The 144,179-nt window shown below is 44.8% G+C and overlaps 2 long non-coding RNA genes across 6 annotated transcripts; one reads left to right on the forward strand and one right to left on the reverse strand.

Moving 5' to 3' along the window:
- Positions 1-12,089: 12,089 nt before the first annotated feature.
- On the reverse strand, positions 12,090-76,901 carry LOC142483598 (uncharacterized). 4 transcript variants are annotated; one of them, XR_012797398.1, is made up of 4 exons: positions 76,423-76,901; positions 24,442-24,634; positions 14,388-14,543; positions 12,090-13,132 (listed from the first exon to the last, which is right to left on the reverse strand). It is a non-coding gene; the product is annotated as an uncharacterized LOC142483598 (long non-coding RNA). The 4 variants fall into 4 exon arrangements; XR_012797399.1 differs by lacking the exon at positions 76,423-76,901 and adding an exon at positions 55,320-56,372; XR_012797397.1 differs by lacking the exon at positions 76,423-76,901 and having other exon boundaries at positions 24,442-26,002.
- Positions 76,902-76,943: 42 nt separating this feature from the next.
- Positions 76,944-114,462, forward strand: LOC142483612 (uncharacterized). Of its 2 annotated transcripts, none has more exons than XR_012797403.1 (4): positions 76,944-77,449; positions 99,907-100,008; positions 101,836-101,937; positions 114,131-114,462. It is a non-coding gene; the product is annotated as an uncharacterized LOC142483612 (long non-coding RNA). The 2 variants fall into 2 exon arrangements; XR_012797401.1 differs by having other exon boundaries at positions 76,955-77,449; positions 114,190-114,462.
- The last annotated feature ends 29,717 nt before the right edge of the window (positions 114,463-144,179 follow it).

Consider the following 144,179-nt stretch of genomic DNA (forward strand, 5'->3'; position numbering starts at 1 on the left):
TTAAGAAATTCACACATTTACTCTTATGGACTTGTGAACAAGAGAACGGGTTTCATGTTTAAAAGGGACTGCTAGACATTTGTATTTTACTCCTTGATAAAGAACTTGTAGTTCAAAATGCGTAGGAGGTTATCCTGCTTTCTGAGGTTATCTTGCTTTCTTCCTCAGACTTTCGAAACGCGTAGGGTGGTTCTGTGAGGTCCCCACTACTCGGGTGTGAGTGCTGTACCCTTCCGAAGCTGGGAGCTGTGAGCTGTGGGAAAGCACATGCTGGTGTAGGAATATCCAACATTTCAGCATTGCTGTGTTTGGTGCACGTGGTGCGGGCAGACCAGGAAGTATCTCTGTGTGTGGTCCTGGAGCTTCTGCAGTGCTGGGAGAGGACTGAGGCAGACGCAGCTAGCTGGAAAAACCTGTCCCTGCCCATAATAGACTCCTCGTCTGAGCCCAGGTGTTAACAACAGCAGCAGCAGCAGCAGCTATCCATAAGAGGGGATACTCTTTGAATTATCCATTGCCTGATTACATCCTGTTTTCGGTAAGCAGGTACCCCCACCCGAGTTGGAGAATCTTGCCTGAACCTAATATATGTTTTTATGTACTATTTTATGTGTAATAAGTGTATTTTATGATATTAATGATATGCCATATTAAATGCCATTGTGAGTAGTTACCTGTTGTTCTCAGCGTTTATTAAGTGTTGTTTGTTTATGTATGTGTATGTTTTACAGTATTATGCTATGATTTGATTTCTTTGTATATTTACATGTTTACCCTTACCACGTGGAGCATCCAATCGGACGGGCGATTTCCGTGGCTCTGGTTGTATATTTTATAATATATATTTTATAATATCTATTAGAATTGCTTTGATCATTACAGTGTTGAGCGCCACTGATATAACTTCTTTTCCACTTCTATAGCCTGACTAGGGGTCAGGGTTATATCACCGGCTGCCAGCTCACTGTGGGATATAGCGCTACCTATTTGTTTTTTCTAATGCACTAGGGGGCAGCTACTGAGAATCGCACTTATATTACTGACATAAGTTAGTTGGATGAACTATGTTGGTGTTTTATTTGTGAATATTGTCTAAAAGATATGTGTAGTGCTCTGAGTTACTGCTACAATAAAGGCCACCAATGTGTAATGTACCATAAGACCATTTGTTTTATTCCTGCACAAAATGAAAACCATGTCTCTGGGCAAAATTTGTGGTTAAGCCTTGAGTTATAATCAACAAGGTTGATCCAAAAAGGATCAGAAAGAGACTCTGACACTGAGAGAGAATGGCAAGAAATGAAATACCTTGCAGACAGACTCTGTATACAAGTATCCGATGACTTGCCTGGGAAATTACTGTGGCTATTTCATAGTAAATGCTGCAACATTTCTGTGAGATTCTGCAGCCAGACTTTTGTCCCATCGGATTAATACAGCGGGGGTCTCTGCGGTCCTATTCAGTTTGAATGAGACTTTCAGGGAACCCCACTGTGTTAATCCGATGGGCAATTAGTCTGGCTGCAGAATCTCACAGAAATGTTGCAGCTTTACTGTGAGATAGCCGCAGATTTTCCAAGGCAAGTCCTCGGATCCTGGTGGCTGCATCTGTAGTCATCTTACAACTATTATTATACCAATAGTTGTGCCTATACTATCCTATATGCTAGAGTATCTCCGCTCCACTCTGGGGATTTTAAGATATCAGTGTATATATTTATCACACTGTAATAATAGTCAATAGAAATGCCTCTATGAGATATTACATCTCAGAGATATTTTGAATCCCTATGTCATACAATATATATACACTGGCACGAGTGCAACTTTTGGGGTCTCTTTCTTGGATCAACCTTGTTAATAATATATACATTTATCCCCCTATGCACCTGCAATCTCTTACATATACCTATAATTTAGAATACGCCTGGTGAGCGGCACCTCTCTATTAAGTCTTGAGTTAGACATCTAATACATAAACTTGCTTGACAATTGTTACGTGATGTGTACATGTTCCTTACATACAATAGATATGAAATAGAGCAGGGGTGCGCTGACCTTTCAGTCTGCGCCCCCCCTGTCTGCTCTCCCAGCCTGCTCATGCCCCAGCCTTACCTAGGCCGCGGGGTCATGTGAAATCACGTTGCCATGGCATAGATAAATTAGAATTAATATGTCATGAGAACAAACAAAGGTGCAAATCAGGGAGGGGCCTACGCCCCAAACTCATGCAGTTTCATTTTCTCGGGAAATAAGGTCTTGTAATACTTGTAAGTCCTCATGATCAATTTTCTATGGCCAGATTTGTAAATTCATGTATTTCCTATTCCTAAGAATTTGTGCAAAAGGAGTTTCCTGGCAAACATGTTGGTGTCCTTGAAGCAACCCAAATGGTTGAATGGTGAGGCAGGGGAGAAGGACAAACCCTTCCCGAGGACTTTACAGTGGTGGAATGATGAGAAGTTGATAATTACTCTTTCATCCTCAGGAGATATTAATATCCCTGATGGTACATCCTCCTTCCTCCTCCACACCGGACTTTGAAGCCCTATATTTCTCTGTCTCTTAGTGAATCTGCCTTTGCCCCTCCTTGTTTTCTTTTCTCGCGATTTGGTGGGTGATGGAAGACCCCTAGAAAAGAAGGAGTCAGTTCCCTATCAAATCCGCCTTGATGAGTTCCTGGGTTAGACTCACCCTCACTCTCTAAGGCTTCTATTCGGTGTATGATTTGTGAGACTCAAACTTGTGTCATCTTTTAGCAAGGATAAATCTAAAAATATTCCTATACTTGAAATCGTTAGAGTCTCTATAAAACTTTTCAGGCTAAGCGTCACCACCTAGTGCGCTGGCTATATCGGAGAGGACTGTTGCCTTCTCTCAGTTAGAGTGTTTCGGAGCCTTCTAAAGGAAGCACAACACTCTGACTACTTTCCTATTTGTCATGGTTCTGAGTACAAGACACATACTTTGTGATCTTGAAATAGCTGTTCTGCTAAACATAACAGACCTCTAGACCTCTTTCATTTACCTTTGAACCCGTTGGTCTGGTACATATGTGTGTGTATATATCCGTATACTAGCATTAGCTGGCTCAACAAATATATTAATCTGAGCACACACTACATTAAGCTATACTCTCCATTTAGGTGTAGTCCTCAAACTATATAGAACTGTATTGGTATAACTACCACTGTTAGTATAATTATATAGCAGTGGGAAATTCTAAAATAGTTATTCCTAGCATACACTGTTAGTTTGAATTAGGCATACAGTTACCTCCTCCGTTTTTTAATTTATTTTAATCACTTTGGTTCACGTTAGCTTTTTGCTGCAATAAATATAAATATATTTTAATCATTTATTAATAAATAGTAATTTTTAACATAGGTATAGGTGTTCTCTTGTGCGGCTATTAGGGAGCTTTCCTTTTTTTTTTTTTTTTCTTTGCTTATCATTAACCCCATCCCTGCCAGCATCACCTCCGCACTCTTATTGCAGTTTTTGTTCCGTCACCACACATTCACAATTTATTGGTTCCCCATATTTCCATTGGTGTAGTGCAAGGCGCACAACTTGACCTTTTTAGGCCATTCTATCTTCCTTTCTGATTTTTAGTTTATTCATGTATTTATCAACATTATCTTTAAGTTTTATTTCCTGATCTTTAAATTCTGAATGTATTTTCCATTTGTCCGCATCGAGTAAACTTTTGTCTAGTTCTTCATTGGTAGTAACCAGTCTCTTACTCTCATATTCTACCAGTAATTTCATGAGATCCTTTGAGCACTGTTGTAGTAGGTTTTCACAAGATTTGATTAACTGTTCTTCTGGAATTTGATGTGATGGAGGTAAGTTAACCCTTAGTGCTCTTGGTGAAGTCCTCCTTAATGAATATCCCCATAAAGTCCTCTGGAAGGATTTGTCCTTCTCCCCCACCTCACCATTCAATCATTTTGAGTAGCTCAACAACACCAACATATTTGCCAGAAAACTCATTTTGCATAAATTCTTTATTAATAGGGAACGTGTGCAATTATGAAATCTGGTCATAGCAAACTTTGATCCCCTCCAGACTCCGTGTTCGCCGAAGCTCACACACGCGGGCGCCATCTTTGTCGGGACGCGCGCGGGACGGTCTTACACCGCACGCGCTCCCGGCCATAATTTATTCACTGCACAGGCAGCTCAGTCACGCCCCCAGAACTCGCTCCGGCCATACTCATGCCCCCTTGCTTCCCAGCTGATGCCGCTTCAAGATCACAGCGCGCACCTATCAGCTTATGCTCCATGGCACACCTTTGCTCCACCTACCTCTCAGATTGGCTCTCCCACCTTTATTACCCCAGTCATTCCCTGGAGTCATTGCTCTGCATAGCCTCAGCTTACCTGGTGTGGATTCCCTCTTGCTTGTGTTTGTGCATCTTAGGTTTTGACCCGGCTTGGCTTACGACTCTTCTCCTGGCTCTCGACCCCGGCATCCTTATCACTACGCTGCTTCTCTCATCCCTTGACCTCGGCTAGGCCGTCTACCATCCGGACCTCTCCACGACCCTTGGCTTCGGCACCTACTACGAGTACTCTCTCCGGATACAATATACCATACTAAGTCTCCTGGCCTGTTTACGCAAACTACCACACTCCGCACACGCTTCCTCTGCTGCGGATGCGTGTTACTAACGTCCCACCTCAGTACAGGATGGGTCTGGTCTGCGGGCAGCACTACCGTGACATTAAGGGGTTAGTGGCCAGTAGTTAGTTTTTTATTTTAATGTTGCTGCCCATGGAAGATGTGGAGGACAAAGATGAAGATGAGGCTGGCCTTCATCCTGGCAGGGGTAAGTACAATTTGAATTTACTTTATGCTGGCTGGATAATGTCTTATTTTTAATAGGTAAATGTGTTATTACCAGATCTGGATAATAGGAATTTTGACCATTATGTGTTAGGGGGGATGTTGTGGGTAGAGGGGGTGGGTAGTAGAGTGCCCATTCATTGCCATTGGAGTTATCTTTGCTCCCATTGATGGCATAGGAAAAACACACTGGCAATCAATGGGTTTATTGGCTAGTACGGGTGTTTGTAATGTATTTTAATGTTTATTGGGGTAAAGGGGGTAGGTGAAGGTTGGCATTGCCCATGGATTGGCCTTTATGCCTACCGGGTGTGTATCGGGGGGGGGGGGTTAACCCCTTCATTACCTTATCAGCAGTAACCGCTAAGGTAATGAAGAGGTTAATTCCTCCTGCAACAATCCCGGTAGGCCTAAACACCAACCACAAGCCAAATACCACCTTCACCCACCCCCAATAAACCAGGAACTGGTATTTATCCCCTTCATTACCTTAGCGGTTAGCTGCTAAGTTAATGAAGCTGCGTGTAAATGTATTTTTATAACATAGGATGGAAGCAGGGGGTATCCGGAGCTGGTATTAATGCCAGCTCCATAGACTGTGGGATATAGGCAAATAAAGTTGAATGAAACTTGCAAGAATTGCACAAGGTCTATGGATAATTGACATTGCTTGAAGATAAAGATGTTTTACAACATGATTACCTTTAGAAATCCCAAATCTGCTAACATAGGAACAAGACCACCAGATTTAGTATATTACCAACAATAATGTGTATGTATGTTTAATTCACTATCATGTCCCAGTAGACATAGGTACAACCACGGCACACCTAATTGGCTCCTGGTCTTAATTAGCTGACCAATGCGGGAGGCTGTGTGTGTATATAGAGCCTCTGGGTAGTGATATCGAATTTATACCTGAAGAAGTAGCACTTTACAGCTACGAAACACGTAGGATTATTTTATGTTTTTATGGTACTTTATATGCCTTCATAACAGTCCTATAAGGTAGTTATTCGGATCGCATCATTTTGTGTATTTTTATCTTAACGACACACCGTTCGGGTGTCTGTACTTCTGTAGTCACGCCCCCTGTGTGACGTCATACGGATGTGTGGACATTGAGAGGTGAATCGTCATTGCCAGCCACCAATCATCTTGGTTGAGACGTAAGCACCTTCTCGTGTTCCCTGTGCACCAACGAACTAGCACACCGCTATACTTATGCTATAGAGACTTTTCTCCATCGAGCACACACATAGTGTGTTCAGCTCAGCCGAGGACTTTTTACACCAGTGCAGCGTGTGGTGATTGAACCCAGATGACAACTAAAAGGTGTTCCCTACACGAAACTTCCAGTCGATTTGGACGTTTGTCACAAGCTGCCATCATCGTGAGAGACCTAGACGTTACCTGGAGACTGTAGAGGATCATCTACCAGAGGGACCTCCATTTACTGCCCACTCTGATGTCAGCTGAGTGGTAAATTCGTGTATTATACACGTAAATGCGAATGATCTTTTACTTTAATGTACGCAGAATACTTACCTCCTTTTTATACTAAAATTGTTTTGATATACTTCACCATTAGCATTTTGCGCTGTTTTTTGTCTTTTATCGAGTATTTATCAATGCCAGTAAACTTGATAGAGTCAGGGTTCCCATTTTGGCAAAAGTTGACGTGCCTAGCTATAGGGGTATCACTTTTGTTCCTAATTGTACCCAGATGCTCAAGAATCCTCTGTTTAAATTGTCTCCAGGTCTTACGGATTGTGGCTACAGTAAGAAGGTGGTCAAAAGAAATTACAAAAGAGCCAAATATACCCCTCGTGCGGATCTGCTGAAAGAAAAGACACCACACACGGAGAAGAAACTAATACGTTTTATTGGTGGATACAATAACCAGTGGCATCAGGCTCGTAGTATCTTCAAACGCCATTGGCACATACTGACAGCGGACCCAGATATACAAGGGGCACTGTGTAGTTATCCATCAATGGTGAGCCGCAGAGCTAGAAACCTACGGGATTCATTGGTACACAGCCACTACGTTGAACCCCAAGCAAGTAATTGGCTCACCTGTAAACCAGAGGGCAGCTTTACCTGTCAGAGGTGTAAAGCCTGCAAAAATATCCAGGTGACCAAGACATTTACCAACCATGATGACATCAGAACTTACACAGTATGTAAGTTTATCAACTGTGTCAGTGTTGGGGTAATTTACCTGGGCACCTGTCTATGTGGTAAAAAGTACGTAGGAAAGACCAGGAGACAATTTAAACAGAGGATTCTTGAGCGTCTGGGTACAATTAGGAACAAAAGTAATACCCTTATAGCTAGGCACATCAACTTTTGCCAAAATGGGAACCCTGACACTATCAAGTTTACTGGCATTGATAAATACTCACCTAGGATTCGGAAGGGGGACTGGGATGTGGACCTTATAAAGATGGAGGCCAGGTGGATATACACCCTGGGTACCCTGTCCCCAAGGGGCTTGAATGAGTGGTTCATGTACTCTCCATTTATTTGAGACAGTACATAACACATTCCCATCAACAATAAACAAACTAACCCCCCCTCCCCTCCCCCTCCCTCTATTCCTCTCCCTCGTGTGGTTTTTGGGAATTTGTATGTTTCCTGATCTACTGATCTCCTATCTTGGACATGGGTAAAACCCTAGGATCTGTGTTTATATAATACTTTAAACATTATATGTTTTAAGAAGGATGTTATTAATACACAAAGCACTTTATCCTACATGAAGACATCATCACTTGTCCACACAATACACAGGGCCTTTATTAAGTCCTCAGTACCTCTACATGCCAGCCTGCAGCATTCTCTGCACAGTATGGCTTAAGCATCAATCTTTGAGGCACTGTAGTGTTTCTACTGTGGTTATACACCCCCCCGATGCCTCCATCTGTTGTGCAGTCAGAGGATCCTGACGTCATGCACAGGGGGTGGTACTAAGTGAACGGGACGAAATTACCATAAGCGCAGGGGTATAAAGTCACTCACCGTTCTGGTGGGTCCCTCCCCCCTTTGTATTTGCCTAGAGGAAGCGGCTACGCGAAACGCGCGCGTGGCAAGATGGGTGCACGCGCAAGACTCACATGTCTACCCGCGAGTCAGCTGGCGGCAGTGTTCGCCAGTATCTGCTGCGTGCTATTTATCAAAGGAGTCTCCCACACTGATCGGATGATCTAAAGGGAGCTCAGCTAACCAGGAGCTGTTACTCGATCTGTCATACAGTAGCAGTAAGCTGTATATTAATACACCGTTTGTTGTGAATTATAGTGAAACAAGGCACAAACAACTCAAAAAATGTGAACAATAATAAGTGCAACTAATATTAAGTGCAATGTACCATATGTGCCAATGTATGAATATCAAATAATAATAATAAATGACCCTGCTCAAACCCTCTGGTGGGACCTGTTTCACGGGTTCCAAGAAGTGTGATAGATCTCATACAATCCAGGAGGAGCATATATGGGAAACACAAAGAAAACAGTGCAAAATATAAGTGTAGATGTATTAACAACGGGGTAAATAATGCGTTGAAATCTTTGCTCTTTAGGTGTGCCTACTCACAAGATGTCAGAGATAAAAAGGCGTTTGGCAGATAGGGCTGCTACCCATATGATACTCATGGTGTGTGGATCTCCCTCCAGGCTCGTCTCGTCAATGGGATGGTATATATAAGAAAGGGAAAGGCCCTACATAGCGCAATCAGGTGTATAATAAACTTTATAAAAAACGGATATAAAATGTGCACTTACAATGTGCTAGATAAAATCAAGCGTTTTACACAGTATATGTGTGTAGTGGGTTCGTCGCAGCTTTCACCGCCTTCCCCTGGATATTCCAAGTGTAAGATCGTAGCTTCACTCTCTGCTTTGCGTCCTTGTGTGCGTCTGACGTCACGGCTCTGAGGTGCGGCAAAGAACTACGGGTCGCCCACTAGTCCAAGAGACTCCACTCTACGCGTTTCGCCCAGTCCAAAGTGACTGCTTCCGGCTTCGTCAGGAGTGTGGGTACTTGGAATGAAGGGTGCCTATATATACCCTATTTAATCCCATTAACTAAAACAGTGTCCCTAGCGCTATAGTGCAATTTAATTAGGCAAAGCTGAACTCATCAATAAATCAATAATATCAATCACAAAGGTATAACATTTTAAAGATATGAAATACATAATTAGAATCATGAAATCCTCACACATCTGTTACCTGGATTCCATTCTTGGACCTGAGCATATATGCCACTCTAAAATCTAGCCCCACATATAAACAATTTCTTACAGTCCTACAGTACTGGCTGCAAGATCCTGAACCAGACCCCAACCTGGCAAATCTAAAAGGTTAACACACACATATTCCCAGTAAGCTCAAACTCCAACACCCACCACATCATGAATATATACAGTCATGTGAAAAAGAAAGTACACCCTTTTTGAATTCCATGGTTTTACATATCAGGACATAATGACAATCATATATACATACACACTCTTTGATAAAGTGTGGACCAACACGCGAAACGCGTAAGAGTTAGTCTCTTGCTACTATGTGCTAATAAAGCTTTTTTGTATCCAGTTATGAAGTCCCGGTCTGCAAATTCTTTCTCAAGGCAGTTGCACCGCCTCATCCATCCACATTTTTGCATCTACCCCGGTTGGAGCACGCCGACGTCCAGGCACCCACACACACAAAACAGTGAGTTTATTCATTTACTATGGGCTTATCTCATATAAGATATACCTCGGGACAGAGGCTATTGACCCAACCACTGCATGATAGCATGCTACGAGGGACAATATTCCTTATATAGAACAGTCATTGTGATTGAACGTGAAACATTTATATCTTCATGTTGAACTCTTTATATGCTTGATTTCTTTGAAGTAGCGCCGCTAGGGGGAGTGGGGCTCCCATTTCTCTTTCCATAATATATATATATATATATATATATATATATATATATATATATATATATATATATATATACATACAGTCTATATAAATCTGAAAGGTTCTCAAATAGAATAAAGTGTTACAATTGTTGTAGGCTGGGTCATTTTAAACACTACTGTAAACTACCAAGGCAAAAAGGGAGAAGAGACTGGAATTAAAGGGACTGGCAAAATGGACAGAGAATGGATAGGCAAGATCATAGGGAACCTAACCAAAAAGGGGAATTCCTTTACACCCCTCTCCTGAGGTAGTTGGCTAGGTTGCTAAAGCTTAATGGTCAGTCTTTGGACTTGGTTGATCTTAGGCCTCGGCCAGGCTCCCTGCTGGCGTGCTGAGGCGCGCTGAGGCGCAGGGAAAGCGGGTGCTTTCCCTGGCCTTGCGGTTGCTTACCGCACGCGCTGTCAGCGGGCCGTCAGGGGGCGGGCCGGGGACGGGCACGTCACTGGTCGGGGGCGGGCCAGTGACATCACGGAGCTGGTTCGCCCTCATTGGGCGAACCGCTCACGTGACCGGCCTGTCGCGCCGGCAAGTGGGGGAATTTTAAATTCCCCTAAGACCTGAGCTTCCGCGAGCTTGCGGAAGCCCAGGTGAGCCCCTACTAAAGCCGCTCTAATTGCAGGTCCCAAGTCTGCAGGTGAATGAAGATAAGAAGACAGCGGGCGTGCGGTGGCGGAGGCGGCTAATAGATCATAATAGCAGAAGCAAAGCGGCATAGGGGAATGGCTTGGGAGGTGCACTCTGTAACACCGGAAGTTGACCGGTGTCTGACTTCCGGTTACAGTGTGCACCTCCAGAGCCTTTCCCTTATGCCGCTCTGCTCCTGCTCAGCTCTCCTGCTATTATGATCTCCTGCTGCCGCACCCCACCGAGCGCCCGCTGTCTTCTTATCTTCATTCACCTATAGACTTTAGACCTGTCCTGCTGCCGCACACCCACCCGCTGTCCATCTTCAACCATCTGCAGACGTGGGACCTCTCCTGCTGCCGCCGCCCTCTTCATCCTCCGCTGACATGGGACCTCTCCTGAAACATGGTAAGTGAAAAAGTTATTTTCCTCGATTGTAATGGCCAAATCGTTGGTGCGTCTTACAATCGAAGGAGTCTTACAATCGAGGAAATACGGTAATATTTGAGGTACACTTCGGGTACACGCTCACACTGCGTTATAAGTGGATCCGCGTTATAGCGGATCACGCTATAACGGGGTTGAGCTGTACATTAATATGTTAAGTCCTTTGTTTCTCTTTTTTACGTGTCCTCCGTAATGTTGTATTGTTTTATGTAAAGTAAAGCACAGATTCTGTGATAAATGTAAACAGTTTTGAATTGTGAAAAGGAAATAATGTTTGATGCACTCTGTCCTTATCAGAGAGGTAATAAAGATAAGGAGAAATAAAGAGGGTGTTCGGCTGTGTAGGCAATTGCTGAAATACTAACATCACTCAAGAAAGGAGTTGCCATAGCAATCACACAACTTTAAAATAATAATACTTTTATGGGTATTAAACAGTGATAAAAAGTAAGAACACCTTAAACATGCTACTGGCATTAGTTACCTTTTGTCCTTTGAGGGATTGCCCTTTCAAGTACATGTTGGAGTAGAAGGAATTAGGCAAGTGATTAACTAGAAAAATGAAAGATCTAAAGAAGGGTTGAGAACTCTATAAGTGAACTATCATGCTTATTAACTTTAAAGAAGTGATATTGATATTTGATCTTTTACTGGTCCCATTGCCATGGAGCACAAACCAAAATCATATCATCTGTGCAACCTGAATTCATGGATGCCAGTGTCTACTCTCAACAATTGGAGCCATGTTTGGCATTGGACACACCTACTGTATGTTCTTATGATGGAGGAAGGTTGTCCTACAAACACATATGGGACTAGTGCATGAACATTTTGGAGAACATGTTATTAAGTTGTGTTACGTACAACTTCTGTAGTACACTGTTTGTTTAAATGAATACGCACAGGTGCGCCGACGAGTATTTTAAAACTTGCCTTAAACTTGCCTTGGAAAATCTGGGGCTATCCACCAAAAAGACCCAGGTACATGCTGGGTACATGCTGCAACATTTCAGTGACATTTCTGCAGAGACTAATGGCCCATCAGATTAACACAGCAGGGGTCCCTGGCAGTCTCATTCCGTTTGAATGGGACTGCCAGGGACCCCCGCTGTTAATTCGATGGGCCATTAGTCTGTCTGCAGTAATGTCACTGAAATGTTGCAGCATGTACCCAGCATGTACCCAGCATGTACCTGGGTCTTGTTGGTTATTGACTCAGATTTGTTTTAGAATACTCGTCTGCACTACAGTAGATGGTGCAGTAAATGTAACAGAAAATAGTAAAGCAACATGCATGATTTTTTTACAATAAAAAAAACAATGTGTTACACTATATTTAGTTTCATTTTATGAAAGCTTTGGTAGTTTTCCTAAGGAATCATTAGAGATATCTGTACAGTATACCTTGAATCTGTCATTGTTTGCAAACTCACAAACAGGGGTTCATTGATAATGAGAAGTTTATTGCAAAGTATGATCATACACATTCAAAAGTATATAATACTCTCTGCCAGGGAGTGTCCAAAACAGCCTTTTATACATTTTTGATTCCTTTGTTCAAAATAGGTTACCAGGCAGAATATACTAACCACTTCTTAATTCTGAAACCAATCATCTTACAGATCATTAAAACCTGGTTAAACTGACTTGAAACAGGTCTCTATAGAAACCAGGTACAACCTTACACCAGGAACGTGGGCGTAAACTACAGACACAGTCGTAAATCTACTGTGAGCAAAACACATTCAAACCACACACTCACTCTTACACACAAAATGGAGACTGAAAACATAACAGAACATTGCCTTCAATCCTGCTCCAGAGACCCCACCCCCCCAGTCCATTTCAGTAATATATTCATTTCAACAGAATACTGAATTCAGCAATATTACTTCCTCAGTCCCTTCTCTTATACTTTTCGAAATCTTCAGTGAGAAATGTATAACTTTATTCTTGGAAAACACGGTTTCCTTTCCTGGTAGATGGTATTTCCTTGATGCAACCCTTGGTCCGGATCCTCAATCCCTTTGAGTCTCATCCTCTCAATATCCATTCGCAATTGTCTTTCCCTCTCCTGACAAGCATTTATTTATCATTGGATCATTGGATCATTGGATCTCATCAGGAGGGTATTGTTGCATAAGAGAGGTTTCTGTCTGTTCTTTACGTATATCTTCTTGGAGGGGCATGGAGGGAATGACTTGAGCGGTCAGCTTGGTGATCAATCCTTTAACACAAGAGATAACAATGAATATGACGACAAACACACACACATAATCAGTCCTTGCACCAGTTTCGCTCCCAATGATCTAAATCATGTGCCTAGTCTCAAGTCCCAGCTACATATTATCTTCAAAGTGTCTTCCAATTTTGACATTATTTTTTTTTATCCCTTGTATCATGGGTAATATTAGCCATATTGTCAGGTTCATAAATACAACACTCTACTCCCACCATTGCACAAACATTTCTGCTCTTACAGTTACATTCATTTTTACTGTACAGGAACCTGCCTTTCCTGGACTGAGAATAAAATCTCCTGGGCTATTATAAAAATTCTGTAATTCTCCAGTAGTATTAAATAGATCACAATACATAAATAGTGTAATTGCATTTGATATGCCTACATATATCATAGTCGAGTTTGATTACCTAGACTTGGGTAATCTGAACAATCAAAATAAACCCCTTGCCTATATCATAACTAAATATCTCCGTGCGTCTATATCACTGAAAACAAGGAAATCTTCAACGGAATAAGCAAAATTTTCACACATACTATCTCTCTGATCTTACGTTTGATGTGAATATTTGTACGCATCTTCTGAATAGATATAAAGTACTATATTAGGGGTCTATCTAACTAACTTATAATAAAACCATTGCCAGTTCATCTTTTCTATATAAATGGTTATAAACACATTGAATCTTGACATAGCCTTTAATTTTAATAGGCATGCGTATATAACTCACTCCTCCTGTGGCACTTAAAAATAAATGTACACAGATATAACAAAATATAATATTAATACTGAGGGCTACCCTATATGCTAAGCCTAACAACACATTTCACTCATCTGCTATCTCCGGATCCCCTACCTCACATAAATATAATAGAATGTGGAACTCTTCTATTTTCGCAATTCTTTAGTTTAGTCACCAGATAAAAAAAAACAAATAATAATAATACAAACAACCCCTAATAATAATCCAACCAGGATCCACTGATCTGTTTGGTAGTTTCTGGTCTGAATCCTAAACTATATATTAGTATCTAAAATATAAAACATAGAAAAAATATAAGGTTAGTATACAATAATTCAGCTATGATGAATATAAGAAGATTTAAAGTTCTTATTCTTTTGATTCTTAAAAATAATACTAGTATAAGTGTCTGTTAGTTCTTTAAAAACTTGTGTAAATGTCTTTGAGGGGGAGACAACTTTACAACGAGTCACATGGACACAAGGTGAGCCCACAACCTTGACAGCTGTATTTGTTATAAGCAATACTTGGTACCGGCCCTTCCACCTGGGCTGTAATGCGTGTTTTCTTTTAAACGATTTAATCATCACCCAGTTTCCAGGCTCGAGTAGGTGCTCTTTCAGATTCTTGAATATAAACTGTACAACTTTGACCTGTTCATTGAGAAACGGCAAAATGTTTTATTAGTTGCATACAATACTTGCTAATTGTTTCATTACAAATAACATGGCCCTTAATAATTAGTTCCTTTGAACTACTGATACTTCCCATAAGTGTCTCAGAGTGAGATCATTTATGTTCCTCTGTTTGAGTAAATATTATATTATCTAAACCTAGGAATAAATTCCTGTAACCAATTCTTTACCACTGTCTTAGCGTCCGCATATAGACAGGGGTAGACCTTAACCCATCCTGAGAACATACAAATCATAACCAATACATGTTTAAAATACAAACTCCTGGGTAACTCAATAAAATTGATCTGTAGATTACCAAAAGGGCCTCAGGGGCAAAGATTAATTTATCTGCGAGGGCTTGATAGCTTTGCCTACTTTATATTGTCGAAACAAAATTGTGTCACTGTCCAATTATTTCCGGACCTAACTGTATATATGTGTGTGTGTGTGTGTGTGTGTGTGTATATATATATATATATATACACACCCCTTGTACAAAAGTGCAGAATTTGTGAATACATAAAATATTTATTTATTGTAAAGAAACAAACAGAAAAATGTTTAATAAAAAGTAACATGAGACTGTGGAATTGTATCGAATTAATTACAGTGCAATTAATATTATAACAACTGTTAATGAATATTAATTAAATAAATCACTAGAGCCAGAGCCAAAGCCAGCTGAATTTTGGCAAATCCAGGACCCTAAAATATTTTAGAAGTAAAACCGAAACACTAGAACGAGTGGAAATGTCTATTTAATGCAACGAATATATTTTGTTCATACATCAATTTTCAGCTATCATTGATTCATATTAAACAGGTACAGTAGTACGAAAAAATGTGATCTAAAGGTACATACAAAAATGATGGATTTGTAGTAGAGGAAAAAGTATACGGACACAAGAAAAGCAGACGAGTGGTCAATTCCCTTTAAAAATTAGAATGTACAGTGCCATATTTCCTTTTTAAAGGTTCTTTTGTTATTCATATACAAATGTTGCTCTACTAGCAATAACACCTTGCTTTTATGTAACCAATACCTGAATTGTACAAATAACCTAATTGGCATTTTACTTATATGCAAGTGGTACAAATTCAGGATTTTTCTCGTTAGTCAAAATGAAATAAAGCCAATATTTTAAACACCAAAGAGCTAAATATGCATAGGTATTCCTTGAAACAACTACAATAATATGCAAATGATATATGTCATCACTAATTCCTAAGTATGATAGCGAAAATGTACAAAAGGCTTAACTAACGGATGAAGGAAAGAAAGTGGTAACTGACATTTCTAGCTAGGGAATATGACAATCAATAGTAGGGATACTAGCCAAATCCTCTTATGGGCCTGAAAATGCCAAAAGTTTCACAGAGTGTAAACAAATGCCATGTTATGAGGACAGGAGTCTTCAGGGACAGATCTGTTAACCATCACTGGGCATGTTTCATCTCACCGCTCATTTCAAGCATATTAAAGGAAGCTTTGTGTACCTGCTTGCAGACAGGAGCTGGGAATCTGTGGCACAGGAAACCACGGCCTTCCCCTCAGGCTCCGAAACAGATAATGTATACAGTTCTCTCTCTATTCTTCAAATACCTTCCTTAGGGCACTTTGTAGTTTTAATATACACACTTGAATAGCAAGGAAAAGTCAACAGTCGGTCAAAGAGACAGAGGCAGCCTTCCTGCTTATTGCAGAAAATGGAATGCTTTCGAAGAGCCTTGATAGCAGTACATTTTCCAGCTATATTTTAGTTTTGTGCACTTTTTAAGCTTTTTCCTTATTATATTATTTTTTACAGTTTTTAACAGCATTGCATAAATGTATTTTTTTAAAAAGCTGTGTGTGCTGAGCACGCGCATAGTAAGTGAAACTTCTTTATTTTATTTTTTGTCACAGAAATTGTATTTGTGATGGTGATGTTTTTAATTAAAAATCACAATACAATTTCACTTCCAAAACACAAAGACGTTTGACCGCATGTTTTAGCTATTTGCACATCTATATTTATAGTAACTGAATTATTTGTGTCTGCGTGTGTCAGTCAGTGTGTGTGTGTGTGTGTGTCTCTCTCTGTGGTGTGTATGTCTCTCTCTGTGTCTGCGTGTGTCAGTCAGTGTGTGTGTGTGCGTGTCTCTCTCTCTGTGGTGTGTATGTCTCCCTCTGTGTCCTACCTCCCTTCCCCCCTCCTGACCTCCTCCCACCCCGGCAGGGACTGCGGACACATGGGACTCTGTCTGAGTTGCGGGCTGTGTTTCCTGCTGCAGCCGGCCCCCCAGCGGAAGTACAGGACATGGGAGGTGCTCGGAAGCTCACTGAGGGGGGGGGGGGAGAGAAGGCACATCACTCGGGGCGGTGTTCGACGCATCACTGGGGTGTGTGTATGTGTCAGTCTGTGTGTGTCAGTCAGTGTGTGTGTCAGTCAGTGTGTGTGTCAGTCAGTGTGTGCGTCAGTCTGTGTATGTGTCAGTCAGTGTGTGTGTGTCAGTCAGTGTGTGTGTGTCAGTCAGTGTATGTGTATGTGTGTCAGTCAGTGTATGTGTATGTGTGTCAGTCAGTGTGTGTGTCAGTCAGTGTGTGTCAGTCAGTGTGTATGTGTGTCAGTAAGTGTGTATGTGTGTCAGTCAATGTGTATGTGTGTCAGTCAGTGTGTATGTCAGTCAGTGTATGTGTCAGTCAGAGTATGTGTCAGTCAGTGTGTCAGTCAGTGTAAGTGTCAGTCAGTGTGTGTGTGTGTGTGTGTGTGTGTGTGTGTGGAGCTGCGGACATGGCCGTGTGTCCTGCTGCAGCCAGCCCCCGGCGGAGGTACGGCGCCATGGTATCGCTTGCGCGTGCTCAGCACTCTTTCCCCCCCCCCCTCTGGTGTTGCTACGAGGGACGCTGCGCGCCCAAACACCTTCCCCCCCCGCTCCTCCTGTTACTGGACCGGAGCAGGAGCGACAGGGCACGGTAACACAGATGTGCGAGCGCACAGTATCAGTATCAGTGTGTCAGCGGGCGTGGGAGGGGAGCGGCACCGCTGCCAGCCGCTTCTGCGCATGCGCGGCGTCCATCAGCGGCGCCATCACAACTGCGCATGCGCAGCATCTCAGCGGACGTGTGAGGGGTACTGCGGCCGTTAGGAGCGGCGCCGGCGGCGATGTCAGCGGCCATGTGGGGGGAGTGGCGGCCGTTAGGAGTGGCGCCGGCGGCGCAGCATGTGACAGCGGGCGTGTGGGGGGAGCGGCGCCCATTACGTGACGTCATTTCCGTTTCACATTTTCTCCAGTTTTGTCCCATCAAATTTGACTAGGTGCCACTAAAGAAGTTTCACTTCAAAAAGTTTATAAAGTAGAAAGAAAATCAAAACGCCTTTGATGGTCCAATGTATTTTCCTAATTTGCTAATTTCCTAATTTTCCTGTATTTGTCACTCACTAGTGTGATTTTTCAGGATCGACAAAAATGTTGAAAACAAGTCTAAAGCGTTACAGTAGACACTCAGGACGGAGTAGATAAAAAGGACAAAAATAAACTCACTTCAGATCAATCAGATCTTTATATCTCTCCATAGTGTTCTGTTTAATTCAAATGTTGTTTAGAGTTTAAAGAAAAAATAAATGTAAGCATATACTGAGAAAAAACAGTATTTAGGCACAAAATTGCTAAAAGAGAAACGTTTCATTGCCCCTGACCTGAGAAAGGAGCCATGGGCCTGCAACTGTGGGTTTTTTAAATGCAATTTTGTGATTAAATACTGCTTTTTGTGAGTATATGCGGAACATTCTTTTTTTTTTTGTAAACTCTAAGCAACACTTGAATTATACAGATCCCTATGAAGTAGATTTAAAGATGTAAAGGATGAAGTGAGGTATTTTTCCCTTTTTATCTACTCCTGAGTGCCGGTCTAACTCTCATATTCCCTGAATGAAAGTGCCCTGCAGGGAAGGTGCACAATCAGAGCACCAGTAACGGGCATCAGTGATGAACCATTGTAAAATGGCTTGTGCAAGTTCTGTTTTTCTTTTTTTCAGTGCAAATAAATGAAATGTAATTTATTTGCCATTTTAAAAGCTAAAAAATATTCTTAACAAAATTATTTCTTTAAGTTGTTGAAGTCTCATTTTTATTATAGAAATTATAATGTACTAGCACTGAAGTCATTTCTAAGGCTTGTTATATAGTAGGTGCGGGCGCGCCTATGTGAACGCGCGTGCACGTGATGCACACTTTTTGTGTACGGTCCGTGCTGCCGGGAGCGACAGGTTTGTAGTGGTCTGTGTGTTTGTATATGTTTATATGTGTGTGTGTATGTATATGTACAGTATGTATGTGTGTATGTGTATGTGTGTGTGTGTGTACTGTATGTATACTGTATGTGTATGTATACTGTATGTGTATGTACAGTGTGTGTGTGTGTGTGTGTGTGTGTGTGTGTGTGTGTGTGTGTGTGTGTGTGTGTGTGTGTGTGTGTGTGTGTGTGTGTGTGTGTGTGTGTGTGTGTGTGTGTGTGTGTGTGTGTGTGTGTGTGTATTGTGTGAATTATTCATTAATTATATGTTTTTAAAATTAAAAAAAGACACATTATGTAAGAATAAATTATTACCCACCCCTTAGTCCCATAACAAACTTCTAATGACTGAAAAGTATTTTTAAAGTGTAAGATTTTTATTACAGTAAATTAGAACTTAGAAATAAATAACAAAGACTTTGTAGAATAATACAATCTTATAATAATAAAATCTTAATAAAATATTCTTCAACAAAAAACAAAGAATCCCAAAGCTACATCCAATATGACAAATATACAGTGAAATACCTATATATCTCTTGAAAAAGGGTCATTTAGTTAAACCCTTTGGCCAAAGCCTTTTAAGCCTGCAAGCCACTTCAAGGCATGACCAAATATTGCAGGTCCTAACACTAACTGTTTCAAATTCTTATTTACCTCTATAATTAGAGGAAGAATGATCACATTAGATCTGTCCCAGCCAGCTGCATGAAAGGGAACTCCTGTTTTTGTTCATGTTTTTTATGTAGCCGAATAAATTGTTTTTAATATTATTTGGCTGGTGAGTTTCCCCATTTTTGTTTGAAGCGGCAGTCACCTCTACCTAGTTTTTGCTCTACTTGCCTGTTTGATTGAAGAGACGCCTTCGGGGGAATATCAGAGGATTTTTGCAGCAGCTGAGCTTCTCTCAAGCAGCGTCAAGCGGTTACTCCATACCAGACACGCCAGAGTCACAGGGTATGAGTCTTTGAGTTTTATCCTTGTGAGGCTCTTGCAGGCCCACTCAGGGTTTTATACTCATTTATACTTTCTAATATACCTTCATGTGTCTCCTCCTGCCCTCCCCTATTATTGCACAATACCAAGCTGCACTATTTACCTCCACATATGTTCTGTCTATTATACCTAATTTATATCACACCATTTAATGGTGTCTGTCCCCCTGGAGCTCATATTCTGTTTTTCTGTAGTGCTTCTTGTACAGTTTCATTCTGTAAAATAATTAATATAGAAATATAGAAATAGATGACACTGTGCTCCTGTATCAACCGGTATATGAACTGCATGGAACGCATTTGTGGTTCATTGAATTTGGGTGCATGCGCGTACTACAAGTATGTGAACTACCGTTTGGAACACATACAGTATGCGGTTCATTAAATGTGTGCACGATGTAAACTGAATTTACCTTAATTATCCTTTGGTAGAGGCAAAAATTGGGTGGCAGCAAGTTGTAGTTGTGGTTCAACCCGTTGTAGAAGTATAAAGGAGTGTGCTACACATAGTGCCAGGAGTCGTTGTATTTGATTATCCTGTTTTCAGAGGTGGTTGGACCGTACACGTACTGGGGCTGCACATACTCAGATGGGGGCACATAAGTGGGAGAGGATAGAAAAGGTCTATTGAATGGCTTTGTCCCATTGAAATTGCTGAGATGAGATATATCCATCCAAGAAGGGTGAAATGCCCAGAACCCACCAATTATGCTGGTTCATGGTATTCTAATAAAGTACTCAATGCTTAAATCATGTAGAAAACAATTCTTCCATCCTTTTTTGCTGTTGTCATAGAATGGGTACTTGCTACAAATATACTGATAAATCTCAGAGGTTAGCCGTTTATGAGAACTTTCCTGAATGGCAAAATATATCAGACTTATGTAACAAGCTTTCCCCACGCTCGGGGAGATATCACTATTACACTGTGTTTTAGTGCTGCTCACCTGCTGGCTCACAGAAGCGCAGAGTTTCCGCCGGTCTTAATGGGGAAGACAGGGCAGGCTTTTGGAGTGATGGTTGATTCTTTCTCACTGGTGTGGCGCCTCCATCTCCAGCAGGATCCAGGAGTATTGAATGCAATCCCTGCAGGAGAACTCTCTTTCTCTTGCTCCCCCTGATTAACTGCAGTCTCAAGCAGAAATATATATTTTTTGTGACGTCCACACCACGTTGTAGCATATTTTAGTCCAAGATAAAGGCAGGATATGTGGTATTTTCTATGCAGGGGTTTATTTTCAGGGATTAAATCAAATGCTAAAAGGCCCACCGTCCCTTTAAATCAAAACAAAACATAAAAATAACTCCATAGCTTTCGCCTCACTAACTGCATGGCCAGCTAAGCTGGTTCCCAAGCTAAAACATGCCCTGGCATATGCAACAATGTAACACAGTCTCTGCATACAACAATAATGTGTTTTTGCTTATCTGCCAGTCTTTTGAAGCAGATGTCCCTGCTTCAGCACGGCCTTATCCTCCTTCTTCTTAGGGGCACTCAGCTCCACTTGAGCCCAGAGAAACTCATCTGTAGGTCCCTTTGTAACCAGCTTCCGCAGCTGGAGAGCACTTCTATCCCACCTTTTCTCTGGGGAAAACAGTCTCTCTCACTATCTGTGACTATCAGCATGTGCCTCTCTAGCAGCAATCTCTCTCTCACGGCATGACTATTCAGACAAGGCTGATTAGCTTCAGCTTAATTGGCTACTCTAAATATTAACTGTTTGAGAGCTGCAAAGTCTTATAGCTGCCCTATTCTAGCCCCTAGAGGGCAGTGATGGTAGCACTATATACTGTACTATATACTGGGATGAAGCCCACCTAAAGGGTGAAACGCGTAGTGTGTGACGGACAGCAGGTTGAATCTCCAACCATTAATTTTTTATAACGGAAAAAATTTGTGTTGAAGCATATTTTTGCAGATTGTATGTGGATTTGCAGCTTCTTTTTCTGGGTGCATGAAGGACTTTTACTCAGCATTGGTCATACTCCATCATGGACTTACTGCTTTTCAATCTCAGCTGAGTATTTTCCGCATTATTAGTGGCTATTATACCACTTGCACCTGCACATGTTTGAGACTGTCTAGCTCACCGTGGGAGCTAAACTAATGGCAATTCTCTGTGCAGTGCATGTATATTACCTTTGGCACCATTGCTTTATTTTTTACCTGTGCTTGTTTGCTTTGGGTATGATTTTTAACATTTTTTTTCTACCCATTTCCCCCTTCTGATATGTTTAGATACTCTGCATTCTAATATACATATAAGCTTATTTAGCTATATTTCTATTATTTACTCTGAGTTGTGGCATTGTTTTTATTTATTAGGCAGTCACTTTAGAGTTAGCAGGTTTCTGTAACGTTCATGCTCACCACAAACCAGGACCGGACCACGGGGCCGAGGTGGGGATAGATAAACACCGACATTAGACCACAAAGCCGGGTCCGGATTGCGTATTCCGTGGTCATGCATAGCCGGGTCAGGGTTGGAGAAGGCAGGGTAATCCGTAGACAAGATGGGGTCAAGGCAGGTAGCACAGGAGCGATGGTCGAGGTCACAGGCTGGGGTCAGGCAGTCGGCACAGGAGCAGAGTAAAGGGCACACGCTGGAGTCAAGGCAGGCGGCACAGGATCTTAGTCGAGGTCACAGGCTGGGGTTGTTACAAAAACATGCTTCAGCGTAGAGACGTCGGTATAAGGATAGTCTCTTGATGGGGGGTAGTAGCGGAACATCATGGATGGTCCTGGAAGCAGGGTATGCGGATCAGCCAATGGGGCCATGAAGGTATAGCACAGGGGATCCAGCATTTCAGCACAGAACAGCTCTCCCTAGCCGGGTAGGAGCTGTGAGTAGTTGAGGCTTCTGGAAGCAGGCAGAAGGCCACAGAAACACTGAGAACTTCAGTGTAGATGCTTCAGCGTGTTGTAGACGAAGTCTGCCAGGCGCAGGGTACTTTGTCACAGGGGCTGCGTTACAAGAAGGCCAAGTGGGCCCAGCAGCAGTGCTTGTGGCAAGCATAGTTACAGGGAACTATGATTATGCTCAGCACCTTCCTGGGGGAAGGGCTGACTCTAAATAGCCTAGACAGCCAAAAGGGGCAGAGCTGCATAGAAGGCAGCATCAAGCAAACTGCAGTGATTCCAGGAGCAGGTGATTCTGATTGCCAGTTCAGGGAAGGATTTGCTTAGAAGCTCCATAGCCCTGTAAGGATGAGTTCCAGTCAAACCCAGGACCGTATTCCTTACAGTTTCATATTCATGTTTGGTGTATTTTTTCCATTTTCTTACTGGTTTTTAATTATTATTCTATTTTTCATAGGTTAGGAAAGATTCGTTATCCACCTTTTTGTTATTTTAGACATAGTTAGTGTAGCAAATTTACTTTTGTTAATTTATCACAGGTTTAGTTATAATTTTTCTTTTCCTTTTACTTTATTTTTGGAGCTCTGGTTGTCAGTTTTTTTGTAAGTTTTTAACTTTGTTAATGTTGTCTACGGAGTGTTTAATTAAAATTATTTGTATTTTGCTACTCTGTTTTCAGATACTTATGTCATATTTTTTGTATCACGGTTTATATTTGAGTGCTACTAAAGGGATTCTGTTTGTCTTTTGGCTGGAACGCTTTATTTTTCACAACACTGAATACAGCATATAACTGGGTTCACTTCTCTTCCCTACTCTGGATGGTCCCTCAGGAGGCTTGAGGCCCTAAGGGTCTATTCTCTGCTCTTCCCTCATCCTCTGGTGGGATGAGGGGTAGTTATCATACTCCCTTAAGGGAGGGAATAGAAGATGGTCAGAGCCCTGACTCCACGCTCCCTGGACTCTCTCAGGGGAGAGAACCCCCTAAATTTGGCTGTGAAGCCCCTTTTGTAGGGTGGTCCAAGGTCTGAGCCCTGGATTGGGCAGTACAAAGGCCTTAGCCCGCCCCCCCTGTCATTCAAGGGAGCTGCTTACTGCAGGGGAAAACCCGGATTAATCCTAACCCTGCCTGCGCTGGTACCAAGGTTTACTGTATGTGTTAGGCAGGGAAGATTAGTAGCCAAAAAGAATACATGGCTACATTCACATAGCTGTACAGTGGTCTAACCAGTGATTCCTCATTGCATTTCCCTGTCATGTTAAAAACGTTATGAGAAATCTTTAGCTTAGTCTGATTAAAGTATGTACAGTAGCTCTAGCTTTTTTGTTTTTTATTTTTACATTACAAGGTCAGATTGAACAAAGAAAAACTATTTCTCAAACCAGACATTTCTTTCTGTGTTGTTACATTATATCTTGTATAGAAACACATGTGAGATTTTTGGCTGGCGCATCATGGCATGGTAAAGATACTGTATTCAGTGCACCATCTGCCGTTATGCAATAAATTTATCATACAGGTCTCCCACAAAACTTTTATTTTTTTAACGGCCCTCTTCTTAACTGACATTATAAGTCTTGGAGTGGGTGGGGACCTCTTCTTTTGGTCTGAGTTGGAGGAGGGGCGGGATTATGCTTCACCTGGGCAGTGGATGGGGATGGGGATGGTGGGGTAAGATACGAAATTCTGTCTGCAGTTTTAAAAGAAAAAAAGTCATTCAATGCACAGACAACAATACTCACAGGATCAGTATAGAGAATCCGCCAGACCCCATCCAGCATCTCATTGTTCCCATACTCCTCCTTCAGCCACTGTATGAGGTCATTGCCACCATCCTCACGGTGCCACTCCGTGCCAGGGAGGCCACCCCTGCTTCTTCTCCTGCAGGTCACTGAGCCATAGCAGAATTAGCGTGTTCACTCGGCCAGTGTCCATCTACAAAACATTAAGTAATAGAGAGTTTAAACATAACAGTGTATTGTATATATCATTTGTACATTAACACACACAGCATTCAATTATTAGAGTACTGTAGGTACCGTATTCACACACTTACTCTGGTAGGGGAAAGTATCATCCAGACACGGCCCACCGGGTCACTTTACTCCCATGGGAACTCCAGGTGCAAGAAAATGGGAATGCTTGTGGGTTCCCGGCGGGCCTTGTGTGAGGCTTAGTCGTCTGGCTGCCATCTTAATAATTAAGGGCTTCTAGAAATGTCTAGTGATATTGTTACATTGTATATTGTATAGAAAAGTGTTAACTGCTTGTGCCATGCACCGCATGTCTAGTGAGATGGTTATATTGTACAGTGTATTGTACAGAAACACGTGTGTCGTCTCGGTGTAGACAGTGGATTGGTGGTCATAGGTAAAGATATTAAATGCGCCATCTTCCGGGCACATACTGAATTGCAATTATATATATTGCAAATAAATTGAAGCGCTATGTACATTAATGGTGCTATATAAATAAAGACATACAATACAATACAAATAACCCCACAAATAATTCTGCTGCCTGATCGCTGCCGGCACACAGCCGAGCCATGGTGAACAAATTTTTCACGCGGCTGTAATCTTTTTATAGTACTGAAAACAGTAAGTCTGGCAACATTCGTAGAGAGTGTTTACATTTTTAAAAAGCTAAGGGCATTAGGTAATGGTATAGGTGAACGTAGTATAGTGATATATTAGGGGTCCTGGAGATGTTCCAACTTTTTGGTGTGTACTTTGACCTACCCAATTTTTGTAGTTGGGGCCAATATTGATACAGTGCAAGAATCCATTCATACTATATCACTTCAACTTCCTAGCTACAAAAGCTTAAGGTGACCACTTCACTCTTAAAACAGAACTATTACATGTACAGGACGCTGAACCTAAAACATTTCTTCATGGGAAAAAAAAGAAGAAACCACACTCCACAGAGAGATTCTTCAAAGACTAAAAAATCCATAATAAATCCATTTAACATCACGTTGAAAAATAAAAGCATGCTCTGCCTTCCAATAAATAATGCTACAGGTAAAAAAAATCATTAATCAAATTAACTATGACATTAGACACCCTATAGGTTCCAGTTACAAACAACATATTCCTGAGACTATAAGGCCTTACAATCATTACAAACCAGTAGAGATATCATTATCAAAAGAGCGGTCAAAGGTGGAGCCTTAGTAATCATGGATAAAAGTAAATATACTCTAGAAGCAATTGAGTAACAATGGACATTATGCTAAATTACTCTCAGACCCAACAATCATACTCAATAAACAGATTGTTGAGGTTGTAGCCAAAGCTTTTGAAAATGGAATAATAGATGTAAATACCAAAGAATTTCTACTTAAAAAAACACAGGATCACCCCTGTCCTTTACCTTCTCCCTAAACGACATAAAAATCTAAAAAAAAAAAAAAAAAAAAACACAGGTAGACCAATTGTTTCCGGCTTTGACCGCCTTTTTACAGCCGCTCTCTCAATTTACAGACTTCTACCTACAACCCATTGCTCAAAATGTATGTACAATAATAGAAGACACTACTAATTTCTTAAATATAATCACTCAGATTTCTGATTTACAGGACCTGGACGTCCTTTGTACAATTGACATTCAGAGTCTTTCTACTGTCATAACCCACACAGAAGGAATTGAGAAAGCAAAAGACACAGTGAGGTCAACTACAGAATGCGATCAGACACCTTATGCATCTTTATAATTGAACTTCTAGATGTACTGTAGTCCTAACCAAGAACTAGAGATTATTATTTACTGACTCAGGGAACTGCAATCTGGCCCCCTTCTACTCTAACATTTAAATGTATGATTTTGAAAAAACACTCTTTTTGAACAATCCGAAATAATATAATAGTCACGTTAAATATTGCGGAAGAAACGTAGACTATATTTTCATTATATGCCGGGACACTAGACAGTCACTGCTAGACATGATTCAAGAAGTTAATACTAATCATTTATTGATTAAATTCCCCTTTGTGACAGAAATAAAATACATTTCCATAGATGTGTTATTCAAGCATACATACTCTAGTGACAAACATGTACACAAATGCAACAAATAAAACTATTTTTCTACAAGCAAGTAAGTAACTTTCATCCAAGGTCTGAAAAATTATGGGGGTAAAACACTGAGAGGATGATCAATAAATTTACCAATGGAGGGGATTGGAAAAATCTACTTTTACAGCGTAAAATAAAGCTACTGTACACCATCTACTCACCTACTTGTGTAATGACGTGACATTTAGTACTAATTTAGAACTAAAACCAATTTTGCTAAATCAGCAATAAAAAAAACGCTGGCATATTTTACAAAAAGACACCACAGTTTCTAAATTGTTCTGAGAAACCTCTCTTTTCCCACAAAGGAGCAAAAAAGCTGATTGACATGTAGCCGTGTCCCCTCTTACCTCCGGGGAGGGGGATGGCTGTGAGGTGTCAGGTGCCGCCGAAGCTCCGCGCGGATCGGCGGCCATCTTAAATTTTCACGCATGCGCAATGGAAGCACTGCTCAAGTGGAGTGCACATGTAGTTGCGGCGGCGATTAAAGGGCTCCACACGGGACAACAATTCCCAGTAGCCCCAGAGGCTGCTTTGCCATATGGATGCGCACAGTCAGTAGGGCTGCTATATCCACAGCTGAGGGAAGAAGATACATTTTGGCACGAAGGGCCACATGCCAGTCGGAGCAGGGATGCAGGAAGAGAAGGCAGTCCACGGAAGTGCTCCTCTGGCCTAGTCCATATTTCCCCTAGGTCCCAGCTAAGCCCTGACTCCCCACAGCTTGTAGCTGCTTCAGGGAAGACCCATAGACAGGGACGTTTCCCCAGTAGCCAGCCAGAGTATTAGTGCACAGGTGAAGGATGCCACGCATTGCGTGGGGCCTGCGGTCTGAGACCAGATCCAGGCATGTATAATTCAAATAGACATTTACAGGGACACCCTCCAGCAGGAGCTCCCTCAGAGGTGGACCGGACGCACCAGGAGCAGCAGCTCCATAGAGACATCCGTCATGGGATCAGACGGATCTTTGTTGTTCAGCGGTACCTGGATACAGGAATGCCCAGGGAGGTATCTACAAGTGCACGAATGTCCACAAACTCTGGGTAGTGCTACTTCACACACTTTGGGTGGGCTTGGCTCTGTGGACACCGTGTGGTTAGGTGCCCAGGGCAACTTAGTACTTAGGGGGCACTCAACGGGCTGTGTACATTGTGAGGCCTATACATGTGGGTTACTGTGTGGGGTAGTATTGTCAAGTGGTATTATTCTTGGTGTATTAGTAAACAGTTATCATATACCGGTTTGTGTGTGTGTATTACTATTCTTGTATTGAGTCCTACTATTGGGTCCTATTATTCTTGTATTGGGCAGGGGTTATCCTGTCACGCTAGGATCCATCGCAAGTGGAGGCGCTGTGTCCCAATGAACGCGATCACCCCAGGCTCCCAGTAACAGAGGATTGTGGCCTCATGTAAGCACGCTGATAACGGCATCACGGGTAGTTTACCTTAGAAAGGGAGCTACTCAGATTGGCCAATGCAGACCTCACTAGTAAATCAGAACAACAACATAGAAAATAGAATAGACATAGAAAAGAGGCACATTCCCCTGCTTACATTGCACTCATTGTTATAGCATAGTTAAAAGTAGAACCTTTAACCATCCACTCTCAGGCACATCCTTTAACTTTAAACAGTTTGCTACATGTGATACACAATTGGAAATTTATGCACTAAAATGCCCATGCAGTTTACACAAGTGAAGCTTAGATTACATGAACACAAATCATATACTCTAAGAAGAACAATCATAACATTGAAGAATCCTTAATTGCTAGACACTTTATCTCTCATAAAGATATATAGCTATGCTTGGTCCAGACTATCTTTCTGCCTTCCTGTCACGTAAATTCTGACAGCTACAGACAGTGGCAGGTTATTATGAGAATTTGCCATTCTGGCAGTCGCAGACCGTCTCCTCAACTCAATAAGCCTTCTGTGACGGATGCCCAGCATACGCGGTTCCATGGTCCCAGTACGTGCGCTCAGACCCTGCGCACTCTGTGCTGCCGCCCGCAGATTCAGACCCCGCCCCCATCACTGTCACATGACGTGGATGTTCGTCCAACCTCCCTGCTGACGCGCGAGTCAGGCTCTGCCCTCTGACCTCCATGACATGCGCGGGTCAGCGCGCGACTTGTCCCGCCCCCTCTGGTCCCAAGAATCGGTGTGGGAGTGATGCGCAACCTAAACTCCGCCCCCTGCTTCTGTGACGCATGCAGGACAGCGCGCGAGCAGCTCCACACTCAATCCTGATTAGGCTGCATCATAGGGCACACCTGTGTGTACCAGCAGCCAATTGTATTGCACTTCCTGGTTCCACCCTGGCTGCTATTGGAGGCTCATCCTTAATATACCTTCATTCTACAGTCAGTCATTGCTGAGCATAGTCATTGTGACGCCGTGCCTTGCCACATCCTTGTTGCTTATCCTGCCTTGCCTTGCTGCTGTTAACCTCTTGTTGCCTGAACCCTGCTAGCAGGGCCGCCAACAGAAATCATGGGGCCCGGGACAAATGAAAGGAGCAGGCTCCCACCCCCGAACCCATAGCGCACACACACCCCGAACCCATAGCGCACACACACCCCAAACCCATAGCGCAACTACCACGAAAAAATATTTTTTAGCACACAACTTTTACTTCTGTTTTCTTATTGTGATACAGAAAAAAACATTACAATGCAGCCTGTTTATTTTTATATTTTCAACAAAAGACATGTGCCTGCCTGTCTGGGTGGGTGGGTGAGTGGGTGGGTGGATGACAGTGGGTGGGTGGGTGAATGACGGTTGGTGGGTGAATGACGGTTGAATGACGGTTTTGGTGAATGACGGTAGAATGACGGTGGTTGGGTGAATGACGGTGGGTGGGTGGTGTTTTAATGACGGTGGGTGGTTGGGTGAATGACGATGGGTGGGTGTTTTAATGATGATGGGTGGGTGGGTGAATGACGGTGGGTGGATGAATGGGTGGGTGGGAGACAGTGACTGGGTGGGTGGGTGACAGTGACTGGGTGACAGTGACTGGGTGGGTGGGAGACAGTGACTGGGTGGGTGGGAGACAGTGACTGGGTGGGTGGGAGACAGTGACTGGGTGACAGTGACTGGGTGGGAGAGAGTGACTGGGAGACAGTGACTGACTGGGTGGGAGACAGTGACTGGGTGGGAGAGAGTGACTGGGTGACAATGACTGGATGAGTGACAGTGACTGGGTGGGAGAGAGTGACTGGGTGACAGTGACTGAGTGGGTGGGAGACAGTGACTGGGTGTCTGGGTGACAGTGACTGGATGGGAGACAGTGACTGGGTGGGTGGGAGATAGTGACTGGATAACAGTGACTGGGTGGGAGAGAGTGACTGGGTGACAGTGACTGGGTGACAGTGACTGGGTGGGAGAGAGTGACTGGATGACAGTGACTGGGTGGGTGGGTGACAGTGACTGGGTGACAGTGACTGGGTGGGTGGGTGACAGTGACTGGGTGGGTGGGTGGGAGACAGTGACTGGGTGGGTGGGAGACAGTGACTGGGTGACAGTGACTGGGTGGGAGAGAGTGACTGGGAGACAGTGACTGACTGGGTGGGAGACAGTGACTGGGTGGGAGAGAGTGACTGGGTGACAGTGACTGGATGAGTGACAGGGACTGGGTGGGAGAGAGTGACTGGGTGACAGTGACTGAGTGGGTGGGAGACAGTGACTGGGTGTCTGGGTGACAGTGACTGGATGGGAGACAGTGACTGGGTGGGTGGGAGATAGTGACTGGATAACAGTGACTGGGTGGGAGAGAGTGACTGGGTGACAGTGACTGGGTGACAGTGACTGGGTGGGAGAGAGTGACTGGATGACAGTGACTGGGTGGGTGACAGTGACTGGGTGACAGTGACTAGGTGGGTGACAGTGACTGAGTGGGTGACAGTCAGTGACTGGGTGGGTGACAGTGACAATGGCTGACAGTGGGTGACAGTGACAGTGGGTGACAGTGACTGGGTGGGAGAGAGTGACTGGGTGACAGTGACTGAGTGGGTGGGAGACAGTGACTGGGTGTCTGGGTGACAGTGACTGGATGTGAGACAGTGACTGGGTGGGTGGGAGATAGTGACTGGATGACAGTGACTGGTGGGAGAGAGTGACTGGGTGACAGTGACTGGGTGACAGTGACTGGGTGGGAGAGAGTGACTGGGTGACAGTGACTGGGTGGGTGACAGTGACTGGGTGACAGTGACTAGGTGGGTGACAGTCAGTGACTGGGTGGGTGACAGTGACAGTGGCTGACAGTGGGTGACAGTGAGAGTGGGTGACAGTGACTGGGTGGGTGACAGTGACTGGGTGGGAGACAGTGACTGGGTAGGAGAGAGTGACTGGGTGACAGTGACTGGGTGGGTGACAGTGACTGTGTGGGTGACAGTGACTGGGTGACAGTGACTAGGTCGGTGACAGTGACTGGGTGGGTGACAGTCAGTGACTGGGTGGGTGACAGTTACAGTGGGTGACAGTGACAGTGGGTGACAGTGACTGGGTGGGGTGACTTACCTTGACCGGGTGGGTGTAGCTTGCTTCCAGACGCTTCCCCCTCCTGGCCCGATATCCCCGCGGCAGCTGCCCGGGACGGGAGGTGGGCTTGGGGGAGGGGGCGCAGGAAGTGGGCTGGGGGGGCACCGGAGGTGGGCTCGGGGGGGGGGGGCACGAGAGGTGGGCGCGTGGGAAGCTGGCCATGGGGGCAAGCGGGGGGGAGAAGCAGGCTGCAGGTGCTTCACCCTCCGTCCCACGTTGGGAGCAGGAAGCAGGAGGAGCAGGTACTTCCGCCTCTATCCCATGTTGGGAGCATGGGGGGGGATCGGGCAGCAGGGGGAGCAGGTACTTCCCCCTCCGTCCCACGTTGGGAGTTGGGGGGAGCGGGCACTGCTTGCCCTGCACATGCGCGTTCGGTGTGGGGGGTTAGCGGGCCCTGCTGGATGCCAGTGCCCTCTGTCCCCCCCTGTTGGTGGCCCTGCCTGCTAGCTCCTTGGACTCCGCTTCTCTCTACTCCTGATCCAGCTTGTACGACGATACTCCAGTTTCCAGTCCTGACCTTGGCTAAGTACTCCAACGATACAACATTCTCCTATCCTGAACCTGGCAACGTACCCCGACTATCCGATACTCTCCAATCCTGAACCTGGCTACGAACTACGACAATCCGAAACTCTCCACTCCAGAACTTGGCAAGTACCTTAACCATTCTCAAATCTATAATCCTGACCTGGCTTGAACCACTACTCTACATCCTAGGCACGCCTGCGTGGCTGTGGGTCGGCGTTATCCAATCCCCTACCTCAGCACCATGGTCACGCTTCGTTTGTGGTGAGCTATGCGTTACAGTTATCCTGTGGTTTATCCCTCCTCATTCTGCCTCTCTGAGTGACCGGGGTGGGGGTGAACAGGAGTCTGTGTACAGGCAATCATGGTGCAGACCCTGTGCCCTCCCCCTCTGAGCTTAGGGAGGAAGTGTTCAAATTATAGGAGTTGAGCTCAGTCCCTCCTGGGGGGGAGAGAGTCAGTTCAAGTTCCTCCCGTTTTGGAGTGAAACGTGCCTTCAGCCCCTCCTGGGGCTGAATGAGCTCAAGATCTGTGCAGAGCACAAGGCCTCAATATTACTTGTTGGCCAGCACCATACAGGGGTCTGGGACCCATTCTCCACTATGATGGAAACGCTGTGATACCACCTACAGTGGCTGCACCAATAAAAACCTTTTTTATATACTTCTGCTTAAGTCGCAGTCTCTTGGGCAGAGGTATAGGAGAAAAGACTGTCATGGTTGGGACTGCCTCCAGCTCTCCTGGAGCCTATTGTGACTGGAGGCACTGACACCTATGAGAAGAACATGAGGATCACGAAAAGCCTGTCCTGTTCCCCATAACATCGCGGAAGCTCATGTCTCCTGGACCCTCAGAGGTAACCAGTACCACACAGACCTGTATCCTAGGCAAGATCTCCCAGAGGGTGGGGAGGAAGCAGTGCTACAATTGGAGGCGCTGCTGAGATGTAGCAACAGGGCAGGCTTTTAAGGACATTGCAGCTGGCAGCCATGGAGACCCTGGACACCCATTCGAGTAAAGGAAGGGGGGAGCATCTCCCTGATGTGACACCAGGGAGGGGCTAGCCTAGACTCTTACCAAAGGAAAGACTATTTTGGGGCGTACCCTGAGGGCATGTTACCAGGGAGCGTGTATACCCTTCATCAGAACAAGGAGACAGTTGGGGCATACCCTGAGGGCATGATACCAGAGAGCGTGAACCCTTCATTAAATACAGACCAGTGGTTGGGGTGTAACCTGAGGGCATGATACCAGGGAACGGGAACCTTTCAAGCTGAGAAAACTGGGGCTGGGGTCTTTTCATTTGTTGCTGGGGACCCTGGATACCTGGAGTGCGTATGGGTACACACCCTGTGGGAAATAGTCCAGGGAGTGTGTACCCCTCATCTCATTGAAAATAGGGACGGGCCCCTTTCAGTTGGAGCTGGGGGGCCCTATGTACCTAATTAGGAAGATTGGTATTATGTGCACATGTTGGTAATTTTATTGTGTTGGTATTTTAAAGTACAGATGGACACTGTTCTACAATCTAAAATGTGAGGAACGGGCCACTGAGGAGTCACCAGGGTCCCTGTGTACCTAATTTCAATGGACTGTGCTATGTGCTCTAAAATGGTGCTGTCGCATGTGTTGCGCAAACAAGATGGAGTTCCTGCCGAAAGCACTGGACTGCATGGGTTTGCAAAAGCAAGCTACAAGTTTTGCAAAACAGTTGCATGCTTTTCGGCGGCAAAAGCTGACACCGCCCATCGCTGTGACTGGCTCAGCAGGAGCCAGGTCACTCCTTGATCTGCCCTGCCCCTGCTCTGTGTTCCACCTAGGGGAGGGGCAACCCTCGCAAACCAATCCAGGACTCTGTCTCTGCTATGGGAGGAGTTTACCACACCCTGCTGTACTTTAGTTCAGCGGAGCTGTGAGAGAGAGAAGAGCTGCCTTGCTTAGCTGCTACTATTCTACCTCATCTCAAGAACATGTTGGAGTTGGAGCTGACAACTTACTACCTGCCAGGGGGCTACCTAGTAGTCACTGTCTATGGGCAACACCACTTGCGGTGGGTGTGCCCCAACTGCCGGCTTCCAGGGGGTGACGCCAGCCCTACCGTGCAGTGCCAGCACTGTAGGGCCCTGTACATGTGGCCTGCCAGCCCTGTACCACCTTTCGCTGTGTTCCAGCCAATATCCACACAATCCGGTGCGGCCTCTGTCCTATCTTGTTTGTCCTACAACCGTGTCCCTTCCAGCCTACAACTGGGCTCTACTGTCGTGAGATGTGGCCTGCGCCAACCTATACTTCACAAGGCCACCTGTGGGCCCGTGTGCCCTGCTCTCAACTACTCCAGGTGCCAGCGTTCCTGTGCCCATGATGGCTCCCGTGGTCCAAGTCCTGATGGTTCCAGGACGGGAACCGGTGTCGGTGCACAGGGAGCGTGAGTCGACTGCCCTGTGGGTGTTGAGTGTGCTTCCTGTGGTGGCGCCGGAGCAGGCCTGCTCCATTCCAATTGTTGCCAGGGGGTGCGAGACACCCTGACATCATGGCTCGGAGGAGGTGTCCTTACCTTCCCCTCCTGGAGGGAAGCAAGCTGCCAGACACCTGTAGAGAAAAGGCCTGCACCTACCTGTGTCCTGCAGCAGAGTTCAGATCCAGCGATGTCCATCCTGAAGGCCATGGAAATGCCGAGCCCCGGAGGAGCCTCACGCCTGAGGAAGACGTCGGCTCTATAAAAGACTCGCTGGCTGAGGAACCTGTGGAACCAGATGACATCTCCTACTTTCAGAGCCCTTTTTGGTGTGCCACGGGGTGATGCACTTCCGGCGCAGCCTATGTGATGTCATCGCCGCCGAACTTGTGCTTGCCAGACGGCCTCGCGAGATCTGATGATATCGTCAAGATGGCGCTGCGGTACCTAAGTTAGGACTACCTGGCATGAGTGCTGGACAGTGTACCACTGCCCCTGCCCCACCGCAGAACCCGCTCCGGGGAAGAGGTCATCGGACCTGTGGATCCTTTAGCACTGCCCCTGTACCATCCCCTATGGGTCGTGGTCGACACAAGCTTCCACATACTGGACTGGTCATGGACATTGGACATTGATAGGCTCAGTTCACTGGCCCCAGTTGCCCATGCCCCATCATCAATCCCGTCACCAGTCCCGTCATCAGCCTTTTCACCAGCCACTGCTCTGCAATCTAAGGGTAAGACCAACGCTGAGCGCTTTGTCCGGGACCATCCTAGGCCTCGGCCCTAAGCCGGTCATTCCACAGTTTAGGCCCCTGCGGCATCCACGTTTGTATTGACCAAATTCCCCAGTGATAATCTGTCCCCTGGCCTGTCAATGGATTGGGACTTTGGTGGTAGAGATGGGTGGTCAGATGATGACTCTGAGGGTGAAATACCCTATGCAAGCCAGATACCGGTAGCTAAATCCCCGGGGTCATTCAGGTCATTTAGGGAATCATCATTGTCCCAACAGTCAGCTACTTCTGGTGTGTCCTCCCAGAAGGACACCAGGTCCAGAAGTCTACACATAGAACATCAGTCGGGGAAACCCTTAAGTGGTGGGACCCGATGTTTCAGGGCTACGCCACCAGTTTTAACAGGACCCTGCTACTGCTGGTGGATGGTCCTGTCATGGACCACTTGTGGGAGGAAGGTAATTTGTCACCTGAGGAAATAGCTGAGGCTCTTCGTAAGAGGGTAGGACAGATTAATTTAGGGGTGAGAGTACCTAATGGACCCTCCATTTTCTATCAGGAGGTAGAACTCAGTGAACCAAAATTTTGGGTGCTGCCTAGTCAAGGTGCTGACCACACAGGGGGTGGGTGTGTTGTATATTGCAGTGTTTATTGGGGGCAAGTGCCTTAACCCCTTCATTGCCTTAGCGAATAGCCGCTAAGTAATGAAGCAGCTTTAATGTATTTTTTTAATAGTGTACGGGAGCAGGGGGTCTCCTGAGCTGAACCGCTTTGATTTCTAGCTCAGGGACCCACTGCTTCCGAGTTACAGGCCTAGATATGGGGTGCCAGTATCTCCTCCATTATTTACATGTCACACTTCATGTGACGTGAACGCAATAAATCTTGCGGCGACACTGGCATCCGATGCCCCTACCAGGGTCTGTAAATCGGGAAACAGGGGGTCCCTGAGCCAGGAATCAAACCCCATGCTTCCCGAGTTACAGGCCCCAGTATGGGGCATCGGATGCCAGTGTCGCCGCCATTTTTCTATTGCGTCCACGTCGCATGAAGTGTGACATGTAAATAATGGAGGAGATACTGGCACCCCATATCTAGGCCTGTAACTCGGAAGCAGTGGGTCCCCAAGGCTGAAATCAAAGCGGTTCAGCTCAGGAGACCCCCTGCTCCCGCACAATATTAATAAAGATTACATTAAAGCAGCTTCATTACCATAGCAGATAGCCGCTACTGTAATTATTTATTGTTTATTCTGATGTGTGTTTTGATACTAGTGTACATGAGCAGGGGGTCTCCTGAGCTGAACCGCATTGGTTTCAGCCTCGGGACCCCCTACCTCATGAGATACAGGCCCTGTTAAGGGGTGCCGGTATCCCCCTGCAGGATTTAAATCCCCCAGTCACGTGAAGCGAGAGCTTTAAAAGGACAGGGGATACCGGCACCCCATAACTGGGCCTGTATCTCATAAAGTAGGGGGTCCCTGAGGCTGAAACCCATGCGGTTCAGCTCAGGAGACCACCTACTCATGTACACTAGTATTGTAATGTATATTTATACAGTACGATCGCCTGTAAGAGCCGTGCATTGAGACACAGCGTCTCCATGCAGTTCTTACAAGCTTACAAGGGGGGGAAAGCAGCTAGCACGATCTGGCATATTTTTGCTTGGCCGGAACAAAATGCCCTGAACATATTAGTGAATCTCGCCTTTGGCTTCACTTTTTTTGGCCGAGCAACCATTTTCCAATCGGCGCACAAACGCAGAGCTTAGTGCATAGCCCCCACTGCGTCATAATGTAATTTCAGACAAACAATGCGTCATATGTAAAAAGTTACATAACCTTCACACGTACCACGTACATTTTAAGGTTTCTACTTTTTAGCACTCATTCTAATGCAATAAACAATTTCAAACAGTATGTTAGTACAGAACTTAGGCTCCCGTGTTTTAGAAATACACAATTCTTTAATTATTTAAGAGCTTGGGGGAAGTTTTTTGGTGTTGATATAAGTCATTAAAACAAAACAACTTACAATAAGTACCTAGGTCAATGGAAAAGTTATTATGGTTTTTAATGAAATCATGGACATATTGCTACTAAGCTTATAGAACTAAATTAATTAGCTTGTATTACAATAGTAAGAAGCTGCATCAGCTCCTTTGCTTCTGATTATTTCTGACAAGGTAATATGAGAAGCTTTTGCTTATAATGGTGCTTCCTTCACACACTAAGCACTTTTAAATCCCTCACCTGCGAAACACAGATGCCTAAAGGGATTTTCCTTTTTTTTTCCTTTCGTCTTTTTTGTATTTGTGAAAATGAAATGGCCCTGTAATGTTAATGCTTTTCTGTGAAAAAAGGTTGGCTGGCATACCTGAAAGTGGCATGTTAATTATAACTGAGATAGTTCCCACTGTGTAATTTGATCATTCAGAAAATTCACACAACATCCTGATTCCCATTGTTTAGTGAAATAACGTAATTACCCAGACTCTGAAAAAGGCATTGAACTCGTTTTAAATCGTGTGCATTATGAATAGTAATGCCACATAAATAAAGTCGTTAAATTAAAAAAATAAAAAAAAATCAACAAAACAAGGAACAATATATAAGCAAATATGTGCTTGCAAAAAAAAAAACTTTTCAAAATAGGGTGATCATAAAATCTCAAGTATTTTGAACAGGGATCTTGCTCACATCTCACACACATTATTTTGGCTCTCCTAATACTGTATAACATTATTATTTTACAAGAGTGTTTTCTTTTTAATGCATCCTTGTCTGTAGATTCTGTAGTATGAAATACTATTGATTGTACTAATGCACATTTGATAATAATAATGGTGGTTCTTAAAATACAATATGGCCAAGCTCTTTGGATATTGTGTATAAGTTTAGGCATGAACCAAATATTAGTACAAAAAACCCTATGAGATTTCAAAAGCTCTATATACTATAATCTCATCTCTAAAGAACTCTGATGTTGGTCCCCTAGTTATCACCTAAATCCGGATCCGATCCATATTGGCCAGTTCCTTTGAGCTGCGGATTTCAGCGGATTAATTTAAAAAGGCAGAATTGGTTTTTATTTTCCTATTACTGAAAATGCGTCCGATGGATTTGGAATCCGAACCTGCAAACTTAATCCAAATCCGACAAACGGGATTCATAATCCGTCAAATAGAATTAGAATAGTGGGGGGAGGAGTATATAAATAGTGTTGAATCAAACATCGGATTCGATATTAACACATACTGTGGACCAGATTTAAGCTAAATACGACTTCAGATTCTTTCAAATTCGAGACCCATGGTCGGGCTAAAGTTGCTGAAATCCAACTTCGGATATCAGCCTGCAGATTGGATTTGGTGTAAAACCCAGGGGAAATTTGTGGATTTTATTCGAACAGGTTCGTCATTCTCTAATCACAACCTACAATGTACCTACAATATATAGCAACATTTCTCAGTGCTTTAGTAACCTTTTAATCTCCCTTTGTGCCTTTTTCGAATGCTAATACAGTGGCAGTATATCATTTTTGAGAACTCTATATTATCACACCAGTTAGTAGATAACTGACTTATCCCTCTAACTCCAGCGCTTTGTGTGTTCTTACATTTCATACATGGCCATTCCAAACATCCAACCACCACACTGATGCCTGTCATATTACTACATGTCAACAAGTAAGGTGTGGTAGGTGGCTTACTCAAATAATATTTATAATCTGTGATCTTTCCATATGCAACTTAATCTGTCCAAGATCAGTTATAACTGTGCTCCGAATACTCTCCTCTTTTCTCTGGTTAATGATATCAAGGCATTTTGGAATGCTAAAAAAGTAATTTATATATCATTTTAGATTTGCCTTTTGTAATTCTTACCACTTTATGAATGAAGTGTTTGCATTTCCTGTAAGCCTTCTAGAACCAGGATCAAACAATCAATCCGTCATTCCAATACATTGCTAACCCTCTGGCAGTAAAAGGATTACGGGTTTTACAATTTGTTGATTGGATGTTTTACCATTTACTTCAAACACACCCATGCATGGTACAGGATAAGTAAACAAGCATAGAAATAAAAATTGCTTATGTTAAATCAAAGTAGCCAGAGGAAGAAAGAAAGAGCGGTTTAAAAATCATTTATAATGTTCAGTTTTATTATACTACAATTAAAAGCTTACACGAAAAAATATGTATGCCCACCCTTAATATATAATATAAATTATAGTCAAAAAAATATTAATTAAATCCTATGCTCTGATTGGTTAAGAATTCCCGAAATTTATGACACCTTGCCAAATTTCAAATTATAGCCAATCAGATTTCAAAGCTGCAGCAATGTTCCACAAACCGCACAATAGACCTCTTCAGGCCTCTTCAGTGTCCCTTGTTGATAGCCCTACAATGAGGGAGAGCAAGGTTAGGGATGGACAATGTATCCCTGGAAGAGTTAATGCTGTTTCCTATACACATCTGTACCAGCAGCCAACCGTGCACACCGACTTCCAGTCACTGGAGGTACAGGGTAGTAAATGCCATCTACCAGCCAGAGTTTGGCGCTTATCAGATACTCCTACCCCTTCTTCACAGGCCTCTGTCAGGCTTTGCCCCTTTGGGGTCTGTAGTTTAGTGCTATCTGCAAGACAAAATCTCAGTGACAGCGGCCCACCCTGTTGAGTGGGGATGAATTATTAGGAGGGATAGTCCTAACCTACTAAAGGAGGGGGGTTGTATTATTTTAAATAAAACAAAGAAAACACTACAAAACATACATGTGGGGGGTCCATGTGCTGCACCGAGCAAGATGGTCGCACACAAACTGGAAACTGGGATTGCAAGCCAGTGTGTTAGTCAGACACTGCTGTGTAGTAAGTCTCCAAAAAGGGAGTAGGTTTTTGTTTTATGATTTGTTTTGCCTTAAAGGGACAGTTGGTCTATGTGTTATTGATGTGGAAAATAAACCACTGAAGGCTAAAGCCTATAAAACATGCCATTTGGAGTTTTACTGACCCTACTGCGAGGACGTCCTGCCACAATGTTTATAATTTAAGACTTTTTCCCCATGTCTATATTGTGATTTTGAGTTATGTGCATTGTCTCTAAGTTCATGAAATCATCTTAAATGTTAAGCTAATTAGATATGTTTTTGTCATTTTCATAATATCATGATATATTAAGTATTTTAAGTATTTTAACCAATCTTGCTAGAAACTGATAAAGAGCAGGATGTTATGCCAGGCCAGGATGACCAAAGTAGTGGCACCGAGGGGGACCTAGCCCTGTAAATTACCTGATTACCCGTGGATCAAGGAACCCAGGACTGTCTGAGGATTCCAACAGTTCTAGCCCTGTCAGTGCCCTGGATGTGTATCTGCAAACTACTCTCATGCACCAGGGACCAGTAGATGATGCAATGCGGTTGCAGCTGATCACCCAGTTCCAAGAGCATGAAGCTGAGCGAGAACACAAAGCAACGAGATATGTTGCAGAACGCGAAGCAAAAAGAGAAAGACAAGCAGCCAGGCAGGCCAGGGGGGGTCTGCCGGGGTTGGCATCCCAGGCCCCGTCAGTCAGGGGCTGCGTGGCCGTACCCATTTTATTTTATTTTTAAAAGTCAGAATAAATTGAAATGCCGGCAATTCTTTTGAGCATGTGCAGAGCCGAGGTGTCGGCGGGAACCAGGGTGTCCGGCCTGCTGCCTGTGGGCCCGCTCCCCCCCCCCCACTCCCTCCTTCTCCCAACGCCCAACGTGGCATGGAGGGGAAGCGCCATGGTGAGCCTAAGGCACAAGCTGGAAATTGCCAAGCTCCAGAGGGCTTTGCCAGTACCAAGTAGCAGAGATCCCAGCCCTTCCAAACCCCATATGGAGAATTTCCCAAGCCTGGGAAAAGATGGGGACCTGGACAATTTCTTGTGTGGTTTTGAAAAAACCTGCAGGCAGCATCAGTTGCCACATAATCAATTGGCAATGTATCTTATGCCCGTGTTGAATGAAAGAGTCCTGGATGTCTTCGCTTATCTTCCTGCAAACCTTGATCAGGATTATGAAGTCATCAAAGCTGCATTGCTGTACCCTTTCAATATAAAAATCTACAGGCTAAGGTTCAGAGCCCTTCAGAGCAGTCTTACCACTGGCGTTTCTGTGCTGGGGGGGGCATCTAACATCCTTGTGCAAGTAGTGAGTTGGGGGACTGGAAATTGAAAGTTTTGATGAGTTACTGCATCTCATAGTTAATGAGCAAATTGTAACCCTGTTCCCACCTGAAGTGAGAGTGTGGTTAAAGAACTGAGGCCCTAAGTCAGCCACAGAAGCTGGCAAACTTGCAGATTCTTACATTGCTAACAGGACCCCAGCAGGTAACAAGTGGGTCACTGGAGGGAAGGGAGGTAAAGCCAAAAAAACACCACAACCCCCTCCTTTTACGTCTACTGAGATTTCTTTTGGATATAACGCTGGTACACCGGGATAGGGGGGTACTCTTCGGTGTTTTGCCTGCAAACAGTTTAGGTATATCAGTGCTGCCTGCTCAGAAAAAAAGCCCGCAACAACCTCTGGAAGGGATTGCCCCTTAGGAGTGCTCCTAGGTGATTATGTGGTATCTAGGGTACAGGAAAGCAGAGGTGCTCATTTGCAGCTGGTCATGGAGGTTCAGAAACTCACCCAATGACTGAGAGACTCAGGTGCTACAGTTACCTTTGTGTGGCTAAGGGTGGTAGGAATCATTCATGGAAGGACTCTGCATTTGGGAGTGGCGGGAGGAGGCCACCATGATTTGCAGGTGGCAAAGATATACTTTAAGTGGGGTACTGGACAGGGTGTGCTCAGGAGGTGAGAATAATTGATGGTATTCCAGGTAATGATTTTGGAAAGATTATTACCCAATATGAGAACGCTGTGACCCAACAAGCTCAGGAACCCACTGAGCAATTCCAGACACTAATGCATACTGGGAACCGGGGAAGGATGACGGATAGGGGTTGTAGAGAAGTGGGAGTCATGAGGACTTACAAGAACAATTCATCATCATCAATCACACAGTCACAGGGGCACCCAAGGAGGTGATTGATGGGGGTGGTTTAGTGAAATGGATGGTGATCTTCCCATTACAGCTTCATATCACAAGGGGCTCAGAAGGGGTTATTGAGGGGGTTGGCAGTGAAGGGGGGGCAGAAAGAGCTTCCTATTAAAGCTCCTTATCACAGGGGACCCTGTGGGAGTTAGTGAGAGGGGTTGTACAGAAGTGGGGGGAAGAGATTAATTCCTATTACAGACAATCATCCCAGGAGACCCCAGGGAGGTGTCTGAGGGGAGTTGTACTGAAGTGGAGGGCGGGGAGAGCTTCCTATTATAGCCCGTCATCCCAAGGGAGCCGAGGAAGCTCTTGAGGGGTGTTGTACTGAAATGGGGGACAGACAAGTTTTCCCATCACCATGGATCCGACACTATTTAAGTACCTGAGGAATAGTAATAGGCCAGCACAGGCCCTGACTGCAGAGGGAGAAGCAGAAAAAGGGAAAGGCATTCAGAGCAAAAAATCCAGGGAAAGTGAGAAAGCCAGTGTGTCCAGGTGTCCCTCTGGGTTCCCCTTACCTTGCGGCGGAGTTGCGCGGGTGCCGCAGGCAAAGTGTGTGGGTGCCCGGTATGCAGGGAGCTGCAGGAAGGGGTAGCAGGGGTTAGCTAGTCGCCTAAGTTCCACAGCGGCTCTCGTCACGGGGCGCTGCAAAGTTGTGTGTGTGCGCGCATGCACAGCACGTTTAGCGCATGTGCATAGCGCCCTTAAGCGGCCATTGTAGGAGCCTTACGCATACGCAGTGAATAGCTCAAGCTGCGGCCAGTACAATTAGGGTCTGTGGGAACTACAACCACTGGGACTGCAGGATCAAGTGGTACACAACTGCCAATAGGGCTGCAACGATCCCCTGCACCTAGAATAGATACATTTGGCGCGCTGCAGGCCATGCCAGTCGGAGCTGGGACACGGAAGGGTGAGGTGTGCTCAGGGTGTTAGTAGTCAGAGACCCCCTTATAGGCCCCAGCTAGGGCCCGAATCCCATATAGTTTGTGGATGCTTCAGGGACAAGCTCTTAGGTAGGGACACTGCCCCTGTAGTCTATACAGTGTCAGGGACACAGCAGTAAGACGCCATGCAGTAGGTGCGTCCTGTGGTCTGTAACCAGACCACCACCGCAAGGCAGAGACTATTAAGGTGGGACACTCCGGACGGTGATCACCCCACGTAGAGGCAGACATGGCGATGGCTTGGGATTGGACAGACCCATCATCAGTTGGTGATACCAGGTGCTGGAACACCTGGCAGGTATCATACAGACAACAAGTGCAACAAACTATACTGTCTTACTGTGGGCAGTGCTGTCACACACACTTGGGGTTGGAGAGACAATTGGGGCTGGACACTGGGACACTGGGACACTGGTGCACCCTGCACCCGAGTATTGTGGAGATAATGCATATCTGTGTACCTATATGTATGGTGTAGTTGCATTACCTGCTCTTAGTATAACTTACATGATCAGTAAACCTGTTATTATATACTGTGTGTGTATTATTGTATTGGGTCCTGTGAAACTGTTATCCGGCACTGCCCGAATCCTTTGCAGGTGGAGGCCATGTCACTGGAACCAATTAGGTATACCACAGGCTCCCAGCAGCGGAGAATAAGGCCACCTGTGAGCCAACAGGTAAAATGGACCACATTACACTCAGTATCTGTCTCATCTCCCAGAGGGTGGTGGAAGTAGCGCTACATTTGGTGGCGCTGCTGAGATTTGGACCTCGGGTGCCCGAATCAGCAGTTAAATTAGAGAAACCAAACTAGAACACCATGTTTGTACCCTCTCAGCAAGAGGTCCATGACTGGGCCTTAGAACTCCACGAACCCCCGCACCACATGGTCGCAGTGGGAGGAGTCCACACCCTTACGTCTATAATTACCATCCGCGACCAAGCGAGAAATTCTCCTGGTCTGATGCAAAGATCATATGGCGAATATATGACCCCACTTATTGTTGTAGTGTAGTTCTACTGCCCACCAAGCGAGAAATATGCATGGAAGTTGCCCCTCCTGGCCTAAATCAATCATATGCCCTTCCAGAGGGTTTCCCACTCATATACCCTGGGCTACCAACTTCCCTGGCCACGTCCACTCCAGGACCCTCCTCGGAGGTCCCCTATCATGCTGAGGATACCCCCTCTTCCTTTATCTCCAAGGGATGGATGACCAAAGCCCTGGTCTCAAGTACCCCAACTCGGTCAGATGTAACCATACCCTGGGTAACCTTCATGTCCAGTGCCATGCTAGAAACATCCCACGAGCCAACACTTCACCACCGCCACCTACCCCCAGCTGGTATGAGAGCAGTGCTATGCAAGCTCCTCACCAAGGGCCAGCCTACTACAGTCATCTGTCAACTGGTGGCCCCGACTTTGGAGTTACCCTAACGCAACTAGTGGAGGCTTTAACAATGTCTTCTCAGTCCCAGAACTTTAGGACGCTCAAGGCTTTATCTGGGTAACACCCACATCCCGTGGGAGAAGAAGGGATTGCAGCATGGTGAGAACACAACCTAAAGGTGTTGGAAGAATGGTCCTGGACCGAAGCAGTGAAGAGGCAGCGCATCATGGAGTGCCTGCGATTTCCCACCTCCACCACAATCGTGAGTTCTACACGGGGCCTATGGTCTAGAGGATGACGAAAGTGAGCTATGCGCCAAATACTATGTCCTCCGCCAGATAGAAGGTGTGGAGCTGTCAGCGCTCATCCACTGCATACAAATGGTGTTGTGGCCGCTACTCACCAGCAAACTCATCCCCGCCTACGGTGTGGATGAAGCCCAGTTTCCACCAGGGTCAAGCCCAAATCGCCCTATAGCCAACAAGCTTCGGTGTGGCCTCATGCAAGGGAGTCCCCCTACGTTCACGGGACTCTTGACTCAAGTAAAGGTACACGAGGCGCACGCTATGCTGCATGCGCCCAAGAAACATAAAGAGACCAAGGGGTAGTCGGCCCCGAAACCCAAGGAAGCAGAAAGCACCGATGACGAGCCTCCTCCCAAGGCGCCTGCCTCTGCACCCAGAATGCCCCGGAGAGGATCTCCTACCTCCAGGACTGAGGCGAACCAGAGTGACGTCATCTGCTACAACTGTGGCCATAAGGGTCACTTCTCTCTGAACTTTCCGGAGCCCCAAAAAAACTAGGACATCCAACTCTAAGTCCATGACCTACAAGGTCCAGTCGACAGAAACAGCCGCCATATCCTCGGAGAGCACACAAGCGCCAAGCCCCGCTCAAACACTCCCATCGGACGCTTACAGTCACGTGCTAATACTATACGCATGATACATCAAGCTGGGCCCCCTGCAGACGCACTTACCAGAATGTCCTCCCACTGTCTCTGTACGTTCTTCCTACCTACAAATTAGATTGTAAGCTCCTCAGAGCAGGGACTCCTCTTCCTAAATGTTACTTTAATGTCTGAAGCACTTAATCCCATGACTTGTTATTTATATTATTTGTTATTTATATGATTGTCGCGTTTTACTACTGTGAAGCGCTACAGTATGTACATTAATGGCGCTATATAAATAAAGACATACAATACAATACAATACGTGGAACCGGCTGCAATCATACGCGTCCTCATTGACGGCATATATTCCTCGGCATTGCTGGATACCGGGTCCCAAGTAACGATGATATACCGATCCTTCAATAACAAACATCTAAAACACCTGCCTATGCAGTTGGCCGACAAGATGAAGTTATGGGGACTCAGTAATGAGGACAACCCCATCTACGGTGTGGTGAAGGTTCAATTAGATATACCGCAGTTGAACACCGCCAAGTCTCATACCATTGAAGTGGAGGCTCTGATCTGCCCTGAGCACCGAGAACATCCAAGCTTCCCGATCTTATTGGGGACCAACACCGATGAGGTGTAGGTGGTGATTTGAGCTTATCTGCAAGAGGCCGCTGAACTACCACTGACTTCCCTATGGATCCACCCAGTGCTGAAGGAAGAGTGCTACAAAATATCGGCACAAGAGGGATATGGGGATCCCTTCAACCACCACGCAGGGTTAACCGACATTCAACCAGGGGGAGTGAAGCGCATGGACACAGTGTGCTGCTACCCAGGCTGTGATGAGTCTGACCAGTGCTTCTCCCTAGAGAGTACGCCTGAAGAAGACACCAACAGAGGCTACAAGCTCGTGCCAGAAGTACGGGAGTGGATTCCAAACTCCCTGGGCGGATCAAAGTGTTCATTCAGAATATCTCCCTTTACATCATGCCCTTTGATCAAGGTCAAAGGCTGGTCAAATATAGCAGTCACCCTGTCGAGACGATGGCCCAAGTGAACACCGCCGCCATGCAAGATCAGCCGGCCGAGCTGGCAATTGACTTTGGGGAATCAACCCTGTCCGCCGAGTGAAAGTATTGGCTAATGACCAAGTTGCCTATGAGCGCCGAAGACCAAGAGAAGATGGCATTTATATGCCCCCTTGGCTTCTATCAATTCACCCGCATGCGTCAAGGCATCTGTGGTGCTCTGGCCACCTTCCAACGTTTGATGGAAAAGACCATCGGAGATATGAACCCACAGGAGTGCCTAGTGTACCTGGACGATATCATCATCTTCGGCAAGACTCTAGAGGAGCACAGGGAACGTCTGCTGAAAGTGCTTGATCGACTGGGTAAGGAAGGCTTGAAGTTGTCTCTGGACAAATGCCGGGTCTGCCGTATATCCGTGACCTATGTGGGACACATAGGGGGTCCTGCACTAAGCGCCGAAAATGTGCTTTCGGCAGGGGTTTGAACTCGCCATGTTTTTTTCGTGTTGCCCTCGCAGTATGCAGGAATGCCCGAATCCCTTGCGAATCCCTGCGAGTTCAACATTTCCAAACATGGCGAGTTGCCGCTGGCGAGACGCTCTGACTGCCAAGAAGGGCTCCCAAGGTCACTCAGGGGTCCACTACCTCCACCCAACCAACATCATCTGCCCCTGAACATTCTACCCCAGGGTCAAAAGAAGAGGGTATGATGGACCCACCTGTAAAAACACTAAAGGGGGTTCCATTCTAAGGCTGAGGAAATTATCTCCCGCAGGGAATGGCAGGAGTTTTGAGATCTTCAGTCAAAAGGAGCCTGGGGAGTGGGGGCTCAGTGAGAAGGAGTCCTCTGGCACCACAGAGTCAGTGGACTCCTTGAGTGACCCCCATTATCCCTTCCCAGGAGCTAGCTGAGTTCATGGAAAGTACCCTCATGGGCAGAGAAGCATGAAGGTGCTGTTGACACTTGAGAGGTGGAAGGGTGCTTCACTCATTCTCCACTCTCTCATGGAATATATGAGGGCCAACTACAGGGCCAAAAACACCGGGACCTTGACCATGTTCACGCCCGGAAGTTTTACCACTTGTGAGCCCACATACCTACTCAGGATTCAGCACCCTGAGCACCTGTGGGAAGCACAAGATTCATTCCTGACTACCAATGAACATCGGTACGCTTAATGTAAATGGCTGTAGGGACGGGTTTCTCAGGTTCCAGGTACTCTCCTTTTTACAGAATGGAGGGTATTTTGTGCGCTTCCTGTAAGAAACCCATACCACTCCAGAGGCTGAAGCCAGCTGGCATCTGGAGTGGTGAGGCAGGGTCTTCTTCAGCCACCTCACGCAGTCATCTAGTGAGGTGGTGATCCTGTTCTCAGAGCCTTTCATCCAGAGATATTGCTTGCCAAAGCTATTGTTCCAGGTCATCTGTTGCATCTCAGGGGCCGGCACGAGGACTGCACGTTCAATTTCTTGAACGTGTATGCTCCTGACACCAGACCCTTAAGAATGCAATTCTTCGTCAGACTGTCTGAATACCTGGAGACAGTTGACGCGGACGAGTACGTGGTGCTCGGGGGTGATTTCAACTTCACCCTCGAGTCTCTGGACCGGAATGATGCAGTGCCACACCCGTACTCTGCGTTGACCGCAACTCCTTGGTAGACGTCTGGTGAGAACAGCATCCCGGGGCATGCACTGAGTTCACCCATGTTAAGGGTGTATATGGCTGAATTGATGTCCTGATCCCGGATCGATAGGCTGTATATATCCAACCACAGCCTGTTGCGAACCCAGTCCAGTGCCCTTAGGCTGGCACCGTTCTCGGACCACAATTGTGCATCTGTGACGGTGACACTACTACCAGCAGCGCCCTCGGCCGCCTATTGGCACTTCAGCAATACGTTATTGGAGGACAAGCAGGTTTGCGATGCTGGTCCGGGAGTTTTGGACGGCCTGGAGAGGTTGCATTTGGACTTTGCTACGTTAGAGCAGTGGTGGGACGTGGGCAAGGTTTGCCTGTGCCTCGTTTGTCAGGAGCACGCCGAAGGTACTAGCAGGCAGCACAATGAGGAAATTGAGGCCCTTAGGGGGGAGGTGCTCGATCTTGAGTGTGTACGTAGAGAAGAAGTTCGTTCTCTGAGACTTGGAAGATCGGAGAGCTCAGAGGGTGTACGTGCGATCCCGCATCCAGTTCTTTCGGGAGATGGCGCGCAGTTCACTCTCTTCTATGCACTGGAGAAAAAGAGGGGAAACCGTAAACATGTCACCTGCTTACTGGCAGAGGACTGTTCCCCTCTGATGGACCTGGAGGGCATCCGAGACAGAGCCCAGAGGTTCTACGTAGACCTTTTCTCTCCGTTCAGCCGAATGCATACAGGGTCTTATGGGAGGGGCTTTCCACAGTCACCGAGGGTGGAAGGGAGCAGCTTGAGTTACCATTGCCTCTGGCCGAGCTCTCTGAAGCCCTCCATCACATGTCCCGTGTAAAAGCGCAGGGGCTAGACAGGCTGACTGTTTAGTTCTTCTAGTTTTTCTGGGAGATGCTGGGACCTGATTTCACCAAGGTCCTGGCCGAAGTCCTGGAGACCTGTGAGATGCCATTTCGTGTTGGCGGCATTACTGTCTCTGCTGCCGAAGAAGGGGGTTCTCCGCCAAGTCTCGCTGCTCAGCACAGACTATAAGATCGTAGCCAAAGCGCTCTCGCTTGGCTCAAGTGATTCATGTCGACCAGTCCTATATTATCTCGGGCCAGAGCATTCATGATAAAAAATGTTCTGATCTGGGACCTGCTGCACCACGTACAGAGAACTGGTCTGTCACTCGCTTTTTTGTCCTTAGATCAGGAGAAGGCATTTGACACAGTGGATCACCAATATCTCATACAGACCCTGCAGGCATTTGGCTTCTCTGGATTCTGTAAGCCTCTGCAGAGTGTCTGGTGAAGATTAATTGGTCCCTGACGGCACCTTTGGCATTTGGTTGGGGAGTACGTTAAGGATGCCCCCTGTCCGGGCAACAGTACGTGCTGGCCATTCAGCCCTTCTTCTGCCTACTGAGGAAGAGGTTCAAAGGCTGGTGCTGCAGGAGCCCAACATGTGGGTAGTCCTTTCAGTCTATGCTGATGACATGCTCCTTGTGGCCCAGGACCTAGTTGATCTGGAGCGAGCACAAGCGTGCTACACTGCGGCCTCTTCAGCTCGGATCAACTGGTCCAAGTGCTTAGACCTTTTGGTAGGTCCCTTACAGGTAGACTCCTTGCCCCCACTCTTCATAATGTCTCGTGGGGGAGCGGTACTCTCAAGTATCTGGGAGTCTACCTGTCCCAGAAAACTTCAGCGATATTGAAAAACGAGTCATCGCTTGTCTGGGGTCATGGGCGTATCTGTCGAAAATGCTTTCCTTTAGGGGAAGGATTCTGGTGATGAACTAGCTGGTGGTCAGTCAACCGTGGCAGTGGCTGATAGCCATTGGTCCTGCCCCTGAATTTGTCAGCAAGATCCAGAGGAAGTTGCTGGACTTTCTCTGGATGGGGAAGCATTGGGTCTCTGCTGGTGTTGCGTGCCCCCCCTCTGGGAGAGGATGGACATGGAGTGGTGTGTGTCCTCTCCCAGATACACAGTTTCTGCCTGCAGAGCTCCCTATTCGTATATCGTCTCCGGTGTGGTGCCAGCTGGCAACCAGTTTCATTCGCCAGCTGCGCAATATGGGGTATGAACGGCAATTGTTTATCAAGCAAGAGGGGTTAGGTAGAGACCTCTCAGTGCTGCCAGCATACTACCGGGACCAACTAAGGGCCTGGAGCCAGGTTTCCGCAACCAGGAAAGGACAGGCGCTGGTGGGGGTTGGTTTCCTTGCCAAGCCCCTGCTGTTTAATCCAGTAGTATGGGCTTTGATGTTGGATTCATCCTATATCTGCCACTAATCCTGGCATGGGTGACCAGAGTCGGGGATCTCCTGGACTACGAGCGACGGGATTGGGTAGGGGCACAGGTGCTCGCACACCATATGGAGATTAAAGATGCCATCTCCCCCGACTCACGCACCTTCATCAAGGGGGTATTGCAGACCGGAGAGCCTTGCCCACCTATCCTCCCCAGCTCTCCGGATCTTTGCCTGCGACCAAAGCCAACCCTCTCAGGCTCCTCTTGTCCCCAACCTCAGTAGGTTGGGGGACATGTCCCCGGCATGTTTCCGCGGCATGCCGAGGAAAGGGCTATACGCTCTCGTGCTCCCTACAGTGCACTACTTCACCCTTGTCGCCATCCCCGATACCATCTGGAGGCAGGTACTGCCTGCAAATGAAGGCGAGAGGCCCCAGTGGAGGGAACTCTATTCAGTTGGTTCCCCGCCCCACCGGGGATTTGAGGTGCAGAGTCCTCCATGGTGCAATGAGCACGGAGAGTACTTGGTCCACTTCATGTACTCCCCCAATACATGCCCCTTCTGTAGCGCGCAGGAGTCTGTTTATCATATTTATTTTAGCTGTGCCAGACTGCAGCCCCTCTTATCTACCATGATGGGCGTTCTCCTGCAGTTCTGGCTGCACTTTTCCCCTCCTTCTTATTTTTGGGTGTCCAGTGTCCCCAATAAGCCTAGGGATCTCTTCATCAACCTGCTCCTGGCATTGGCTAAGCTAGCCATTTATAAGACCAGGAAGCAGTGATTGGAGAGGGAGGTCTCAACAACCATCGTTTCCATGTTCCGGGTGCTGGTGCGCTCCCGTATCCGGGCAGAGTACACGTACGCCGAGTCCACTGGGGCGGTTTCAGAGTTTGCTTCATAGTTGGCATCAGACGGGGTGCTCTGCTCAGTATCCCCCCATTCAGATTTTTTTTTACATTAAATCGCCTATTTTAGTACACATTCTTTTAATGTACTGTTGCACTATATACTGGTTTATGTTATATTTTTGTTGATCTGATATTTTCTCTCACTGCGTCCTTAGGACCAGTGAGTTACCTGTTGATCTGATTGACCGGCTAATCCGGCCAATCAGAACTGCCAGATTAAATAGTCCTCCCTCCATATATTTGATGGGAATTAAAATGAAGGTCTGCCCATAAAGCATTTATATTGCGGAAAAGAGATACTTCTATTTTTTTTATCACCTACATTATATTCACTTAAAAATCTATTATATCTGACTATGGCCAAACAATTTTTTGTCCTCACAGTTACATATATTTCTGTTTAGTAAAACTGGAACGGAAGTCTATTATTTACAGAGCTACTCCTTCAGATACAGTGCTACAAGACGTCTTACGGGCCATTTAATTATTTAATGGAGAAGTATTGCTTACTAATAATAATCCATGATCTGGGAAGTTGCATGAGAAATACAATACAGAGTCTAAAAGCTACTCTAAAATATAAACTTTATTCTCCCTATAACTCTGCAATGCTTAGCAACTTTGCACTGAAAAATGTGTTTTAACTGGCAAATTGCATTTTGGGATTGATTTTCAGCAGCATTTTGCAAAATGACCTGGTGCTTAGGTTAAGGTTACAGCAATACAGTCATTTTCAAATAAATACCACTCTATTGTTGGACTCGTATAACGTAGTGGGAGTCACAGAATTAGCGGGCCTTGGATTCATTCTGTCACCAAGTTATTTTGTTCACATATATTTTCCTAAACCTGTCTGCTTTTATGTTGTTACATTCTTAATATTGTCCAGGTTTCATGTCTTGCCATATTTATATTCTCCTCATATATAGAGTTCAGTGTTAAGGGTCCATCTGGAAACAGGTTGGTAAGTATTAAAAATATAGATAATTAGCCCTGATTATGTAATGTCCGCTTGTAAAAAAAAATGACAGTGCAGTCTGTTGGCTCATTGAAAACAAAGGCTGCATTTTATGTGTATTTCATTTTTCTTCAGAAATAAAAAACATTTTATATGGCCAGTGTTGTAATAACAGGGATAACTGCTAAGATGAGTCCTTACAACTGTAGAATGATTTCCAATAACAATACTGTTTCTTGGCCATTTTTTATAATGGAGGAATTATCAGCATTTCTAACTAATATAGAAGTTGTCTGCATGATCACAATTCACTATGAGATCTTTCCACTATACTGCCAGGCAGCTTTTTGTTATGGCCAATGCATGCCTTAATTATGACTCCAATTACCAAGAGATTAATATACATAATCACCTACAATCCCTAACACTAAAAGAACTACCCAGCCCCTTGCACTCAAAAGAGGCTAATAACTAAGTGATTGTGACATTTAAGGAGTAAATATTGATAGATAACTTTTACTTCTCTGCCAAAAGTGTTAGCACCCATATCAAAATGCATTATATTCCTGGTACCACTTAAAGTGAACTAAGCCACATTGGAATATTGTTAAAAAAGCAAAAATATTGCTTAAGTAATACTGTCATTTTTGCTTAAAATTGCTTACAAATAAATGTTATAATTCAAGCTGCTCAAAGTTTATAGATGATGTGGAAAGTAGATTCTCTGAGAGTCTGAATTTTTATTGCTGAGTGAGAGGTATGTTTTTAGATTTCTTGATAAGATACAGGTAAATCAGCAGTCAATCCTCTGTACAGATGTTCTGATGCCCAAAACATGTTCAGGTTCTCTGGAAGTTCTCCTTCACATCATAGCCCAAAAGACACACATTACATCAAACAAAGACATGATCAACAGATATTGTCAGTCGTTCCTAAATCTTGTGTAGCACCTTTTCCCCCACCCTAAGTGAGATCATAAAGCTACCAGTGAATTCTGGTGCGGTGCATACCTGTTTGGTAGAGGTACCACATGGTATGGGGAGACATCAGGACAGGCTCTCAGTGATGATCCTCGTAGCGCAGTGCCTCCATCCTGTGAGGCTCCTGGTGTAGCCAGGATGTTCCACACTGGCAACTCAGATAGTAGCCCAGTCAAGTAGCCACAACAGATGGGTTCACTGGATCTTTATTATCAACATACATGTAGTTATTACAGGCACATTCCTGAAGTAGTACTCATAGGGTTTGAGGCCCTTCAGGCCCCTTCTCAGCTCCTTTACCCCCTGATGGGATAAAGGGTAACTACTTCCACACCACAGGGGGGGGGGAAGAGAGCCTCCTAATTTCTGGGAGAGTGTCAGCTTATGTACTCCAGGGGAGGGGATGGTAACCCTGCTCCATAACACGGCAGGTCTGATACTGACAGACATCACATCATGGGCATGTGACCCAGTCAATTTCCTCCACAGGGATTGCACTCTCTGGATGTTGTTAGGCCAGCCCCTGGATACAGCAATAGTGTATCCATGCTGCAACAGCAAAATACGCCTCCATGAGAGAGCTTATCCACCGCTGTGCCTGTGTCAAACAGGACTTATACAGTTAGGGCCACAGAAAAGATGATAGCCAGGGGACTAGGCTACACTTGTATGTTTGAATTTGAAATGTAATGGAAGGTATTTCTTCATTTGAACTATTTTCATTGCATTGAATTGTGTAGCACATCCTTTACTGATTTTGTTTTTTGTTTTTTTTAATATATATCATACAAAGGATTTCATGTGTTTTTCAGCCAGCTGGTCCAAACAGCAGATGCACTGAGATAAGAGATATGGAAAGCCTGCTTTGCTTCATTAATTTCTTAAGTTTCATTAAATGGATTCAAACAATTGTAAACATTGAATGACTTTCATTTTTACAAGATGTTTAGAAATCAACTGAATGTACTGCTATTGACTTAAGTGATAGCACATTGTATTTAATTCCTTCCTTATATATGTATATGTTTTCCCAAGGTAGAAACACTTGTGTTTTTGGGGTTTCGATGATCACTTCCAAGCACTTCTGAACACTGCTCTGTTTCTAAACCTGAACTGGAATCTTCTGGGAGGGAGGGGGGGGAGGTTAAAATTAATGAGCAAACCATTAGATTTCTGGACTTCTACGACTTTGCTACTTGCTTATTAGTTGTTTCTTCATTTGTTTATGGAAAGTGAAAATCCTTGATGCCATGCAATTAGACGGCAATATCTGCCACTACATTTGTAAAGGTTCTTGAAGCTGTTACTATTCTGAGTAGCAGAGTAGCAAATTAGAAATGTAGTTTCTCAACTCAGACCCTTAGGTACTTTGAGTGGTCTTGAAGTATAGGAATATGCTGATAAGCATCTTTAAATCTATAGAAGCCAACAAAAAAAACATTGCTCGATAGCAGCTATACAGTAACTGAACAATAATGGAGTATTCTTGACTTCTGAGGAGATCCTGCACAGGAGTGAGTACTGTAATTTAGTGTAACCCCTCATTTTCTCCTTAGACTGATACCCGCTGCAAAGGTCGGGGCCCTAGTCCTACTCCCTTATACTATTACTCAACACGTGACCGTAGGTCAGACAAATGGAGACATACCACCATGATGTAAATAACACAAATATATATAGCATGTTCTCTAGGTATTCAGATACCATGTGATTCCCCAATGGGAGCAACATTGATACATACACAATATACAGATATTTGGTTTTCTGCCTGGATCTGTATTTCTTTATTTATTGTCACCTCTGCACAAGGTTCTTCTGTTTTTACTCCTGTTGCTCAAGCTGCTGCAGGAACTGTTGCAAAAAGAAGCACAACATTTTTTTTTCTGGGGATCTCTGGGGCCCCTTTTAAATCCAGGGGCCACCTCTCATCCCACTCCTGACTCCATATGTAGGAGATTTGTGCAGAGGTTTTAGAAAAGGAGACGTTTTTAGGGGAAAAACAAATAGCCTTTTATTAGCCGCAACTTTGAAAACATAAACATCAGCTTGTGAGCATTAATACGGTTAACAAAACAAACCAGGCCTGGCTCCTATATGGAGCACTGACAACACCAAGAATGTAGTCCCTAGCTGTGTGTTGGAGGGCTAAGCCCCATACCAACCCTAACAAGCTTAGTCTGGGGAAAGTTTTACCTTCGGGCCCCCGGGTTTCTCCTGGCTCAGATAGGGGATCAAAAGTCCAGGTGCTGTCCATGCTGTCAGTGGTCCATGGTGGTGGCTTCCTGGAACAGAGAGAAATCAAGCACAGCCTGCTCTCTATAATGATCCAGGGTGTGTTTCTATGTCAGAGAGACTTTTGCAGTGAGTCTTTGTAGGTTTTCATACACCTAAAGAGTCAAATGAGTTGATTAATTAAGCTTGCCTGCTTTGGAGTTACCCTCCTCAGTGCTGTCTCAGTGTAAGGAATCTGGTGTCTAAGCGCCGTCAGCGCGACCATTACTCACCTCCCATCGGTACTCAGGTGTCCAAGCGTCTGCAGCGCAATTCCCACATACCTCCGTTGTCTGCCACTGGCACTCTGGCTCCTCGCCATCACAGGATTGCACCAACCGAAGAGGTGCCTGTTGAACCGCAGCCTCTGCGTGTGTCCCCAGCTCCGCGCTCTATGCGCACACGTGCATCTGTCTCTGTCCCCATGCGCATACGCGCGTCAGTCACCGAATCCCTGCACACACGCACGCCAGCCCCAGACGTTATGTGCATGCATTCCCAGCTTACAGAGCACACGCCTAACAGAGCACTTTTAACCACTGCTCCTGCAGTGAGGCGTCGCCCCCAAGCATCACACAGTTCCATGCAAATCAATGATTATCCTCAGCTGGCTGTAACACCTCCCTCCTATCAGGGAGGACTCCTTGCAGTCCTCCAGGCCTGCCCCCTTTTCCCATTGGCCTGCCCAGCTTTATTATGCCTGTGCTTCCCATCACTCGTCGCTCAGCATAGTTCTGTATGGAAGCATTTGACTACTCTCTCAGTGACTCCTCAGGTATTGACGCGGATTGGACGACTACCCCCTCTGGCTCTCGACTTCGGCTCTACTTGGACTTCGTGACTTCTGGCATCCCTGTAACACCTTATACCTTCGACCATCCGCAACTCTCCAATCCCTGATCTTGGCAACGGCAATAACTACTCCTCCTCTACTACCGGTACCGGCAAGTATTGTCTTCCTTACTATACCTGGCCTGGCAACACTAACACCACACTCTGGACGCGCTCCCTTTGCTGCGGGTGCGTGTATCCCTACATCCCACCTCAGCACAGGGGACGTGTCTTGTCTGCGGGCAGCACCGGCGTAACACTCAGGCTCTGTTAACAGGTTTCCTCTGTCTCACTATCTGACAGGGGATCTACCCTGTTACATGTCCCCACTTATTTTAGATGGACTCAATAAAGACATTAAACTATACTGATTATAACTCACTCATTACAACCCTTTTCTTGATCACTATTTAAAGCAGCTACTTTACCTTGTGCATTAATTGTCAATCATCAACATTTTTGCAGCTATCCTTTTCATGTCTAGTTTTTATTCCTCTAGCCTATTACGGAATTTATTTTCCCATTTGATAGATCTCTGAGTGCATCCAATTGGGGACCGCTCTTTGCCTACTCTCTCTCTTAGGAAACATCTTTAGGTGATGAAATACTTTTTATGCCTATATATTTCCCCTAGTGCATCCATCTACCTATCCGAGGTTAGCGGGTATCCTCTTCCCTTTTTGTAACACAGACCACCAACAATAAAAGTAACACAAGCTTCACATTTCTTAATACACAGAACTGTGCTAGCATGCAAATGTAACTCAACCTAAGCTCCTCTCACTTGCTCCATAAATTCCTCATCTCACCGCAGACATACCCCAAAATGGTGCAACTAAAATGAATACATTGCTGTCTGCCACAGATATATTTCAATGACCAGATAATTTGGCATGAAAAAAAAAGAAATATAGCAAAGAAAGAGAGGATCTATTTACTAAAGTCTCCCAGCTGCAAAACTGGGGCAAAAGCATTGCAGAAAACTCTACCATGATGAATGATTATGTATTTAGGTAATCTTAAAACATAATAAATAGATCACTATAGTTGTGACACTCATTTATTTTGTGGCACAGTTTAATGATGTACATATTTATTATGCAAATACAAGAAGCTGTCTGGCACACGTTTTCTTCTGTTTCAATAAAGATATCACCTGTCGGTGCTCACGGATGCAAGGGACAGTCCTGCAGAGTCCCATAGGAATCACATATAGAAGGCAAAATCCAGGCACACGGGCATCAATATAGAAAATTTATTCAGCAATAGGAACCAACGTTTCGACTGCCACGCAGTCTTTGTCAAGGTGAGAGCGTTGGTTCTTATTGCTGAATACATTTGGTATATTGAAGCCTGTGTGCCTTGATTTTGCCTTCTATACATATTTATTATTTGAAGTATTAGGTCACTATACCTCATACCAACCAGTTAGACCGAGAACACTTCTACAGTGCTTATATATCGGTCTTTGGTCACTTATTTTTCTTGTGGTTTAAAGCCCTATATTTTAATTTCATTTGGTAATAAAGTATTTTAATTGTTTCATACTACTTTGGTGATAGAGTGCTTGTGACTAGGTTTTCTGTTCTTTAGTATACATATTTATTATGCAACCACACAGTTCTAAATGATTATTGTGATAAGCAAATTGGCCACAACTCCTTATGTAAATGTATTCAGAATCAGTAACTATCAAAATAATAATTTAGGACCTAGCATTACTATATGCATAAGATGCAATGCAAGTAAACCTCAACTAATAGAAATTTCAGGTGATTAGCCTGTAGTTTGTACAATTGTTTAGTGATTGAGAGGTCTATTGATTATACGCCTAATCAGACATCAGATTGAAGTAATTTAAGTCAATTGGGCAGTTTTGGGCCAAAATTCCCCATCGGCCACTTCAGCGAATATAGATTCAGCCTCTAAGTACCTGTTTCAAATGTTTTTATATAATATTTTAATAGGGGAAAAAATACATTCAGTTACCTCTCTTTTTCAAGTATGTCCTAAACACAAAGTAACGTTGACAACATTAAAATTTACAGTTTACATGTTTAAAGTAGGAAACAGTCGAGGACTTGATGGAACATGGACTGGAAGGGGATTTGAGGGACTCTGGTAAAGTGTTCCAGTAGTGGGGTGATCGGAACGAGAAGGAAGATCAACCATATTATTTATTGAACCGTGGGACTATAAGCAGGTTTCTGGAAGCGGACCTAAGGAGATACAGTAGGTGCTGTGTACAGAAGGGGTGAGAAGCCTTCTTAGATAATTGGGAACTTGTCCAGAATGTGTTTGAAGGTGAGACAGGATAGATGTACGCTGCATCTGTTCAGTTAACATATAACAATGGTGGGTGTTGAAGTTATATAATAATATAAAATTACATATTGAGTTGTAAAGAATGTCAAGTTTGCTGGGGGGAATTTGGGGTGGTGTACCCTACACTATACCCCCATAGTCAATAATTGGCATTGCCGTCTTCTGTGCAATGCACTTCCTGACAAATGGGCTTAGACAGGATTTATTAATATAAATTACACCCAGTTTGGGATAGATTGTGAATGTTAAATTGGAGTCAAGCCACATACCCAAATACATAAAGTTAGTAACTGAGGCAAGATCAGTGTCAGAGCTGGTACTAATCAGTAGCTCTGTCATAGGAAGTTTGTGAAATTTCGCCTTAGTACCTGACAGCATAGTTATGATTTTGTCAGTGTTTAAAAACAGTTTGTTTTGGGTTATCCGGATTTCAACCTTCAACCTTCAACCTTCGAAAAATCAGATTGCAGCACATTTTCAAGGTTAAAGAGACTGGGGCTGCATGTATATAGGATAGTATCACTAGCATATATATGCAAAAGAGTTGTCTTACAAATCGTTGGCAGGTCCTTTATAAAGACAGGAAAAAAGTGTCTCAAAGCAGAGCCTTGGGGGACCCAATGGGCAATATCCAAATGGTTAGAGTTGGAGCCTGAGATACAGATGTTGGGATCTTCCTGATAAATAAGAGTTAAACCTTTTTAGAGCATGTGGTCCAATACTTGAAAACTGGATCTTGTTTAACATAGCGTGGTGAACAATATCAAAAGCCTTTGCAAAATCTAGCACTATTGCACCAGTCAACTGTTCATGTTCCATACCACACTGAATCTCATTGTAGCGATTAAGACATTTTGAAGACTTTTAAAGGGGATAATGGGAGTAAACACAGGCCTGTGATAAAAAAAAATAGGGATTAAAATAGTTTTGGCAAACCTTTAGGGTCAAAACAATTGAGATTGAAAAATCTAGCAATTTCCTTGGAAAGTTCTCTTTCCATGAATGTATAACATGACCAGGTAGCAAAAAGGTTGTAGGAGATAGGGGACTTGACAGACAGAAGTATACCTACTGATGCAGCGGCTGTTATTCGAACACTTCACGCGGTGTGTAGATCGGAATACCCATTCGATGGCGCGTAGTTTGATCTAATCGTGCCGAGTTAAATGCGCGGTTTGATTATCGTTTTGTCCGGATTAGAAAATGGCATTTTAGCGTGTTCTGCAATACCGTCGAGAAACTCAAGTGGGCAATCGCGAGTTGTAATCATCAAAATCCAATAGCAATTCTATGTCACGATTAACATGTTGGCTGAAATCGCTGAGCTGCCTGCCACGCATGCACAAATTCCAATGTCCTTCTTCTGTAAGCTGTCACATTTCATTCATGTCTGCGATACTGTGGTCCAGTAGAATCAAATCATTAATAATAGACTTCACGCTTATTGTTTTCTACATGACTTTCCTTGGTTAAGGTGAACTGCTTATTAAAAAAAAATTCGAAATGCCTTTCTGACCGACCATTATACTGTATGTTTTGATACTTTACTGTAGGAAGTGATTTTTATTTGAGGGGTGGGTGCCAACAGATACTGTATGATTAAAGAAAAAAACATGTGCTGTATTACAGTAACATGTTCGCAAATCCGGTCATCCCGTCAGCAGGTATTACTGTATAGCTGATTCGTAATGCTGCAGCCCATTAAGAGAGTGAACCAAGGTTCGATTCTTGCCTCAGATGTTTTTTTTTCAGATGTTTTTTTTTTTTTAATTTTATTTTCATTTTATTTCCACTTTAGTGCAAATAGCCGAGCGGCTTTTTACAGTATACTCGAGTGCGAATAGCAAAGCAGCTATGGTTTTTTTTATTTGGGGGTGTGGGGAGCAAAACATTATGATGACCTGTTGAGAATATGTCTTTAAACTACAGCTTGGAACTTAATACAGCTAGCACAGCTCGCACACCTTCTCCCCCCCACCCCCCCCCGCACACACGGCTCAAGAATTTCAACCTCTTATCAACACCTCTGACAAACCATCCATTTTCAAATGCTTTGCTTTGTGGTTGCATTAATCTTCCCGAGCCTGCTCTCACCGTTCTGCGCCTGCGTGTAATTCTCTTTGTTTGGGCCCTGGGACCTTCTTCATTATTAATGTGCATGCGTGTATAACTTCCCATTCATTTGGAAGTTAGTTCAAGTTTTAAAAAGATATACTGTACTGTATATTTTGTTTTGTTTTTGGTTATCGCCATGGCTTGCATTGCATGTATGGATATTCTGATATTCAAGTTTTACAAATGCAGTATATATTTTTGGGGGTTATCACCATGGGCTTGCATACTGTAACAATTATGGATATTATGAGAATCAAACAGTACTGTTGCTTTTTAATCCCACACTAGTCATGTACGTTCTTTCAGAGGTGGGTGGCATACTGTAGTACTGGTTATTTTTATTTGGGGGTGTGGGGAGCAAAACATTATGATGACCTGTTGAGAATATGTCTTTGAACTACAGCTTGGAACTTCATACAGCTAGCACAGCTCACACCCCCTCCAAGCACACACATGGCTCAAGGATATCAACCTCTTATCAATCCCTCTGACATGGCTCAAGGATTTCAACCTCTTATCAACACCTCTGACAAGATTAACATGTTTTGTGAGATACAGACCTAGCTAAGAAAGCCCTTCTAAAACTGCTATTGTACAGTACTGTAACAAAACAAGTCAACTTGAAGTTCAAAGCTTATCAACAACACAACAACAGAGCCCTCCAACAGAGCCATTAACGTAAATGTACTGTTGCGTGATTATCATGAGCTGGGCAGAAGACATGTTGGATAATCCTTAATGCAGGAAAAAAGTATTTTTCTACAGCATTTTATTGCATTATTAACAGAAATTATTGATTAAACAATAAAAATATAATAATTTTTATAAAGCATTTTTTGTTTTTATATATATTTTTTCATAAACTAATGTGAAGTGCAATGCTTTGTTTGTTGAACTGTTCATAAGAATTTCAGGTCTGCAAGAGGGGTTTAAAAAAATAGATTTTATTTTTTAATGCATAATACAGTACAAAAATACAATACAGTAGCTCTTGTCGTTCTCTTCGTTATGGCATTGCGAGATGGGGAGAGAGGGGGCTGCAGCTCCGAAAATACAGTATTTCAAAAGATTTTTTTAAATACATTTTTTTTTTTTTTTGGCAAACACGAATTTCTATACAGTAACTACTGAGAGAGGTGGGAGAGGGGGGGTTTGTGTAAGATACAGGCTGGTTTGTACATGAACAACGTACTATTATCTTACACACACCCCCACCCTTCCTTGCTTGCGGCAGTTCTGAAAATGAAAAGAAACAATAAATGCAGACATGGTTATTTTTAGGGCCATACTTACCTGTATCATACTTACCTGTGCCTTATTACTTTCCCGAGGCCTGGCCATTACGTTGTATAACAATAGGCAACACAGTCGCAATATGATCAATATATTTATTACATCTGGCTACGGTGAGTATATTGTTCCAGAAATTCAGTATCCCCTTTTCCAATTCTTCCTTTTTGGACGGTTTCCACAGTTTTCTGATATAATCCTTCAACTCATGCCATACCATTTCGATGGGATTAAAATCTGGTGATCTGTAATACAGTAGGAGGGGAGAAAAAAGGTGAATTACGTAAGGTTACAGTAAACTATGTAAAACAATGAGAAAAGGTTACCCAACTTACTCCGCTGGCGTCTTAACCCAGTTGATACCGCTGGCAAGAATGTGAGCCGTCGACGCTGTGTGTTTCGGATCATTGTCCTGGAAGAACCGGTGACCAGATGGGAAATCATTCTTTATGTATTCAACAATATGTGTAATTATGTGATCTTGGAAGAACGCTTTATTCATGATTCCTGGAAACAAGAAAAAAAATGTAACATTAGGGTACAAAATACTGAATACAGTACAGCTGTCCAGTGCGTAAGGCCACAGCTTCTGTATTTGTGCATTATTTTACCCTCAAAGATAATGATGCATCCTGGTCCTTGTCTAGAGATGGCACCCCACACATGCATCTTCACTGTGTGCTTGGGACGCAGCTTCAGAGATAGGTGTCATTTTTGTAGAATCCAAAACGGGCAAACCTCTCAAGCGCTACAGTTGTCTCGTCTGTAAAGATGACATCATTGAAAGTTTCGCCACTTTCAATTCATGCCCGTGCCTGGTCCACTCTTTTTATTTTGTTGGCTTCCCTTATCATAGGATACGCTCTGTAATGACAAGGAAAAATGTTAGAGCCACAAAATGCTGGACATACAGTACAGTATGATACTGTATTAGGAGGGAGCGTAACATAAACAAAGAGGGCATGGGTGACGTACTGTATACTGTACTTACTTAAAACGCCCATATTTCCATCCCAATTTCTGTCTCTTCAACCTGATACTGGTCTCTGATGCTTTTATTTTGTGAGTAGCCTCTAGTGCATTCTTTACCCTTGTGGCACACGTCTCATCATTCGCATTACTCATTTGGTCCACCAGAAGAGTGTTCGCCCTAATGTGTAAAGAAAACAAGAACAATTTGTTACAGTAGGCAAATTAAGCATCCCAATAGCGCACAGATTTCTTATTGTCTGATGTTGCTGCTGCACTTATTGTACTGTGAGTACACTTTGGGCGCTACAGTATACAGTATGAATATATTAAATAAATAGCCCCTCAAACTGCAGGATTATTAGTTCAAAGAAAACAGAATCTTTTGAAATGATTACACTATCACACCACCTCCTAAAGTACAGAAGACAGTACAGTATATTACTGTAGAGTTGACATAAAAAGCTAGTGACTAGTTGTAAGAATGGCAAAAATTTTATACTGTACAGTCGAAAGGTACTGTAAAGATTAATAAAATATTGAACACAGGCATACTAGTACTGTACAGTTCAGTACAAGACGTTGGTAGAGTTATGGAGGACAATACAGTAAGTACTTACTCAGTAGTGACAGTTGGCTTTCTTTGGACGTTTTTGGCCTTCCCATGCGCATGATAACTAACAGTGATTTTTGCTAAACTGAAGCCTGAAGCAACTAACCAGCGTTGGATCTGTAAAATGCGGTGTCCATTCTGGTACATATCCTTTATTCTCAAGCTGAGATCTTTTGAAATCCTTTTCTTTGGCATCGCTGCTGATAGAAAAAAATTGCAAGCACACACAGAGCAATTCGATGTGAATTCAATGTGTATTGAATGTGCATTGAATACACAAAATGGATGGTGTATTTATACTTTAATTTAATGTGCCTCAACGTCACTCGACAGGATTAGTACACAGTCCGCCCACTTTTAACACCTGCATCCCGTGTCCATGCCCGCGAAAAAAATTACATAAAAGGTGAGACAAATTGCATAGACTCTCACACACTGATCTCTATCTAAACTTGCTATTGTCCAGATACTGCATTGTATATTCGTCCTTCTGTTTCCATGGATCGCCTCTGATTCTACGGACGCAGGAACCAGCTTGCTGCATCCGTGCCGGTCAAGCAAAAGGCGGAAGCTGTTTCCCGGCCAAAACCTAAACGAAAACCAAAGCAGAATAAAGAAAATGTTCCGAAGGCTCCCAAGGTTAAGACCCCTGGGCCTTATTTTGTAAGGAAGAAGATCGGCGCACTTAGCACTGTGCAAATCAAGTGGAATCCTGATTCTCTCCTTGCACCCCCCAGCTCACCTGCTCCACAACCCATCCCCGATGCTGCTGCTCTCCTTGCACCCCCTGGCTCACCTGCTCCACAACCCATCCCCGACGCTGCTGCTCTCCTGTCACCCCCCGACTCATCTGCTCCACAAACCATCTTTGAGGATGCTCTCCTCCTGGCAACCCCCGGCCGACCTGCTCCACAACCCATTCACTACGCTGCTGCTCTCCTGTCAACCCCCGGCTCATCTGCTCCACAAACCATCTTTGAGGATGCTCTCCTCCTGGCAACCCCCTGGTCGCCTTCTCCACCACCCACCTACGCAGAGGTCTACAGTACGGACCAAAAGGTTGATCTTATTTTGGAGACCATGTTGAGTATGGATATACGCATGGAGAAAATGGAAAGCAACATGGAGAAGATGGCAAGGAAGATGGAGAAGATGGAAATGAAGATTGTGGAGATGTATTCTCGAGTTCCTGTCCCTGTCCCTGCACGTCCGACGCAGGAGCAGGAGGGTGGCCAGAATGACGTGACCTTCACGCTTCCCTCACCACCAAGCATCCCACGCTCACCCCATCCATCAGAATACGTGTACGAGTATGCCTTTGAGGACAAGGTGACAACCCCGGTAAGGCCACACCAGGAGGAAAGCATTCACCCACACCGCCTACCCTCGCCCGCTGCCAGAAGTACCCCAGCACCACCCAGGCTTCGAGTGATGCCGGACATCATCTTGACCGACCTGACCCAGCAAGACAGGGAGAAATACAAGACTGGATCTCCTGGTGTAGCCCAGTAATTTGCCCTGGCAATATTTAAACACCACGTCAGTTTTGAGATTTACAGCGGTTGGACCCACAGTGTAGATTATGAAGGAAATAAAAGAAAGAGGGCTCTGCCAGCAAATTTAAGAAAGACAATTTTGAATGAATTGGAGCGTTCCGTGTTACCCCTACCCTTACGAGAGCAGTGAGAGACACTGTAAATGGCCTGTTGAGGCATACAAGGGCTGGTGCTTGGAGTGGCATCCCTCTTGCTAAAAACTTTTCCCAAACTCTACAGTAGTGCAAAAGTTTTTCATCCCCAAAAAAAAAATATTACAGTAGCATTGTTTTATTGTTTAATGTGTTTAATCATTTTTAGAAGTACAAACAAGCCTGTATCTTACACAAACCCCCCTCTTTCACCCTCTCTCAGTGTTCCAGTACAGTACATTTTTTGAAATCCTGTTGGGGGAAAAAAATGGGGGTTTTTTTTACAAATCTTTTGAAATGTTGTTATTGTTTAATCTTTTTTACCAGTAATTACTGGTAATTTACCAGTAATTACCAGTACTTGTTTCTTTCAACCGTATTTTCAGAGCTGCAGCCCCCTCTCTCCCCCTCATCTCGCAATGCCATAACGAAGAGAAAGACCACAGCAACTGTTTTTTGGTGTTTATAGGAAAAGTTGTGCAATGCAACGTACTGTAAAACAGTAGTGGTGATGACAGTACTGTACAATGTAAAATAATTTAATATAAAAACAGCAGCATACTACAGTACTGTACAGTATAAGGTTTTCTATAAAGCTCACAATTGTTCTATAGATAGATAAAAATGTGTGATTAAATGTTTGCCCACTTGGCAAACAATGCGAAAGCAACTTTTAAAATAAGCGATATTAGAGGTCCATCCAAATCCCTTCTTTTTTCTTTTTGCGCTGGATGTCAAAGCTTCGTTTCTGGGAAAAAACAAAAAAATATGCTATTATTATTGGTATTGCGCATGCGTCAAGTCGCTTCATTGGGAATTAAAGCAGCCGTTCAACCGTTGTGGACGATGAGAACAAACTTCTGATTGACTCTGACTCTTGAGCCCCACCCTCTTCCTACATTTGTAAGCTAGCTGCAGCAGCGTCACATACTTCAGCGGCCAATCAAATCATTCTTCAAAGTGCACTCAACAGAGAAACATCCCCTCAACTCGCATACAGTAAAGTACTGTATTGTATTGATGCACATAAGTACAGTAGTACTAGCAGCTAAAAACTTAAGACTATCATGTACAGTACATTATACTGTAGTACAGTGTAATATAGTGTAGTACATTACTGTATATAGTACCTTCTTTATAAGCCTTATAAGCTTTGTCAAACGGGTGGTGATGACTCACTGTGACTCCTCATGTCTGCATTATAGTTGACAGGTATCAGCTGGCCTGCTACACTTGTAGTTGACAGCTGATGATGCTGGAAAACATTTTGGTACTGGTACATGCAAGCTTGTTCGTACGCGAAATCATGCTCAGGCTGGAAATTTTCCAGATATTCTGGCTGGGACAGGTACAAAGGATTGCCGTTCACAAGGTTATCACTGACGGTCGGACCGTACACCGGTGCCGGTGGTGTTGTTGCCGGCACATTGCTGGATTGGGATTGACTAATCTTGTATGGGTTAAACCCCACTTTTCTTCTTTTGAGAGTGCCATGATCAAACATACTGTGAAATTCTGGTATGACACCCCAATACCCGCATATCTCTCCAGCAGGAGGGGCAATACGAAAAAAACAATGATCGCTACGTAAGGTTCTTCTTATCGCACGCTTCCACCCATGAACGTCAGATGAAAACGTGTAAAAATCGTAGTTCGATATAAAATATTCATATATTTCAGATACAGTCGCATCTTTTCTGCTGCAGCATTAATCGCTGAAAATATTAAAAACGCATAACTACAGTCAGGTTTTTTATACGTCTGTGGTGTAGCCATAATGTCCACTCAGCAATTGCGCGGGGACAGAATGTTAAAAAAAAATGCACACATTGAGTATTTTAATGCTTTTTATTAAGAACGCCTAATTTGATAACGTCTTCGAAAAAACAAGGTCAATTAACAATGGGCCACTGTAAGTTTGTACACCAGTATCTGTTTTAAACACCTGCATCCTTACAAAGTAGCAAAGCAATGTACTGGTACACATTCCAATTCAATCCAATTCATTCATTGCATTCATTTCTGCCACCTGGCGGATACGCAAAGAATAGCAGCCAAATTATAATTCATTAACTCTGCCACATGGCGGATACGAGAAGAATTGCATCCAAAGAAACAATAAACCATTAAATTAAACAGCTTTAACGTGTCCGGTTGCCCGGTGCCGGATTGCGCGAACGCGGGATGAATAGTGATAAAACGAAAAAATGCCGAATGGAATACAGCGGTCAACACGAAAATGGATTTGTGATGTGTTCAAATAACGGCCGCTGCATCAGTATAAGTAAGTGGTGTCTGGAAAAAAAATTTTGCAAGGTTTGCAAAAGCTTTCATTTACTCTTGTGTGGTTTGAGACAAAAAAATTAATTGGTAGAATCTGTGGAAAAGTCATGATTAGAGCACTGGCTCTGAAAGTAATTTGTCATTTACAATATTAACAAAGAGCTTTATTCATGAAAAGTGCAGAGAAAAGGAAGTTATTAAATTATACCTTATAAGCAGGCTCCTATATCACACACTTTAAACTCTTGAAAGAATGTGAGAATTTGTAACACACCATCTTAATCTTCAATGGATTTTCAGTGCATTCCTTATTCTAGTAGAATCAAAAGCGATGAAAATAAAATGAAAAACACAAATCATGCTTCAGAACCATAGAGAGGTATGTTCCTCTCTGTTCCATTATTTCCCTAGGCAAATGCATTGTCAGAGTTATGCAAACGTCTACATAAACTCTTAAACCAAGCTTGAAAAACAGAGTATACAAAGCAGCAGGGTATCTAAAATGTTTTTACAAATGCCTCATTAAAATCATTTTAGATAAAACAACAAATTCCTTTGCATGATTTAAACATTGAAGAAACGGCTTAAAACAGTGCAATAAATAAACATATCCAAATGTATTTACCATACAAACCAGGTAAGGCTTTTATTTGCACAAATATTAATTATTGCATGTTTCACATGCTTTTTTCTCCTGACACAGGACCTAATTCAACATGCTGAGAAGCTGCTTCTTCATAGCAGGGAAATTGGATTTAATAGCTTCTCTGCCCTGGAGAAGCGGCTTCACAGCATATTGAATAAGACCCATTGTTTAGATGGGACAATTGGCAGCCATGTACTGTAGTTAAATCACTAGCCTCTTGAAGTAGTAAATCACAGAACAATACTATATTTTTGATTTCATTGATTAGATTGAAAGTACAGTAGTCATTGCAAAGCAAGAACCAACAAATGAATTGGCAATATACCATACACAATGTCACTGTTCTTCCTCACAAGCAAAGATTAGGATTATTAGCTCTGCAGGTCAAGCATTCTTCAATCATAAGTACATACTATAAGTGTCACAGGAGACCAGGTGATTACAATGGGATTGAAGCACCAGACAGAACGGAGGAGTTAAATAAACTAGGTTAATTTTGTCTGGAGCCAATAGGAGCAACACAATACATAAATACAGTCTCAACTCACCAAAACAGGGTGTTAAAGGAGACTCCTAAGCTCAATAGGTGCTGGATCTTGCTGGAGTTAGCATAGCAAGGATGTGTCCACACTCTGTCATCAGAATATCTCAGTGACACCGAGGCTGAGGACCCGCTGCAGTCGGCGGCACACGCGGCCCACCAGCCCCTTACCTGCACTCTGGTGGTCCCCGCTGCCTCCTCATGCCGTGGCTGAGTACGTGCTGTGACGCGTCAGCTGGTCGGCGCTACAAGCCTCTGGTGATCCGGAGCGGTGACGCGTCACGTGGTACGCAAGGGAACCAATCACAGATTGGATTCCAGCAGCCAATCTGAAGACAGGAAGTGTTAACCAATGGGAGCACATATTTTTCGAAACAAAAAGAGGGAAAAAATGTGTTTGTAAATACAGCTGTATTTTGCTTAAAAGTTTTTTGTTTGCTGTTTGCTTCTAGCTGTATTTTTTTAATTATATTTATTTATTGATTATTTGTTGTATTTATTTTTCATATTTACATTTATTTTATTATATTTAATATGTATTTATTATTTAATTATGATGGATAGTTGTAGCATAGAGCAGCTTATGATGTGTCTGTGGGGCTGCTGCAGTGCAGTGCTGTTAACTGCAGTGATGTGCTTTGTGTCAACAGTAAAAAGATAGGTGATAGTGCGCAGCTAATACCTAGTACAAGACAACTTGTGAACAGTGCACAGTGAATAAAAACAATATTATTGACCTTAAATGGGAGGATGACACTAGATGTGGGTCTGCAGCCTTTCTTGGGGGTGGCTCGACACCCCTGGAACTAGACAAAAAAAGCTGTGTGTGCTGTGCACGCGCATAGTAAGTGAAACTTCTTTGACTTTTGTCACAGAAATTGTATTTGTGTTGGTGATGTTTTACTTAAAAATCAAAATACAATTTCATTGACAAAACGCAAATAAATTTGACTTAGAACATGCGTACACATCCCTTGTATTTGCACTAAGCGTGAATTCCTCGTGTGTGTGTGTGTGTGTGCGTGACTTTGTGTGTGTGCGTGTGACTGTGTGTGTGTGCGTGTGACTGTGTGACTGTGCGTGTGACTGTGTGACTGTGCGTGTGACTGTGTGACTGTGCGTGTGACTGTGTGACTGTGCGTGTGACTGTGCGTGTTACGGTGTGACTGTGTGTGACTGTGCGCGTGACAGTGCATGTGCGCGTGACAGTGCACGGTGCACGTGACAGTGCGTGTGCGCGCGACTGACTGTGTGCGCGACTGACTGTGTGCGCGACTGACTGTGTGTGCGACTGACTGTGTGTGTGTGCGTGTGACTGTGTGTGTGTGCGTGTGATTGTGCGTGTGTGCGTGACCATGTGCGTGTGTGTGTGACCGTGTGCGTGTGTGTGTGACCGTGTGCATGCGTGTGACCGTGTGACGTATGCGCAGCCCCCCTGCACCTCACACATCCCCCTAACCTATTCACAGTCAGTGTGTGTGTGTATGTGTCAGTCAGTGTGTGTGTGTGTGTCAGTCAGTGTGTGTGTATGTGTCAGTGTGTGTGCATGTGTGTCAGTCAGTGTGTGTGTATGTGTATCAGTCAGTGTGTGTGTGTATGTGTGTCAGTCAGTGTGTGTGTGTGTGTATATATGTATGTGTGTGTGTGTGTCTGTCACTGTATGTGTGTCTCTCTTTCTGTGTCCTGCCCCCTCTCTCCTGACTCCCCCCCCTCAAAGGCAGGCAGAGCTGTGGATCCGCGGCGGCTCTGTCTGAGACTCTCCTCCTCCCCTCACACCCCCCCCCCCCCTCACAGACAGGCAGAGCTGCGGACCCGCGGTGGCTCTGCCTGAGACGCTTACTCCCCTCACAGACAGGCAGAGCTGCGGACCCGCGGCGGCTCTGCCTGAGACGCCTACTCCCCTCACAGACAGGCAGAGCTGCGGACCCGCGGCGGCTCTGCCTGAGTCTCTCCTCCCCCCCCCACCCCACCCCCCGGCGAGACGCGGCCGCACCGGGCACCGGGCAGATACCTTAATAAAGGCCCCCCCCCCTCTGGAAGTGCTGCGTGGGCAGAGGCAGTGTCGGCGGGGAAGGGGGGCAGCGCGTCATCGTCAGCGGGAGCTGGCTTCGAGGGGAGCGCTGCAGCGATCCCCTTCTGATGGTGCTGTGGGGAACGCAGCTCACTCTACCCCCCCCCCCCCGTTCCATGCCTCGGCCGGGGGAGGTCAGTAGGGAGTGGCGGCAATTACATTTTGAGGGCTGCCCCTCCATGATCCCTGGGCTCCTCTCCTCCTCCGACCCCGGCGGCGCTCAGTCAGCGGGACGCAGGAAAGCGGAGGTAGGGAGGAGAGAGGCTGTGCGGCATGGCAGCGGCCGTTAGGAGCGGCGGCTATCGCCGCCGCATATGTCACGGTGTGTGGGGGGTGTGGGGCTCGGGGTGGGGGGGGTGTGGGGGGTGATTAGGAGCGGCGCCGGCGGCTATCGCATCCGCCGCATCTGATTTGTGGAGCGGGTGTGATGTCAGTGTTGGGGTCGGGCTGAGCCAGAACACAGCCCGGCCTCAACTGCCAGCACTGACGTCACATCCGTTTCATTTCTGTCTCCACAATTCTTTTTTGCACCATCACGAATGAGGTGCCACTAAGGAAGTTTCACTTCAAAAACAATGTATTTTCCCTGAAGAAGTAACCTAGTGTTACGAAACGCGTTGGAAGGGTGTCTCTGCTCGTCTTTCTGCACCCCTGTGTGCCTAAGAACACTGTTTGTGTATTCTCCCCCGTATGTGAGTGCCAGTCAGGTTTGTTGATTCCATAGTTGCTAATACGTGCACTGTACTCCACGCTGCTGGGAACATCTAGCACGGCCCGCACGCTGTGCGTTCCAGGAGGCGCCTCCCAGAAGTCGATGGTCGATTCGTGACGTCATCACCGGGTGCCCCACGAGGAGTAGCGGCAAGCGAGTGGCGTTCAAGCCGTGTGGACACTGACTGTGGCTGATTCACGCCGATTTGAGCTTTGTGCTCTGGGACTTTCATCTTGGGATTAACCCATCTACCACCCTGAGACGGAGAGCTCTGGATTCCACATGTGTGGAGTGAATAGCAGACGAGACGCTTGCTGACCCACAACCTGCTGAGACCAAGTAAAGGGTGTCGCCTCCGGTCGTCTCCTGGTGTGGTAAACCTATTAACCAACTGCTTGTTTATTTTATTTTGATGTACGCAGAACTATTTACTTTTAATCATAAAGTCACTTTTTAAACTTTACTTCACTATGTGCGTTGTGCGCCCTGTTCTTTTGTTTTCTGTGCTTGTGTGTTGTCTGATGGCCCCGCCCCCCCACGTAATGGCCACTCCCACCTGACCCATTTTTGCCATGCCCCCCCGCGTCGAAAAAAGTTAACTGCAGACTGCAGAATGCAGTGCAGTGACTTGCTAGCAATGCGGCCGCGTGTGCACCGGGGTCTTAGCCTTAGGCTGAGTCCCCAGTCTTCACTGTGGCACATGCACCCGGTGGGGGGGCGGTGCGTGCACAGCGCTACACCGCGATCTGCGGTCTGGGGGGAGAGGGAAGGTTTGCGACGGGAGGGGGCATGGCTGTGGGTTTGCGGGGGCGTGGCCATTATGTCCCGCGGCTGGTTCGCCCTTATTGGCTGAACCGCCGGCGGGGGCATGGCCACGCCCCCGTCGCAGATGTCAAGTTCAAATTCTCCTGCCTCCCTGAAAACCTGTCGCGCACCGCTGGGGAAAGGTGCGTGACAAGGTAGGGACTGGGACCGGCCGGACTGTGGGGGTGGGGCTTGATAGCCCAGCGCACGCCGAGCCGTGCGCTGTGGCGGTGACTGGGACCGCAGCCTTAGAAACAGAGACTAACCACAAACAACTGTGGAGCTTTGATCGGCATCAGCTTACATAATTTCCCGCTCTCCATTTGTAAACATGGGCAACAGGTGCTGACCAATCAGCAAAGAGCTTGTCTTTGCTGAGCCAAGAGTTTGTCCGAGATGGACCAACCAGGGCCGTGGGTGGGGACAGTGCTGGATTTAAGGAGAGGGGGGAATTCAAATTGACCAATGGAAATCGAGCCGACGGGGCTGGGACCCAGACCTCAGTTCCCAATTTCAGATTCGTACCTCATGTCGACATAAGCATCTCACTGTTGGGGGTGAACAATGCCTCTGCTCTTGGAGTATGTGCTACCCTTACCGGAGTCCACGCCCTTACCCAATTCCCGAGTGTTCCAAAGCATCACACCTAGCCTTGAACAGAAGATTAGCCCAAAGATTCATTGTGTGCTGGCCTTGCTAAGTTAGAATTACGGGGCCACCGTGTGGCCATTGTGTAATGAAGCCTATCAAAATACACACTGTAATACATACATGGAATAAACTATTTTTCCATAGGGGGCAAAAAACAACGAGGCAGGAAGGTATTATGGCTACATAAGATGGCCAACTTGACGGTACCTCGATCACCATCTTGATGGGTAGGGGAAACCAGTGGGCTTAACCTTCACTGTGCATGACAAGTATACAGTTTTAACATCTCTGAACAAATACAATGACATCTTCACCAAGGTCCACGAATGCCTGTTCTTCAGCTTCTTTTATATTACACAGATATCGCAGGCTTCATTATCCTTTCTAGAGGTATATATTTGGAGAAATTGTGTTATCCTTCAAAATTACTGCCATTTAATCCAAAGGATGCTCTGTGATAATATGAATTACATTGTGATATGTTGTTATCTGTGGCAAAAATATATAGATGTGTAGCCCTGTGTAATTTTGGGGTTACATGTCTTTCTCCTCCTGTGCAATAATCCCTGTTAAAGGGCAGGTTGCCAGGAGTAATCATGGGGTTTGCCCTCACCTCATATGCTGTGTATTATTTAGTGACGGAAGTGACATCAGGCTCTGTGTCCACTAACAGTGACACAGGGGTGGTGCCTACTGAAGCTATATAATATGCAGAACTTCCTGAATTTAGTGTGTGTGCCTCACCATCTGAGTGAGGTGAGTCTATCCAGCAACCTGTCAGGGCTCTGGCAGTGTTTGTTGCCCTCCCTTTAGGTAGTGGTGTGGAAGACTATACCTCTTACTTCGTTAGGGAGTAAGGGAACAGCTAGACCTGCTTTCAGTGCCCTTGACTGGGAGTGTATGGTCAGGGACTTCCTTTGGGTTGGCAACCTGAGAATGAGTGGCTAAACGACCAGCCACTATGATGGGCGGCTTTCCAGGTTTGCTGTTAATAAAGGATGCCAAAGAGAAAGAACACTTCTGTCCTGTGTGTGGAGTCACTTGGGAAGAAGGTGCACATAGAGGTTCTCTTTCAGAGACTCCTCCCTACTACGCTGGGGGTCTGGAAGAGATGGAGGCGCTGTACCATGAGTGAGTATAACTCAGCATTACCTCATAAGCTAGTCCTGATGCCATTCCCCTTAATACCATCAAGCAGGAGACTCAGGCGTCCTGTAAGCCAGCAGGTGCACCACACTATAGCCATGTGTAACCAGAGTAGTATTTCCCTAGGGGGCCCTATCTGCGATTGGGAGGGTGGGGGCGTTACAGATGTATCTATACTGTATTTAATTAACAGAATACTCTTAAAGATGATATTTCTATTTTTTAATGTTGCTAATTTGCAGACTTGTTTAATTATGATTTTTTTTTTATTCTGTAACCTGACCATAAACAAAATCACATTAATATGACAGGTTATATTACACAGAACAAGATAATATAACATTTAAGATGAGTCAGTCTAAACATGGAATTGACAGGGCTACATACAGTAATATATTAAATTGGAAGGAAGTATAGAAATTAATTATTCCACGGTGCCTAAAATGAATGTCCTTTGGCAGAAAATAAGGGTATGACAGAACTGTCAAACTAACATATACTTTATCATTCTTTTATTTAACCATACGAATGATGGCTGTGATTATATTTGTAGATGAAATGAACAATGATGTGCATGCATTTAAAGCTAGTTATGCAAAACAAAGCCCCAAAACCACAGAGACTCTTACTCACTATCCTGTGAAGCTGCTTCCCCATGGTAAAGTTCAGCTCCACTCAGAGGAATGGCACTAACATATCTCCAGCTACAGGAAAGTAGTTTCACAGCCTCACTGGAAGGAGAAGGGATTCCTCAGAGGAGGTCTATTTTGATCTGGTTTTACTGATTGGCCGGAATCAGTTGAACAGCAATTCTACTTGTTGCCAAGTAGAACAAAGAAAAAACAGCCAAACAAATATAAAAATGAAACCAACAACAAGTGCACTGTAAATAAAATAAAGTGCACTAAAAATTAAGGGTCAATATTAAGGGTCAATACGAAATAATACAGAGTAGGGGATACCGAGCAGAGCACCCTGGATTCCTCAGAGGAGGAAGAGGAGGAGGAAGATAAGGAGGATCCTCAACTATGGCTGTTTGGTGAACTTTGTCGTAGTGCTTCACACTGGTTTTGCTCTTTGAGTTTAGCTTGTGATTTCCGCAGTGTCTCTTGGAGATGTTAAGTAAGAGTAATGTAAACTGCACCTGTGATAATCATAAGTAGCATTAAAAACAAATCTGAGTTTGTATACATTTCTCTGGCTAATGATCTGTAAAATATTTTTGGACTTTATAACAGAACGAGAGATATGCAAAATGTTTGCCCAAGAATGCAAGTCATAAAAAATGTTGCAGAGAATTAAACATTTTGCCAACGTTTCGTAAGACTAAGAAAGCCAAATCCTGAAATAATGTTTTCTGCTGTAGAATGAGAGGAGAGAGAAATAGAACTTTCTGTATGTAAAAACACACTTTTCTTTACTTTGATCATTAGACACACAATTTTGTTTTTCTCCTTATTCCGCACTATTGAAGTGATTGCTGCATTTTATTAATTTTTAAATGTGAGTGGTATATGTAAATATTTGTCCATGTTTTAAAATGTCATAGTAACCAAATGCTTTGGAGGAGTTTTACAATCCTAAATCTCTTTGTGTAGAGCTCAACCACACCTTATATAAATTGTGTAGAGCTGAAATTCTACTGTAAACTTCTAATCCCCATTGTTTTTCTCTTGTTCTTTGTTTCTAAAGTAATTCTGATACAATTATTAGCCAAAAAAGATCAAATATGTAGAACAGCTAGTTACTGATCAACTTGAATTTCAGGCGTCCCGATTAAACTAAAAATGTATTCATTTTATACAAAAGACAAATTAGTAAAAGTCTCACTTTGAGTGACTGCAGATCAACAATCTAAGGAAACCAATTTAGAGTATATATATATAGCCCTCTTACCCCCACCCTTAGTGAGATTGGGGTGGGTAGGTATATCTGACTACTTATCAGTGTGGTGCTGTACCTGTTTGGAAACCAGGAGGGCTGAGCTTCCGCCACTGGGAACCTGGGATATATACTTATCTTCACGGTGCAGCGCCTCCACCGACAAGGGATCCCAGCATAGTGGGAGGAGCCCCTCGCCAGAACTCATATGCACAATAATCACGCTCAGTTATATTATAACCATGTTTACTGAACACATGTTAACTTATAGCCTTTACATAACACGGGCCTGATAGGCCTACACCAACCCATAACACCTCCAGGGTGAACCTACAGAATACTTGAGTGCCTGAGCACGTAACCCTGTGATGTCCCAAGTAAGTCCCTTACTCAAAGAGTGTGTGTGAGAGGATAGCGCGCTTCCCTGGTGGTGGGGCCCGGTGGTGCACATGAACGATACCTTCCTGGTCTCAGTCCGGACCAGGACACTTATTAGAACTCCTTGGATCAGCACCGGGGATCCGCATCACAACCTGCGGCTCCTCTCCTGGATGACTCCTCAGGCCGATGCCTCTGGAGGGGCCTTCTGTCAAATTGTACCCCTTTAAATAAGTCTCTGATACTGTTCTTAATTGACAGGCACTTCCCTATAGGCAATGTCCTGCAGCATGTCTCACACGTATCTCTGGTAGTGAGGACCCATATTACTTCACATGCCCCAGGTCACACACAAGCTGCAGCTGCAACATCCTGCAGCTAATATCCCTTTCTGTATACTACTGTGGCTCAGGGGATCTATCTAGGACTTAAAGGAAAATTCTCTAGCCTAGTCCAAGGGACACACTCTCCCTGGACCCTACCTTCCCCCTCTGTGTCCTGATCCCAACTCCCTGAATTGTGTTCATTTTCAAAATCCTGACTTGTCCCTTTCTCTCCAATTCTCTCACTGTCTCTCTATTCAAAAATATCTCAACTGTCACTAACATCTCACAGCCTCACTGGTTGCCTAGCAACATGTTAACTCAGCCTTTGAAGCTGAGCTATACTAACTGCTCTTATTCAAAACTGCCAGCGCGAGCTCCCTATTCTATTACTGTAGCTGCCCCATCAACAGTCTCTGCTACCACTGCATAGGACAAGCTGTACTGCACTTCAGACAAGGTCCTGCAGTCCCTCATACACACACACACACTAACTGTCCAGGGTCCCTCTCTAAACTCAACTTAACTGTCACAGGGTGTCACTTTTTAAACCAAACTTAACGGTCGCAGGGTCCCTTTCTCGCGCGCACTTGCCTCTGCGCATGCGCGAACCTCCTACCTGTGCGTGCATCAAACATGGCGCCCATCTGCAGCGGCAGCCGCCGAAATGCGCCCGCTTCTCCCCACAACAGCTTCCACACTCCCCACTCAGCGGAGACCAAGCACAGACCTGGGAAAATACAGACCTGGGGCTGGAGACCACCACTCGGGGCACCGGGGAGACAGGTAACCCCAAAAAGAGCACCGGGCTACATATATATTTAAAAATATATATTTATTTTTATATATATGCCTAAGGATGTCTGTACATCCTTCCATGTTAGGATGATCAGCCTGTCACTCACCCAGAGACAGTCAGAGAGGCTGCACATACTCCCCATCTGTGAATGGAATGGAAAACTTGTGCACATGGGGCAGAAGTGCAAAGAGAGGGGAGGAGAGACCGCAAGGTCAGTAGGAGGAAACAGAGAGACAGCAAGGAGAGGAGGAGACAGATGAGATCAGTAGGAGAGGAGGGAATGTAGTGTGCACAGAACGGAGCAGACACAGTAAGGCAGGGAGTGTAAAGAGAGGGGAGCAGAGAGTGCAAAGAGTAGCAGGGCAGAGAGTGCAAAGAGTAGCAGGGCATGATGGAGGAGAGAGTAAGGTGGGGAAGATGGGATAAGAGACAGCAAAGCATTACAGGGAGGAGTGAAAACAAAGAGTAATGTTTCATTGATAACCTTTCAGATCTCCTAGATCGGCGTATGTTGTGCTGGATACAGCTAGTTACATGTACTAGTTGTAGATATAAAAATATGTATGATATATATATATATATATATATATATATATATATATATATATATATATATATACACACATGTGCATGCATTTATTTATTTACATTTCCCACTACACTGTCTCCTTAATTCATGTCAGTACTCATTAAATGAAAAAAAGGGAAGCAGAGGATGACATGCATTGCTTTTTTGAAGCTCTGTAACTTAATGAACATTTGTGTCCTTTTCATATACTAAAACATATTTTTAGAACACAGCATAAAACATATTCATTTGCATGTAAAGCATCCCAAGTAAAATTAATTAAAAAGCTCCAGTTACTTTCTTCTGATATCACTTTCAGTTCAATGAAAGCCAATTTTAGGCCTTGCTAATAAAAAATAAATCCTTTACATCCTGAAACGAAGGTTTAATGGTAGATTACCTGTCAACCTGTCACGCCAGGAGACAACTTTACCTGAGGCTGAAAGTACAGGTCATTCTCACACTCTTATCTTGATAGTGGTTGCTTTTCAAGTCCCCAAGAAATGCTCTGGGGAAGAATGTGACATGAGGAAGAAAAAAATTAAGCAATGTTTCCCATGTCTGGGGTTTTTTTTTTGTCACATGGCCAGTATCATCGTGTGCACAGTTTTGGCAGCCATTAACACTGATATATTTTCCCAGGCTTCAAAAGAACAGGTAAACAAAGGACCTGTGACTTAAGGGGGAGTTAAGCCAGCCAAGTGTCTATTAGGAAGCTCATCTTCTTTATGTAGCTGGCATTAGTTTCAATATTTTACAAGGGAAAGGATGTTGAAAAAAAGCAGTAGTCTTTTTGCAGACTACAGGTTTGATGCCTGAAGGTAGTTTCTTGTTCACACAATGTTCATGCTATTCAAATAGGTACAATCTTCATATACTGTAAAATATCTTTTTAATGTCTGGTTATTAAATAGGAGAAGCTTTCAAATAGATATACATGGAGATTGCTAAGGAATTATACATTTTAAATAACGTAAGGCGTTTTGAATTATTCATATGCGTGTAGATTTCAGTGAAAAGTTGAAACAGAGTGTTATAGTGTTGCATGGCTGTAAAACTTGTGTAAAACACAACAAAATGAGTATTAAAGGGGAAAAAAAGGTCAATTTAAGGCAATAAAATTTGTTTCCAGATTAGTTAACAGACTTTGCTCTAATTTGTAGACAAGAAACTTGGATACATATACGCCATAATGTAAAGTATAACAAACAAGCAAGCGGGAGGGGTGGGGGGATTATGTTGAATCTTCACTGGAGCCCTAGGACCAGGGGGAAAGGTTAGAAAGGGCACTTCTGTGGAGTAGAGCTTTGTTTGACGCTGTGGTGCACGGAGTTCCCAGCGCCCGGACTCAGAAGTTGAGCCTGACTTCCAGGTGTGCCAGATATCCAGCATCAGCCAGCTAGGTCCCCGGAGCATCTTGTCCCTGTTGCCCTCTGTCAGTGGCCCTCATAGAAGGACATGCTAAAATTGACACATTCCATCATTGGCAAATCAAGTGTTTTCAACCTTATCCACTTATTGTCTCCATATGAGAACTTCCCATATTAATTGATAATACAATTGAGCAAAATGAATGCACAATTCTATCATGGATTGACATATACTGTATATTCTTAATGAATACATTGAAGACACCAGATTCCTCACCCCATTTTAGTCCCATTCATTTGAATGGAGCTGATCTTTTCCCCAGCACTTACAAGCAGCTTTTGAGTATATTGAATATGGGCCTGAGGGGGTAATTCTATATATGCAGAAGTTGCCATTCAGACCTTTTTCTATCCGAAAACCCCCATTCAAGTTTATGTGAATTTTCAGCGAAAAAATGGCCCAGGCTGCCACTTTGGCGTATATGGAATTATTCCCTGCGGGCCGTATTCAATATACTCGAAAATGATTTGTAAGTGGCTGAGGAAAGTTTCCATTCAAATGATTGGGACTGAAATGGGGTGGTGTCTTTAAAGCATATTGATTAAGATTGTAAGGGGCCTATTTATTTAACTTCCATATTGTCAAAATTGGGCAAAACTGGCATGCAAGTTCTCGAGATAAGATAAGAATCTGGTATTTTCTTCATATTCCTTAGGAATTCTGAATAAAAATAAATAAATTGCAGTTTAAAAGTTTTCGTCCAATTTGCTGCAATACCTGGCATATGCTGACAACAATCTCGCCACTACCCATTGCATGCCACAGAGACTAATAAGAAGAGAAGCGAACCTGTCAGAATTTGATCTGTGGATTTTCCTGTGTTCTGAAATCCGAAGTTGAATTTCATCTATTTTACATACTCAGATTCTTTAAAATCCAATATCAGATTTTACATAAATCCCACCCACAGAACGCGTTTATATCGAATCTAACGTCGGATTCAACATAAATGCACCATTATTTATATACTCCTCTCCCTATTATAACTCAATTTGATGGATTCAGATTCAGTTTGCAGGTTCGGATTACCAATACGTTGGACAGATTTTCAGTAATGGGAAAAAAAAAATCCTGCTTTTTTAAAACTAATCTGCAAAAATCTGGAGCTCAAAGGAACTGGCCAATCCGCGTTTGATTCGGATTTAGGCAGAAAATTAATCTATCTCTACTAATAAGGCATTCTCATTAAATGTCTTTCTAACTGCTAAGCCATACATGTGGTTAACCCCTGCCACCTTTACCACAGGTAGAGCCAGGGATAACAGAACACAAAACCCCAGCAAGCTCTTTTTGGGAACTCCTGAGCCCTCACAAAATATATGTATGTATTTAAGTGTCAAAATGGAGTGCTATTGAGCGTGGCATATGTATACAACAGGCGACAGAGAAGCCCAATGCTACATCCAACATGACAGAAATACACAGTAAAATACTTATATATTCTCTTGAAAAAGGGTCATTTAGTTTAACCCTTTGGCCCTTTGGGGTTTTGTGTTCTGTTAACCTATTCTCAGCTGTTTCATCTGTTGTTGGTTGGTCGCTCCTCCTTCCCAGGTTTTAAGCCCGCCCCTCCACACTTCCCAAGTTAGTAGGTCCTTTCCTTCTACTGGATATAGATCCTATGTGGTCTTTCTCCCTCCTAATAGAGGTAAATGACAATTGTAATCCTAATAGAGGTATATTAGTATTTTATCTGGTAGTGTTAGGACTTGCGAACGGGTGTCTGCCTTGTCGTGGCTCGCAAGCTTACAACGCTTTGGCCAAAGGGTTAAACTAAATTAGCCTTTTTCAAGAGAATATATAAGTATTTTACTGTGTATTTCTGTCATGTTGGATGTAGCATTGGGCTTCTCTGTCGTCTGTGTTAACAGGTATCTCAACTCCTACCTGGAGAAAGGCCCATTTTGCCTACATGAAGGACACCGGATTTTGACCGTGCTTTTCCGGGCAGATCTGCAAACTAGCAGCTTAATGCATACTCAGTAAAAATGAAATGGGGGAGTTTGCTTCATTTCCATAGTACATTTACAAATCGTATGGAATTGAACATGTGAAAAGGGCTTAATATATACGGTGAGATGCAAATCTGTGCAAACAATATCTCTATCGCACAGAAATGCACTTATGTGCATTTAATAGATAGACCCTTAAAACTATAACTTCTTAATATTAACTTTATTTAATATAGGTCTCAATGCCCTTTATAATTACAATATAGTGTGTGGTTATACAGGAAATAATCCCTGTCCCGTCGAGCTTGCAATCTATGGGGCCTGACACACAGGGAGATAAAGTTACTTGCCCACGGTCACAAGGAGCAGACACTGGGATTTAAACGAGGCTCCCCAGCTTCAAAGTCAGTGTCATTGTTTTCAGAGTCAGTGCCATTACTTACTGAGCCACTCCTTCTTAATAAGCCCATTATAAAGCTAGAACAGTTATTCTAGGCATTCCAATCCACAGCAGCCTCTAATGACCATACAGTATGTATCAAGTGTCAAACTGGAGCACTGCTCCACAAATGATGCAAATTACACCATTTTCACTCTGCGTCACTTTAGCAAAGTGTCCAGGTGTTTTGTGTTAATTTTACTACACTTGCATCAGTTAGTCATTTAGGTTGTGGCCTTTCCAGCAGTTAAGGGAGACATTTTTTAGAGCAAAGGCATAATGACATGTATCAAAGTTGTGTCAATAAATTAAATCTGACAGATTTGGAGTGGTGTTAACCCATGTTAAGAGATGTAAGAAGATCAGGTAACAAACGTCTTACATAATGTATGGAGTCTGGGAAAACTGACACAAATGAAAACTTTGATGCCATGATCATTGTTTTAACCGTGTAGGACTTGTTGTCTGGTTATGATTCACTTAGTCAATGCAAGGACTTCAATAGGACCTCTACTGATGGTTAGTGGGCATCTTGCAATACTTGGCCCGTAGACCAAATTTAAATAAAAAGGAAACTGCTCAGAATGTGCAATTTCTATTAATTTATCTTAAGTTTCATATTACACTTGTTAGGAAACATCTGCACTACCAATCATAATATGAGTAACAATGACTTTGCAAAGCAGGGGCAATATAAATTACTGTAAAGTTATTGTTGAAAAAGGTAGGAGGATTCCACTTGATGGATTGATTACATGCACTGCATTACCTGGGAATTGTGAGTAAACTCATTTAAATATCCCACTTATTAACAATTTTAGGCATCTCTTGGCTGCAAAATTAGAGTAAAATTGGTTTTAAAAATACCAGATTTATCAATGAAGAAGGAATGCAATTGAAAGCAATGGGAATTATGTTTGTATATAAATCTAGGCCAGTTTACTTCCGTTGGTATTGCCCTATTTTTGTGGCAAGAATTCTTTGGAAAATGGCATCCATAGAATGACTCATCTTCTGCAATTGTAGTGATAATTAACATGCTTAGAGTCTCGGCTATATATTTTTATAGAAAAACGGCCTTTTATGCCACAGTTCTGGGGCCAATCTAAACACACTGTAAAAAGTATTAATACGGAAGTAGACTTGAATATGTATCTTTTGGTTGTGCACATGAAACAATAAAGAAGCAACTTTAAGATAAATAAGCTGTAACAGATTTTTATACATTTTTCACACATGTTTAAAATGAACGTTATCGCGTGTGTGGGCACCATCAGGTTCCATTAGCAGCATTTTGACAAATACTCCACTGCATACAGGGCTATGCAGATTGTTTTCTCTCAGGTTATTATTTCAAAGGTCCTACTTATGTACATTCTGTTACTTCATCTTTGTTTGTTTGCAGGCATGGGTTCACCTTTCCTGAACTTTTAAAGGTGAAGTTCATCAATTAGGTCAAAAGATAAGGTTGCATGAAAAATTCCCTATGCCTTTAGCATGAAAAGAAATAAACATTAGTACAAGAATAACAAAAGCTGGGAACAGGAGGGTGCTTGAGTAATAGTGTGTGCTATTCAAAACTTTTCAATAGCATTAGACTTGTCACACATTCAGGTGTGGGTCTGTCTACAAATGGTATTTTAATTTTGGTTCATAGCCCAACATATTTTCAACTAGATATATTTTGGTGCCAATAGTTCACATGTTCAATATTGAATTCTTAAGTTTTGTTAGGACACTTATTGTCCATTGAGAGGCACACCTCATTTTTAGGTATGCTGCGGCCTACAGTACACGTTTTTTACATATAACGAAGATACAAGGCCCTCAAAATAGCTATGTTTAATATTGAAAGTGTAACTCTATGTCAATATGAGATACATAGAAGTCAGTTTTGGATTTCCGGCTCTTCATTTCCAGAAACATAAGAATATTACCAATCACAATGCACTGGGAGTTAAAAATGAAGGACTGGACGAATGTCCCATGATGACACGGATCTAGGATGTACTACCTACATCTGACATGCTTACACTAAACAGGGATCACAGCAAGAGGACATTTTTGGTCTCACGCTGAGACTTCACAGCATCGCCTTGCCGGAGATGCAGGAGGATCACAAATTAAGAGGGAGCATGTCTGAAGCTTTGCCAGTTGCCGGGGGACCGAATTCTGAGGTGCGGACTCCTGTTCCGGTTTCCAGATACACTATACACCAGTGGCGTCTAGGAATCCGACGGACCTGGTAGAACAAAACAAAGAATTTTTCATACAGTATGCCCATATATCATCTGGCATTTGTGTGTTTAGCCATTGTTGACTCATCCTGTTTTATTAAATTTCCAAATGTTTTTACACTAGGAGCATGCGCTTTCTTTTTCTTTTCTCTTAGGTACACTACTGGAAGCAGTTAACAGCCTGAAGAAAGCAGCCCAGCACTCCAGAAGAAACTTCTGGGTTATACACTTTCAGATGCTTTTTATTTATTCGCCTGATTTATGGACTTTGTTTACTATTTTCCTTATATTTATTTTTTTTATATCATATACAGTAGGCATGTTTATTATGGGTATTGTTTAGTCTCCACTTAGTGCTATTATTCATTTTGGTCTACATAGTCACTTTCTATTTAATATTTATATGCTTGGTTCTACTACAGTGATATAGGTGCTGTCCTGATATTCTTGGTTGCTAATACAAACATACACACATACCCGAACTAAAAACAATAACGAGGATGCTCTGTTATGTACAGATTTGTCCTGCTTGTTTCTCTAACTCGCCATGCAGCATCCTGAGCCGGGCCTGTCCCTTTCCTGTGATTTCGACATTTTTTTACGTGAGTTATCCGCGATTTAAACCGGGATAACATTGGCCAGAAGCCGGACAGAAATTGAAATTTGGTGTTGTCTGCAATACTGGCCAGAAACTCAAGTCGGCGATCACGAGTTTTTGTGTCTTAAAAATGTAGCCAGGTCCCCCCTTCAGTGCAGACCCCCCCCCCCCGGGTACTCACAGCAGCCGTTTGGAGAGGTGCGGGGGCGTGTGCGAGCATAGCGTGCCTCTTCTTGGAATGCGGCCGGTCGCCGGGGACGCGGGCGGCCCATTGCTAGGGCCACGATCACGTTGCGGAGCTCCCGGTGGCTCTCGGTGCAGGGCGCCACCATTGCCAGTTGCGTTGCGCATGCGCAGTGAGAACCAGGAGACGGGAGGCCCCTGAAGCTCGCGCATGCGCAGTGATCGCGCGAATGGCATGGCCAATCAGGAGAGGGCTCACAGAAGGGACTACATGTCACATGAGCCTCAGGAGCATCCCACGTGACCCCAGGGAGCCAATAGGCCTACAGCATCTCCCTGCAGAGGAGAATAGATACTTTTCGCGGGGTTTGGAGCACGTTAGTCGGCGTCAGGAGCAGCTAGGGGAAGGAGGTAGGGTGCAGGAGTCAGTGACTCCCTGCACTAGGCTAGCAGCCCCCTAGGCCCCAGACAGCCCTGAGCCACCAGTAGCTTTGAGTGTTGTAGGGACAGGCCCCAGGTTAGGGACCCTGCCCCTTACTATCCAGAGCCAGTTAGGGACACAGCGGATGCTGCGCTTCCATCCAGGGGCTTGGGATCAAGCCTGCTCAGCAGATAGAGCAGAACCACACCAAGAGTGGACCGCCCTCACAGATCTTCTCACCGGAGGAACCGGACATCACTCCAAAGCTCGTCTGATCCTTTGTGGAGTCTTTAATGCCCAGGTGCCGTCGCACTGGGCAGGTAACGTTACGCACGTGCACACACGAGAGTACTGTCACATAGTGGCAGCGCTGACCACGGGACAAGGGGGGTTATTCTGTGGACACGGTGTGGGGGTACACCGTGGTGGGTGTAGGGATTATGCAATATCCTTATGCAGTGCTAACCGTTAACGTGTTTAGTGAATGTTATGTTTATATATATGCAGTAAAGCCAGTTCTGTTTTACAACTGTTTGCTTAACGTGATTGTTTCCTGTGAGGGCCTCCTCCCACTCCGTTGGGATCCCTCCCAGGTGGAGGCGTTGCACCATGAGATCATATTATATGTATGTACCCCAGGCTCCCCAAGCGGAGGCTTAGGCTCCTGAGAGCCACACAGGTTACACAGCAGGTAGTAGCATCTGTATTCACAGGGAATACCCGTTACATTTGGAGGCGCTGCTGAGATAGCCCTAGAGTGCCCTTCTCAGTAGTTAACGTAGTATCCTATCAGTCAGCATTTCTGCGCTCACACCCAAGTGGCCGACTGGGCCGAAAAGCTAGGAGAGATCCTGCGACACGTAGTCGCCGTAGACGGGGTACCTGCCGATGTATCCATGTTTACTGTCTGCAGCGCAGTAATGACATTACCTGGTCTGGCGGGCGCCCGCCTCATCAGCAAGCAATACAACATTGACCGGCAAGAGAACACCCTATTGCTGGCCACCGAACAAGCTATACCCCCTTATAGAGGCCCACGAGTAGTGTATCTACCAGAGACTTTTGCAAGGGTGCCGTCTAATTTACCCTGGAACCGTTTCCAGTCACGTAACTTCCCTTTCCAGACATGCGGGTTGGGAATACAAAGATATGGCAGCCAGTACACCCATCAGATCAGACATATCCCTACCCCGAGTGACCTTCTCTTCTGATATAGGCAAGGGGCCACCAGCTGGGCCGGTAGCCCGCCAACATCACCGGTCCCTAACCGGTTAGTGAACAGCTTCACCCCAACCCCTAACAGTCAGGGAGTTGGGATCGCAGGTTCCTCAGACAGTGGTGGCTCCATGCTAGGAGTGACATTCCCGCAGCTTGTGGAAGCTATAACTATGTCCGCCCAAGCCTAAAATTACAGGAAGTTGAAGGCGTTTTCAGGAATGGTTCCTATCCCCGCAGGCAAGGAAAGCATCGAGTCTTGGAAGGAACACACCCTCAAGGTGATCGATGAATGGCCCTGCTCTGAAACGGTCAGACGTCAGAGAATCCTGGAAAGCCTCCGACCCCCAGCAGCCACCATGGTCAGTGCACAGCACGACCAAGACCCTGATCTCTCTGCTCATCAGATGGTAGACTTGTTGGTCCAGATCTATGGCAAAGATGAAGAGGAGAGTGAGCTGTGGTTCAAATATTACGGTCTCCGACAGAAGGAGAAGGAAGACCTGTCAGATTTCCTTCAACGAATCCAGCTAGTCCTGTGGAAATTGCGAACTTGCGGCCTCATCCTAGCCTCAGAGATGGACGAATACCGGCGCAAGCAGTTCCTCCGAGGGGCCATTCCCACGCATCACATAGTGATCATGTTCAGGTGTTCACTAATGGAGGGGCCTCCCCCTACCTTCATGAACATTTTGGGGATCGTCAAAGGGCATGAAGCCTATACCAAGCTGCATACAGGCACCAAGGTCAAAGATCCCCCTGCGAGTGACATCCCGGAAGCCTCCGCTCGCCGGATCAAGAAACCTGTCAAAGAGGAAGAGGAGCCTCCCAAGTCACCCTCAACGAAAGGCCGGACTTCGGGGAGATCCTCCCCCACTTACCCAAGACGACTAGATCCTAAAGATATCGTCTGCTATGGTTGTGGACAGAAAGGTAATTTCTCCAGAGAGTGCCCGGATGGAGACACCCAAGAAAATAAAATGCCCAGTAAAGGAAGCTCGGCTAGGTCCAAGATCTGTCGGATACAGACCACAGAAGCCAAGACATCCGAGGCCACCCCTGCGCCTCCCGAAGCTCCTACTGACCTAAGCCCAGACGATGGAATTCCGGCCGGGTATGGTTACTGTCAGGTAGGCCCCTCTGCCATCGTGCGTGTGGTAATAGAAGGAGTCTATGCCTCTGCTTTACTGGACACCGGGTCCCAAGTGACCATAATATACCGACAATTCTATGACCAACACCTAAAGCACTGTCCCCTGTGGTTGGCGGAACATATGAAGGTGAGGGGGTTGAGCAATGAAGATTACCCCATCGATGGGATTGTGAGAATTCATCTGGAGATACTTCAATTAAATACCGGCAAGAAACATCCCATGCATGTGGAGGCAATGGTATGCCCGAAGCCTCAAGGACAGTGTCAGTACCCGGTCATCTTGGGAACAAATACGGATATAGTGCGAGCCGTAATCAGAGCCTACAGTACCTGAAGGAGACCAATGAATTGCCAATGGCCAATCCACTCCTTGACCCTGTACTGAGAGAGGAGTGCAACAGAGTATATGCCTTAGAGCGTCACGGGGACCTCTACAATTGTCAATGCGGACTGACGACCATTTTACCAGGGGGAGTGCAACGCATGGCCGTCTGGTGCTGTTATCCCGATCGAGATGAGACCGATCATCTGTTCTCTCTGGAGAGTACCCCTGAGGAAGAGACCCAGAGAGGGTATGGGGTAATACCTAAAGTGAGAGAGTGGACGACCAAAATTCCTCTACGAACCTACGTGTATGTCCAAAATATCTCTCCATTCCCGATGGACATTGATGCAGGACAAAGTTTGGGCAGCATATATCCCGTCAGCCCGGTAGAAACAGTGCCCCAGGTGAACGCCGCTGCAGTGGGTGAGCAGTTAGTCGATCTGGATTTCAACTTCGGAGACTCAACGCTGCCAACTAAGTGGAAGGATCGACTGACGGCCAAACTGAATGAAAGAAGGATGGTATTTTCACCAGCGAGATGGAAGTGGGCCGCAGTCGCAGCGCCCAACACACCATTAGGTTGAGTGACGCCACTTTGTTCCGTGAACGCTCTCGTCGCATCGCCCCCAGGGATATGGACGATGTAAGGAACGTCCTGAAGGAAATGGAGACCGCTGGGATATTGACGGAGTCTCGGAGTCCTTATGCATAGTGGTGGTAAGGAAGAAGAATGGATCTGTAAGATTGTGCGTCGATTATCGAACTCTGAATAATTGTATGGTACCCGATCAATACAACCTTCCTCGCATTGAAGAAATCCTGAATGCTCTAACCGGGAGCCAATGGTTTAGTGTGCTACACTTACGATCTGGGTACTACCAGGTACCTATGAGTGAGGAGGACCAGGAAAAGACAGCCTTCGTCTGCCCCCTGGGCTTCTACCAATTTACGCGTATGCCCCAAGGTATATGTGGAGCTCCTGCTTCCAGCGACTGATGGAGAAAACAATCGGTGACATAAACCCTCGGGAGCATCTTGTCTACCTGGACAACATCATTGTCTTCGGGAAGACCTGGAAGAGCACGAACAGAGGCTGCTTAAGGTGATAGACTGTCTTGGAAAAGAAGGATTGAAGTTATCCCTCGACAAGTGTCGGTTTTGTCACACCTCGGTGACCTACGTGGGACACATCGTGTCTGCTCAAGGAATTACTACCGATCCAGCCAAAGTAGAAGCGGTAGTGAACTGGCTGCGTCCTGAGAATGTCACGGAACTGCGATCATTCCTGGGTTTCTGTGGGTATTACCGTCGCTTCGTGGAAGGGTACTCTAGTCGAGCTAAACCGCTGAACAATCTGCTGAAGATATACCCTGAAGATACCGGAGGGAAGGCCACGTCGGCCCGTAAGCCATTTGGCGATAAGTGGACGTCCGAGTGTGAACGGGCCTTCCTGATCTTGAAGAAAAGCCTGACTGAAGCACCAGTGCTTGCGTATGCTGATCCAGAACAACCATACGTTTTGCATGTGGATGCCAGTCTCAATGGACTGGGCGCTGCCTTGCATCAGAAGCACCCCGAGGGTCTTCGGCCTGTAGCCTACATCAGCCGCAGTCTGACACCCAGTGAACAGAAATACCCTGTACACAAGCTAGAGTTCCTGGCTCTCAAATGGGCGATCACAGAGAAACTTCAGGATTACCTCTATGGTGTTACGTTTGAGTTAAGGACGGATAACAATCCCCTCATGTACATAAATACTTCAGCCAAGTTGGATGCAGCAGGGCACCGATGGCTGGCAACCCTATGTAACTACAGATTCTCTCTGAAGTACAAGCCGGGGCCTTTGAACATTGGAGCTGACGCTCTATCACGACGACCAGGATTAAGTGCTACTCCCGATGGTGATGAATGGGAAGAGATCCCTGGGCCAGGGATGCGAGCAATGTGTAGCATACTGTAGCAGCCGTCATCAATGATCAGGTGGCCTTCTCCGAACTATGAGTTGCAGATTTGTTAGGTTGCCAGTCGCAGGCTATCCCCGCTGCCTACTGCGATCCCAAGGGAATGAACATAACCCATGACAAAGTCATAAGATGGAAAGACTTAGTGGACTATCAAATGAGAGATCCAGTAATCAGCATCATTCGGCAAGCTGTTCAAAGAAACAATCCAGCCCTACTGAAAAGTGCTCCCGAGACCTGATAGCGTTGCTAATGCGTGAGGTGGACAAGTTCGAGATATTGAATTGCTTGCTCTATAGGGTAGTCCAATATCACAACCACCCTGATAGGCGACAACTGGTTCTACCAAAAAACTTGAGATATATGGTGTTGAAGTCTCTACATGATGAACATGGGCACCTCGGTGTAGAGAAGACTTTTGGGTTAGTCTGAGACCGGTTCTTCTGGCCCAAGATGCGGGAAGCGGTGGAACAACACTGCCGCCGTTGTTCCCGGTGTATCCAACGCAAGACTTTGCCTACCAGAGCAGCACCCATGGCCCATCTCAAGAGTTCTGGTCCAATAGACCTGGTGTGTATGGACTTTTTGTGTATTGAACCCGATACCCGAGGAATCGGTAATGTGCTGGTCATCACGGACCATTACACCCGGTATGCTCAGGCCTTCCCCACAAAAGACCAGAAGGCCATCACAGTCGCAAAAATACTATGGGAGATGTTCTTCGTTCACTACGGTCTTCCAAACCGACTTCACTCCGACCAAGGGCGAGATTTTGAGAGCACTCCAAGAATTACTCAAAATGCTGAACATCGCCAAATCCCGGACGACTCCGTACCACCCCCAAGGAGACGCTTTGCCTGAACGATTCAACAGGACCTTGTTGGACATGCTCGGAACCCTGAAGGGTGCGCAGAAAACGGAATGGAGTCGACACGTAGAAGCTTTGGTACACGCGTACAACTGTACTCGCTATGAGTCCACTGGATTCTCCCCATACTTCCTCATGTTTGGACGGGAGGCAAGACTCCCAGTAGATGTGTGTCTTCGAGTATTAACGAATGGGATACACAATGCTACCCATTTCAAGTATGTGCAAAGGCTAAAGGACAGTTTGCAGCAAGCTTACCAACAGGCTGAACTGAACTGGCAATAAGAGACGATATGACAATAAAGTCAAGTATCGGGAGCTACGTCCTGGGGACGCTGTGTTGCTTCGTAATCTGGGAGTCCCCGGAAAACATAAACTGGTGGACCGGTGGAGAGACGGCGTACATGAGGTAGAGTCACAGATGCCCGGTCTCCCAGTCTATCGCATAAAAGACACTGACGGCCGGGTAAAGGTTTGGCATCGTAATCACCTTCTCCCCATCCCCCAAGTGGGAGACGAGGAAGCAGAAATACTGGCCACACCGCTCAACGGTGAGTCCGACTTATCAGAGATGGGTCAAGAGACTGTAACCAATTACCCAAACTCTGAAACTCCTGAAGGACACTCTCAAAGAGACTATTCCTTGGAAGGGGCAACTCCCGGAGGAGCTACGGGTAAAGGGCCCCGTAGGCCAACGCCTACTAAGGTGTCACCAACAGGCCAGCCTTTGGATCCACAGAGCCCATGCTTTGTGCCAAACAGAGACTGTTCAGAGACATTTCTCCTCTCAAGGGAAGAGGCTGAGCCTCAGGACTGTACTTATTACTTCCCAGAGGGAGTTGCTGAAGAACAGCTCCGTAGGAGCCAAAGAGTAAGGTACCCTCCAAACCGGGTAACCTATGATCAAGTTGGGGCACCCCATTATGAGGCTCAGCAGTGGGCTCGCAGCAGAGTGAAGTCCGTCATTGTGATGTTCAGTGAAATGTGCAATCTGATTTAGAGCTGATAAGTGTAAGATCACGTTTGGTTGTTACATTTTCATTATATAACTGCTGTATATAATTATCAAGTTATGTGTCCCAAGAGAGGTCGTTGGGGTTTTTACCAGGGGGAGGATGTAGCCATGTCCCCCCTTCAGTGCGGACCCCCCCCCCCCCCTCCGGGTACTCACAGCAGCCGCTCTTGGAGAGTAGCGGGGGCGTGTGCGATCATAGCGCGCCTCTTCTTGGAATGCGGCCGGTCGCCGGGGACGCGGGTGGCCCATTGCTAGGGTTGCGGTCGCGTTGCGGAGCTCCCGGCGGCTCTCGGTGCAGGGCGCCACCATTGCCAGTTGCGTTGCGCATGAGGAGTGAGAACCAGGAGACGGGAGGTCCCTGAAGCTCACGCATGCGCAGAGATCACACGAATGGCATGGCCAATCAGGAGAGGGCTCACAGAAGGGACTACATCTCCCATGAGCCTCAGGTGCACCCCACATGACCCCAGGGAGCCAGTAGGGCTACAGCATCTACCTGCAGAGGAGAATATATACTTTTCGCAGGGTTTGGAGCACGTTAGTCGGCGTCAGGAGCAGCTAGGGGAAGGAGGTAGGGAGCAGGAGTCAGTGACTCCCTGCACTAGGCCAGCAGCCCCCTAGGCCCCAGACAGCCCTGAGCCACCAGTAGCTTTGAGTGTTGTAGGGACAGGCCCCAGGTTAGGGACCCTGCCCTTTACTATCCAGAGCCAGTTAGGGACAAAGCGGACGCTGCGCTTCCATCCAGAGGCTTGGGATCAAGCCTGCTCAGCAGAGAGAGCAGAACCGCACCAAGGGTGGACCGCCCTCACAGATCTTCTCACCGGAGGAACCGGACATCACTCCAAAGCTCGTCTGATCCTTTGTGAAGAGTCTTTAACGCCCAGGTGCCGTCGCACTGGGCAGGTAACGTTACGCACGTGCACACACGAGAGTACTCTCACATAGTGGCAGCGCTGACCACGGGACAAGGGGCGTTATTCTGTGGACACGGTGTGGGGGTACACGGTGGTGGGTGTGGGGATTATGCAATATCCTTATGCAGTGCTAACCGTTAATGTGTTTAGTGAATGTTATGTTTATATATATATATATATAAAATTTCTCTCTCTCTGATTTCTCCATTTCCCCTTTTCCTCTCTCTGACCATCACCTCATCTCATTCTCTCTATCTCGCTTCTCAACTTCTCCACCTCCATCTACACCCCGGTTCTGCAGAAACCTGCGCTCTATTCACTTACCTGACTTTGAGTCCACGTTACACTCCTCCCTCTCCTCTCTCAGATCTGCTACAGACCCTGACAAACTGGTCAGGAACTACAACTCTGCCTTGTCCTCCTCTCTTGATCTACATGCCCCGCTTTCTCTCTGCCGCACTCGCCCTTTTAACCCTAGACCCTGGTTAAATTCCCACACGCGCATGCTGCGTTCCTCCACTCGTTCCTCTGAACGCCTCTGGAGGAAATCTCATACTCTCGCAGACTTCCTTCACTACAAATTTATGCTATCCTGTTTCAACTCTGCCCTCTCGCAAGCTAAACAAGCCTACTTTTCTTCACTAATCAACATGCACAAGTCTAACCCACGCCGACTGTTCTCTGTCTTTGATACTCTACTCAAACCACCCTCCGCTGCCTCTCCTTCCTCCATCTCCGCTCAGGACTTTGCTGACTATTTTAAGGAAAAGGTGGAATCCATACGTCAGAACATCCCCTCTGTTTCTTCCTCCCATCCTACACCTCTTCCTAACTCTCCTCCTGCCTTCCTTGACTCTTTTTCCACTGTCTCAGAGGAGGATGTGTCGCTGTTGATCGCCTCTTCTCCCTCTACCACTTGCCCTCTTGACCCCATTCCCTCCCATCTCCTAAAACCTCTTGCTCCTACTATAATCCCTACGCTCACGCACATTTTTAACTCCTCCCTCTGCTCTGGAACCTTTCCATCCTCCTTCAAACATGCAACAGTCATACCATTACTCAAAAACAGCAAGCTTGACCCTACCTGTCTTTCTAACTATCGGCCTGTCTCCCTCCTGCCTTTTGCCTCTAAACTCCTTGAACGTCTTGTATTCGCTCGCTTGCTCCATTTTCTCAACACCTATTCTCTCCTAGACCCTCAACAATCTGGCTTCCGTACTGCTCACTCCACGGAAACAGCCCTCACTAAAATAACTGACGACCTCCATGCTGCCAAAGACAGAGGTCATTACACTCTGCTCATATTACTCGACCTCTCTGCAGCATTTGACACCGTGGACCACCCTCTTCTCCTTCACATTCTCCATACTCTTGGCATTCGGAACAAAGCTCTATCCTGGATCTCATCCTACCTCTCCCATCGTACTTTCAGTGTCTCTTCTGCTAATACCTCCTCCTCCTCTATTGATCTCTCTGTGGGGGTACCCCAGGGCTCTGTCCTGGGACCTCTTCTCTTTTCTCTGTATACACTCTCTCTAGGTGACCTAATAACATCTTTTGGGTTTAATTATCACCTCTATGCTGACGACACACAAATATATTTCTCAACACCCGACCTTACACCTACTGTACAAACCAAAGTTTCTGAATGTCTCTCTGCTATATCATCCTGGATGGCCCTCCGCCGCCTTAAACTCAACATGGCTAAAACAGAGCTCCTCATACTTCCTCCCAAACCTGGCCCTACTACCTCCTTCCACATTACTGTTGGAACTACCATCATTCACCCAGTAGCCCAAGCACGCTGCCTTGGGGTCACACTCGACTCCTCTCTCACATTTGCCCCTCACATTCAAAACATTTCTAAAACCTGTCGCTTTTTCCTCCGCAATATAACAAAGATACGCCCTTTCCTCTGTTGCTCGACTGCTAAAACTCTGACTCAGGCCCTCATTCTCTCCCGTCTTGATTACTGTAACCTCCTGCTGTCCGGCCTTCCTGCCTCTCACTTGTCTCCCCTACAATCTATCCTTAACGCTGCTGCCAGAATCACTCTACTCTTTCCTAGATCTGTCTCAGCATCTCCCCTCATGAAATCCCTCTCCTGGCTTCCGATCAAATCCCGCATCTCACACTCCATTCTTCTCCTCACTTTTAAAGCTTTACACTCTTCTGCCCCTCCTTACATCTCAGCCCTAATTTCTCGTTATGCACCATCCAGACTCTTGCGTTCTTCTCAAGGATGTCTTCTTTCTACCCCCTTTGTATCTAAAGCCCTCTCCCGCCTTAAACCTTTTTCATTGACTGCCCCCCACCTCTGGAATGCCCTTCCCCTCAGTACCCGACTAGCACCCTCTCTATCCACCTTTAAGACCCACCTTAAGACACACTTGCTTAAAGAAGCATATGAATAGGACTGTGGCTATTCTGAACACATGGCACATAAAGCTTGGCCCCCTGCAGATGCACTTACCAGAACTCCCTCCTACTGTCTCTGTACGTTCTCCCTACCTACCAATTAGACTGTAAGCTCCTCGGAGCAGGGACTCCTCTTCCTTAATGTCTAAAGCACTTATTCCCATGATCTGTTATTTATATTATCTGTTATTTATTGGATTACCACGTGTATTACTGCTGTGAAGCGCTATGTACATTAATGGCGCTATATAAATAAAGACATACAATACAATACAATATATATGTAGTAAAGCCAGTTCTGTTTTACAACTGTTTGCTTAACGTGATTGTTTCCTGTGAGGGCCTCCTCCCACTCCGTTGGGATCCCTCCCAGGTGGAGGCGTTGCACCATGAGATCGTATTATATGTATGTACCCCAGGCTCCCCAAGCGGAGGCTTAGGCTCCTGAGAGCCACACAGGTTACACAGCAGGTAGTAGCGTCTGTATTCACAGGGAATACCCGTTACAAAAATATAATTTGATAGACCACACAGACCCGCTGGCTTTTAATGACAGGTTCTCAACTGCAGTCCGCAATACCACCCCAGGGTTATCCCTGCTTCAGCACAGGTGACAGATGGCTCAACCGTATACAGTATGTACTGTAGTGTATGTTACATGATGGCAGCAGCTGGAGGAGGGTGTGACGCTCCCTTGATGTACTGTACATTAAATGACGGATGTTCACAGGGTGGTACACAGAACAGAGCACATAAATGTTTCCCCAGTATTGGGCTCTATCTGCCATACCACTATCCGTGTGTTGTATCTCAATACATGTATAGATAGGCCTGGCCCAGAGATATAAATTCAAAAATGTCTATCTGGGATGAATCTATGCTATCGTTACCTACAACCAATATTTTCTCCTTGTGCTTTTAGCAGTTTAGGGTCATTCAACCCCACATACTGTACATACAGTAGATTCTAACTATACCAATATATATAGCAATTTATATCTAATTTCTCAGGTATTGTACTATGTGTCCTCTAATACAGAGGCTATTTACTGTATGTGTATTAGATGCATAAATATCTTGATATAATCACCACTGCATACAGTATATCTATGGGTTTTACCATCACTGGCTAAGTTGTATTTCTATAATATTGCTAATGCACTATTGTACATCCTGTAGATGGTTGTTGTATCCAGATACACATTATTATTGCATCCAATTTGACCCTATACCCACCACAGGAGATTTTATACACACCTTGTATATATTTCAACAATTTCTGTGTATATGTTAATAAAATGTTATTGTTGTTTGAGTACATTGGGTGTGTGGTTACCATTAGGTGACTTGAGTATTACACTCGGAGACCACTGAGTCTTCCTTATACAGTATTCTGTATATGCAGCTGAATGAGTGCAATTATACGGAAACCTTTTTCTTATCCCATCTTGGGGAAACATTTACAGTATGAGCTCTATATTGACCAATTTTTCGTTTGCACCTCAGCTTTATTACTCATTTATAATACACACTAATGATTATTAGGTTGAGCGGAAGGACACCTACAGTATTTGTTTCTATTGGTATAGAATACAGTAGGTTAACCCATTGATACTCAATGTGTTTATTGCCTTACTGTGTATCCTTAAGCACATTTTATGTAGTGAATATTTATGCTGTTTATACTGTTTAAACACAAATGGCCGTAGTACTTTATTTACAGTACTACTGTAAGTTTATTTCATTTACTGTAAAGAGTAAAACGCGAACACACCAAAAGGTATTTATAAAAATATCAAATGTTTATTTTTCAATAGGGAATCAAATAAAAAAGAATAAAACAAAAATACAAGTCGTCTCTTCTTTCAAGTTAATAATCTTCTTTTATTTATTTTTTCTTATTTTGACCCGGCTGACTTTTCTTAGCCATCTTGTTCTGTAAAAGATAGAGACAATATTAAATATTGCCTGAATGCCACCAAGATTAATAATCGCATTTTACTTTAAGAAAACCTGATGGGGGGAGGGGGGTTTAGGGAGAAAATTCATGCATGCCATGGCATTTCTGCACGTGTGTCATAGCAGAAATTGGAAATAAATAAATGTACTAGTGCACGTTATGAAATCTGGATATGAAGGAGGGAAGGGGGGAAGGAGGGAAGGGGGGGAAGGAGAGAAGGGGGGGAAGGAGAGAAGGGGGGAAGGAGGGAAGGGGGGAAGGAGAGAAGGGGGGGAAGGAGAGAAGGGGGAAGGAGGGAAAGGGGCAAGGGGGGAAGGAGGGGGGGGAGAAGGATGGGAGGGAATGGAGGGCAGGGGGGATGGAGGGAATGGAGGGCAAGGGTGGGAAGGAGGGGAGGAGTGGAAGGAGGGGAGGGAATGGAGGGCAGGGGGAGGGAGAAAATGGAGGGCAGGGGAGCGGGAGAAAATAGAGGGCAAGGTGAAGGGAGAAAATGGAGGGCAAGGAGGAGGGAGAAAATGGAGGGCAGGGGGAGGGAGAAAATGGAGGACAGGGTGGGAAGGAGAAAATGGAGGACAGGGGCGGGAGAAAATGGAGGGCAGGGTGGGAAGGAGAAAATGGAGGACAGGGGGGAGGGAGAAAATGGAGGACAGGGGAGGGAGGGAGACAATGGAGGGCACGGGGAGGGAGAAAATGGAGGGCAGGGGGGAGGGAGAAAATGGAGGGCAGGGGGAGGGTGAAAATGGAGGGCAGGGGGGGGGAGAAAATGGAGGGCTGGGGGGAGGGAAAAAATAGAGGGCTGGGGGGAGGGAGAAAATGGAGGGCTTGGGGGGAGGGAGAAAATGGAGGGCTGGGGGGAGGGAGAAAATGGACGGCGGGGGGAGGGAGAAAATGGAGGGAAGGGGAAGGGAGAAAATGGAGGGAAGGGGGGGAGAACATGGAGGGAAGGGGGGGGGAGAAAATGGAGGGAAGGGGAGAGGTAGAAAATGGAGGGCAGGGGGGGAGGGAGAAAATGGAGGGGAGGGAGAAAATGGAGGGCAGGGGGGAGGGAGACACACAACACAGAGACAGGGGGCGGTGGGCTCGCGGGGCTGGCAGCTGTGAGTAGCCGAGGGGGTGGTGGAGGGCTCGTGGTGCCGCCGCCGCACCGCTGTGAGTAGCGGGGGGCGGGTTGTGGAGGGCTCGTGGTGCTGCCGCACCGCTGTAAGTAGCAGGGGGGGCGGGCGGATGGCTCATGGTGCCGCCGCACCACTGTGAGTAGCTTGAGGGGTGTGCAGACGGCTTGTGGTGCCGCCCCACTGCTGTGAGTAGCGGAGGGGGGCCAGGCAGATGGCTTGTAGTGCCGCCACTCCACTGTGAGTAGCGGGGGGGGCCGGCAGATGGCTTGTGGTGCCGCCGCCGCACCGCTGTGAGTAGCTGGGGGGGAGGGCAGATGGCTCGTGGTGCCGCCGCACCGCTGTGAGTATTATGGGGGGCTGGCAGATGGCTCGTGGTGCTGCCACCGCACCGCTGTGAGTAGCAGGGGGGGGGGGAGGTGGCTCGTGGTGCTGCCGCTGCACCGCTGTGAGTAGCTGGGGGGTGGGCAGATGGCTCGTGGTGCTGCCGCACCACTGTGAGTAGCTGGGAGATGGGCAGATGGCTCGTGATGCTGCCGCACCGCTGTGAGTAGCGGGGGGGGCGGGCAGATGGCTCGTGGTGCTGCCGCTGCACCGCTGTGATTAGCAGGGAGGGCGGGCAGATGGCTCGTTGTGCCGCCGCACCGCTGTGAGTAGCTGGGGGGGTGGGCAGATGGCTCGTGGTGCCGACGCACCGCTGTGAGTAGCTGGGGGGGGCGGCAGATGGCTCGTGGTGCCGACGCACTGCTGTGAGTAGCTGGGGGCGGGCAGATGACTCGTGGTGCCGCCGCTGCACCGCTGTGAGTAGCAGGGGGAGCGGGCAGATGGCTCGTGGTGCCGCCGCACCGCTGTGGGCCGCAGAGGGGGGAGGGAGAGCTCGCAAGCAACATCAACTGAGAGACACAGGGGGAGCGCGGGCGGGGGGCCGTGGTTCAAGCAGCCGGCTAACGCGCCTTTTGATAAAACGCTGAAAGCTGCAGCGCCCTCATTCTGCAGCGCCCCCTAGCAGTTTTTTTTGTTTTTTTAGTACATCGATTCTAAGACGCAGTCCCTATTTCAGTCATGTGTAAAAAGGGAAAAAAAGTGCGTCTTAGAATCAACGAAATATGGTAATAACAAAATATAAAACGAAAATGTATTACTTTATTTCTTTAATTTAAACACATCTCAATAGACCAGGTTTTGCATATACAGTACAATAAAGTACTGTAGGAAGTTCACTTTATCTTCTAACAAGTGGTAGGAAAATCAATTAACCAATTACTACAAACTTAAGAAATGTACCTTCGTTAGAAACCTTCATGATGCAGACGACATTGAGACAGGTACCCATAATGATCCATAGAAGTCACGGTAGGATGAGTTTGGGGATACTCAGATGGTGTCATATTGCGAGATTGGGAAGTTGTATTATTCAATCGCTCTGTCCCGTTTCTTCTCCTTATATTGCCATCATCAAACATACCAAGAATATATGGGTGCACTGACCAAAAATCTTGTCTACACCCTGGGTATATTGGCGTGTGAATAAAGCAATTATTATTTGGCAAGGCATTTCGTACAGAATTCTGCCACCCATGATAGTTAGGCGAATTTTTGAAGTATTCATAATTGCGAATGATATAGTCATATATTTCTGATACGATTGCATCTTATCTGCTCTTTCATTAATAGCTGAAAAAATCAGATATACGATGGAGCATTTGGGTCGTTTATAAGCAGTTGCCACCTACAGTTGTCTGCAGTCTGCGTCCCAAGGAATAAGGAAGACAATGTGTAAGCACGCATTCACGCATTGAAAATTTATTTTTAGTTAAAAAAAACTAAAATAACCACAATTTTGATAACGTCTTGAGAGATCAAGGTAATAAAACAATGCTGTTTTGTAAGGGATACACTACCACAGGCAGCTGTTTTCATACATACAGATATGGCCTGCGTGGCATCCTCCCATAGGCAAAGACATTCACTTTGTCATCTATTTTACAGGCGCCGAATTGCAAACACATCTCTATAGCATATTCCTGTGAAAATACAGGTGTGAATAACAACACAAAGAGTTGCTTTGAGTTAAATGGGATGTATATTGATTATATCTTGAATATATATTCCAAACAAAACGATTGATGTCCGCACTTTTGTTGAGTGGAGCCGGAGAAACAAGCAGGACACAATTGTAATGTTAAAGTTATGTAAGTCTGATATGTGGAGATTTGCATAATTATAAACAGTGAGATTCTTCTTCTTCAACTCCTCCTGGGATCTGATTTCCAGAAGCTGCCCCCTTTCTATTTATATCCTAGCATGATGTCACTGTCTCCAGGCAGAAGAAGGCGGGGCTTAACTTCTGCTGCGTTACCCCAGCATCATGTGATAGGGAAAATGTGTTACTCTGTGTGTGCCCACACAGTTAACCCCTAAAGGTTCCAGTAATCCCTAAAGGGGGTTACATAAGAAAAATTAACAGTTACATGCATATTAGATGAGATTGGAAAATGCCATATGTCTATCAAGTTCAACCTATGTTAAATTTAGATGACAAATGCTTATCCTATATTTGTATTTACAGTATTTTGATCTGGAGGAAGGCAAACAAAAACCTCAGTGTAACATTATCCAATGCTGTCTCATAAGGGAAAAAAATGTCTTCCTGACTCCAATAATGGTGATCAGATCTCTCTCTGGATGAACATCCTTCTCATGTTTACGATTAACGCAGCACAGATGTTACATTATATACAGTAGCTCAACAAAACGTATTATTTTTACAATATTGTTGTAATAAATAATATTACACTAATAATTTATATTTACTAATACTAGTTATAATATAAAACAAATCACGATTTCATTTTAATTGTATCAATCAGGTATTATGACCCAATGCATTAAACTTTTAAACAACAAACTATGCATCATATACATGAAGTCTCATAACGACCTTCATTTTTTTTTGTACATCGATTCTAAGACGCAGTCCCTATTTCAGTCATGTGTAAAAAGGGAAAAAAAGTGCGTCTTAGAATCAACGAAATATGGTAATAACAAAATATAAAACGAAAATGTATTACTTTATTTCTTTAATTTAAACACATCTCAATAGACCAGGTTTTGCATATACAGTACAATAAAGTACTGTAGGAAGTTCACTTTATCTTCTAACAAGTGGTAGGAAAATCAATTAACCAATTACTACAAACTTAAGAAATGTACCTTCGTTAGAAACCTTCATGATGCAGACGACATTGAGACAGGTACCCATAATGATCCATAGAAGTCACGGTAGGATGAGTTTGGGGATACTCAGATGGTGTCATATTGCGAGATTGGGAAGTTGTATTATTCAATCGCTCTGTCCCGTTTCTTCTCCTTATATTGCCATCATCAAACATACCAAGAATATATGGGTGCACTGACCAAAAATCTTGTCTACACCCTGGGTATATTGGCGTGTGAATAAAGCAATTATTATTTGGCAAGGCATTTCGTACAGAATTCTGCCACCCATGATAGTTAGGCGAATTTTTGAAGTATTCATAATTGCGAATGATATAGTCATATATTTCTGATACGATTGCATCTTATCTGCTCTTTCATTAATAGCTGAAAAAATCAGATATACGATGGAGCATTTGGGTCGTTTATAAGCAGTTGCCACCTACAGTTGTCTGCAGTCTGCGTCCCAAGGAATAAGGAAGACAATGTGTAAGTACGCATTCACGCATTGAAAATTTATTTTTAGTTAAAAAAAACTAAAATAACCACAATTTTGATAACGTCTTGAGAGATCAAGGTAATAAAACAATGCTGTTTTGTAAGGGATACACTACCACAGGCAGCTGTTTTCATACATACAGATATGGCCTGCGTGGCATCCTCCCATAGGCAAAGACATTCACTTTGTCATCTATTTTACAGGCGCCGAATTGCAAACACATCTCTATAGCATATTCCTGTGAAAATACAGGTGTGAATAACAACACAAAGAGTTGCTTTGAGTTAAATGGGATGTATATTGATTATATCTTGAATATATATTCCAAACAAAACGATTGATGTCCGCACTTTTGTTGAGTGGAGCCGGAGAAACAAGCAGGACACAATTGTAATGTTAAAGTTATGTAAGTCTGATATGTGGAGATTTGCATAATTATAAACAGTGAGATTCTTCTTCTTCAACTCCTCCTGGGATCTGATTTCCAGAAGCTGCCCCCTTTCTATTTATAGCCTAGCATGATGTCACTGTCTCCAGGCAGAAGAAGGCGGGGCTTAACTTCTGCTGCGTTACCCCAGCATCATGTGATAGGGAAAATGTGTTACTCTGTGTGTGCCCACACAGTTAACCCCTAAAGGTTCCAGTAATCCCTAAAGGGGGTTACATAAGAAAAATTAACAGTTACATGCATATTAGATGAGATTGGAAAATGCCATATGTCTATCAAGTTCAACCTATGTTAAATTTAGATGACAAATGCTTATCCTATATTTGTATTTACAGTATTTTGATCTGGAGGAAGGCAAACAAAAACCTCAGTGTAACATTATCCAATGCTGTCTCATAAGGGAAAAAAATGTCTTCCTGACTCCAATAATGGTGATCAGATCTCTCCCTGGATGAACATCCTTCTCATGTTTACGATTAACGCAGCACAGATGTTACATTATATACAGTAGCTCAACAAAACGTATTATTTTTACAATATTGTTGTAATAAATAATATTACACTAATAATTTATATTTACTAATACTAGTTATAATATAAAAAAAATCACGATTTCATTTTAATTGTATCAATCAGGTATTATGACCCAATGCATTAAACTTTTAAACAGCAAACTATGCATCATATACATGAAGTCTCATAACGACCTTCATTCATAGAACATACGTTTTATGATGGCTTGTACTACTTTTTAGCAGTAAAAGTTTGATGCACAAGAAAAATTCAAATATGATCTTAGGGCATAGTACCCATTAAGATTAATTTTCATCATTTATTTTCATCTTGCCTCTGATAGCATCAAAGTAAAAGTAACAGGCTGTTTTGCTCCAGTTTTCTAATAATATAGTCATGAATTGTGTCTCTTTTTGGGGGTGGAGGTGTGCGAGGGGGAATTCTCAGCTATACAGATTTTGCCAGACTTATGGAAAATGCAGCCAGGCAGGGTCGCTGACAGGGGGTAACAGCTGGGACTGTTGTCCAGGGCCCAGCCAGTCTAGGGGCCCGGCCCGCCTGCCGACAACTATACAGCTTCCTCACTGCAGACAAGAAGGGCCCTCCCTTTTTTGGGCTTCCACCCCCATCTGTCCTTCCCTTCTCTCCTGCAGGACTGAAGGGCCTCCCCTTCTCTCAGAACCGCCCATCTATCCCTCCCTTCCCCAGGCCCTTTGAAGGGCTTCCGGGGGCCTGCAGGGTCCTTCTGTGCACTCCTAGGTAAGCCAAAATGCCCCAGGCCCCTTCCCCCCCAAGGGTATGTGTGCGTGCACATGTGCGTGTGTGGGTGTGTGTGTTTGGCGAGGGGGACTTATTGTGTGTGTTTGTGGAGGGGGGATTATTGTGTGTGTGTTTGGGGAGGGGGGCTTATTGTGTGTGTGTTTACAGAGGGGAGCTTATTATGTGTGGGTTTGCGGAGGGAGGCTTATTGTGTTTGGGGAGTGGGCTTATTGTGTGTGTATTTGGGGAGGGAGGCTTACTATGCGTGTGTGTATTTGGTGAGGGGGGCTTGTTATGTGTGAGTATTTGGGAGGGGGGGTTATCGTGTGTGTGTGTGTGTGTGGGTGTGTGTGTATTTGGGGAGATATGCTTATTGTGTGTCTGTGTGTATTTGGGATAGGGGGATTATTGTGTGTGTGTGCGTGTGTATGTGTGTGTGTGTGTACTTGGGGAGGGGGATTATGTGTGTCTGTGTGTATTTTGGAAGGGGGCTTACTGTGTGTGTATGTGTGTGTATTTGGGGAGGGTGGCTTATTGGGTGTGTGTATATTTGGGATGGGGGTCTTATTGTGTTTGCTTGTGTGTATGTCTTCAGGCTTATTTTGTGTGTGTGTGTGTGTTTAGGGATGGAGGCTTATTGTGTGTGTATTTGGGGACGGGCTTATTGTGTGTGTATATGTTGGAAAGGGGGTTATTGAGTATGGGGAAGGACGGTGAGAGGGGGAGTGGGAGAGCTGGAGACGAAAGAGAGGGGGGAGGAAAAAGTGATGAGGGAGTGTAAGAAAAAACGGGGTGAGAGGTGGATTATCCCAAGGCCGCCAACATACAGGTGAAACTCCTCTGTAGGTCCTCTGTAATCAGCTTCCGCAGCTGGGGAGCACCTCTATCTCCCCCCGCCCCTCCCCTTCTCTGGGGAAAACAGTCTATCTGTATGGCAGCTTCCTGTGTCTTTTACAACACTTCTTCATTCAGTTCATTCAGACCAGGCTGATTAGCTTCAGCTGCTGCTTTTCTCTAGGGAAGATTAACTCTATGTGCTGCAAAAGTCCTATAGCTGCCCTATTCAGCCCCTAGAGGACAGTGATGGTATCACATAATATAACAAGAAAGTCACTTGTCTGTTTCTGTTGTTGTAGCTGTAGGGGAAGGCCTCTCTGTTCCCCTGGGTTAGCATCCTTGTGTGCTATGGCACTCTCTGTGTCCAGGTATAGAGGTCTTGTCCCCTTGTGTTGCTATCAGCATACAGTCCTTCAGTGTGCATCAAGACATCATCTTTTCCTTAGTTCAGCCCAGGTGTGGGCTAAGGAAATCTCTGGTCTGTCCTCCTTCTCCTTATGTCAGCCCAATTGTGAGCTAAGGAATCTCTTTCCTATTTCTCACATCAGGCTTTTCTCAGAGTCCATATCAGCCAGGTGGCATCTGGTTGATTGCCTGTGTGCAATTAACCAGCTCGCTGCTGAATTTAGAGGCAGTTTCTCTCAGTCATAAATCCCTGTTACAGGGCCCCAGTGGAAACTGTAGTCCTGGACACTGGGAAAGCTGTCTGTGGCCCTGCTGCCAGCTGCAACACTGCGACACAATTGCACTAAATTTACCAAAGAAAAAGTTTCCCATTGAAAGGAACTTGATTGTCTTCTTTGATAAATCTAGTGCAGTATATTTCCACTAGTTTTGCTCTAGTTTAGCAACCAGGAGACTTTAATAAATTAACTCAAAATCTCTCTGTTAATCTCCTCCTTTCTGCTTAATTCATTCCTTAATTCACCATACAGTATGAGAAAGTGCTGCTTAGATTTGGGTCTAAAGGTCATATAATATGGATCATTTCCTCATAAATCTTTTAGGCCTTTAAGCCATCTACAGATCTTCTGACCTCCTATAACTGTAGTTCAGTTGATCCTTTCTAGAAGTGTTCAGATGACAAAATATTATTTGCACAGCTGCAAAAGTAATTGGCAAGAATATGCAACCTCCTCAAAGAAAAAAGCATTTGGAATAGTTTCACTAAAATATTTGTAACTGCGTTTACACATGGCATGTGCTAATATGATAGGAATCTTATTCTTTAGATATTACCATGATCAATGTGTGTTCTATGTACGGCCTTATTTCTAAGTGTGTTGGAACCTTGTACATGGGACTGGAGAGCTTACTTATTTTTATGAGTAGCACTTGGCTATTTATAGGCATTGACAAGGAAGTGCACATGGGAGAAATGCACTTCCTGACATGGAAATTAAGAAGTTAGGTGACTGGTAAAGGAATAATTAGAAACAAAAGGGCAATAAATGGGTGTGTAAAATCTGCCTAGAGTTGTACAAATGTGCTGCCTTTTCCCCTAATTATTACTATGTGTATATGAACAGCCATCAGGGACTGCTTTACACACGGAATTTCTGAAGACCACATCATCAATTAAATGTAGTCTGAAAAATTGCCAATGAAAAAAAGCATGCTGTACCTTAAATGGCAAGAAAGAGTAAAAATGCATACTACTAGAATATGTTAGCTTATTTACTGTATTATTATATAAAAAAAAAACAAGTACTGTTAATATTAAAGCTATTACTTTTATATTGATTTCACTGGGCAATTTCAGACTAAAATAGCCCCATCGACTGCCGTGGCTAATATAAAATAAGTACCTAAGAATGATATTGCAAAGAATAAGGAAACAATAGAAGCAAAGTCCCAGAATTAAACATTTTCATCTTAAGTTGCCCAATTGTGCTCAAAATTGCCTAGCTACTTACATCATTTTTGAGATTCCTCAATTTCAATATATTGATCATTTTTGTAAAAATTGAGAAATTAAAAAGAAATCCTAACACATTCCATCACTAGGGAGAGGGAGTGGCTCAGTGAGTAAAAGACACTGACTGGCACTGAGAGTTTGAAGCAGGGGAGCCAGTTCAATTTCTGGTGTCAGCTCCTTGTGACCTTGGGCAAGTCACTTTATCTCACTGTGCCTCAGGCACCAAAAACATAGATTGTAAGCTCCACGGGGCAGGGACCTGTGCCTGCAAAATGTCTCTGTAAAGCGCTGCGCTATACAAGAACATGCTATTATTATTATATTATTATTAAATAAAATGCGAAAATGTGAGTCACATAACTTGCTATAGTAGCAAGATAGGATAGTGGCATATCAAGTATAAGGCCACACAAGGCCAGCCCATAAAGCAAGTGTAACTTCTTGTATTTTAATCAAATACGTTGCTAAATGTTTTGGTCCCCAGGTGGATCTTCCTTTTTTTGGGGGGGGGGGGGGATTATCTGTGGGCTTTTGGCTATTTTTCTTGAAGAATGTATTACTGCTTACATACTACTTACTTAAAATACTAGCTGCATTCATTATGATAGGTCTGATGTTCCTTAGGTATGCACATAATATAGGCAAAGAAATTAGTATTAAAAGATAGTAACATGAGAAGCTGAATCCTGTAAATTGGGCCCCTTTGGATGTTATAGGTACTAGGCGATGAGGTACAGCCAATTTTGACAACATTCTCATAATATTTTTTTTAATGAAAACTGTACGATCCGAGTAGCAAAATAATGATACAATACACTTATGTAACTTGTATGAAACACCAAAAATATCATCAGGCAAAACAGACAGATATAGATAAACAGTTTGGCTCCAGTATGTACTGTATTAAGCAAACTGCATTAATGTTACCAAGTAACCCAATACGTATTACTTCATGTCTGAGATCTACAGCATGTATGAAATCATTTATACATTAGGCACAGTACTTTTTTATAGGCATGGGTAACTCCAGACCTTGCAGTTTAATTGTGACAAAGCAAGAAACTGTAAAAAAAAAAAATAGACGCTATATGTAATAATCCCATATTGATGTTATACCTGTATTCCAATTTATCATCCATTTGGATTCATGTAGAAATAATAGTGTACTCAGCACATTAAATACAGTATCATCTGCAGAAATTAACAATCCCGGTACTGATAAGGATGCAGTCTATGGTTTATGAAAACATCATATACAGAGGTTTCAACTCAAAAAGAACAATGATTATAGTACAACAATAAAGCATCATGTATGCAAATTAATTCATTGATTTTTTTTCTGAAGTAAGTCAATGAAACTGAAAAGGATCTGCAACAAATTGAGTGATTTGGAATATTTTGTAGAATCTTCTAGTTATACCCCGTACAAGATAAGATTTTACTTTGTGAAAAAAACAATCAAAAACCTATTATGCGGTGAATAATTATCACTGCCATCTATGTCAAAGTAAACCTACAAGTTGTTGTTCTGCAGTGTTTGTTTTCGTAGTTACCAATTTAATTTCATTTTACACATTAAACTTCTCTGAAATGGTGCAAGCAAATTCTCTGACAATGTTGTACAAGTTGCAAAATAATACAATTAATATTTTGTATTAAGAATCCGGTCAATGAGATTTATCACCTAAAAAAAAAAACCTGTAATTCCAAGATGGTAGCTTTACCTAACTACAGTAGTTAAAACATCTGGCAGATCTAAGTTGGGATGGCATAAAGGTACCCTCAAAGCTTCATCAGAATAATCAAGGTGTTTGTCCTGTGGGGAGAGAAAACACGGGGGGGGAAAAATAGACAAACACACACTGGAAGTGGCTAAAAAGACTTCCATTCACTCGCTCATCCAACAACTGTTGTCGTTATGCACATGATGCATATAATTAGCATTGCATTAACCTGAAGGAAAATAATGCCCGGTACTGATTTTGGTAACTTGATGTAATGAGTCCTAAGTATACAGACCTCTGTGGCTCTGGATCTAACAGACACGTTTTGAATGTAAATAAATATATATATATTAGAGAAAAGAAAAGAGAAAAAGCGCCCGATCCTTGTGTAAAATCAGATGAACAATTTAATAAATCACGGACAAGACAATTGCACACTTACAATTTGTCTGATAAAATAAGGCATATTATGGGACCAGCCCATGCACCAACTGAAGACTCCACGGTCACCTCCGCTCTACGACTGGACTTAAGTATTCATATGTATTGTACATTTTTTAATATGTGATTTTTTTATATATTTTTCATTTATATATATTTTATACATGGTTTTTGCCAGTAATCAATATATCTTTTTTTCTTTAGTCCTTTGACATACGAGTGTCAATTTTTTTCAATCATTATTTTCTGATTTTTTGATTTTTTGCATTTTTTATATTTTTTATTGTTCATTTTTTGGGAAGCATACTTCATAATTTTTTTTTTCTCATTTTAACTAATTAATTTTTTCTGTATAGGCAATCACTGATGAATTTCATGTAACGTATAATATTGATTACCGATATTTGGTGCAACATCTTGCTATTTGGTGCAACATCTTGCCACACGTCACCAGCACTGCAGCCATTTGGGTGTGGTGTGAAAAGGGCGCTGTCTTTAATATTGTTCATATATATATATATATATATATATATATATGAACAATATTAAATATAATATTAATAAATAAATAATTAATAAAATATTAATATTAAATATTGTTCATATATATATATATATATATATATATATATATATATATATATACAGTGCTTGACAAATCACCCAAAAATCTACTCGCCGAACCAAAAAATCTACTCGCCACCTAGTCCCGCCCCTAGTCCCGCCCCCAACCCCGCCTCTAGTCCCGCCCCCAGCCACGCATTTTAAAAAAAGCCATAAATTAAATAAATTGAATAAATTCCTAGTAAGAACATTCGTTTTTGATATTAGTTTATTTATTGTATTACATTATACTACAATTAGTCCTTGGTGTGTGTGTGTGTGTGTGTGTGTGTATAAATGTCGAATCTAGAAAAAAAAAGCCAGATGTGAATGACTAGTTTCCTGCACCCCTTAACTAGTGTCTGGATGCCCCCGCTTCACAATATTTAAAGCAGCAATCCCGTCTGGGATCTTACCTGATCCGCAGACCCTCAAAGTCCAGGTACCCTCATTCCCGCAATGTTATACATTGGAGGGGAGGTGTTCGTTACCTGTCTTCTGGGTTAGTGGGGTTCGATGTCTTCCGTGTGAAGCTTGAGTCAGATCTGGAAGAAAGCAGAATAGGATATTTCAGTGTAGTATAGGGCAGTTAAGATATCCAGATCCAGAGTGTGAGAGTGTGTGGGGGAGAGAGCGAGAGTGTGTGGGGGAGAGAGCGAGAGTGTGTGGGGGAGAGAGCGAGAGTGTGTGGGGGAGAGAGCGAGAGTGTGTGGGGGAGAGAGCGAGAGTGTGTGGGGGAGAGAGCGAGAGTGTGTGGGGGAGAGAGCGAGAGTGTGTGGGGGAGAGAGCGAGAGTGTGTGGGGGAGAGAGCGAGAGAGCGGGAGAGAGAGAGAGCGGGAGAGAGAGTGGGAGAGAGAGAGAGTGGAAGAGAGAGAGAGTGGGAGAGAGAGAGAGTGGGAGAGAGAGTGGAAGAGTGAGAGAGTGGGAGAGAGAGTGGAAGAGTGAGAGAGTGGGAGAGAGAGTGAGAGAGTGGGAGAGAGAGTGAGAGAGTGGGAGAGAGAGTGAGAGAGTGGGAGAGAGAGTGGGAGAGACAGAGAGAGAATGGGAGAGACAGAGAGAGAGTGGGAGAGACAGAGAGAGAGTGGGAGAGACAGAGAGAGAGTGGGAGAGACAGAGAGAGAGTGGGAGAGACAGAGAGAGAGTGGGAGAGACAGAGAGAGAGTGGGAAAGACAGAGAGAGAGTGGGAGAGACAGAGAGAGAGTGGGAGAGACAGAGAGAGAGAGTGGGAGAGAGAGAGAGACAGAGAGAGAGTGGGAGAGACAGAGAGAGAGAGTGGGAGAGAGAGAGAGACAGAGAGTGGGAGAGAGAGAGACAGAGAGAGAGACAGAGAGAGACAGATAAAGAGACGTCAAGGCGCCGTGACATTGACGCTGCTCCGCGCTGATTGGATGTTTTCAGCCGACAGTGCTCTGAAAAACAGCTTGGCTGTCGGCTGAAAACTCCAGCGCCTCAGCACGCCTGCGGACGCTCGCGTGAGCCCCCTCCCAAGGCATCCTCATTGAGTATGCAGGGGATCAGCGCGGAGCGTCCGCACGGCTCAGCGCGGCCTGTCCTTCTATGGACTCGGCCAGAGAGACAGATAGAGAAAGACAGATAGAGAGAGACAGATAGAGAAAGACAGATAGAGAGAGACAGATAGAGAGAGACAGATAGAGAGAGACAGAGAGAGACAGAAAGAGAGAGACAGATAGAGAGAGACAGATAGAGAGAGACAGATAGAGAGAGACAGATAGAGAGAGACAGATAGAGAGAGACAGATAGGGAGAGACAGATAGAGAGAGACAGACAGAGAGAGAGAGACAGAGAGAGACAGATAGAGAGAGACAGAGAGAGACACACAGAAAAAGAGAGAGACACACAGAAAAAGAGAGACACACATAGAAAAAGAGAGACACACACAGAAAAAGAGAGACACACACAGAAAAAGAGAGACACACACAGAAAAAGAGAGACACACACAGAAAAAGAGAGACACACACAGAAAAAGAGAGACACACAGAAAAAGAGAGACACACACAGAAAAAGAGAGACACACAAAAATAGAGAGACACACAAAAATGAGAGACACACAAAAATGAGAGACACACAAAAATGAGAGACACAAAAATGAGAGACACACAAAAATGAGAGACAAAAAAGAGAGACACAGAACACACACAGAGAGAATGAGAGACAAAGACAGAGAGAGGGTGAGGGCGACACAGGGAGAGGGCGACAGGGAGAAGGCGAGGGCGACACAGGGAGAGGGTGACACTCACAGACACACACTCACTCTCACTCAGACACTCACAGACACGCAGAGACACACTCACGCAGACACTCACGCAGAGACACACTCACGCAGAAGACTCACAGACACACACTCAGAGACACTCACACACACACACACACAAACAGACACACACAGACAGGCACACAGACACACAGACAGGCACACTGACAGACACACAGACAGGCACACTGACAGACACACAGGCACACTGACAGACACACAGGCACACTGACAGACACACAGGCACACTGACAGACACACAGGCACACTGACAGACACACAGGCACACAGGCACACTCACAGACACACAGGCACACTGACAGACACACAGGCACACTGACAGACACACAGGCACACTGACAGACACACAGGCACACACAGGCACACTCACAGACACACAGGCACACTCACAGACACACAGGCACACTCACAGACACACAGGAACACTCACAGACACACAGGCACACTCACAGACACACAGGCACACTCACAGACACACAGGCACACTCACAGACACACAGGCACACTCACAGACACACAGGCACACTCACAGACACACAGGCACACTGACAGACACACAGGCACACTCACAGACACACAGGCACACTCACAGACACACAGGCACACTCACAGACACACAGGCACACTCACAGACACACAGGCACACTCACAGACACACACACACACAGGCACACTCACAGACACACAGGCACACTCACAGACAGACACACAGGCACACAGACAGACACACAGGCACACAGACAGACACACAGGCACACTGACAGACACACAGGCACACTGACAGACACACAGGCACACTGACAGACACACAGGCACACTGACAGACACACAGGCACACTGACAGACACACAGGCACACTGACACACTCACAGGCACACTCACAGACACACAGGCACACTCACACACTCACAGACACTCAGTCTGTCACTCACACACTCACCGGGTCACACGTGGCAGCAGTGGGGTCTCCGCAGGGCAGTGGGCCCTCCACATGGCTGGGGTGCCTCTCCAAGACATGGGACACACAGCGCAGCGTGGGCCTCAGCAGCAGCAGAAGCAGGTCCCCCAGCCAGCCCCTCCCCCCCCCCCGAAGCGGCCGACGCCGCAGCACGCTCCCCGGACACCCCCGGGCAGCAAGCGAGGATCGGGGGCAGGTGATTAGGGGGAGATCATGGGCAGGAGGCGGACTGGCGCAGGAGGCGCGCACGGGGGAAGCTGGGTTGGCACTTCCCCCTCCGTCCCACGTGGGGAGCGGAGGGTGCGGGGGGGCTGGATCGCGCTTGTTTTGGGCTTCCCCCTCCGTCCCACGTGGGGAGCGGAGGGGGGAGGGTGTGGGGGGGGGGCTGGATCGCGTGCGGCGCTTGTTTTGGGCTTCCCCCTCCGTCCCACGTGGGGAGCGGAGGGGGGAGGGTGTGGGGGGGGGCTGGATCGCGCGCGGCGCTTGTTTTGGGCTTCCCCCTCCGTCCCATGTGGGGAGCGGAGGGGGGGGGCTGGGTTGCGCGCGGGGCTTGGTTTGGGCTTCCCCCTCCGTCCCACGTGGGGAGTGGGGGGGGGGAGGGATGCGGGGGATTCTGGGTTGCTGGGGGGAACAGGCAGCGCAAATAGCAGGACACTCTGCTTGCCCTGTGCACGCGCGCCGGGACCACAGGATTTGCCGCCATTTTTTTTAACTTTTTTTTAACCCAATCAGGGAGGGGGATTATTTATTTATTTAAAAAATAAAAAAAAAATTGGCACGAGCAGGGGAATTCATTGAGCTGCAGCACGGGTCGCCAGCTGCCTAAATCCACTCGCAACGGGCGACTGGTTATCATTATTTGTCGAGCACTGAATATATACTGTATATATATATATATATATGAACAACATTAAAGACAGCGCCCTTTTTTTTATATATATATATATCATCATCATCTTCGGCCCTTGTCGATCCACTGCTGGATGAAAGCCTCCCCAATGATCTTCCACGTACAGCCTCCTTTCTCCATGTTATATATTTAAACAAGTTAAATATACAGTACTAGCTGTACTCGGTGTAACATACGCCGATCTAGGAGATCGGAAAAGTTTTTAATTAAACATTCACGCATTTAATTAATTTTTTTACTTATATTTTTTAATCAAAGATTTCTCTAACAAGAAAATTGTCAATTTCTGGGTTCTTTTCTGACACAACAGTAAGTGAATCAAATGGTCTGACTCTTGATAGATATAATTGTTCATGACTAAAACAGGCTTAGGTAGGTAAATGTATATTTTATCAAATGTTTGGCCTTGTGACTTGTTGATCATCATTCAAAAAGCCAATCGTATGGGAAACAGTTTTCTTTTGAAACTGAATAGTAAATGTGTGTCTAATGGAATGAGTGGGATTCTTGGAATTAGTACCGTGTCTGAGTTTGAATCACCGATCACTTTTGCTTGGATTATGTGTTTTTGTATTAGAGTAAAAGTAAGTATTGTACCATTAAATAGTCCTCTCAATGGTATTAGGTTCCTAAGGAGCATGATAACAGCTTCTACTTTAAGTTTCAGTTCACGAGGAGGCTTTCTGGTTGGAGTAAGACTATTTAAGAATGCTTCCTTAATGCACGTTGATGAGCAGTATTATCACTCACAATATGGCTGAATACTTCTCTTCATCAGGGATAGAAAGAAACCCACAATTAGGAGTTTCAAAATGCGTTGGACGTTTTTTTGCACAGCAGGGACACCGTAGCAGCAAGATACCAGAGGTGACGTCAGCAGATGAGCCGATCGATGAGACTCTGGCAGCAGCTGACTCCAAGCACGGAAGGCGGATCTCCTCGAGTTGCTGATGTACTTCACCCCACGGCGAGCGGTGTCAACCAAAAACCAAATGCGCATGTCCTAGCCACCTCTGGTGAGTAGGATTCCAATTTTTCTCACGGCGGAGCAAGTTTTATTCATTCAGGTGCAGCCGCACCGAGATGTTTTACACTTGATATACTTATGTATGCCATTTTATTTTTTTCATTGTTATTATAATAAATTGCTCTGTTCATTTACCATATATAGTCCTTGGGTAATGCACTATTGCAGTGTTTTGTATGTTTTGTCTTCCTTCTCTTGAGGTCATCATTCAAAAGAAGAGGACTTTATCCACGAACCTACCTATTCCTATAGGCCACCCCTTACCTTAGCGCCACAACAGGTTTATCACTTCTACATCCTTCCCATGTTTACTTATTTGGTATATCCCTATATACCTTTCCTTTCTCAAAAGATGTCCAATTTTTTTGAACAAATCTATTCTATCTGCCATCACAGTCTCCATGGGTAATGAATTCCACATTTTAACTGCTCTTACTATACAGAACCCTTTCCTTTGTTGCTGGTAAAATCTCCTTTCCTCCAACCTTAAGGGATGACCCTTAATGACCATTTGTTGAGATGAAGAGAGAGTCTTCATTTGTAACACTCAGTATTGCTCTTCCTTTGCATTGTTTAGGAGTAACCGTAGAAAGTTCAATGTCACTGTATAGTTGCGCAACTATCTTGATTTTCTAGATAGCAGAATGAGGGTAATGTTACAGTATCGCCTGTTTTTCCATTACCAACATCCAGGAGCTATTCCACAAATTTCTTGTCACTTTCTAGAGCTCGCATATTTTGTTTCAGCTTCAGCAGACAGATTGCAGAGAAATGGTGCTCATATGTCAGTGTGTCCTCTGAATATAACAATAATTGGCACACTGTAAACGTCCATAGCAGCTCAATGTTCATATACAGGGGGGACAAATGACCTAGCAGAGTCCACTTGACTACCACAACCAGGGGCCTTTGTATTTAGACCCCTCTCTATGTATAAAGCTCCCCAACAATAGGACTTTAGGTATATATATAAGGGCTGAGGCCCATTTCCTGCCCTTGGGGGTATCCAGAATGGGTCCAGTGTTGCAGTGTTCCGAAGCGTGCAATCCTGCAAGGTAGAAGCAGCAACAAGTGATGTGGAGCAAAGGAGCACAGCAGAAAAAAGGATCTTCCAAGGAAAAAATAATCAGAGGGCAACTCCAGAATAAAAGTAAAAAGGATTTAATTCATCAGCTCACAAAAAAGTGAAAGAAACAAACGCACCAACGCATTTCATGCCATGGAACTTTATCAAGGTGTGATTAAGACAACAAATAAGCTTACCTATATAGGATCCACATTTCGCGCCAAAACCACATCAGTGGGGCGCCATAAACTGCGCATCTGAGGACCGTTGTGCTGACGTGACACCACCACGAGTCAGCCAGACTGCTCTGGCGCTCGGAGGTCTGTGGGTCTCGCGGGTCTGTGATATAGTTTTGCAGGTATCACCTTCAGGATAAATACAAATCTCCCGTTCAGCATGGGGTTCACCATCGTCTCCGACAACTATAGCTGCAACTTCGGTCTTGGATGTAGGGGCATTATATCTTCGTAGATCTAGTTCAGGATCTTCCATAAATACAATTTTTACTTTCATAGTTGGAGTGGTTAAATTAATTTCATGCATTTGTTTACAGGATTTGGCAAATGGATTCGTTCTTCATAATATTTTCTAGTTGTAGCATTACAACTTCACTACACCCTCTGTTTAATTCATTCTCTTATCGTTTTGTAGTTGCTTCTGCTGAGTCAAAAATATATAACTGTCCATATCCTGGTTTGTTTGCCCGTGTTGCGTATAATGGAGATACCATATGATACATTTGACAGTGTATTCTAAAACAGAAAGGTCCATGTCTAGGGGTGCCTTTATTTCAGCCCCCATCGATGTAAAAGCAGATTTGTACTCTCTGATACCGTATGATTTTTTTTTTTTTATAACTTTCATTTTATTAGGTGAAACAATCCATTGGCTTACAGCGATTCACCTTATTTCCGTTTTTCTCCTCCAATCAACATACATAACGTGACATGACATACCTGACAGACAAAGGAACCAGGGATAGGGAGAGAAGGGGGAGGATGGGAGGGGGGGTGGTGAGCGACTCCGGCGGCTTTTGTTCTGTGCCTGTATAGACTTCCCTGATTAGGGCCGGGACCTCAGCTCTTTGTGTGGCTTTATTCTGACTTTCCCTCACTAAATTGGGTTTTCCTGGAACCAGGGTCACGAATGATGTATGATTAGTTCCAGTAAGCTCAACTCATGTCCTCCCTCTTCCAAAGCATGACAAGTCCTTAATGTCTTTCTTAGTTTTATTGCTGGATTAGAAAACACAGGAACTTGTGGGTGTAGTGTAGGCAGAGAGTGCTTCTCTATGTGGGATGCTTCTATGAGGTTGGACTATGGTAAGAGAGAAAGGCCTTACCAGGGGTGGATGCAGACAGGTCTGTACTCACTGTAATCTAGGGTGGAAAAGAAAGTGAGGGGCAGGGGTCACACTAAAGGTTGAGTGGGACTGCACTAACTGTCGGCAAAAGACAGGGGAGAACATGGGAAAGTCCATTAACTGGGAGGACTGGAGAAGCTGCAGTAGCAGTTCACTGATTATGTGCTCAGAGGCAAAAAATGCAACATTGTTGCATGTTACACAGGCACAGTGTGTGTATGTGGAGCCAATGCCTGCAGCTGAACTTAAGGAGCTGACAAGCAGAAGGGGGGTCGGGCAGGAATGTGATTCTTGTTCCATGACACTCCCCGTCTGGTATCTGGAGATACCACTATATAACTGGAATATGTGGAACATATGTGCAATGCATAACAAAGATAACATCACATTCTTAAACAATGCAAGAGTCCATGTCCACATAGCGATGTGACACCGGCCGGTATCACTGGTATCAAGGTCCCTTGGCCAAGGTTCTTTGGCAAAGGATGCAGGGTGGATGCACAGCTCCAGGTTTGCTGGTTGCACCACAATGTCTTTGTATAAAAGTCTCTGGCACTGTTTCCTTTTAGTCTTGTGAGAGAACAGTCCTTTTGTCTCTGTAGTTTCACCCACAGAGTGTATCCCCTTGTAGGTATACCAGCCGTGGCAGCCTGTTGCTCTATCACCTGGCGTTTGGCAGAAGGAGAGGGCTTTTGGCTCCTTGTGGGAGCGGATTACTGTCCCTGGAAAACTGGTTGTCGAATGTAATCCAATAAAGGGGGCGTCGTTCAGGGAGACTCCCTGAAGCTGAGCGCTGGGGTTGAACATTACCCGGATTTGATCGGGTTCCTGAGGGTGGTAGGCCCCAGGTGATTGGAGGTACCGACATTCTTTGCCTTCCTCCATTAGAGGTGCTGGCTTTGCGTGGCCGGTAAAGAATATCTTCTGGATGAAGACCACAAAGTTGTTTTTGGTCTCTGGTTCCCTTTGTGGGCCGTAGAGGTGCGAGGTGAACCTAGAGATGGCATGTTCTCCATTGTTTGGGAAGCGCCTCCTTGGTGAACGGAATGGTGGCGGAGTCACCCGACTGCTTAGTCCGTCTTTAGAGAGCTCCTTGACAGTTAACCTCGGGAATCCTCTATCTTCCCTCGAGGGTGTTTGTTTGTCATCGTTCCTTGTTGTCTGGAACGCTGTGCACCGTAGTTCATCGGTACATTTCTCTTGCACGAGAACATCTCCGCGTAGTTTGGTGAAACGCTTTTGTGTTTCTTTGTTGACTGCCATCGGGAGGTTGTTTTCTCCCTGGACATGACGAAGAACAGTCTCTTTTGTCCTTGTAAATCCTTTTGGGAAATGTCTCTGCAACTGTCCCCTTTTACGTGTTTGAACGAACAGTCCTTTTGACACTGTGGCTTCGCCTGTGGGGCGCAATCTTTTGCGGCTATGCCAGCCGTGGCAATTGGTTGCTCTGTTGCTTGATACTCTGTGGAGAGGAACAACTGTACGTCTTAATTGTGCCCTTGCGCGCGGGAGTATTGTCTGATTGTTTGTTGTTTTTAGGACGATCCCTTTATCGGTCACCTTTGGGAGGTTACTCTCTTCCTTCGGTGGAGTCGACTCATCATCCTTGGCTGTCTGGACTGCTGAGCATCCTAAGCCATTGTCGCATCCCATCGGCGTGAGGATGTCTTTGTTGGTCTCAGGGGTATGACCTTGTCTTTCCTCTTCACTTGGCCCTTCGGTCACTTGGAGATGGCCAAGACATGGTTCAGAGAGAGATGTGTGTCCACATTCTGTCACCTCCGTTCTGCGGGCATCAACGTAGTCTTGCCTGTGCTCTCTGTTAGTGCACGAGTTGCCCACTATCACCCATCCTAGGTCGAGTCTTTGGGCGTATGGCGCGTTGTGGGGTCCGTTGTGCTGTTTACGGACTTTATGTACCCTCATGATGTCCCTACCGAGCAGCAGCAGGATCTTGGCGTCTTGTTCCACCGGCCGGATGTGGTTGGCTATTCCTTTGAGGTGGGGGTAATGGAGTGCCACGTCTGGTGTGGGTATCTCGTCCCTGTTTGTGGTCATGTGGTTGCACTCGATGAGTGTGGGAAGGGGCATGTTCACTTTGCCGTCTATTGAGCATATGGTGTAGCCGTTCACTCTTCTCCCTGTGGTCTCCATTTGCCCTGCGCACGTTCTGAGAGTGTAAGGAAAGGCACCATCTTGTATGTTAAACATGTCGAAGAACTCTGACCTGACCAGTGATCGGTTGCTCTGGTCGTCGAGGATTGCGTACATCCGAATAGCCTTCTCAGGTTGTCCCTGGGGGTGCACTGCGACAAGGCATATTTTGGAGCAGGACATTTTGTCACCTTCTTTTCCGCAAACCTCAGTGCGCTGAGATGTGACGGATGTTGACTCTCCTTCTTCTTTCTCCCCGCCATGCTCCGCTATGGAGGATGGGTTCTTGAGTTGGTGGAGTGTCATCGCCTCTGGGTGTAACGCTGTCACGTGCTTGTCACTCTCGCACACTGTGCATTTGATCTCTTCCTTACAGTCCCTGGCTAGATGGGTCGTGGAACCGCAGCACTTGAAGCAAACTCCGAATTCTCCAAGTAACCTCTTGCGTTCCTCTAGGGACTTCATCCTGAACCCAAAGCACTTGTTGAGTGGGTGTGGCTTCTTGTGTATGGGACATTCCCTGTTTGGGTCCCTTGGTTCCTTGTCTCCGGCGACCGACTGATCGGGAGTAGTTTGGGCCGTGGGAGGCACGTCCGTCCTGCGGGCCGAGATGGGTGTTTGGGGGTTACCATATCTCGTCGCTGGTCTCTCGTTCTTCGGGCTGCTTGCACTGTATGTGGTTTGCGCACCTAAGATGAAACTGGGATCGTTTCTTGTCTTTGCCGCTTCGCAGATGAAGCTCACGAAGAATGAGAATGGGGGGAAGACAACCTGCTTCTCCCTTTTGTATTTGGAACCTTGTGAAAGCCACCTTTCTTGGAGGTTGAAGGGTAGCTTCTCCAGGATGGGTCTCACTCCACGAGCTGAATCTAGGGCGTTGAGACCTATTAAGGAATGGTCTTTCCTTGCGAACTCCAGTTCTTGCAGCAGGTCTCCAAGATCTCGTAACTTCGAGTAGTCTTTACTCGTGATCTTGGGGAAGCTCTCGATTCTTTTGAAGAGTGAATCCTCGACTGCTTCAGGGCTGCCATAGGTCTCTTCTAGCCTTTCCCACACTAGGTCCAGGCCTACTTGGGGTTGATGTGCGTTTGCCGTCCGAAGTCTCTGCGCTTGCTCCCTGGATACGTTCCCCAAGAACTTAACTAACAGGTTGAGCTCTTCCCTTGCTGAGAAGTCCAAGCTGTCGATTGCGTCTTTGAACGTGAACTTCCACGTCCGGTAGTTCTCAGGGCGGTCGTCGAAGCTGATGAGTCCTGCGTGCACCAAGTCGCGCCGGATCATGTACTTGGCTATGTCTGTCAGACCTGAGACATCGGCGCGTTTGCCCCGTTCTGAGGTAGTTGCTGGGACGGTCTGTGCGGTCGCCTCTTCCTTGGCGTGGACGTGTGATGGCTGCTGGCCAGTGTGAGGGGCTGTTTTCTCCCGCGTGGGTGTACCTGGATTGCGAGCCTGTGGTGGTGCATCCGTGTGCGCGCTGGCGTGTGGATCACTCTTGTGGCTGTGGCTATCCCAGGCAGCATGTGCCATTGATGGAGCAGCGTCTTCTCCTCGTGGTCCTAGCGAGTCTTCGGTATCTGTGGTGTCGCTCCATCCGTGTTGAGATGGTGCGCTGGTGTTTACACTGAAGAGGCTCCTTACGTAGTCTTCAGTGCGTTGGGCTGGATCCTCTGAAGCTATCCATCTGTACGGTAGCTCCCCGCCGTCCTGTTGTGCGGCTGCTTCTAGGACTTCCGCTTGGGCTATGGCGGCTTCCTTCTCTTGATTAAGTGCCTCTAGATCCGCGTCCAATTCGGCCTTTCTGCGCGCAGCGGCGGCGGCAGCGGCATTGGCAGCGGCGGCAGTGGCAGCGGCGGCAGTGGCAGCGGCGGCGGCATTCTGCTCCTCCTCTTCTATGCGCGCTCTTTCTGCCCTTACGGCTGCCTCTCTCCGACCATATTCGGCCCTGGCACGTGCGGCCTCTGCTGTGGCTCGCGCCTTGGTAGCGCTCGCGCTTGCGCTAGACGCGTGAGATTGCACTGATCTTGCTGACCTTGATGAGTGTCTGGATATGCTTGAGCGCTGCGATGCAGATTCCAGCAAAAGGTCTTTTCTCTGGTCTTCGGCCTCAGTAATAGTGGTCTGCACGAAGCTGTCGCGCTCCAGGTCAGTTGCCTCCTGCTGGTCGCGTTCGCTGAGGCTTTCCTCTGTGTTAATTCTTTTTAGGTAGGCGAGATATGTTTGTGAGAGCATTTGGTAACGTTTGTGACTTGACCTCAATTGGGCTATAGCTTGCCTAATTTGTTTCTCCTGATCACTAGTGCTTGCAACGTTACATATTTCACGACCAGTGTCCTCCCAGGCCTTCTCTAACCTTTCGCGGTGTGCTTCAATGTCATTCTCATATTTTTCGCGGGCCTTTTGTGTCAGTGTGACTGTCCGTTTAGGCCTTGCGCCTGCCTGCGCCTGTTGCAGATGCGCAGCGGTCTCTGTGTCTGAGAGATCGCTTTCCTGCGTGATGTCTGGTGAGGCTCTGAGTTCTGCCATGCTGTAGGTGTGTGTAGGCCTTTGCCAGTGCGTGTGGCGTGCGGTCTTTTACCTTGTCAGCGATGGGCGTCTGTCTCAGATGATGCCGAGCGGTGTCCTGCAGCGTGCAGCGTTGGGGTAGCTGTACTTACAGATGTCCGTTGGCTCCTCACTGTGGGGCTGAGCAGCGGGTGGACTCAGACAGAGAAAAAGGCAATTAGGTTTGTGTGTACAGTCTGTTTGCAAAGCTGCTGCCTTGTGTGCAGGGTTGCTCGTGCAGTGTAAGCTGCTTGCTTCTCTGTAAGGTTGCAGGCTGTGTGCAGTTTGCTGTATACAGCTTGCTGCCCTGTCTGGCAGAGTGAAGCTGCTGCTTGTCCTGGGGTGCAGAGACTATTCTGTTTAGCATAAAGTCTTTGAGTAGTAGCTCCTGTGTGATTCCCTAACACAGGTCTTTGTTTTACTGTTCTGTTTAAACTGCTGCTTGTTTTTGCAGAAAGCTGTAGCAGTTTGCTGTATAGCTGTGTAGAGCTGCACTTTTGTAGCATGAAGGCTGTGAGTGATAGCTTCTGCGTAGACCTCTAATACACGGTCTCTCTCTTACTTTCCTGGAACCAGGGTCACGAATGATGTATGATTAGTTCCAGTAAGCTCAACTCATGTCCTCCCTCTTCCAAAGCATGACAAGTCCTTAATGTCTTTCTTAGTTTTATTGCTGGATTAGAAAACACAGGAACTTGTGGGTGTAGTGTAGGCAGAGAGTGCTTCTCTATGTGGGATGCTTCTATGAGGTTGGACTATGGTAAGAGAGAAAGGCCTTACCAGGGGTGGATGCAGACAGGTCTGTACTCACTGTAATCTAGGGTGGAAAAGAAAGTGAGGGGCAGGGGTCACACTAAAGGTTGAGTGGGACTGCACTAACTGTCGGCAAAAGACAGGGGAGAACATGGGAAAGTCCATTAACTGGGAGGACTGGAGAAGCTGCAGTAGCAGTTCACTGATTATGTGCTCAGAGGCAAAAAATGCAACATTGTTGCATGTTACACAGGCACAGTGTGTGTATGTGGAGCCAATGCCTGCAGCTGAACTTAAGGAGCTGACAAGCAGAAGGGGGGTCGGGCAGGAACGTGATTCTTGTTCCATGACATGGGTTATGCTTTGGCTAAGTCTACCCTTTTACGTCACTTACCCCAGGGCCTATCGTCTAGGATCCATTTAGCTACCGGAGAACGCCTTTTCTAATTATCATTGCAATATGTTGGTAAGATCGACCCCCGTGATGTCTGTTTGTGTCAACCAAGGTGACCAAACTTTTAGAAAATTTGTGCCGGTGTCGTTGACTAGACTTGTCAACTGCTCCATCCGGCAGATGAACCAAATTCTATTTCTGATTTTGGGTATAATTGGAATCTCCGGTTGCTTCCACAATGCTGCGATCTCACATCTGGTGGCAGTGGCGAAGTGTGCAATTAGTCTGTGTGTTGCGTTCGAGAACCCCTGAACCCGCCGGCCTAACAGGAACAGCCATGGGTCCAAGGGGACCTCGATCTCTAGTAGCCGCTGCAGCCACTCTTGGACCTCCCCCCAAATCGGGGCCACTTTTGCACATGACCACAGCATGTGGAGCATGTCTGCTCTTTCCCCACACTGCTTGGGGCAGAGCGGGGAATAGCCTCTGACAAATTTCGAGAGTTTTGTTGGGGTATAGTACCAACGCATCAGGACCTTATAGGCGTTCTCCTTTAGTGTGGTACAGATGGAGCTCTTCGCTGCTGCCTGTAGGATCCTGTCCCATTCGTCGTCCTCTAGTGTGTCCCCTAAGTCAGCTTCCCATTGCCTCATGTAATAAAGTCTAGGCGCGTCGGCTGTCTCCGGACAGATCACCTCCCTGTACATTCGAGAGGTTAGTCCCCGTGCGTCCGTTTGTCTGGCGCACATCTGCTCAAAATTTGTTCTCCGTAGCTGGATAGGGGTCTTGTTATAAAAGGCTCTGATCTGTAAGTATCTAAACAATTCGGTATTCGGAATGTTTTTTTCCTCTTTTACATGAGCGAAGGATTTAATTACATCCCTGCCCTCCAGATCATATAATCGGAGATAGCCTGCTAGAATCCACTTTGTGAACTGAGCTCTGTCCAGGCCTGGAGTGAAATCGGGGTTGCCCCATATGGGGGTCATCAATGACTGCTGTGTTGTGAGAGAACATCTAAATTTAGTGGCCTCCCATATTTTCAGGGAATTTCTCATGGCCTGCAGTGGTGTTGACATCCGTAAATGGCTACTCTTGGGTAGCCATATCAGGTTCTTCAGATCCACCTGGGCGCAGCACTCCCTCTCCATTGCCACCCATCTCCTGAGGGTCGGGTCTGTGTGCCACTGCAGAATCTGCGTTAATTGAGCTGCCTCGTAGTAAGCGAACAAGCACGGCACGCCCAGCCTTCCTCTCGAGGTCGGCCTCCTCAAGATATCTTTCTTAATTCTGGGACTTTTTTTGTTCCAAATAAATTTTGTTATCGCGGACTGTAAAGAGAGGATCTCTTCTCTTGGCAGGGGAATCGGGAGGGTCTGGAAGAGATATAGCACTCGTGGAAGAAGATTCATTTTTACGCTTTGTATCCTGCCTATCCACGAGATGCTATATTCTGCCCATCTCCGTAGGTCCTCCTTTAGTGTCCTAAACAACTGTGGGTAATTTGCCTTGTATAAGGTTTTATAGTCTTTGGTGAGGTTAACCCCTAAATATTTAATCGTGGAGGGCTGCCATTTAAAATTAAAATTGAGTCCAATTAGTTTTTCGGTTGATTTAGGCAGATTTAGATTGAGAGCTTCTGATTTGGCCTGATTAATTTTGAAACCCGAAATTTGATGGAATCTCCCTAGAATTGAGAACACATTGGGCAGAGAGGTAAGAGGCTGTGATAATGTCAGGATCACATCATCTGCGTACAGGGCCACCTTGTGTGACTGCTCTTTGAAAGTTATGCCCTTGACATCCTGGCTGTTCCTAATATGCGCCGCCAAGGGTTCTATACATAGGGCGAACAGCAAAGGGGACAACGGGCATCCCTGTCTCGTGCCACTATGAATCTGGAAAAGTTCTGAAGGGAACCCCTGATGCCTCACCCTCGCTGCTGGCCCCTCGTACAGTGCCAGAATGGCCCCCAGTAAGCTTCCTCCGAAGCCAAATGCCCCCAGCGTCTCTTTCAGGTAGGGCCAGTCTATCCGGTCAAACACTTTTTCAGCGTCCAGACTGAGCACCATCAAAGGAATATTTTGCTTTTGGGCCAGATCAATTACGTCAATTATTTGTCTGGTGTTGTCTGCCGCCTGTCTGCCACTAATGAACCCCACCTGATCTGGATGTATCAGCTTGGGAAGGCCGATACCCACTCTATTGGCTATAAGTTTTGAGAAAATGTTTATGTCTGTATTGATTAAAGAGATGGGCCGGTAGCTCTTACAGTCTGCCGGGTCCTTTCCTGCTTTATAGATCAATGAAATAGACGCCTGGAGCATCTGCGCCGGGAACGAAGCTCCCTGTAGTATCGAATTAAAGAGTTTCAATAGGTGTGGGGCTAGAAGTTTTAAGTATTTTTTGTAATAGAGGTTGGAGTAGCCATCTGGGCCGGGCGCCTTGGCTGGCTTAAGAGACTTTACGACATCCGTCAACTCTTCTAAAGAGAAGTCTTCCTGTAGTGCCTCTCTTTCCACTCTACCCAATTTGGGCAAATTTGCCTCTTTCAGAAATTCTCGGAGATTATTATTTGTTTTTTGATTGTGGATAACCTTACACCTCCATCGTACAGCGACTCGTAGTAGCACTTAAATTCCTCCACGATTCGCTTAGGATTAGAGGTAAATTCCCCTCCCTGCGTGCGTATTGATTGTATTTGGTAATATGGTTGTTTATTTCTAAGTCTAGTCGCTAGAAGCGTGTCTGGCTTGTTCGCCTTCTCAAAGATTCGACGTTTCCTCCAGCTCATTTCCTTTTCAGCTTGAGATGTCAGTTTTAGATTTAGTTGCTTTTTGGTATCTTGGATTTGTGCCAAGATTGCCTCTTTTTTGGAGGTTTTATGTAATGCTGTCAGGGAAGCCAATTTCCAATTCTGATCCTTTATCTGACTCTCTCTGTTCTCTTTTGCGTCTAGCAGCTAGGCACATAAGAGATCCTCGGAGGGTAGCCTTATGGGCCTCCCACAGTGTGGCAGGTGAGGATACACTCCCCTCGTTCTCTTCGAAATATTCTCTGATTTTGTCTGCAATTTCTAAGTCAAATTTAGGGATTTTTAGCAGTAGTTCATTTAATCTCCAGTTCGCTCCTGGTCTATCTCGCAACTGTAGCTCGCACCGCAGCTCTATAGGTGCATGGTCTGACCACGAAATGTCGTGTATGCCCGAATGGGAGACCATTGAGACCAGTCTGCTGGACACAAGGAAGTAATCTATCCGGCTATATCGGTCATGGGGGTGGGAGTAAAAAGTATAGTCCTTGGTCTGTGGGTGTTGCTCCCTCCATATGTCTACTAGCTGACAGTCTCGGAGTCCATGCGAGATTGTTAGTACGTCCCGTTTATTGGGTGGGTTAGGGGCCGTACATCTATCTAGCTTTGGGTTTAACGCCCTGTTCAGGTCTCCTGCCAGTAATATTTGACCCTTTGCCTCACGCTGTAAGCACCCAAAAAAAAGAGCAAAAAAATCTGCTGCCTGTTCGCATGGGGCATACAGCGAGACTAATGTGAGAGCTTGACCTTGGATGGATCCCACTAAGATAATGTATCTGCCCTCGACATCTACTACCTTCTTTTCTAACTCGAACAATAGGTTTTTGTGGAATACGATGGCCACCCTTCTTTTCTTCACTGAGGCAGAGGCTAGATATATTGTGTTAAAATCTTTGTCTATATATTTGGGGTAGCTTTTTTTAGAAAAATGGGTCTCTTGAAGGAAGAGGATGTCAGCTTTGTGTCTCTTATAGTCTTTAAAGGCCAACTTACGTTTAGCTGGGTTATTCAGTCCCTTTACATTATGGGAAAGGCAACATATCTCTCTACCCATTAGGATCCTCGTCTGGTGGCTTCTTTGCGGTAGCTGCTAACATTTGGCCGGGCTCCCACTGTGTAGTCCTTCTCCATTTTCGGGCTGGTAGGGCTGTGTCTTCCGCTCTGCTGGTGACCTCAGTCGCTGGAGGGGTAGGTGGGGGGGGGTAAGACACAAGAGGATAGATACAGAGATGACATAAAAGAAAAAACGCCATGTAAATGAACATATTTAAACAACATGGGCTCCTTATCAAGACTGCCCTGTCCTGAAATAGAGTCCAGCGCCTTCGGGGAGTGTGGCCCCATACCCTAAGGGCCCTTACCCTCACTCCCTCCCCAAAGGACTTTGACAGGATTCTGGGAGACCCTCCATCCCAGATCTCGTCCATAGCACATGAAGACCTCGGGGTATGGAGCTCCCTCTTACCCTCCGGCCAGCTCTCTTTTGTTAACTACCCTCTGTAGGTCTACCTAGGCATCAACTTTATCTCTTATGCATCTTTATGTAACTGTTACATTTAACTGCTCGTAGACCTGTACTTGTGTATAGAGTCTTATGTGTTTCTAAAACTTAACCTATAACTGTGACTTATGTTGTGCCTTTATCCCTCCCCATGCTTATTTTTAACCCCTCAGTGCTCTTTTTGCTTTGTTTAAAGCTGTTTCCTTTCCTCACTTTGCCCCCTTCTCCTTGCATCTCTTTTGTCTACAGTGTTGCGAAGCCTTATGTAAGCGGCGCCTCTGGAGTGCCTAACTGATGCATAGTGGGAGTCCCCGCTTTGTACTCTTTCCTGTATCCTTAGCTGTGTATGTGCTTGTATTTTGTTGTTCCCTTCCTTTTTGTCCATATCCCTCTGTCTCCGTGCCTCTTTCCGTGCCGCAGCCCGGGTCCTGTCTGGTCTCCGTCTCTCGTATAGTGTCTGTGTCTATAGTTGCCCTCTCCTGCCTGTGGGGCCTTCGCGGCTTGCGGTCGCTCCGGGCAGATCTGCCACCTCCAAGATGGCGCCGGTGTCTCTCGCGCTGTTTGGTAATATCCGCTTCCGGTTTCCGGCGGCGGCCATTTTGGATCCCTGGATGGCTCGAGGAGGATGTGCTGTTCTTCGTTCCCGCTCGCCGGCCATTTCCGCATTCTGCGCTTCACGGTGGGGTGCAAGAAGCTCCAACATGACGGCCATCTTCTCCTGCCCTCGTGGAGGACGACGAAAAGTGAGTCCCTTAAATTCTACCGCTAGGACTTGGCTCTTTTGACCGGATTCAGCGGGAGGATTTAAGTTTCAATCCAGGGGTTTTGTGTAGGTGTTCCGCATGGGATCTGAGAGCGCTATGTAGGTGCGGGTCTGCTCCAAGACAGTACACAACGTGGCACAGTTTGGTTTGTAATGTTTAACTTGAATAACCAAAAACAACGTGTTTTATGTGTCCAACAAATGCATTTTATTGCGATCATCATTTTGTTCGCTTTGGTTTTGGTGAAGTTGGTCCTCCGGTCCATTCTGGCTCCAGGGCTGGTTCTTCCTCCGCCATTTCCAGCAGGGGGCTGTGCAGGCCAAGTGCTTTAAGGAACCCCGGGCCTTCTCCGATGTCCTTTAGTGTGAGGGATCTCCCGTTTTTCGTGACTTGAAGTCCAAACGGGAAGGTCCAACGATATCGCGTGTTAGAGTCTCGGAGCACTTTGGTAACGGGGAACAGGGAGCGACGCCTCGCCAAGGTAAGCGGGGATAGGTCCTGGAAGATTTGTAGCTTATTGGCCTCAAATTCAACCACCGGCAATGCTCTTGTTAGCCGCAGGACTGCTTCCCGGGTGGTATAATAGTGCAACCGGAGGATGATATCTCTCGGTTGCTCGTTCTGTGTCGGACGTGACCGTAGGGCCCGATGACAGCGGTCCATCATAAATTTTTCTTTCGGACTGTCTGGCATTAGGGACTCCAGCCGTCTTATAGTAAAGGCCTCACAGTCTCCTATCTCCTCTGAGACCCCGCGGATCCTAATGTTGTTCCTTCTATCGCGGTTTTCCGCGTCCTCTTGCCGCTCTTTGAGGTCATCTATTTGTTTTTGCAAGTCCGCAGTTTTTTATCTGTTTTCCTCCCTGCTTTAATCGTAAGATCCACCTTAGTCTCCAAGTCATCTGTTCGTGTCCCCAGTTTGGTAATCTCTCGCTTGACCTCTTTAATATCTGCTTGGAGCAGTTTTTTCAGGTCAGTATATAATCGTTCAAAGTCACAACGTCTGACTGGGAGTTGGGATTGACCGTTTGTGTCTTCATCATCCCCTTCTATTTCAGTGTCTGTGTTGGCCATTTCTCTGGTTGGGGCACTTTCTGCTGCTCCTCCGAAATACGTCCGTACATCAGATAGCTTCTGGTTTTTTTGCCCCCCTGGTTTCTTTGGAGCCATCCTGGGGTGTTAATAATGCTCCGGATATAAGTTTGAAAACCCGGTTTTATTTTTTGGGTAGTTTAAATCGTTATCTTTTGATCGCGCGGGACGGAGCTAGTCTTTTATGCCTCCATACTCCGATCCTTCGCGCATGCGCCCCCGATACCGTATGATTTTGATAATTTTTTGCTTCTGGTGTTACTTTTGTCAGTAACTTTTTTAATACTTCAGGTGCTTCTGTTAAAGGTGCCAGACAAACTTTCTCATTATGACAGAACTTTGTGTATTTCTTTGATGTGTTTAGATCAACGGTCCAATATTTTGCTTTACAAAATGTACATTCACTTGTTGGATTACCAATATTATGTTCATCGACTTCTACGAATATTTCTTGTTTATTGGCATTAGGCTCTTCCCTATTTATTCTTCTACTTTTATTTTGCTTGCTCTCTCTATTTGAGTTTAGTTGTTGGTTTCTTTCTTATGCTTGTTTCACTTGCTCTATTTTGTGCATGTCGAATTCGATCAGTGTTTAATTGTTGATTTATTTCTTCAATCCATCACTATAATTTGGCTAATTTAAACAATATCTATAAACAATAAAACAATCAATCAGTTCCTGCTGCTGGCTCAATGTAAATGGCAAACTTCATAGAACCTTCCTAGACATTCTATATGACCAGACATTATTCACTATATGCGAGAGCTGGAATTAAAACGTAAATAAATGATGTGTTGTTGCCGAGTAAATTTTTAGAAATAACACAAGTACTTAAGAGTTTTATATATAAATATAAAAAAAAATGTGTTTTTAATGAACCGAATTTAAATAATATCTATGGCGCACCACGTCATTTTATGTAAAACTTGTACCTGATGTAACTGGGTGAAAATTATATTATTATTTTTTTTTCAAGGGCAAAAATTTAAATCCGATAACCAAAGTGAAGCAACATCGGGCGTGGTTAGTGCTGTGGGTGGCGGTGGGTGACCGGCTGGGAACATCGTGTGCTGTCTTTTTTATTTTTTATTTACATGAGTATGTGAGTTATGAATATTCCTTGAAATAAAATCCTCTAAGCTCTATTTTACAATAAATATTTAGAAAATATATTATTATCTACGTACGGTATCAATCAATTGCTCTGTCAATGTACGTACGTTTTGATTGTGCAAAGTTAAGCAGCATGCGGCATGGTTAGTTCTTGTTGGCAATGGCAACACTATAAACAATATGTTAATATTCACTCATTGACAGTCCCTGGGTGAGTGACAGGTCGTCCAGCTTATAACAGAGGGGGAGGGATGTGCAGTCTCGTTGGCTGTGCCTTGGTGAGTGACAGGCCGTTCGGCCTATCACACAAAGGGCGAGATGTGTAGCCTCACTGGCTTTCTGTGGGTGAGTATGGCGACGTGGTGATCAAAGGGAAGCGCAAACATGTGGAGATATAAAAAATTAAATTGATGGTGCAGTATTGTGACAAATGGATAAGTATTCTTCTTTAGGTCTGCTGGTAATTATACTCACAAATGTGAGGATGATACTGTGTACATAAAGGTATCTTTGGGTATATCTCTGCAGTGATGATAAGCTGGCTGAAGCCTCGGTTTGGGAATGTATTCCTTAAATGGTTAAACACAGAAAAGCCAACATAGCGCGATCTGTTTAAAAACTGTATTAAAGTGGTTAAAAATATAACAATACACTCACATGATGTATGCTATTTAAAAGCATTTAGATACGCAATGGATCTCGCCTCCGGTATCTTGGTGTAGTTTTTCCTTCCCTCTTCTCAGCGTGCGTATCACTCATGCGTTCCAGCAGGGCGGATGTGACGTCAGTGAGACTTCGGGAGTTCCGGTTTGGCAGTCTGGCTGTGAATCACCTTCACTCTACGCGTTTCTTCCCTTAGGATTTCTTCAGGAGTGTTGGTGATGATACTGTGACTAGATTATATACCCTAACATATCTACTGATAGGATCAACACTTAATTGGTGTCTTAAAGGGATATCGATTTATTTTTGACTAAAGTGCAAACTGTGCTGTTAAAAGTCTCAAGTATCTGATATTCTAATTAGTACTTGATGTACATGTTATACAGGGTATTCTGAATAAATGTATATGTATTATTACAAAATTCTAGGTTTTAAATAAATTGTAGTTTATATTTTTGGACTCCTTTATGTTGTGATATGGAGATAACATCAATGCACATATAATTATGAAATATTCTGTAATAATACATATACATTTATTCAGGATACCCTGTATAACATGTAAATCAAGTACTAATTAGAATATCAGATACTTGAGACTTTTAACAGCACAGTGTTGATCCTATCAGTAGATATGTTAGGGTATATAATCAGGTCACAGTATAATCACCAACACTCCTGAAGAAATCCTAAGGGAAGAAACGCGTAGAGTGAAGGTGATTCACAGCCAGCCTGCCAAACCTGAACTCCCGAAGTCTCACTGACGTCACATCCGCCCTGCTGGAACGCAGGAGTGAGACGCACGCTGAGAAGAGGGAAGGAAAAACTGCACCAAGATACCGGAGGCGAGATCCATTGCGTATCTAAATGCTTTTAAATAGCATACATCATGTGAGTGTAGTGTTATATTTTTAACCACTTTAATACAGTTTTTAAACAGATCGCGCTATGTTGGCTTTTCTGTGTTTAACCATTTAAGGAATACATTCCCACACCGAGGCTCCAGCCAGCTTATCATCACTGCAGAGATATACCCAAAGATACCTTTATGTACACAGTATCATCCTCACATTTGTGAGTATAATTACCAGCAGACCTAAAGAAGAATACTTATCCATTTGTCACAATACTGCACCATCAATTTTATTTTTTATATCTTCACATGTTTGCGCTTCCCTTTGATCACCACGTCGCCATATTCACCTGGGATTGAGAGAACAGTCCTGCACTGGGTCACAGCAGCATCAGAAGGATTCGTTTGTATCACCTATATTTATTTAATTTATGGTTTATATATTAATATTGGATTAACACGTGTTTAAAGCTTATAATAGAGCGCCACTTTTGATATATTACGTTTTGCATTTCTGTGGGTGAGTGACAGGTCATTCAGCTTATCACAGAGGGATGTGCAAACGTCCTTAGGCTTTAATATATATAATACATCCAATTGACAAAACATATATGGTAATAAGTATAAAGTGTAAATACTTCAATAATAATATTTTTCTTGGTTATTTAGTTAAACCCTTTGGCCAAAGCGTCATAAGCCTCCAGACCCCGTCAAGGTATAACCAAATTTGCAGGTCCTAAAACTACACTGTGAACCTTCCCTTTTACCTCTGTATGAGGGGGAACAACTATAGTAGGTCCTGTTCATACAGCAAAATGTAAAAACCTCCCAAGTTAAGAAGGTGGGGAGGGGTGAGCTCTGGGAGGAGGGGCCACCTACCTGCAAACAACTGTTGCCAGTTAGAAATTGAATTAATACCCATTCCCAGTAAGCTCAAACCCCAACATCCACCACATTATATATATATATATATATATATATATATATATATATATATATATATATATATATATATATATATAAAACAAACAAATTGGAGTAGCGCCTTAGGAAGCTTGATAAGGATAAATCAGCTGTGTAAATCAGATAGAGTTAACAAGGCTATTGACCAAAGAATCCCCAAAAGGGCGAATTTGTGATAAAAACAACTGAAATCTATAGCAAAAATAAAAAATATGAAACATAAAAAATAAAATAAAAACCAGATGTCAGTTGAAATTTCAAAAAATGTACTTAGTCCACTGGAGTTTTTCTGCCCGTATATAAGGATCACCAAATCCCAAGGATATCTGCAGAAAGCAAGAAGAAAAAACAGACGCACTCCTAGTGTGATAAAGTATAAAACAGTATTTATGAGATTGTAAAATATAAAAAGTGCACTCACAAACAGAGTAAAAAATAATAGCATTTATGAGATATACTCAATTGCCTTGAAGCTGTGAAGGGAATGTATCAGCCTGTCCCGTTGGTGCCACCTCTGGTGTATCCGTTGGTTCAGCAAGGTGCACTAGAGCCACCGCAGCCAGATTATGTAATAATCAGCAACACGGTCAAAGACTCCCTCCAGATACACCTCCCACAGCTCTCAGTGCTCACCAGCAGGCAACTGCAAAACCGGAAGCGACAGTAGTTCCAAGCAAAATAGCAACAGCTCCAAGGTACTCTCTCCGTTCATGCAGTAATGTCAGCCACAAACTCGCCTCTTTGGGAAACGCCCTACGCGTTTCGTCACTAAGGACTTCGTCATGGGGTGAATTGTGTGTGTGTGTGTATGTGTGTGTGTGTAGCAGGGTAGTCCTCCTTACCTCAGATGGAAGCTGATGCAGCTCTTCAGACTCCAATCTCCAATGCGGAGGTGCATCAGCCATGTTGTGGTTGGCAGGACTGCCTTTGCTATGCAGAGGTGCAGTGGCCATTTTGGGATTGGTGAAGACTGGCAAAGGAGAAACAGGTCAGTACTGCCAGGGACAGAAAGCAGGAAGGACTGTCCTGGGAGCCAGTTAAGTTGCTCAGGCATAGTACAGTGATACCCCACAGGCCCCAGTTTGTTCCCCATCCCCAGTAGCAGAGTATCGCAGGGCTGACCCATAAGCAGGGACTTGCTTCATTAAATTGAGCTGTGGAGGAACCAGGGAGCGGAACATCCTACAGGAAAGTAATCCTTCAGAACCTGCAGGATCTACACGTGGCAGCCGGAAGTAAGGAGGGAAAGGGATTGTGTTTGGAGGCCCCTGCATCGCGGGACATGGATGCAGCTTATCTCCACAGAGGGAGACCTATCTGAATACCCTTATCCAAAGAAATTACCAATGTGCACCACCATTACAAGGGGGAGGGTAGCGCTGCTCTCACATACATATTGGGTATAACTCTGGATGGACATCTGGCTGTATAAGGTGTGTGAGATTAAAATTTGGGGATGTACAATAAATTTAGAGATTACCAAGTCCTTACTGTCGGGGAAGAGGGTCCACCAGTGGGCCCTGAGACCCCGGTATCTCCTCGTCACGTGGTCACCATCGCCCACATTCCGACCAAAATGCTATCCTTTGATTTGCACTTAGCGCTGGATCAGTTCCAGGGGTTACGTGGTGCACAGTGCCTAGACGGAGAACCAGAAACTGACCCGGCATGGAGTACGGTCCTAGTCGGGATTGACCATGAATTACGGGAGGATAAAAGCCCTGTGGCCCTGTATCTTAATGGAGCAAGGCCTGAAGGGTGCCGGTATACCGGGAAATAATACTGTAGTGAAAACAGAGAAGTTCAGCCCTGTACTCTGTGAAGGTGAAGATAATCCCAAATTCGCTAAGGGCCGTGGCCTGGGTAGTTGAGACGGCAGCCCGTTAGGAGAATCGGCGCTCACGGAAGTGATAAAGCAACTGGCTGATCATCTAGCGCAATCATCGCAGGTTCAACATTATCGGAAATTAAAGGCTTTCTCTGGGGGGTTGCCAACACCTGCCAGGGAAGAAGAGTTTGAGGATTGGAAAGACCATACTCTGCAAGTGCTGGACGAATGGTTTTGCTCCGAAGCGATAAAGAGACAGCGGATAGTTACATATGGTTACATAGTAGATAAGGTTGAAAAGAGACATAGGTCCATCAAGTTCAACCTATGCTAAATTTAGACAACAGATACTTTATCCTATATCTATACTTACTTATTGATCCAGAGGAAGGCAAACAAAAAACCCCATTAAGGGGAAAAATTCATTCCTTCCTGACTCCAAGAATTGACAGATTAATCCCTGGATCAACATCCTTCCCATGTATACTATTTGGTATATCCCTGTATACCTTTCCCATCTAAAAAGATGTCCAACATTTTTTTGAACAAATCTATTGTATCTGCCATCACAGTCTCCATGGGTAAGGAATTCCACATTTTAACTGCCCTTACTGTAAAGAACCCTTTCCTTTGTTGCTGGTGCAATTTCCTTTCCTCCAACCTTAAAGGATGGCCTGAGTCCTTAGTACTGCCCATGGGATGAATAGTTATTTTGAAAGCTCCTTGTATTGTCCCCGAATATATTTGTATATAATTATCATATCCCTCTTAGACGCCTCTTTTCTAATGTAAATAAATCTAATTTAGATAGCCTCTCCTCATAAGTTAGATTGTCCATCCCCTTTTTTTAATTTGGTTGCTCTTCTCTGCACTCTCTCTAGTTCCATAATGTCTTTTCTTAGGATTGGTGCCCAAAATTGTACTTCATATTCAAGGTGTAGTCTTACTAGTGCTTTGTAAAGGGGCATAATTATATTTACTTCCCTTCCATCCATTGCCCGTTTGATGCAAGATAAGATCTTGTTTGCCGTTGCAGCTACTGCATGACATTGGGCACTATTGCTAAACCTGCAGCCTACAAGCACTCCTAAATCCTTCTCCATCAAGGATTCCCCCAATTTATCTCCATTTAATTTGTAAGTCACCTTTTTATTCTTGCATCCCAAATGCATAACCTTACATTTATCTGTATTAAACTTAATTTGCCATTTACCTGCCCACGTTTCCAGTCTCTCCAAGTCCTTCTGAAGAGAAATTGCATCCTGCTCTGATTCTATTACCTTACACAATTTAGTATCATAAGCAAAGGTGGAGACTTTGCTCTCTATGCCAACCTCAAGGTCATTAATAAACAAGTTAAAAAGCAGGGGTCCCAGTACCGATCCCTGAGGTACTCCACTCACGACTTTAGCCCAACCTGAAAAAGTTCCATTTATGACAACCCTCTGTTGTCTGTCCTTTAACCAGTTTTCAATCCAGGTGCATATATTATTTTCTTTATTTTGTACACCAACCTCTTGTGTGAAACCGAATCAAAAGCCTTTGCAAAATCTAAGTAGACCACATCAACTGCATTACCCAGGTCTAAATTCCTACTTACCTCCTCAAAGAAACAAATAAGGTTAGTTTGGCAAGATCTATCCTTCATAAATCCATGCTGACTATTACTAATAATTTTGTTTTCCATTAGGTATTCCTGAATATTATCCTGTTTTAAACCTTCAAGTAGTTTCCCTACTATTGAAGTCAGGCTTACAGGTCTGTAATTTCCCGGTTGTGATCTAGCTCCCTTTTTATATATAGGCACCACATCTGCTTTACGCCAGTCTTGTGGTACTGAGCCTGTGGAAATGGAGTCCTTGAATATTAAATATAATGGTTTGGCTATTACTGAGATTAACTCCTTGAGAACTCTTGGATGTATGCCATCGGGGCCAGGTGCCTTATTTGCTTTGATTTTTTCAAGTCGCTTATGAACTTCTTCCTCAGTTAACCAATTGTTCATTAATATGGAGGTTGTGGCTTCCTCCTGCAGCACTACTATTGAACTTGATTCTTCCCTGGTATACACAGAGGCAAAGAATTTGTTTAATACCTCAGCTTTTTTCTTATCTCCAATAATAATCTGCCTACCCATCTCACACTGAAAGGGTCCTATATTTTCTTTTCTCATTTTTTGGTTATTAAGGTACTTAAAGAACTTTCTATTGCAATCCTTTTTTCATTATCCATTTTTGCTAATTTGATTGCCCTTTTGCAATTTTTGTTACATTCCTTTTAATTCTGATACGATGTCTCCGTCCCTTCTGTCTTAAAGAATCTAAACGCTTTCCTCTTCTTGTCCATTTCCTCCCCTACCTGTTTATTTAGCCACATTGGTTTTGACTTATTTCTTTTAGTTGATTGCCTAAGACTCCCAACTGCCAATATAGTAAGGATGCCACTGCACAGGCTTTGGTCGAAGAACTAACTAAAGCCTATGGTACTGAGGATGATGAAATTGAACTCTTGACTAAATTCTATGCTCTCCAACAGAAGGAAGGGGAGGAACTGTCTGCATTTTTCCATCGTCTACAATTAGCATTGTGGACTCTACTCTCCCACAATGTAATTTCTCTAACCGCTGTGGATGGATATCGGCTCAAACAGCTCATGAGGTGATCGCTACCCTCTCATCCTATAGCTCTCATGCTTCTGTGCTCCCTCCCCAGAGGGGATCCACCTAACTTTGAGGACTTAATGAGCCAGGTGAAGGAGCATGAGACTCAAGCACGTCTTCATACTCCCAAGAAATACAGGGAAAAGGGAGACCAAAAAGCGCACCAGCACAAACGGAGCAGGAAGAACCCAAGACAAAAAAATGATTAAAAGGGCACTTTAATGTGGCAAAAGACCCATCCAATGCATTTCGAACGTCGCAGCATTGGATGGGTCTTTTGCCACATTAAAGTGCCCTTTTAATCATTTTTTTGTCTTGGGTTCTTCCTGCTCCGTTTGTGCTGGTGCGCTTTTTGGTCTCCCTTTTCCCTGTATTGCATTGAGTAGCTGCACAGCCTGCCTGCCTGCCCTACCAGGATGTGAGTATTTGCATATTTTTCAGGGGAACCTGCCAATGAGACTGATGGTGAGTGGGTTGCACCACACACCACCTGTCTTCAGGAGGATAGTACCCATTATATGACACAATAGGAACTATATCAATTGTTAGTACCCTGGTACAGTGGTCTGGCTTATTATCATTTTGAGATATACCTGCATTTGAGCGCTTCAGCTATTTTCCATACTTCCAATAAATGACTGGATTCTCCGCCGCCTTAAACTTAACATGGCAAAAATAGAGCTCCTCATACTTCCTCCCAAACCTGGCCCTTCTACCTCCTTCCACATTACTTTTTGAAGTACCATCATTCACCCAGTAGCCCAAGCACGCTGCTTAGGGGTCACACTCGACTCCTCTCTCACATTCTCCTCTCACATTCAAAACGTTTCTAAAACCTGTTGCTTTTTCCTCCGCAATATCACAAAGATACGCCCGTTCCTCTGCTGCTCGACTGCTAAAACTGTGATTCAGGCCCTCATTCTCTCCCATCTTGATTACTGTAACCTCCTGCTGTCCGGCCTTCCTGCCTCTCACCTGTCTTCCCTAAAATCTATTGGTGATTTGGTAGATGGTGCTTCACCAGTAAGTGCTCTATTGTATAAGTACAGTATAGGCCCAATGTCCATAATAACTGTATAATAACCCAAGGGAGATTAAAGGACCTAGTGGTGCCACCTGGCTACCACAGAGATTGGTCACCTGGTAAGTAATTACCTACCCATAGGGTTTAGATCAATAAAACAGCAGGCACTGAAAAGGTAAATACAGAGGGGCTGTTGCCCTTTACCTGACAGTGAAATCCAGACAGGGAAAAACTCTGCTGCGTGCAATCCTCAATGGTAGAGATCAGGATATGTAGAAGAAAAGGAGCACAGCTTCCGCATTAGTGGATCAAGAATAGATAGGGCAACTCCAGAAGTAGTAAAATTGTGTTTATTGCATATGCTTATGCTTATTCCCCTACACCTTGATAACATCCTGTTGGATGAAATATGTTGGTGTGTTTCCTACACCTTCATTGCTAAGCTGAATGTGCAATAAACACAATTTTACTACATCTGGAGTTGCCCTATCTATTTTTGATCCACTGATGCAGAAGCTGTGCTCCTTTCCTTCTACATATCCTGTCCCCTACAATCTATCCTAAATGCTGCTGCCAGAATCGCTCTACTCTTTCCTAAATCTGTCTCCGCGTCTCCCCTCCTGAAATCCCTCTCCTGGCTTCCAATCAAATCCTGCATCTCACACTCAATTCTCCTCCTCACTTTTAAAGCTTTACACACTTCTGCCCCTTCTTACATCTCAGCCCTAATTTCTCGCTATGCACCATCCCGACTCTTGCGTTCTTCTCAAGGATGTCTTCTTTCTACCCCCTTTGTATCTAAAGCCCTCTCCCGCCTTAAACCTTTCTCACTGACTGCCCCGCACCTCTGGAATGCCCTTCCCCTCAATACCCGTCTAGCACCCTCTCTATCCACCTTTAAGTCCCACCTTAAGACACACTTGCTTAAAGAGGCATATGAATACCACTGGGGATAATACTGGATACATGATACATAAAGCTTGGCCCTCTGTAGACATCCCTCCTACTGTTTCTGTACGTTCTCCCTACATACCAAATAGATTGTAAGCTCTTTGGAGCAGGGACTCCTCTTCCTTAATGTTACTTCTATGTCTGAAGCACTTATCTCATGACCTGTTATTTATATTATTTGTTATTTATATGATTACTATGTGTATTACTACTGTGAAGCGCTATGTACATTAATGGCGCTATATAAATAAAGACATACAATACAATACAATACAAGGGAGAGAATAAGGTAAAGAGAGTGTATGTAGGAACCAAATCCAAAAATCGGTGCTCAGTAAGACAAGGGAGCATAGGTAGCAATGAAATCTTTTGTCAGATTTTAGATGAACCTTAGATGAATTATTGTGAGACTCAGGACCTGATGCATGATGACTCCTATAGGGTAGGGTATTTTTATCGTTGTTATATAGATGACTTATTATTGATTTGGTGTGGGGATTTAAATAACTGTTTGACTTTTTGAATATCTGAATGACAATGTTTATAATCTTAAATGTGCTTATACTTACAATGATACTCAAATAGACTACTTGGATTTACATCTCCATATAGATGTTAATTTGAAAATCCAGACTGATGTCTTCAGAAAAGAAAATTCCCGTAATTCCTTGCTCAGAGCTAACAGTGCATACCCTAGATCGCTAATCCAGGGCATTCCTAAAGGGCAATTCCATAGGTTGAGGAGGATATGCTCAACAGAAGAGTCCTTTTTATCCCAGGCCAAACAACTGAGATTGCGATTTAAGAATATGGGTTATAAGGATAATGACATTGAAGTAGCATATGAGCAAGCTTTACACACAGATGGGGCGGAGCTTTTAGGTAGAGGCAAATCCAAACAAAATATCTCTAAGAGAAAAGAGAAGCTATACTCTCAGACTAAATCTACTAGAGAGACCTCACTCTTTATTACTACCTATTCCAAACAAGCAGAATAGATCAGACTTATTTTACATAAACATTGGGAAATTTTGAGGCTAGATAAAGATCTGAATTGTTTCACTAACGCTAACCCAAGAATAGTATTTAAAAGGGCAAAGACCATTGGGAATCACATGTCACTGAGTCTTTCCTGTTCCAATAAAGATGTTGTAAAAAACACTCCGAAAGGTTTTTTTAGATGTGGTGATTGCAATCTTTGTAAGTATGCAACACCCATTAAATCACTTAGAAATGTTTATACAGACCAGAGGTATAAGATCTCTTCCTTTATGACTTGTAACTCTAAATTCGTTATTTACATGCTTAAATGTGCATGTGGATGCGGCTATATAGGAAGAACTATTAGACCCCTTAGAGTTAGAATAGGGGAACATCTCAGGAGCATTAGAAACAGGGATGAGAGATTCCCTGTGGCACGTCATTTCATTAATTGTCCATTAGGTTCTATCAGCACTTTTTCTTTTAGTGCAATAGAACAGATACAGAATAAAGTTAGGGGAGGTGATAGAGAGGCTCACCTTAATTGTAGGGAGATGCATTGGATTTATGCCCTTGGGACTTTATCACCCAAGGGCATGAACGTGGATTAGGAATTGAAACATTTTTTTATATAAATCCCATCCACTCCAATGCATTTATTTCTACATTTATCCCTTCTGGGAGATTAGGAATCATGGACTGTCATTTAAAAAATAATATATCATGATGAGACATTTATTCTTTCTAGATTAAGTTTATGCAAGACTATTACTAATAGTGTTCTACAATTTGTAAATGCATACATGTTTAAAATTTATATATTTATATTTGTTTGATTTTTATATGTTACTGTTTGATATTAGTCAGTGCTCAAATGGTATCATTGAGGCTTTAACATTTATCATCATTATAAGTTTCCTTTCAGATAATTTATTTTTATTATTTTGTTTTATTATTTTAAGTTTATGCATGCTATTATCTAGAAGAGAGATTCCTTTCCCCTATGAGAGTGACTCATACCATCTCTCTCTGTTGAATACCATTTATTCTACTTGTCTAGACTGTATTATTATATTTTAAAAGTTTAACATTCAATGTATAAATACACACGCATTAACAATATCCATTATTGGAATATTCATAGATGCTTTATATATCATAGAATCTAGCTTTAACCCATGTCATCCTGGCATATACTCATATGTTTTTTCAAACAGGGGTTAATATTGATATTATGGATATACTGTTACCCTCCATGGAACCTTAATAATAAATAAATACACCCAATTTGCCATCTTGTTCTATAAATAACAATTGTTGTTCCGCTGTCACACTGCCAAGTCTATTAGACTTATAGGGCCTCATGCAGAGAGCAGCGCTATTTAAAATTGGAGAGGGGAATAAAAAGTAGGTTTAATGGAGAGTTTTATTCTCCATATGCAGAAATGGGCGAAATCCGCTATTTTTAGCATTACTGCATGTGGAGAATTGTAAATGAGGAGATGCGCGCAGCTGAAAGGGAAAAAAAAAAATCGCGCATTTTTTTTTTGTTTCCCTATAGCCGGCGAGCTCCTGCTTCTTGCCAACTTTAGTTGGCGGAGAAAATTGGAGAAAATCACGCCAAAAACAGCCGCTAGATGGCGAGCGCGCCTTTCTGAATTCGGATATTTTTCAGACTGGCGAGATGTAGTTTCTCGCCAGCCGCGCGGCGAGTTTTTCAAATAGAAAAAAAAATGGCGCTTTTTTCCTACCTCGCCATTTTCAGCTGTTTTAGCGCGATTTTCTCCGGAAAATGGCGAGATTGTAAATAGCGCAGCTCTCTGCGTGAGGCCCATAGTCTCTATTAATGGTATTTGGGTCTCCTGCTTATATCCTCTTCCAACTGAATGGTTCGTTGTTTTTAATGATTCTTGCATTATTGCTATACAGGCAGTCCTCGGTTATCCGACACAATGCGTTGCTCAAAATGGCGTTGGATAGCGAAACGTTGTATAGCGAAACGTTGTAAAGCGAAACACGTTTTCCCATAGGAATACTGTTTAAATGAAAAGTTCCGTTCCTGAAGCTCACTGTGCTCACTGTATTGTAAGGAGTCATCAGAATGTATGCATACATAATGAACATGATAGATCAACAACCAGGTAGATTTGAATAAAGGGGAGGAGTGCACAATCAAACCACGATGACATCACTGATGAAGCCAAACCAGGCAAAACTAGTTTGATGTGGACATAACCTTTTTGGTCTTTTGGAGCCACCATACCTGTGGAGTCTGCGGATCAGCCAACCAACACTGACAAGCAGCAGGGAGCTTTGCACAAGGAGAGGCACGACAGACTGTGCACGAATCTGAGAAAGCCTCCCATCCCTGTGGACCCAGACGGACAAGTCAGGAAACAAAAGAAAACAGCGCACAACGCCAAATAGTGAAGCAAATTCAACAATATATTATAGAATTAAAAAGGGGGTAATATATCTGCGTACATGAAAAAAGTTGGTAAAAGGCATGTAGTGTGTATCACACTGTTTACCACTCGGCAGCTGTTAACTGTAGAATCGGGTGCTTGCTTCCCTCTGCTGATGCAGCTCAGTTGATTCTGGGGCAGGACGTCAGTCTTTCACTCCCAAGGGGATTTCCCTTCATGCAGCCAGGTTCAGCAGCTGGTACTGGGGCTCGGTGAAATCGCTCCGGCTTCCTGGCCGATATGAAGCTGCTCCTGTACCTCGGCAGGTGTATCCTCTGCACAGAGGTTAAAACGCAGCTTGCTGGGGTGCCCTCAGCGTGCCACGATGCCGCTCCGTCGCGGGACGCTGTGTAATGATGTCACTGTCTTACAAAGTCTTACAAAGTCTCTCACAAGTGTCCAAAACAGCACACAGGATGAAATAAAAACAGGACAGGCCAATAGATAGACAAAGGCCAATGTAAGCAGATATAAGGCAATAGAATGTTACATCCAACTAGTTTCGTAGAATTAACTACTTCTTCAGGGAAGTCAGGAGTTGAGAAAAAGTGACTGAAAAGCACCTCCAGCAAGGAAGTTTTTAAAGGACACTTGCAGCAATAGAAACCACCACAATCCATGTGGTTGGACGTTTGTAAGTGTATTTTTATCTCACCTCCCTTATTTTTGTAATAAACAGTATTATGCTATGTCTCTCTCCACTTTTTAAGGTAACAGCAGAAGGAAAATAGAGGAGTATGCACTACGGGAACAAACACACAGGCAAGTGTCAAGTTCTCTACTTCTCTATAGATTAAGATACTGAGTGTCGACGCCTACTATACCACTTGTGTGTGGTGTTTTTTGTTGTTGTCTTTTTGTCCACATAAGTGTAGCCCTTTTTCTGAACCCTCCCAAAAGAACTACTGGTCGCTGTACAACACCTGCGGCTCCAGGAGATCTGAGCCACCGCTAGCTGGGAGCCTGGGGTAACACTTACACATTTCGTTAGCGCAGCGCCTCCACTTACCCAGGATCCCCGTGATGTGAGATTCCCCTGGGCAAGAAACATACAACACTATGATTGTAACTGGGTTTTACTAATGAGAATGCAACGTAGCAATAACACATACATATACTTATACTCTAACGGTATAACTTTAGCGGCTGCCCCCTCTTACGGGCAATGTCTCCGTCCCCTCACCGCATGCCCCACACACCGTGTCCATATGTAGTATATTGGTATAGGCTCAGTTCTTTAGCCACTCGCTCAGTGTACCTAAAGAGCTACGCCTAAGGCGGGATCAGCGCCTGTTGACCGGTGTTGGTGCACTTGATGTAATAATACCTTCCGGTCACGGCGGTGACCGGCAACAACTTCACAAAGGGTCAGACGCCTCCAACACGCAGCCTCCAGATATCACGGTATCCAGCCGTCGGTCCCAGATGACTGCAACCGCCGCAACTCTGTGCTTTGTCCCTAACTGGTACTCAGTAAGGGGTGATGCTCGCTCTCACTATAGGCTGTCCCTGCAGCACAGCAACCTATGGTGACTTCAGGGAATACTCCTAGGGCCTGTGGGGTAGCCTATCCTAGGCAGGTGGGTCACTGACCCCCTGCACCCACACTACCTATCCCGTGCCCACCCGGGTCCCCTCTGGCTAACTCAGTCTAACGTCTGCAGCAAACACACTGCACACACACACACAGTCAACCTGCAGCAACCCACTGCACACGCACAGTCAACCTGCAGCAACCCACTGTACACGCTGCATACACTGTGCCTACTTGTCAGCGCTCACAGCACTACCAGCTGTGATACTGACAAGCCTGCACCCTCGCACACCTAAGGGCAGAGTCCCTAACCTAGGGGCTGTCCC

The sequence above is a fragment of the Ascaphus truei genome, chromosome 2 (genome assembly GCF_040206685.1).
Source record: "Ascaphus truei isolate aAscTru1 chromosome 2, aAscTru1.hap1, whole genome shotgun sequence".
In the NCBI taxonomy this organism is placed as follows: Eukaryota; Metazoa; Chordata; class Amphibia; order Anura; family Ascaphidae; genus Ascaphus; species Ascaphus truei.